The sequence below is a fragment of the Trachurus trachurus genome (genome assembly GCF_905171665.1).
Source record: "Trachurus trachurus genome assembly, chromosome: 11".
In the NCBI taxonomy this organism is placed as follows: domain Eukaryota; kingdom Metazoa; phylum Chordata; class Actinopteri; order Carangiformes; family Carangidae; genus Trachurus; species Trachurus trachurus.
Genome location: NC_139904.1, coordinates 12,260,992 through 12,384,532, shown reverse-complemented (window position 1 = coordinate 12,384,532; position 123,541 = coordinate 12,260,992). Strand labels below are relative to the sequence as shown.

General features: G+C 40.7%; 9 protein-coding genes across 14 annotated transcripts; 5 read left to right on the top strand and 4 right to left on the bottom strand.

Annotated features, from left to right (window-relative positions):
- The first annotated feature begins 11,539 nt into the window (after positions 1-11,539).
- LOC310994220 (uncharacterized protein) lies at positions 11,540-15,007 on the top strand. Its single transcript, XM_083982825.1, has 4 exons — positions 11,540-11,618; positions 13,077-13,135; positions 13,419-13,918; positions 14,067-15,007. The coding sequence occupies exons 2-4, from the start codon at positions 13,113-13,115 to the stop codon at positions 14,582-14,584; spliced, it is 1,041 nt and encodes a 346-aa protein (XP_083838951.1). The 5' UTR covers positions 11,540-11,618; positions 13,077-13,112; the 3' UTR covers positions 14,585-15,007.
- A 3,057-nt stretch (positions 15,008-18,064) lies between these two features.
- On the bottom strand, positions 18,065-21,704 carry LOC310993179 (uncharacterized protein; the record flags this gene model as incomplete). Its single annotated transcript, XM_083981494.1, has 2 exons — positions 21,676-21,704; positions 18,065-20,124 (listed from the first exon to the last, which is right to left on the bottom strand). Exon 2 carries the CDS (start codon positions 20,114-20,116, stop codon positions 18,065-18,067), a length of 2,052 nt encoding a protein of 683 aa, XP_083837620.1. The 5' UTR covers positions 20,117-20,124; positions 21,676-21,704.
- A 7,136-nt stretch (positions 21,705-28,840) lies between these two features.
- On the top strand, positions 28,841-61,496 carry LOC310994025 (uncharacterized protein). Of its 4 annotated transcripts, none has more exons than XM_083982529.1 (3): positions 28,841-28,860; positions 60,143-60,737; positions 60,846-61,496. In XM_083982529.1, exons 2-3 carry the CDS (start codon positions 60,182-60,184, stop codon positions 61,361-61,363), a joined length of 1,074 nt encoding a protein of 357 aa, XP_083838655.1. In that variant the 5' UTR covers positions 28,841-28,860; positions 60,143-60,181; the 3' UTR covers positions 61,364-61,496. The 4 variants fall into 4 exon arrangements, with proteins under 4 accessions (XP_083838655.1, XP_083838657.1, XP_083838656.1 ...); XM_083982531.1 differs by lacking the exon at positions 28,841-28,860 and adding an exon at positions 46,608-46,623; XM_083982530.1 differs by lacking the exon at positions 28,841-28,860 and adding an exon at positions 50,903-50,915.
- Positions 39,184-59,462, bottom strand: LOC310994022 (uncharacterized protein). 3 transcript variants are annotated; one of them, XR_014595771.1, is made up of 3 exons: positions 59,307-59,462; positions 55,751-57,968; positions 39,184-39,255 (listed from the first exon to the last, which is right to left on the bottom strand). XR_014595771.1 is itself a non-coding variant. In XM_083982523.1 (2 exons), exon 2 carries the CDS (start codon positions 57,958-57,960, stop codon positions 55,888-55,890), a length of 2,073 nt encoding a protein of 690 aa, XP_083838649.1. In that variant the 5' UTR covers positions 57,961-57,968; positions 59,307-59,462; the 3' UTR covers positions 54,982-55,887. The 3 variants fall into 3 exon arrangements, 1 of the variants encoding a protein (XP_083838649.1); XR_014595772.1 differs by lacking the exon at positions 39,184-39,255 and adding an exon at positions 54,982-55,522 and having other exon boundaries at positions 55,587-57,968; XM_083982523.1 differs by lacking the exon at positions 39,184-39,255 and having other exon boundaries at positions 54,982-57,968.
- LOC310993178 (uncharacterized protein) lies at positions 39,399-41,448 on the bottom strand (the record flags this gene model as incomplete). The annotated part of the gene is made up of 1 exon (XM_083981493.1): positions 39,399-41,448. The coding sequence occupies exon 1, from the start codon at positions 41,397-41,399 to the stop codon at positions 39,399-39,401; it is 2,001 nt and encodes a 666-aa protein (XP_083837619.1). The 5' UTR covers positions 41,400-41,448.
- A 1,506-nt stretch (positions 61,497-63,002) lies between the features above and the next one.
- On the top strand, positions 63,003-65,780 carry rpa3 (replication protein A3). The gene is made up of 4 exons (XM_083982460.1): positions 63,003-63,222; positions 63,348-63,422; positions 65,322-65,433; positions 65,517-65,780. Exons 1-4 carry the CDS (start codon positions 63,124-63,126, stop codon positions 65,597-65,599), a joined length of 369 nt encoding a protein of 122 aa, XP_083838586.1. The 5' UTR covers positions 63,003-63,123; the 3' UTR covers positions 65,600-65,780.
- An 8,369-nt stretch (positions 65,781-74,149) lies between these two features.
- Positions 74,150-94,571, top strand: col28a1a (collagen, type XXVIII, alpha 1a; the record flags this gene model as incomplete). Its single annotated transcript, XM_083981492.1, has 34 exons — positions 74,150-74,279; positions 75,461-76,026; positions 77,456-77,476; positions 77,616-77,675; positions 79,556-79,609; positions 79,707-79,751; positions 79,899-79,925; positions 80,125-80,169; positions 80,301-80,345; positions 82,866-82,919; positions 83,022-83,090; positions 83,222-83,290; positions 83,468-83,536; positions 84,612-84,680; positions 84,783-84,851; positions 84,932-85,000; positions 85,165-85,233; positions 85,349-85,420; positions 85,663-85,731; positions 86,081-86,152; positions 86,511-86,579; positions 86,872-86,940; positions 87,477-87,545; positions 87,653-87,721; positions 87,838-87,906; positions 88,487-88,555; positions 88,891-88,959; positions 89,052-89,132; positions 89,815-89,850; positions 89,947-89,983; positions 90,282-90,836; positions 91,930-92,003; positions 93,021-93,306; positions 94,399-94,571. 34 exons carry the CDS (start codon positions 74,150-74,152, stop codon positions 94,569-94,571), a joined length of 3,468 nt encoding a protein of 1,155 aa, XP_083837618.1.
- Positions 94,572-98,165: 3,594 nt separating this feature from the next.
- c1galt1a (core 1 synthase, glycoprotein-N-acetylgalactosamine 3-beta-galactosyltransferase 1a) lies at positions 98,166-102,008 on the bottom strand (the record flags this gene model as incomplete). Its single annotated transcript, XM_083981491.1, has 2 exons — positions 98,166-98,333; positions 101,403-102,008. 2 exons carry the CDS (start codon positions 102,006-102,008, stop codon positions 98,166-98,168), a joined length of 774 nt encoding a protein of 257 aa, XP_083837617.1.
- Positions 102,009-108,964: 6,956 nt separating this feature from the next.
- On the top strand, positions 108,965-120,206 carry sdhaf3 (succinate dehydrogenase complex assembly factor 3). Its single transcript, XM_083981470.1, has 2 exons — positions 108,965-109,292; positions 119,146-120,206. Exons 1-2 carry the CDS (start codon positions 109,116-109,118, stop codon positions 119,338-119,340), a joined length of 372 nt encoding a protein of 123 aa, XP_083837596.1. The 5' UTR covers positions 108,965-109,115; the 3' UTR covers positions 119,341-120,206.
- The last annotated feature ends 3,335 nt before the right edge of the window (positions 120,207-123,541 follow it).

Sequence of the window (123,541 nt, the reverse complement as noted above, 5' to 3'; positions counted from 1 at the left end):
CATACTCAGGAAGTGCAGAAACTGTGCTATAAGGAATTAGATGCTGCCTCTTTCACGAGTTATAGATGATGTAAGAATTAATATGACATTGTTTGGAGTTCACAATGTATTTATATGTTTTTGTTGTTGGTGTTGTATCAGTTAAATGAACAAGATACAACAGTGCAACAAGCGTTGTTGTACTAACTTAACCAGCTACTTGCAACAGCCTCTTTGAGAGTGGTATCAATCTAACTCTATCAATGTCCTAAACTGGAAAACTATCCCTGTATGTGCTTGTTGTACATTTTGACAAAGAAACAAATACACAAAGCTAACATAAGGAACTGAGAGAAAACACAAGTCAGGAAAAAAAAAAAAAACTCCCTTTGAAAAGCCCTTTTGCCAAAGATGGTTTTATGAGGGTAGTCCCATGAAGACTTTCCCTTACTATTACTTACATAATCTTCATAAATATTTACAGTTCAGAACCTCTGTACTGATCTGCTCTGATTGTGTTTATGTGGAGGCTGTGCCAGGCTAGTGTCTGTGTCAGCTGGAGGGAGCAGAGGACCAGCTGACAAGATGATGTAGTTCAGGACTCACTGGTCCAAAAGGACGACGTTTTTTGGACTACAGTATTTTGATTAATTCTGTTTCTCAAATGTTCACAGACGCAGCTTAAAATTAGCTTTTAGGTGACTAGAAAATATTTGTTATTAGACAGAAATACAGGAATGCATGCAATAATATCTAAATAGTTAAGTATGAATTAATGTTCAGATGTATCATGAGTATGTGATGTGTAGAATAGAAGATTAAAGCAGATATCAGTGGAATGCTTTTGTTAATATAAGTCCTAAATAGTCCTATTTTCCGTCAGCAATCACTTACATGAAGTATTTCAGCCTAAACACGAGTCTCTCCGTCACTCTGCTCTGCTGTAACCCGAGGAGAAAATTTTCCTTGTGGGATACAAGTGTTATCCAATGAGGAGAGAGAACGGCATGAAGGGCTGTGTGTGCAGCCAAGGGATGCGCGTGAATGTGGTGACGTAGCACGAGGACCAATTGATGCCTGACAAGGGCGGGGGCTGCTAACTCATGGTGCGTTCAAAGAAACTCGTACTTTGTGTTTTTCCTTCCTGTGAAGTCATACCAGTTCGATCTGGTACGAGTTCACGGGTCGGAAGTTACGAGTGGCCGTTATAGGGAACTTTCACAGACAACAGGATGGTAAAAACACGAGCTACGGGTTACCTGGAACGCTACCAAGTCGTAGTTGTGACTTGAAGCTGTAACTTACGGTTTCAAAAGCCTGCCTTGAACGCAGCATTAGCCGAAACGGCCGTGAAGCTGATATCTGCTTTAAATATAATGGATTTAAAGCCCCTGTACAGACTTTTCATTTAGTGTTGATTTTGGCGGCCCCTGTGGACGAAAGCGGTGTCATGAAGACGTTTGTCTGGCCGGCGCGTGTAGATTTGTTTTAGAAACGTCGGAAAGAAGACGGGACTTGCTTCTTTTTTTTTTTTTAAAGCAGCGTAATGTATCTATTTGTATCATTTCGTCAGTGGTCCGACCCGACCATGCCTTCCAGAGGTATAGAATTAGACTACTTAGAAATAGCGTATCTTCACACTGATGGGCTCATTTGCTGTTGTAGGTAACAGAGACACATCAGCAGAAACCAGAGACTTTCGCGTATCCAGTTAAAAGCTCCGTACAGGGGCTTTAAATGTGCAGTCAGCCCCGACAGGTGCTAATGTAAAGATATGGCCGCTCCAGGCCTGTGGTGTTCCCTCATAAACTGAGAAATGTTTCTGTCAGGCAGTGATATATATTAGTTGTAACTTCCTGCTTTTGATCATCATTTATGACCCAGTGTTAAGTGTTGACGCTCCGCAACAAGCCTGCTCTTTACAGGCTGTTAAAATCTTATCATAAAGATCAAGCCCAGATGAAAAATAAAAGGGCCATGTGGTGGTGTTATTTGTTTGAGCTTTTCCCATGACTCTTCCTGAAATATGCTTGACCTTGTTTGCGGAGATGTAGGAGAGCAGTCTTGTTTGGTCCCAGGAGGAGGAGGAGGAAGAGGAGGAGGTAGGATGGGGTTGAAGCTCCTCGATGAATATTCAAGATTTCAGCCTCTGAGGAGGCTCCAACTCAGCTGGGCTCCGTTGTGGAGTCTGTTAAAGTAATTAGACGAGGTTAGTCTGACAGACCACAGAAGACGAAGGAGTGCTACGCCTCACTCAAGCTCCTGCAGCTTCTACACTGTTTTTCCTGCACATGTCTAAGCCCAATGTCCCTCGATGACTGTGTGTCATCAGCAGCATCAACAACAACAACAGAGACTCACATTTGAGCATTTGCCAGCTCAATATATTATCTGTTTCGCTGGGATTTGCCCTGTTGTAACTTTTGATTTATGAAGACAATTTTTAAGAGGGTCAGTTCACTCAAATTAGGAAAAACACATTTGTTATAAAGTCCTAGTGGTTTCTAGCCATGCCAATAAATTTGAGGTTTCCCTTGAGATACCCGTGTGTCTCTTTGCTTCTATATAAATAAAACAGAGGTGAAGTTTATTTGTGATGTTCACAGCATTGAACAGAGAAATTAAACAGCAATGTCTGTTTGGGAAACTGTCTCCTTGTTGCTTTGTTTGATACACATAGCTCATTGTTTACTGTACATGGGGACTATTTCTCTGGTAGATGTTTCCAGTGAAAACTGATCAGCCAGCTCTGCAGAATATCTTCTCCTACACTCCATTGTTTATGTTGACTAACATCATCCGTGGTAACTCGGCAGCTTTTGATATAAATGTTGATATAGTAAAAAATTCTGGCAAGACAATTGATGAACCTGCATCATATCATAAAAACGGGAGCGTGCCTATGTTCCCACAGCCCTATGTTCCCTCAGCCCTATGTTCCCACTGGACTCTCTCTACCTATCTGGACTCTATCTACAGTATCTGGCCTGTCTAGCCTCTACCTGGTCTTTTTTACTAAACTTAACCAACTCTTTTCTTCATTGCCTAAACCCAACCAATGGTGGGACCAAAGGGCTGTGGGAACATAGGGCCTAATTTTCAGTGACAACAAAAGTTAGAAATGTGGGAACATAGGGCTGTGGGAACATAGGAATGACCCCATAAAAACAATCCAGTTGCATGCACCACCATCCCATCCCATCCCAATGTAGTTTAGTTTGAGTTAACATTATAAATAGAGTAAATAATTAAAAAAAGTTTATTTTGAAAAGATTTAAACATTCAAAAAGTGTTATAAAACTATTAAAATAATTTTATGATTAAATCTGTTTGTCAAAACTAATATGTTGTCCTGACAATAGGGTGAACAGGTTACAGGAACATGCAGGTTTCTGCACGGACGAAAAAGAGGGTGGGACTGTGTGAGAGAAGCATGGTCAAAAAGCCAGCACCAGCCTGGTAGAGAGCAGAAAGTGAGTGTAAAGCATAGACTGTAAAGGTGTAAAGACAGTGTTCTTCCAGTGTTGCACGATTGTTAACACAGCAGTCGATTATAACAAGACCGGGTGCATATTAAGAAACAAGACGCAATGCTTCGGACGTGTTTATGTTTGAGCTAACGCTAATGCTAATCGCGAGCGCTATCGCTAAATGCGTACTATGCTAAGCTGAATGGAGTTACAGCCTCAGTCGGTCGACCACAAATGAACGGACTTTTTCTACAGTGTAGATAAAGTTGAACCTCCACGGTTGAGCGAAGAACGTTTGGAGACGGTTGCTTTCGGGCTGAAACCAGAACTGAGACCCAGACCCAGACCCAGACCATGCTGTGGGTCCTGCTGCTGGAGGGCAAGATCACCCGGTGTTATGCCGAGAAGTGCCTGCTTGCCGAAATCTGCATGCACAACAAATGTGGACCTGGATCATTCATTCATTACGGGGACGGGGATGCAGTATTCGGCACAGCATTTTTTGGACCTGCCGAGATTTGCATCCCCTGGCTGTTTTAGCCAAATACACTACTTGCTACATGTATGAAATGCATGTTCTTTTGTAAACACCTAAACCGTATTGTGCGTAACCCCAGCAGAGCAGGCACTTCTCGGCATATGTTGAAAAGTGCCTGCTTGCCGAGATCTGCACGTCGCTCGTGGAATGCCAGGGGATGCAAATCTCGGCAGGGCCAATAAACTGCTGTGCCGAAAACTGCATCCCCGTCCCCGTAATGAATGATCCAGTTCCACGTTTGTTGTGCGGCATGCAGATCTCGGCAAGCAGGCATTTCTCGGCATAACACCGGCCGTGGTGGCTGTGTGGAGCCTGGACCAGCACCTCCAAAGGTTGGTTTACAAGCAAGGAACAATAAGGTACATTACAGTTTATTTTTTTCCACCAAGGAGCCAAGTGGTCACGCAAGATTCATTTCATGATAAATATGTAACCCCAACTCCGTGAGTAGCTAAATAAAACAAACAAGAAAAACGAAAAAATAAAAACATGAACAGAGCATGATGAATATAAAATATGACATTAAAAGTCATAATTATGAGATAGAAAGTTCATTTCATTTTATTGGGATTAATTCAATCGCATTTCCTAAACGGGCTTGTGGCTCTGGGTGACGGTGGACTTCACCATGGTGCACTGTGGGATTTATACTTGGCCAAATACCGCTCGGATGCGGTCTTACCTTGTGGGTAAAGTGCAAATCAAGCGCGCTGCACTTTCGGTCGTTGGAGAAATGGGACACACTTGCGCACTGACACTAAGCCCATGAACGCGCACGCCAAGTGCCCAAGTGTGTAAGTGTGATCGAGTGTGTATATGTGGACAGGCCCTTAGATTTGCAGGTGTTCTGTGATTTCTGCCACTTTGAGAACTGCTACTTTGTGGTTTCGCGCATGTGCAGAGCCGATTTCCCAAGTTTCATTTCCACGCCCATGTTTTTTTTTGAAACCCTGTGTTGTGGCTCTTCAGTCCACTCTGTTGTTAAAGGTTGTTGTTGTTGTTGTTGAAGTGTTGTTGAATGAGTTGTTGTTAAATGCTACGATGGTGTATAAACTGCCATTCATCCTACAGTGGCAGTGACATGATCTGTAGTCTTATATGAATGCATAGAGTAGCGGGAGCATTATTTGATAGGATGTTATTGGATTATCAAAATACGCTACCCCTGAAACAAATTTCAGTACACTTCTTCTACATCAGACACATGAGAGAAGAAAACACTTACTTTATGCCTTTATTTGATATACAGAGGTAGAAAACCATTAGTATTTTTTGATATGGTAGCTTGAATCGATAGATAGACCTATCGGTTTGGCTATTTTCGACAAAGCAGCGATGAACGAACTCGCAGCAAATCTTGCGCATCAACAGAGCCACTGAAGAGAAGTCAAGTAATGCAGCAGCTGAGTGTTTTTAATGGTGCAATAGCCTAAGTTTGTGGTGTATTTTGGTTACTGTTACTTTCAATCAGGGTACGAAATTAAGAAAATATTTTGGGGGCAATTTTGGCCCCCACAGTCCAAAAAGTGGGGGCATTTTCAAAATATTTGGGGGCCATTTCATATATATATATATATATACACACACAAAAACATAAACTAAGCTATATAAACACCTGTCATAGTCTATATAAACGTTATAAATAATGGGTTATATAAAGTTATGGTTGGTCAATATTAGATATTAGATATTACCAGTAATATGAGAATATCACTGGTAGGTAGGGCTGGGCGATGTGGGGGGGCTGTTGTGAACTCAACAGTCGTTCTGGGGTGAGCAGCCAGGGCCGTTGTATAGGGGAGAAAGGTGATGATAATTCTAGGGGCCCATGCAGCGCCCAGTAGGGCCCACAAAAATCCCCAGTAGTCTAATCTTTGTATAACTGAATTATTCTGCATAAGACCCTGACTAATACTCATAGTAGGGGTGTGCATTGGCACTGCCCTCACGATTCAATTCGATTACGATTCAGCAGGTAACGATTCGATTCGATTCTCCGATGCATTGCGATGCATTGCAATGCATCAAAATTCTACTGCACTCAACACAGCAAATTTTTCATCAGTCATGAGATATTGAACAAGAGATTTTATTGGCTTCTATGTGTGTATTATCACTCTCCTGTATCTTTGACATAAATGTCATGAAATAAAATTGAATGGTATGTATTGGATATGGCATTTAAATCACTTCTAGGGCTGCCCCCAAAAATTAGCCTTGGTCGCAGGAAAAAACAAACAAATCTTTGGAGCCGTGTCTCAAAATCAATATGAAAGACTATGGGGCTTTTATTTTGAAGGGCCAGATACAGGAAGTCGTGACACTTTTTGTTGTTTTTTTACACGGCACGGCAGGTCTCGCTCTCTCGCTGCATCAGAGACCCCCTGACAGCCTGAGCTCAGTCACTCACCCTCCTCTACTGTGTTTATCGGTGATAAACGGGCATACTGCCTGTAGTGACGGTAAAACCAGACCGGCTCGTTGAATCTCGGACCCAACACAGCCGGACTCATGAGCGTTAATTAATTCTCAACCCGACCGCGGATGAAAAAAAAAAAAAAGGAAAAAGAAAGCCAGCGGCAACACTGCTACTGCTGGTGCTGCCGCTTAGCAGCTACAGGCTGCGCATGTCGTTGCTCCGGAAATGCCTCCGGAGGTAATTTGGGGGCAATTTTGGCCCCAGGATCATGATTTTTGGGGGCATTCTTGGTCAAATTTGGGGCCAAATGGCCCATGGCCCCCGCTTATTTCCGACGCTGCTTTCAATTGGGTAATCGGCAATAATCTAAAATCGAATTGATAATCGTTAATAATCGAAAATCGTTTGGTAATCAAATCGAGACCTCAATAATCGTAATTGAATCGAATTGGCAGCACAAAGACCGTGTTACTGTACACTTTTACTTTTGTTGATACTCAGTAAACAGTACATAAGTATACAGTAAATAGGCTAAATAAGTTATAGATTGCTCCCTCACGTGATCGGATCATGATCGGTTATCGGTTTGTTTTTAACTCACTAATCGGTGATCTGTGATTGTCCCCAAAAATCCTGATCGTAAAGCCTACTCTTAGGCAGGGCAAGTAAGAATTTAGATGGGGCAAGTACTTTTCCCAGCAGGGCAAGTAGGAAAAAACCTTAAAGGGACAGTATGTAACTTATTTGGCTTTCTATTAGCAAAAATCAAATATTGCTTTCATAAATACGTATTTACTGAAATTTAATCACATCTGCATACAAATGAAAGCTTGTCTCATATCTTAGAATGAGTTGTTTACAAATACATAGACACAAGACACATTTCAGAGTGATCTGACAATAAAGTGCAATCTTATCTTATCTTATCTTATCTATCTATATAAAATAATTTTTAAAATTTTTTTTAAATTTGTTTTAATATTGTGCAATGTGCATTTGATAGCCTTTTTTACATACAGAGAGGTGTGGAGGCTGATGCACACCTAAAAAATCTTGAAAGACAGGTGCGTTGGAGCATAGGTTAGGAGTAAACAAAGGAAAAAAGGGTCTCCCGCACACTGTCAAATCACTCGCGAAAGACTTTAATAAAACAAACGTTTCGGTCCACAGTGGACCGAAACGTTGTTTGTTTTATTTTTTTAATGTTTTATTTTTTATTTTTCAAGCATGGTTGAAAAAGGTCCAGTGGACCAAAACGTTGTTTGTTTTATTAAAGTCTTTTTCAAGTGACTTGACAGTGTGCGGGAGACCCTTTTTTCCTTTGTTTACATACAGAGAGTACAGGTTTTGAAAAGGGTTTAAGTTCACTTTATAATGGATTATGTTCATTTATAGGCTCCTACAGTATTTGTGTGCAGATAAATGTAAAAAATGCAGACTAAAAATCGAGAGAATCGGCAATATCGTAGAATCGCAATTTAAATCGAATCGCCATCCAAAAAATTGTAGAAGAATCGAATCGGGAGAAAAGCATATCGTCCCAGCCCTACTGCTTACATCCTGTAAGTCCTCCTGTGTAACTTTTTGCTGTGAAATATGACTGAAGGCACGAGTGGAAGTCTGCACGTGTGTTAAAAAAATAATAATAATAACAACAACAAAAAACGATAGCAATTGATTACATCAGACTGTGGGAAGCTTCTCAATGTAGCATTGCATTGAACCAGAGCACCCAAAACACTGCGGAGGAGCTAATGCTACATTGAGCTGACCGAGTAACTTTGTTAGCTGGTAAGCTAAGGGGAGGGGGTCTGGCTGGTCTGGCCCGGCACCAATGAATCATGGTGCCGGGACGCCATGGTAGTTTCCACTCACTGCTCTCCACACGTAGAGCTAATGACTACAAAGTGGTGACACTGATCATTTTCTAGGATAAGTGTCAAACCCAAGAGCAATTCAGCAGAAACTCGACTCTTTTAAACCCTAGAATACAATTTGCACTTTGCAGTCTGCTACTTCTACTGTTATAAATTCCAAGTCTGGACTGAAATTCACAGAAAAACTTTGTCAGCCAGCCAATCATTAAATCACCACACACCTGATTCATTCAAGTTAAATTTCAGGAATCCTTTTTGGTCCCCAACAGCTCAATTAAAGTTTTGCCTTGGTCAATTCTTTCCAGATAATTTCCTGAAGTTACAGGAAATGAAACAAAGATATGCTGTTAAGTAGCGTAACGCAAATTGTAAATTCATGCCTCATTACTCACACGCCCAAGGATAAATGTGTGGAATGTATTCTCGTGTGAGTTTCCAGCCAGATCACATTACATAGTTGAACATTTTGAATGTGATCGGTGACTGAGTCATGGGCTGACATGTGGTCCAAACCGCAACCTTAACATTATCTATGTGTCAGATGGCTGAAGTAGACACAGGAAGAGAGAAGGGAGAAATACTGTTGGGAGAAACCTGTGCTAATGCATAATACTCTGCCTTAATTTATTAATCAGCACCTCAGGTTAAGAAGTTAATGCCAAAACTGATGTCACTGAAAAACACTGAGCTAAAAAAGTCATGAAAAGTGAGAGCCAAATGTTACTCTTACCCTAATAGGTATTTTACCTAACTTTGGTTCATCTGTATTCAGACAGGTTAATGTCCTCTTTTCAGTGATGATGATCTGGGGGTCCACAGGATGTTGTTAACTTAGAAATAAAATTATTACTTGGAAAGTGACTCAGCCTCACTGACAGGAAATCTAACATCTGATTTGTAAAAAGTTGAATTGGTTGGAGAGTACTCCTGTCTTTGGTTATACTGCCACCTACTGCTCATTTACCTGCATAACCTCATGCCCTCATAGCTTTATATGTGGATACAGATCTATTAGGTTATCTTTACACTAGGTCTTGATGCCCAGTTCCGATTTGTTGCCTATATACGATAGTTTTGACCGTCGATTTACATGTTCTAGTGACCCACATCTGATATCTGCATTTACACCTACTTTGCTTGCGTGAAACAACCCGCTGAATAGGAAATAAGCAATAGTGATTTCTTTTTTAAGACGGGACATTCTTACGTTATAATTCCATCATACCATAATTATAATCGAAGGTGAGTCTTGTGCTCAGAGTTTATATCCAACACATCCAACATCTAGTCCCTTCCAAAATAAATTTAGTAAAGTGCCTGCATGGATGGAGCGGACCTGAGCTGAGATGTGCAGCTGACAGTGACGGTGACAGTTGTGCCACCGTCCGATCCTCCGTTGTTTACGTATAGTGAGGACGGGACAAAGCCTCTTGGACACAAATGTGAATTGTTTTTCCTCTCTTGATCTCTAATCAGCTCGTTTCAGTTTTTTCCGGCAGGCAAACGTGAAATCTGGGCCTGAATCTGGACAATATCCGATTCCATGCGTATTTGTCCCGTTTACACGTTCATGTTACAGATCCGATCTGTGCCACTTGAGAGGAAAAAATCGGAACTGGGCCACTTGAACCTTGCAGTGTAAAGACAGGCCTGCCCAGGCTGCTCACTCTGTCCATCAGATACTTGTGGGACACTTCAGTGTAGGTCGTTGAAATCATGTGGACCAGGCTGGCGATGTTGGAGGCTTGAAAGGCCTGATTGTACAGGAGATCTTTGGTAAAGAGCTTCCCATTGTAAGAGAGTTTCTCTGTATCTTCAGACGTTGTGACAAAATTGTTCAGTGTCTTGCTGAGGCTAGTTTTGATGATGTTTGAGCAGTGGTGTAGTGGTCGTTGGACGCGAGGGTGCGCCGTCCGCCCAGTCTTCTTCTTTTTTCCCCTAAAGCATAGCCACGGGATTTTCCCGTGGCTATGCTACGTTTTTACCTTAATTAAAAAGCTCCGGAGTAATTGTGATCATTAACTACATGACTTGCAACTTGAGTGAGAACGGAGGCTCTCTGTATTTCACCTGGCGTCTCACGGCTGAAAACCAACCTTGCAACATCAGTGTAGTACCTGGCCCCGGTGTCCCAGCTCTCGTCTCTGCTGCACCGCAACACAAACGCGCTCCGTAACCCGTGATCTTTTATGACGGACACGTCGTAACATCGCAACGTTATTCACCGCTCCCTATTGATTTTTCACGGGCTTCGTTGTAAACAAATCCACATGGCCAGGCGGAGGGGTATCAAAACAGCGGGAAAGAAATGATTTTTTTTCCCCCTAGAAATGACTATGGAAAGCTGCAGATAGAGCCATTAGAAACGAATGCAACTGATTTTTAAAATGTATTTAATTTTGCCAACACCCACAGGTCGGACCAGGTTTTAATTTCCAGGTCCGTTAACTGTAGTTAGCAGCAGCAAAGACAGGAGCAGCTGCTGTATGGGGAGTGTGGCACTGACTGACGTTAACTCCTTAGCTACCAGTGGAAAAAGCACAGAAAACTGAGATATTCTACGGCGAATAACAAAAAAACAAACAGAATATTGCAACGGATGAGTAGATATTCTATTTTAAAGAAGTGATAATGCTGTGAGGTTGTAGTGTGAAGTGATCGAGCCACATTGTTGGACGGCACCCATACACAGTACATTATCACTGAGCACTTTCTGCCGTCCGTCATGGCGTCGCCTCTCGCGTCACGTGATAATTGTGACGTAGCTGCAAGGGGTCAATATTCTTAAAAAATATAATTTTTTATTAGTATGTGACATATGGACAGTCAGAATTGTGTTATACGTCATTAACCCAAATAGCCCTAACATGCTGGAATTACCTGTGTCAGACTGGGTATGTAGACTTATGTTACATTGGGTAAGAAAATCTGTTGGATATGTCAAGTCTGGTTTCCCGGCAGGATACAGCTGTACACGCACATGGACTGGCATGCGCACACACACACACACGCAACTGAAAACTGCTGATGTTGTTCACCTTCACTTTGGCATGAACTCAAACAGTTTCCCTGAAGCCACGGGGCCACCACCTGCCCCCTTGGCAGCCCCTTTAAATCACATGTCCACCCATACTACACACACACACACACACACACACACACACACACACACACACACACACACACACACACACACACACACACACACACAGACTCTCCCACTCGCTCTCTCTTTCTCTAGCTCCTCCCCTATTACCTCTCACTGACTTTAAATAAGCTGTCTGTAACTTTGGGACATCAGCACTGAGGGGGAAGCACAGAGGATCCCTAAACAGGTGAGTTTACTGACTTGAAGACAGTGTCATCTGTTATTATGAATGCTAAAATCTATAATGTATGACTTGGTGAGTTCTTCATTCTTTTTTATTTTAGTCAGTCAGGGTCCAAGCAGCAAAGCTATAAGGGACCTATGGTTTTGTAGGTATGAAAATAATAATAATATATATTATAGTATTATATAGTAGCAGTGTTTACCTGCGATGTCGTGTTAAACTTATGTGCTACAATAATAATCATCAATGTTGTTTATTTATAAGCCCGGCCAGCGGACTGAAACATTAAGTTTTTTTTTCTTCCGCTTACTTCTGCTTTAACACATACAGACAAATTCAAGTTCTCACAATATAACAAGAAATATAAACACACTAGTGGCATGAATCAGCCCTAAAATTCCCCCTGCGATCCTGGTACTGTTTTTTGATGGTCTTCTCATGAAGACCCCCTTAATGAGATTACAGTAACACCAAATTTTGGTCAGTCCAAACTTAAGTCATCTACAATGTTAAATTGTCAAGCTTTTGTGTTTTGTTTGAGTGCTCTGCCCATGGAGGTGTTGCCCATGGAGTTTCTATATTCTATCATTTTCCTCTGGTATCAGTTAAAGGTGTACAGAAATGGCCATTTGTCCTGTTTGTCGCGCCGAGTTGTCACGAGCTGCAACACGAGTTTACCCGAGTAAGGAAAACGAATTTGATTGGTCGTTATCGAGCGGGCGGGATATTCAAAGCTTGGGGCGAGACCGAGCTCCGTGTGTGTGTCTCAGACGTTTGAATGACGGATTACGGATCCAATATCAGTGGCTGGTGAATCGTGTACAGGCTGACGGATAATCCATGCGCCTGCATTATCCAATGCGAAAAAAAAAATACCCACTTCCATCCTGGATTTACTCAAAAATAGAATTTTGCGCAAAGTTTGGCCTACAACGTCTGATAGATGAGTTATCACATTAATTTTATGATCCAGAGTGGGCTCAAATTCAGTTTTCTTTTCTGTACACCTTTAAAGGGACAACGAGGAGTTTCTATTTGGTTATAAAAAAAGTCTCACGTTAATGTGGATGAATCTACGCTACCCACACTTGTTAATGGCTCCATTTTCGATAAATATATCGTTTTGTCTCTATCGTTATTTTGTTATTTTAATTAGTGGCGGAAATGCTGGGTGAGCCGACCAGTGTTTCCTTACTTACGGTTTCGCAGACGCTGCCCGGCGAGTCATGAGAATAACGCATCGCCGTTTATGGTCGGAACTACGACGGTATCTGATCGTCTTCGAACCTCTGAATTTAATTCTTGATGAATGAAAACATTCTTGGCAAGACGTCCGTCTTGCGCCGGTCCAAGAATTTCACCGTGCGCGCGGAGGCTCATGGTAAATGTAGTATGAGAACACTTTGTTTTCCAAAACTCCTCGTTGTCCCTTTAACCAAAGTATTTGTTTTCATTTTGCAGAAAAATCAAGTACTCAGCTGTCACATTGAGGTACTCATGGCTTGGGCTGTTTGTTATGGGTATGTATTAGAATGTCAGAATTCACTGTATTGATATGTCACACGGTCTAATTGTTGCTAAATTAATATTTCACCATTTCTGTTCTTAGGAGAAATTTTGGTTGTAAACTTTAATTTTATCATGACCAGCTCTCATTTCAATTAATTACACCTACTGTATTGAAACAGAGTTTAAGTGGCTCCGGCAAACTGAATGGTTTGGAAAATTAACATTAGAAAGTGGACTCTCCTTAGCTCTTCCTGTTAAGTAGCTGCTTTAACCCTTTCCTCTCTGCACTCACAGGTCTGCAGGGCAGCATGACGAGTTGAGGCATCTGGCTCAGGCTCTGATTGTACCACTGAAGAGTGGACTCTGTTACTTCAACAATGTCTCAGACATCCTCCTCAGTATTAAAGCAGACGAGGTCTATCCTGGATGCCAGGCCTTTGATAATATCAGACGACAGATTATGAACATGAAGCAGCGGATGGAAGACTCAGAGCGCATAGCCAAAACAGAGCTTCAACAACTGGACAGGGAAACTGTGACTCTCACTGCAGAGCAGAGTCGGTTAGCACAGGAGAAGAAACAGAAAACTGACGAATTAAACAATTTGAATACAACACTGTCATCCCTCCAGTCCACTCTAGGCTGGTATGAAGCAGCTTTAGAAACAGAAAGGAGAAACATGTGGTCAGCAGAAAACACCCTGAGTGACATGAGAGCGAAGAGAGATGAAGCACAGAGGGTACGAGATGCAGGGATCGGTATCATGTTCATCCCAATTATAGGTTGGATTGCTGGTAAGTAAATACAGCAAGTTATTAGTATACTGGTTATTTCAAACACAATAATGACCACAGTATATGTATCCCACTGAAATAAAAGGCTCTTGCAAGTGTACAATTTTTTTATTAGTACAAGTTACCAACATGTTTTCTTTAATTTCAGGAGCAGTTATGGTTGGTGTTGGTCAAACGGACATGGACCAGGCCTCCAATGCTGTGGAAACAGCTCGTCGGGAGGTACAAAACTGTGAATCCCAGGTGAACTCATATTATAACCAAGTACAGCACTACAATTCCTTGATCAATCAAGCTTACTGTGACATCACAGCAGCTGACAATAAGATTTCTGAGACAGATAACAAACTTCGTGACATGTCTGTCAAGCGGGGGGTTATTGCTGATATTCAGAATTTAGTGAGACGAGCAGTCACTCAGCTGGGGCTGTTGAGTGGGGTGGGGAGTGTGGTCGAGCTGCAGACCCGACACCTGGTCCTGCTGGCGCCTATGATGAAGGTGTTGGAGCAGATGACAGCAGTACTGGGTCAGATCAGTGGAACTGACCTGCTGTACAGTGAAGGCATACACAGCCTGATGGAGGACATGAAGAGGAAACTCAGAAAACTCAAAGAACTTGCTGACACCAATCAGCTGTCCCTCCAGGGTCTTGTGGACTATATTTGAAAGTTTTGAGATCAGGTTACATATGATTAAAATTCTCATCACCTTTGCATTGATATGGTTTGCTGTGTGTTTTTGTTGTTATTGCCTCATACAACATGTTTTACTTGTTAAAGATTTGTATTAATGCAAATGTCAGTAACTGCACTGTAGCAATGTGAGATAAGAGATAAAAGAGATAAAATTGTTCTGATTGTCTGATGTATTGAGATTTTTGTCGCTCCTCAAGATGAAAACAAGAAGTATTAATTAGGGTGGCAACCTGAATTGTTGTGTAGTTGAAGGTCATTGTAATAAACATGGAAAAGACAATGAATGTTTGATTGAAAGTCATAGTAATAGTTTGCATTTACTGCCCACTTGATCATCTGTCAATTTGTGTTTGTGAAAGGTTACATGGAAATAAATTTGATTTCTTCTACTGTAGTCTGTTCTCTTTATAGGACTGGGTCTTGTAATAATGACATCTGACCACTAGGTGGAGACATGTAAGTTACCACCTCAATAAAATCCTACCCCAGAGTTAATTTGACAGACAGTACATCACACTCAGCCATCAGATTCAGTAGGCATATTGTATACTATATACATTTTGACAGAGCAAACCAACTATTGATTTAGAATAAAGAACTAATTAGAATTGAGTTGGAGGTACATGAAACTCTCCAACCCGAGCACCTCTTCTCGCTTCAAACAAAGAAGTTGGTCAAGAATGACCACTCCAGACTCCCTGTCCTCACATTAAACAAAACACAGAATGAGCAAATTAGAATTGCCAATTGACCTACTTTGTATGTTTTTTGACTTAAAACCAGCATACAACAACAACATATTATGATGGGTGACATAATATTTGTGAAACTACAGTGCATAGGCAGGGAGTTAATGGAATTATTTTAAACAAAAAATCACCAAAATTTAGTCAAACTGATTTCATACTGAATGTTGTACACACAGCAGGAGACTGTGTGTCCTATGACATAGTTATTGTGACACTCCAGTGCATAGAAGTGTAGTTGCTATAAAGTCAATATCTTACCAACTTTATTACATTGTTTACATTGTTGGTTCTGCTTCAGTGAACTCTAACAAGTCACTAAATATTACCAAATACTTACAATATGTACTTGGGTAAAGTAATATCAAAGTTATTGATATCTTGGTGCAATAATATGTAGGGTAATGATACTGTGATACAATAATATTCAGGTTTTTGGCACTTTGGTGCATTATGTGTTTTACATCATGTACATGTGCTTTTCATACAGACTTGGTACCACTGTAGAACTCAGACAAACCCCCAGGTGAAGTCTCTATCTCAGATTATAAAACGGAAAGGTGAAATCCGGCGATCTGATTGGTTGTTAGCCGTGGTATATTGAGCATATACCACGGCTACTATTCTAAAACCTTATCACAGCGCAGGCTATCACTCCGCCTCAGGCACGCATGACTGGTATGAATGGAAGTTGTTGCCGTCCGTAGCAAAAGACAGCTGATGTTTTTACGATGTTAAAAAACGGACTAAAGTAGTTGAATTCACATGTTTAAGGTTAACTTTCACCTCCGGGGAGGGTTAACAATGGTAGAGGGGACTGAGCAGTGACTTTCACCTGAAAAAATGCGGAGGAAAAGACGAGCTGCAGAGCTAACTTGGAGCTAACGTCTGGAGAGGTGGGACTATTTTTTCACAGTGAGGCTATTTAATTGGATAATATGTATTTCTGGTTGAATAAAACTACATGAAATTGATTGCGTATCCCTCTTTTATATTGCCTTTATTCGTAACCGTTTTATAAAAGCAATATATCACTCCAGTCCGTGGTATGCTCATTATACCACTCCAAGGGGGTTGTCGTCCCTCCGCTTCGCGTCGGGCCGAACAACGCCCCTTAGCCGTGGTATAATGAGCATATACCAAGGCCTGTCGTGATATATTGCTTAAATAACACACTATGGGATTGATTTCCATCTCTTCTCCTAACTGTAAGTCTAAATATCCAAGCCTTTCAAACATGGTGAATATCAAAGTCACTGATTGTTTGGTATGTAAATATCAAGGTTATTATTGACAGCGCGCATGCGCAAGAGCACATGAGAGCACTGAGACCGACTCGAGTCTCAGTGCGAACATTGCGCATGCGCGCTGGCAGCGGAAGACCGGACAACAACACTGGGAGCTAATGCTACAAACATGCTTGGAATGTGGACTTATTTAATTTTTTTCGGGACAATTCCGCAATTTGGGGCTTCAGCACAAGACGGACATTACATACGAGCATCATGGAGGTATTTGGATGTTTTTTTGTGTGTGTTTTTTTACGAAGAGCTCTGGTGTCCCTTTGCTACCGTGGCATTGAAATGCACTGCTACGCTAAGACCCCCTGTAACTCAGAGAAGGGACGGTGGGCTCCGAAACTTCTTCCAGCCCTTAGTCAACATGAGGGTGAGTAGATAATGAGCGAAATATCATTCTAGGGTGAACTATCCCTTTAAGAATTTATTCAAACAAGTGAGGACAGATAATGCAGAACAGTTCACCGACGCTGTGCTTTGTAAGCAGATGGCTCGTTTGCACTGGAGTGTCTCAAAAATAGTTACAGGTATGATGGATACTTAACACATCTGTTATCACAATCACAATATTTTATTTTTTTAATTAATTATGATGATTAATTCACAAATGCTTTCAATAGAAGGTGAGAAAACATTTCATTTTAAAAATATTTGCCCTTAATTACACAGTGATAGTTAACCTTGATTTAATATTTCAGGAATTTGAATATTGATCACATACAGCTCCTGTTGATAAGGTCTTGTTGTAATTTATATTGATCTGCCATCTATATATTGCATTATGAAACTGTGGTCATCTCTTTTTTGATTGATTGATCATATTTATTTCAAACCAAACAATAATACAACATAACAAGAACATCCACAGGACACCATATAACCAAATATCGAACAGGACAAACAACAACAACAGACACTAACAACAACAAACACTGTTTGAAATGGGGATGGAAGAAGCAAAGCTTATCAGTTTCCAATCCCAGACAAAAACCAAAACACAAGGTCACTCTCTAAAACCCCTCCCCCTCCCCCCACAGTCATTACATTAGTCAATGCATTTTCCAATCAAACATCCAGAAGAACTGCAGTGTGATATGACATATTTTTTTCTACAAGCAGGACAATTTCTTTACACATAACACATCTTAAGCTTGCTTATGATTTTCTTCATTACTTGCACATTGTTAAAGTAAACCATCAGGAAAGAAAAAAGCAGAAAAAAACAGCATCACTTAAGCTTAAAAGTGTCAGGAACGACTGTGTGTGGTTTTCAGTTACTAGCAAAGCTATATTATGAAGGTTTTATGGTAAGAGCAGGCATGTTTTGTTTCTGAATATTACATGATTATGCACAAACCTACACACTGTCTTGTTTTCATCTGACATGAGAAACAAACCTAACTTGAATCAGGTATAACAACCTTGTTCTTCCTCACTAAAGCCTCCTTGAACAATCTCTTTGATTCTCTTGTTCTCCTGTGGTGGAATAGCTGGAAGAACAGCCTTCAGTTCGCCCTCTATTTTTGCCATCCTGGCATCGGTCTTCCTTTGAAACTCATCCTTGTTCTTCAGGACCAGCTGCAAAATCCCTTCCTGGGCTGCCTTGCAGGATTGTTGCAGACTTTCACGCTCACTCAGGAACTCTGGTTTCTCCTTATCCATGGCCATGAGCCTGCCCAGGCTGCTCACTCTGTCCATCAGGTACTTGCTGGACACTTCAGTGTAGGTCATTGAAATCATGTGGACCAGGCTGGCAATGTTGGAGGCTTGAAAGGCCTGATTGTACAGGAGGTCTTTGGCAAAGAGCTTCCCATTGTAAGAGAGTTTCTTTGTATCTTCAGATGTCTTGACAAAATTGTGCAGTGTCTTGCTGAGGCTAGTTTTGATGATGTTGGAGACCATCTGAAAGAAGCGCACCATCTTCTCCCACTGCTCTTTGACTCTCCCCATGGCGTCCAGACCCTTGACCAGCATCTTGATGGTGGTATTAAAGTCGATCTCTTTGATTTTGCAGTTCTGCATTTCAATCAGAACGTCATTCAGCTCCTTCTCATTCTTCTCCATATTCTCCACACACTTCTCATATTGCTCCCGTGTTTGTTTGAGTTGTTCCCGGCTCTGCTCTATTTTGAAACGAGCATTCTCAGTTGCTGTCTGGCCGGCAGACTTCTTTTCCGAGCTGCTGTTCTCTGCTTTATACATCATGGGTGGTTTTGGGGTAAGAGCTGGAGTGCCTAAAGTTCCTTTGCTCATGGAGTCAAAAATGAAGGCTTCTTCATTCAGCTGCGCTAGTTTCTCAACCAGCTGCGTAGTTGCTGCCTCATCCCACTTCTGGTCAGGGGTATACTTAGCCAGCTCTTCACATATGTTGAGGCTCTTTGCACAGAGTGACAAAACTTTGTCACATGTGTTGTCCTGCGGCATCTTCTTCATTTCCTGAGAGATCCTCTCAAATTGCTTCCCAGTCCATTTGGTCTTTGGGGATTTTTTTTTCTGATCATACAGGTTCTTCCAGTCTATTTCATTTCCACTGACAAACTTTTTGAAAGTTCCTACAAGTTTCAGAATCTGTCCAGACTTGCTGCAGGCTTTCATTTGTGTGATCCCATCAACATTGTCACCTGGGTTGTTTTGCTCTGTGGGTGATCCAGCTGCATTCTGGGAAGAGCCAGTCATTTGATTGGTGAACCCATTCAGAACTCCTGTTATACCTGTTGTGATTCCTTCAACAAAATCCATGCCAATCATCTCCCAGCCAGAAGGAAGTGAATCCATGGATTGCTTGAATTCATCTTGAGCTTCTTCCACCTGCTTTGCCATGGCCTCCATTGCTTTCTTGGATCGTTCATTCAGAAGTTTGACAGTCTGCTCCCTCAATTTAGCCTCTTCCAGTTTCATCTTGACATTTTCCAGCTCTTCTCCATAAAAGTGTTCAGCGTTGATACAGGCCTCCAGCAGCTCCTGGATTAAATTGATCACGTCAGAGTACTTCTTTTCAACACCGTCTGCTAGTTTCACACAGTCGTCTGCGATTTCACGAATGTTCTCCAGTTGATTTGGGAGGAGGTTTTCAATAACTTCATCAGTGGCATTGAACAGAATGTTGATCGCTGCCTTCATGTAATCAGGAACTGTTCCTGTGTGGATGCGGATCTGGTCCATATTCTTGTGGGCTTCATTGAATGCATGCCAGCCTGAGTTACAGATCTGCATGAGAGAGGCCCTGAAGGAGTCTGGGTACTTGATGTACTTGAAGCCATCTTTAGGGGCGTTCTTGTTGATGGAGAAGTCGTCACATGAGGAGATGAATACAAGCTCTCCCATGATGGCAATAGAGAGGGGAGCAGGAGTCAGATACTCCTCCCAGTTTGCATTGGGTTGCATCAGCATCCTGGTGGTTTCTCGCATCTCTGCTGCAGTGGTGAGACTTTGAGTGGTCTTTGCAACTTGGTCGGCCATTGTATTTACTGTAAAAAAGAAAAAAGGACACAGAGAAATTAGGAGGCATTTTTCTACTCCTATAAAACTAATTTTGTTGTAGGTGTTAACCCTCTCAAACTGATGGAAAATAACAAGCACAAGTTCTACATTTGAGTGCATTTGTATTTTTCCACATACAAATGTGATTTATATATTTTAATATTTATTTTTTTCTGAACTTGTTTGTTTTTGCTTTTCAGCAAAGTGAAAAACTAAATAAAAATGAAAACTAATGAAAATTTTAGAAGTATAACCTACGTACACACACACACACACACACACACACACACACACACACACACACACACACACACACACACACACACACACACACACACACACACACACACACACTGATTACTGTTGCAGACACATATGGTTTTAGATAAACAAATGATTATACAAAGTAAAAATAAACCAGAGTTGATAACATATAAAGGGCAAACATGCTTACCCAAAATTTTGTTTACCCAGATAAAACACTGGGCCTCGTTCATGAACCATCCTTGAAGGGATATTTCAACATTTTGGCAAATTGGCCAATTGCCATACAGTAATCTCTATTAGGAGTAGGTTTGTTACCTTTAATTGTTGGTGCAAGCTATTTTTCGATCAGCGGAGCAGAGAAGTGAACTGCTCAGAGCTACGTTACAGAGGCTAATGGGATTTCTTGGTTTCCCTCATCAAACATATCAAATACACAATTTCCAAAACGCTAGTCCGCTCATAATTCCAACACCCCATTATTCTGAAAATTACCCATTGTTCTGAAATGTTTCAACATCCCATTGTTCTGACCACATTAAACCCCTTGTTCCAACGTCCAGTTGTCATGCTATGTGATTATACTAGGCGTCATAGAGAGGAAAGAATAAAACACCATAACCTCCTGTTATTAACCCTGGTGCAAGTTGTGCGTGAATGATGCGCTGGGGTCCGTGTTGTTTTGGGAGTTCTCTGCAGAGTTTACCGGCCCCCAGTAGGTTATGGGATGTAGGTTATGGTTAGGATTAGGGTTTGGTTAGGCACAGTGACGTTGTTTGATGTACAACATGCACAGGCATAGGTTTTCACTTGTATCAGACATTGATATTAGGGTTAGGATTAGAAAGATTCAGATTTCAGAAGAACGGGATGTCCAAAATATGAGTTTAATATGGTCAGAACAATGGGATGTCGAAACATTGAGATCACAGAATAATGGGTGATTTTCGGACTATTTGGATGTCAGAATAATGGGATGTCTTTATTATTAATTATTATTATTGCCTTACTGTGTTTTTATTGAGTGTATGTTAAGTGATGAGCCCGGTCAAAGACAAATTTCTGCTACCCTTTGGGGCAGACAATAAATTATCTATCTATCTCATCATGTCAGATTTATGACATGGCACCCCCTTTTTCACAAAAAAATAAAATGTATGTCTTTTGTAAAATAATTTTGGATAATCATTTTGACATTTATGAGCAATGGCAGTGAGTTGTAAAAAAAACAAAAAAAAAACAGAACAAAAAAAACCAAAAATCAATTCACTTACCTTTTCTGCTGCTGAAGGAAGCAAGAGCGTCTGCTTTAGTCGAGAAGTGGTTGCTGGGCTCAGCCAAAAGCTCAATAAATACAGATCAGGGAGGCAAGTTCCTCCTCTTGTCTTCATTTCATGACCCACCCCCTTTCTTAAGAACATGGGTCTCTTTCATGGTAATTTCAATTTCACTTTCTTTGTTGGTATCTGTGGCTAGAAGTGAGACTGTTTCCCAGAAACTACATGCATGCATGCGCAGATGAAGGCTACATTTTTTAATGATGGATTTAAGGTTTAAATAAATTTAGGATTTCATATGAATGTGATTATATACGTTTTTAAATTTAGTAAATCTGGCATGGGACTGGACATTTGTGCAAAGTTTGGTGATTTTCCATGTATGGTAAGTAGGATTTCCTAGGAAGAAGAAGAATACTGGCAATAACTAGGTTCCTGGCAGCTTACGCTGCCTATAGCAAAAATATATATGATTTCCGAGTATGAAAGTTTAGTTCTGCCAGAAACAAAGATTCAGTTATGTCTGCAGTGAGGATGTTATCTATCTGCCGCTGTGGGGAATCAGTCAGACCACCAAGTGGCAACAGCACCAAACAGTTACAAGGAAAACACAGGATATCTCCAAATGGGCTAATTTTATGCAGCCCGAGCACATCAAATCTATTCTTATTTATTTTCCAAGTGTGAATGATTGATGGATATAAAGTCCTGTCCTCATCATTTGCTGATCATTTGGGCTAACTTCATTCGGACCACAGGCCAATCAGTTCTGACCAATGGGTAAATGATTGACAGGTGTCACATCAAGCACCTATGATTTGCTCTTCTTTGGGCTGATTTAATAGGCTTTATGCGGAACTCCACTACTTCCTGAACTTAAACAAGCTCCTTTACTTCCTGTCTTACATTATTGGACAAACTGATTAATCCAGGTGTGTCTGACCTTTGTTGTGACTACTGAGGTCAGAGTCAGACACACCTTGATTAATCAGTTTGTCGGAGTACGGCGGAGCAAACTTCCAAACAGGCGTCATTTGGATAAACTAACCGCATATTGGGGATCTAAACAGTTACTTTATCGCATGAAAAAACATTAGGCTAAAACTTAATAAAGTGACGCATTAACAGTGGGAATTAAAATAATTTCTCGAGATAAGCCAGTAGCAGTCTTCTTCGTTAGTTTTCATTCAGCTACTCGCCAACACTGCCCCTCCTGGTGAGGAGAGCAGCCCTTTGTGAATCAGCTGTGAGTTTGTGGATCTGTGTCGATCTCGGCAGGAATGTCTCAGAAATACGTCATTGCGGAAAGAGATGCGTGTGTGTGATTGGTGATCCACAAATGCAGAGTCACACTTCACAAACAGAATTTTCGGTTTTACAAATGGCTTTTTTGTTTTTACAAATGGAAAATTATACATTTACAAATACACAATATATTTACAAATACACATTTATTTGTAAAAACCAAAATACAAGTTACAAATTTGAAATTTGTATTTGTGGATAGCAAAACACGTGTGCAAACCAAGGAACATTTGTAGATCACCCTTTGTGGATAGCAAAACACGTGTGCAAACCAAGGAACATTTGTAGATCACCTTCTGTGCGTTTACAGATATTTATGAGATAAAAATAACTCCATAGGCTCGTAAGCTTTGAGCTGTGTGCATCAGAGAGTTGAGATCCTACACGACGAGCACCTGCCGTTATCGTCGCTAATCAAGATAGGATTAATAGAGAGTTGGCCACTCCGAGGTAAAAAAATAAACAGCTTCCAGTCCAGGGGGGGCACGGCCGACTCTCTGGGCGGGCACGGCTTTACTTTAGATTTTATGAGCGTTGCTCAGAACACAACACAACAACTCACCCTCGTTCACATTAGTAATACCACGTTTGCCCTTTGCGATTCAGTAGGTACTTGAAGACACATAACCAACGGTGCAGGTACGGTATACAATGCTCTAGTGGCAAACCGTGGCCGCTATAGCTGGTCTTCCCCCTCGGCCATCACCACCAAGAAAAGACATCAAATGCACAATACGCCAAAAGTTACACAAGGCTGGTAATACAAAATCTAATTTTTAAAGTTGCAATGAAGTAAGTGCAAATGCCCCTCCATTTGTAATTATGCATGGCGCAATGAATACCCATGTCAAATAAATTAAAGTTACAATTTTCATTATAGGTTGCAGTACACCTCCTTAATTGGGAGCAGGTCTGATGGGCTCCTTGCCTTAAAGTTTGCTATGTTGTACATGACCGTCAGTTCAGACATGACGAGGTTCAGAGGGTGCGCATAACAGTGCACAAAGAGAGCTTGTGGTATTTTTTCCTTTATTTTAGCTTGCACCCCATTCAGTCCAGAGGCCATGACTGCAGCTTTATCGTATAACTTAACAGTTACCTTATTGGTGCAGGTACAATCCTCCAGAAACTCCAAAACTTGACCAGCCATGGCTTCTGCACGCTTATCACCACTGACATCACCAAGCTTTCATCAGATGTTTTGTCTACCATAACGGAGAAAAAATGCGTATTCCTCACCTCCTCCTTCATTGCTTCTTGTCATTACAGTAGGCTACATCTGCCACGATTGAATCAGGTCATTCAGAATTTTGATGGAGGTGCCGATGAAAATAGTGGCCGAATCCAGATGACAGCGCAGAGGGCTGTGATACTCAGCCAAAAACTCCAAGTAGTTCCCCTTGGACTCTTTACTTTCACCATGTTCTCGAAATGCCAGCTCTTGCTTTCCAAGAAATGTGATGACATTGATGAGACATTTAAGGAAATCTCTGTTCTGCCTGACCTTGACACTCTTGTGTCCGCCAAAGTTTTCAAATTGACCATCGCTGGCAGGTATGCCGCAGAATCTTGATGTCGGTGGACTTACGGCTGAAATACACTGGGAACGGCCGCAACGCGAAACGTACGTCGCGCGACACCCGCAGCAGCTCGCGCCCATTCAGTCAATGGAAGCTCCTCCACCAGCCATGTGAGCGACGCGCACTCCAGCGGCCGTCGTGCGGCGTTTCTCTTCTTTTTCGCGCCGAGTCTATTTTATTTCCTCGTCGCGTACTACGCGGCCCTCCAACAGGTAGAAAACTACAGAGAACTGTGTATAAAACAAATATATTACGTTTAAAAGTGATTAAAATAAATGTCTCATGTACCAGAGGCAAAGCCAGTAGCAGTGCAACATTATGGGGTTTGTTTTGTTACATTGTGGATCCATGATCGTGTAGTTAAACAGTTAATTGATACCATTTAATATAGTCTGCACTTGCAAACCCTACATAGTCAGCAAATTACCTGTGAAAAAGGTACTGTCAATCCATTTTAACAGGAGGGATGTGAAAATGTGTTGAGATGCATAAAGTGCACTCATTTACTGCAGGCTTGACAAGGTGAAGCTGACAGCTGCAAAAACAAACAGTGAAGCTGTGTCGCGTCGCATCCGTGCCTAGTGTAGCAGTTAAAAAACTCCGCTCCGCCCCGCTTACGTATCGTGTCGCGGCCGTTCCCAGTGTATTCCTGGCATTACTTTGTCAGATTTGTGATAAATCTGCCGCTGACCCAGCGGGATGACTTGTCAGCTGTAAAAAGTAAACAACTCCAAACAACCCGTCATCCATGGATACGGCTGATAATTTTCAGTCTAAAATGTCTTTCTACTTTCTTTACCTTTTCTTTTAATTTCAGTTCTGGAGTTGGTTTTCTGTTTTTTATTATTTGAAGTTTTTCTGTGAAAGACTGCCTTGAAAAAGGTGATGCTATCAAGCTAGCCACAACATCGTTGAAATAGAAATAGACGATGATTCTGTTTGTATAACCAGGACAGTAACCCTTTCATTGCTGATGTAAACTTAACTTTAGAACACAGATACGAGAAAATGTATTGTATTAAATTAAATGAGATAGAAGTTTTAAAAAGTAATTATTTTTTATTTAATACTCACACAGGAGTATTTCCAAATAGACTATTTTACAATTAAATATATAACAATTAAATCATTTAATTCAGGGGTGTCAAACTCATTTTAGTTCAGGGGCCACAAACAGCATAATTGATCTTGGGTGGGCCGGGCCAGTAAAATAATACCATAATAACCAGTAAACAAGAAATGACGAGAATGTTTCCCTTCCTTTTTCTGCAAAGAAGTACAAGTACAATAATACGATTTTAACAACAACTTAAAGTTTCTTCAGAAAAATACATGCAGTTTCAAAAATATTATACCTCTTCTGCCTTCTAATTTTCACATTTGGCATCATGCTGCGGGCCAGATTGGACCCTCTGGTGGGCCTGTTTTGGCCATGGGTCACGTTTGACACCCCTGCTTTAGATGATACATTATTATTATTTTATACTATATTTTGATCATACTAATAAATGCTAATAATCAATTTAAAATGTATTATTAAATCAAGTATTATTACATTTTATTTAGTAAACATTATAAAGACACAATAAGATTTTGTAAAGACCACGTAATCTTTCATTTATGCTGTTTGTAGTTAAGTGTTAAAGGATTCTGAGAATAACATGCAAATTGAAAAAATGAAGTGTGTTAACACCATCTTTTATTTTTTACACTCAATGCTATCTCTTTTTTTAACACATGGAAGTTTGCACAAAATGTGTTGTGTGTCTGTTGTCCACACACACACACACATCCTTATCATGCAAAGATCTTGCACTACAAAAGGTGGTCAGGCTTAGGTTTAGGTTCTGTCACCGCAGAAAATGTGACAGTGACAGTTTTTTTTTTAGAAGAGTGCAGTTTATCTGAAATCACATGATGCCCCTGCCACACACACACACACACACACACACACACACACACACACACACACACACACACACACACACACACACACACACACACACACACACACACACACACACACACACACACACACACACACACACACACAAACCATCACCAGCATCATCAAAAGGCACCATGACACTTTATTAAAGTCCATTGTCTGACTTAAACATTATAAGTAGCCTATGACATGTCTCAAAATATAATAATAATTCACAAGGCATAGCTTACTTAAAACCTAAAACTCGCCTCAAGTTTCTGGGTTTGATCCCCGGGCTTCTTCTCTGGCTTCCTCACACAGTGACTTGCACATTCAGTTACGGAAAGTATAGGCTCCAACCGAATATCAAATCTCAGATACAAGAAGAGGAATGCAGATTCCGCTATTGGTGTTGAACAGTAGACCAGCTCTTTACCCTTGTAGTAGGAATAAGGGCTGCGTGGGAGTTTGACCAGCCACTCTTGTTTTGTAAACTTGGAGTACTGCCTATTGTAGGACACCGTGAGCCGTTAAACATTCATGCTGCCACTTAGTCACAGAGACCTTGGTATCAGATTAATTCTTTACTATAATAAATCAAAGCTGTTTGAATGATAGTTGAAAGTCTTGTGAAGATTTTACAAGTTGAATCAATTGTGTAGCTCAACCAAGAGAGAAAAACAAAGAGGTAAGGAGAGAGATTGGAGGAAAGATGCACTAAATAGGTTGCTCAGGCAGGAATTGAACCAGCAACGTTGGTATTACAAAGCGAGCACCTGACCGTTGGAGTGCTCTGTTGAAACAGAGTTTTACACTGTCATGAGTCACTGATAGCTCAAAGCCTGGCAAAATGGTAGAAAATTAGCCAGAGGTAGAAGTAGGGGACTTCTGTATGAGGTGTTTTTGTGAATTGAGCCCCATCTGCTCTGCTCTGAAAAAAATGAACTGGGGTAGAAGTAGAGAACTTCTGTGTGTGTGTGTGCTTTGAAAATCTTTGTCTCGACAGTGGCTCGGGAGGTAGAGTGAGTCTTTCTTTCGGCTGTTCGATTCATGTCCACCACCGTTGGACTTCAGTGTGTAGAAATAGTTCAAGTTGAAAATTTTTGGAGAGTTTTTGGTGTTTGAAGGCTGTTCCAATGCATTTCCTATGGGACAAAAAATCGGAACATGTTGAATTTCTGAAAAAGTATAAAGAATATCAAAAAGTTGAATAATAGCAATAATGTCCTGAAGAAGTTGCACAATTTGATATATGAATTGTTGAAGTTGCACAAAGTAGGTGGCAAATAAGTTGTCATCCACAATTGTAATAAAGAAACAAAATGGCCGACGCGAAGAACAATAACCAAACCAAACCAAACTAGCTGCAAGATGGTGTGGATGGCATTGACTTGTTCAAATGTTTTTAGAAAAGGCGTTACCCACAAACTTGACACTTAAATTCACACCATGCAGTTCTTGTATGAGTCACTGCATTAGACGGGAATGGCTATTCACACGATTCAGTCTGGTGTTTGTCAGACCATTGTCTTCACAGAAAACGATCTAATTAGACCAGATCTCTTGCACGATCTTTATTGCATTGGCCAATTATTCCCAGCCGTTAACACAGCTAACAATTTATTCATTTATTATTTATTTACACCAATAGAGGTTAGTTAATACAGCCAGGACATCACAATAGACTGATATGGTGTCTGATATTACTGAGCCATCTCTTTTGGACATGTCCTGTGATCTTCATTCATGTAAGAATGATTTTATGTGAATCACATTAGACCAAATGCAGTGATATACACGACACTTATCCTCTGCCACATCAACACATCTCGGACTCAACAAAGGGCTCAGCTGTTAATCCTAACCCCTTAAATCCTAACCTATACTTTTAATTTCCATCCTTTGTTATGTTTTCTCAGCTCCCTCTATGGAACATCAAGGTGGAGTCATTTACCTACTATAACTAACATAACTGAACAAATTCAAATTAATCTGAATAAACTCAACCATCACTGGCCGTCCTCATATGACACTTGTTTATTCAATAAATGTCAAAGAGCTGTTACTTTTGAAACCATGCAACAAAATGCATTTTCTCCCTCCTTTCATGTAGCTATCTATTGCTTCTCTCTTGACACAGAATTATAGTTAAGCATTATCATGTTAAATTGCCCCAACATGCTGAAATTACCCGTTTCAGACAGGGTAGACATGTTTCACTGGGTGGAAGTGGAAGTTGCTTGTTGTCCCATTTTCACTTAACTGAACACAGCTCCTCCCCTTTCACCTCCCACTGACTTTAAATCACACAGTTGTCTGTAACTTTGGCACATCAGCACTGAGGGGGAAGCACAGAGGATCCCTAAACAGGTAGGTTTACAGATTTAAAGACAGTGTAATCTCTTATTATAACCACTAAAATTAATAATGTTTCTTGTCAGTCTTGTTTTTATTTAGTCAATCAGGGTTCACACACTAAAAGTACAATTGCCACAAACGGGTCGGTCGAACAAACGGCGCTATTCTCCCTTTGCCATCTGATTTTTAAATACCAGTGCTCACCCTCAAAAACCATCACATGAATGTGGTGCAGGCTTCGGGGGTGCGGAATCGCAGATGCTATTCTTCTTTCAGAATAAAATTGAAGCTGAGGAAATTTAAGAAATGGGGAAACACTGATATATTGATTTATATCAGTTTCTACATGATCATCTATATCTTTTTTTTTTTTTTTTTTTTTTTTTTTCAAAGGAGGTTAAATCGAAAGCAACTGGACTTAGTTGTTTGTCTAGGAAGACGTTTCACCTCTCATCCAAGAGGCTTCATCAGTTCATGTACGCAGCTGACCAGGCTGGGACTGGTCCAACTATCTGGTGTGGAGACTCACTATTTAACCTCTTGTGTGGGCGTTTCACAAGGGTGATGATGTCACTGGTTCCCTTTTGTGCTCCAAGTGCCAACGACAGTCGTTGGAGTGACAGTCGTTGGTGGGAAGTTGGTTTCGACTTCGTTAGTGCCCTATTGTGTTCTAACGACAGTCATTGGAGTCACTTGCCACTTGTGAACAGTGGTTGTTCTTTGAGGCTAGATGGTTGAGTCTCCTGGGAAGGGATGAAAGGGCAGCATTGTAAATTGGAGACAGGTGGTGTCTCAGACCTCCTCCCCTGTTGAGGGACGGTTTTTCTACTTTTACAAAAATGGCTTCTTTAACTCCTCTTTCAAACCATCTGTCCTCTCTGTCTAGGATTTGGACATTGCTGTCCTCAAAGGAGTGGGCTTTCTCCTTGAGATGTAAATGAACAGCAGAGTCCAGTCCTGAGGAGTTTGCTCTCCTGTGTTGGGCCATGCGTTTATGCAGTGGTTGTTTTGTTTCTCCAATGTAGAGGTCTTTGCATTCCTCGTTGCATTGGACTGCATACACCAGATTGCTTTTGTGGGTGTGTGGTGTTCTGTCCTTGGGATGTACCAGTCTCTGTCTGAGTGTGTTGCTGGGTTTGAAATACACAGGGATACGGTGTTTGTTAAAGATCCTCCTGAGTTTTTCTGATACTCCAGACACATATGGAATGACTATGTTTTTTCTCTTGTTTTGTCTTTCTTTCTCAACCACTTTGCTGGTTTTCTTTCTGGAAGCAGCTGCAGTTTTCACAAAGGTCCAGTTAGGGTAGCCACAAGTTGTGAGGGCGCCTCTCAGGTGCTTGTGTTCTGCCCCTTGGGCCTGTGAGCTGGTGGGCACGTTATCAGCTCTGTGTTGCAAAGTTCTGATAACCCCAAGCTTATGTTCCAGAGGGTGGTGAGAGTCAAAAAGTAGATATTGGTCTGTATGTGTGGGTTTTCTGTATACCCCAATGTGGAGGCTCCTGTCCTTTTTTCATATGGACGTCACAATCTAAGAAAGGCAGACTATTGTCCTTGACATCCTCTCTGGTGAACTTGATGTTTTTGTCCACTGAGTTAATGTGTTCGGTAAAAGCTTGCACTTCTTTGGTTTTGATTTTAACCCATGTGTCGTCCACATACCTGAACCAGTGGCTCGGTGTTGTCCCTTCAAAGGAGTTTAAAGCCTTGTTCTCTACCTCCTCCATGTACAGATTTGCCACAATAGGGGATACTGGTGAACCCATGGCACAGCCATGTTTTTGTCTGTAAAATTTGCCATTGAACTGGAAGTATGTGGTGTTCAGGCATAAATCCAGAAGCTGGCAAATATGTTCGGGTTTGAGTTTTGTTCGGTTTTGCAGGGAGTTGTCCTGTGTGAGACGTTCTCTTACTGTGGCCGAAGCCTCCATAGTTGGAATACAGGTAAAAAGAGAAGTCACATCGTAGGATACCATAGTGTCATCTGGTTCCATTTGTATGTCCCGGACTTTACCCACAAAGTCTATAGAGTTTTGGATGTGGTGTGGGGTGTTTCCCACCAACGGAGCCAAGATATTGGCAATGTGTTTGGCTATGTTGTAAGTGACCGAGTTTATGCTGCTGACAATGGGCCTGAGCGGGGACCCTTCTTTATGGATTTTGGGGAGTCCATATAGGCATGGGATTGAATCCTGGGGATAAAGCCGGTAGTATTGTGTTTTGTCAATGACCCCTTCTTTTTGTAATTGTTGTAGACATTCTATCACCTTCTTTTTATAGCCACTGGTCGGGTCTCGTTTCAGAGTTTCATAAGTGTTAGAGTCGCTGAGTAATGTAGATATCTTAGCCTGGTAGTCAGTTGTATTGAGCACAACTGTGCATCTACCCTTGTCTGCTGGGAGGATAGTAATGTTTTGGTCTTTGCTCAAAGCCGTCACTGCTTTCCTCTCCTCAAAGGTGAGGTTGGAGGGGGGGACCTTAGCCTCGGCCACCGCCGCTGACACTTTTAACCTTAGCTGATCTGCCTCAGTTCCGGTTAAGTTGTTTTTCCTTATAGCAGATTCTGTAGCTGTAATCAAATCCACTATAGGTAGCTCTTTCGGTGTCATGGCGAAATTCAAGCCTTTGGCTAGGACCTCTTTCTCAGGTTGGGTGAGTTCTCTGTCCGACACATTCTTAACCCATCTGTTTTGTGTTTCTTTCTGTGCTGAATGGTCAGTTTTTTGCCCCCATGTGAGTATTTCTGTGTTATTGTCAACATGTCGAGATTGTAAATTGCGGAATTTCTTGGTTTGTCTCTCTTTGCTTTTGTTATGTTGTGATAGTTGTGCCTTTTGGGTGAAATCCACAACTTTCTCCATGATGGAGCCAGGTAAGCGTGTTTTCAGTTTAAGCAGTATGTGGTCAGTTTTCTCTTTTAGCCCCTCGATAGTGAAATTGACCTGTCTTATTCGTTCGTTAAGGAGTTGGTTTTGAGCCTTTTCCATGATTTTCTCCACTCTATGCCCTCTCATAGTGGAATTCAAGCGCAGGCTAGTTGGTGTAAGCCTTTGTTGTCTGCATCTCAAACTGAACCGTAGGTGGTTCCTGTAATCTGCAATTTTCCGAGCCAACCTTTCATGTTCCCGCACCATTCTAAGGGTAGCCACCCCAAATTGTTCTGCAATAAGCCGGTGCATATTCTCATTTGTCCAGGTCATAGTATTTCAAAGGAGGTTAAATCGAAAGCAACTGGACTTAGTTGTTTGTCTAGGAAGACGTTTCACCTCTCATCCAAGAGGCTTCATCAGTTCATGTACGCAGCTGACCAGGCTGGGACTGGTCCAACTATCTGGTGTGGAGACTCACTATTTAACCTCTTGTGTGGGGTGGTTAAGAGGTTAAATAGTGAGTCTCCACACCAGATAGTTGGACCAGTCCCAGCCTGGTCAGCTGCGTACATGAACTGATGAAGCCTCTTGGATGAGAGGTGAAACGTCTTCCTAGACAAACAACTAAGTCCAGTTGCTTTCGATTTAACCTCCTTTGAAATACTATGACCTGGACAAATGAGAATATGCACCGGCTTATTGCAGAACAATTTGGGGTGGCTACCCTTAGAATGGTGCGGGAACATGAAAGGTTGGCTCGGAAAATTGCAGATTACAGGAACCACCTACGGTTCAGTTTGAGATGCAGACAACAAAGGCTTACACCAACTAGCCTGCGCTTGAATTCCACTATGAGAGGGCATAGAGTGGAGAAAATCATGGAAAAGGCTCAAAACCAACTCCTTAACGAACGAATAAGACAGGTCAATTTCACTATCGAGGGGCTAAAAGAGAAAACTGACCACATACTGCTTAAACTGAAAACACGCTTACCTGGCTCCATCATGGAGAAAGTTGTGGATTTCACCCAAAAGGCACAACTATCACAACATAACAAAAGCAAAGAGAGACAAACCAAGAAATTCCGCAATTTACAATCTCGACATGTTGACAATAACACAGAAATACTCACATGGGGGCAAAAAACTGACCATTCAGCACAGAAAGAAACACAAAACAGATGGGTTAAGAATGTGTCGGACAGAGAACTCACCCAACCTGAGAAAGAGGTCCTAGCCAAAGGCTTGAATTTCGCCATGACACCGAAAGAGCTACCTATAGTGGATTTGATTACAGCTACAGAATCTGCTATAAGGAAAAACAACTTAACCGGAACTGAGGCAGATCAGCTAAGGTTAAAAGTGTCAGCGGCGGTGGCCGAGGCTAAGGTCCCCCCCTCCAACCTCACCTTTGAGGAGAGGAAAGCAGTGACGGCTTTGAGCAAAGACCAAAACATTACTATCCTCCCAGCAGACAAGGGTAGATGCACAGTTGTGCTCAATACAACTGACTACCAGGCTAAGATATCTACATTACTCAGCGACTCTAACACTTATGAAACTCTGAAACGAGACCCGACCAGTGGCTATAAAAAGAAGGTGATAGAATGTCTACAACAATTACAAAAAGAAGGGGTCATTGACAAAACACAATACTACCGGCTTTATCCCCAGGATTCAATCCCATGCCTATATGGACTCCCCAAAATCCATAAAGAAGGGTCCCCGCTCAGGCCCATTGTCAGCAGCATAAACTCGGTCACTTACAACATAGCCAAACACATTGCCAATATCTTGGCTCCGTTGGTGGGAAACACCCCACACCACATCCAAAACTCTATAGACTTTGTGGGTAAAGTCCGGGACATACAAATGGAACCAGATGACACTATGGTATCCTACGATGTGACTTCTCTTTTTACCTGTATTCCAACTATGGAGGCTTCGGCCACAGTAAGAGAACGTCTCACACAGGACAACTCCCTGCAAAACCGAACAAAACTCAAACCCGAACATATTTGCCAGCTTCTGGATTTATGCCTGAACACCACATACTTCCAGTTCAATGGCAAATTTTACAGACAAAAACATGGCTGTGCCATGGGTTCACCAGTATCCCCTATTGTGGCAAATCTGTACATGGAGGAGGTAGAGAACAAGGCTTTAAACTCCTTTGAAGGGACAACACCGAGCCACTGGTTCAGGTATGTGGACGACACATGGGTTAAAATCAAAACCAAAGAAGTGCAAGCTTTTACCGAACACATTAACTCAGTGGACAAAAACATCAAGTTCACCAGAGAGGATGTCAAGGACAATAGTCTGCCTTTCTTAGATTGTGACGTCCATATGAAAAAGGACAGGAGCCTCCACATTGGGGTATACAGAAAACCCACACATACAGACCAATATCTACTTTTTGACTCTCACCACCCTCTGGAACATAAGCTTGGGGTTATCAGAACTTTGCAACACAGAGCTGATAACGTGCCCACCAGCTCACAGGCCCAAGGGGCAGAACACAAGCACCTGAGAGGCGCCCTCACAACTTGTGGCTACCCTAACTGGACCTTTGTGAAAACTGCAGCTGCTTCCAGAAAGAAAACCAGCAAAGTGGTTGAGAAAGAAAGACAAAACAAGAGAAAAAACATAGTCATTCCATATGTGTCTGGAGTATCAGAAAAACTCAGGAGGATCTTTAACAAACACCGTATCCCTGTGTATTTCAAACCCAGCAACACACTCAGACAGAGACTGGTACATCCCAAGGACAGAACACCACACACCCACAAAAGCAATCTGGTGTATGCAGTCCAATGCAACGAGGAATGCAAAGACCTCTACATTGGAGAAACAAAACAACCACTGCATAAACGCATGGCCCAACACAGGAGAGCAAACTCCTCAGGACTGGACTCTGCTGTTCATTTACATCTCAAGGAGAAAGCCCACTCCTTTGAGGACAGCAATGTCCAAATCCTAGACAGAGAGGACAGATGGTTTGAAAGAGGAGTTAAAGAAGCCATTTTTGTAAAAGTAGAAAAACCGTCCCTCAACAGGGGAGGAGGTCTGAGACACCACCTGTCTCCAATTTACAATGCTGCCCTTTCATCCCTTCCCAGGAGACTCAACCATCTAGCCTCAAAGAACAACCACTGTTCACAAGTGGCAAGTGACTCCAATGACTGTCGTTAGAACACAATAGGGCACTAACGAAGTCGAAACCAACTTCCCACCAACGACTGTCACTCCAACGACTGTCGTTGGCACTTGGAGCACAAAAGGGAACCAGTGACATCATCACCCTTGTGAAACGCCCACACAAGAGGTTAAATAGTGAGTCTCCACACCAGATAGTTGGACCAGTCCCAGCCTGGTCAGCTGCGTACATGAACTGATGAAGCCTCTTGGATGAGAGGTGAAACGTCTTCCTAGACAAACAACTAAGTCCAGTTGCTTTCGATTTAACCTCCTTTGAAATACTATGACCTGGACAAATGAGAATATGCACCGGCTGATCATCTATATCATTTTCCTCATGTATAATTTAACCAAAGTAATTATTTTCATTTTGCAGAAATCAAGTACTCAGCTGTCACATTGAGGTACCCATGGCTTGTTATGGGTATGTATTAGAATGGCATGGTTCACTGTATTGAAATGTAATTGTTACTAAATTAATCTTTCAGAGAAAGTTTGGTTGTACACTTTAATTTTATCATGACCAGCTCTCATTCCGATTAATTTGACCTATCGAATTTAAACTGAATTTAATCAGATCTGGCAAACTGACTTGTTTGGAAAAATAGCATTAAAATTGAGAAGATGACTTTCCTCGGCTCTTCCTGTTAAGTAGCTGTTTTAACCCTTTCCTCTCTGCACTCACAGGTATGCAGGGCAGCATGTGGAGTTGAGGAGTCTGGCCCAGGCTCTGGTTGTACTACTGAAGAGTGGACTCTGTTCCTTCAACACTGTCTCAGAGATCCTCCTCAGTATTAAAGCAGACATGGTCCTTCCTGGCTGCCAGACCTTTGATGATATCAGGCAACAGATTATGAACATGAGGCAGCAGATGGAAGAGTCAGAGCGTTTGGCCAAAACAGAGCTTCAACATGTGGACAGGGAAACTGAGACTCTCACTGCAGAGCAGAGTCGGTTAGCACAGCAGAAAAGACAGAAAACTGATGAATTAAACAATTTGAATACAACACTGTCATCACTCCAGTCCACTCTATGCAGTTACAAAGAAGCTCTAGAAACAGAAAGGAGAAACCTGCAGTCAGCAGAAAACATCCTGAGTGACATGAGAGCGAAGAGAGATGAAGCACAGAGGGTACGAGATGCAGGGATCGGTGTCATGTTCATCCCAATTGTAGGTTGGATTGCTGGTAAGTAAATGCAGCAGGTTATTAATATACTGGTTATTTTAAACACAATGATATACGTATCCCACTGAACTGATGAAGGTAATTTGTCAGTCAGTGTACATTTTTTATACATTTTAATTATATATCTACTTTAATTTCAGGAGCAGTTATGGTTGGTGTGGGTCAAGTGGACATGGACCAGGCCTCCAGTGCTGTGGAAACAGCTTGTCATGTGGTGGAAAACTGTGAATCCCAGGTGAACTCATATTATAACCAAGTACAGCACTACAATTCTTTGATTGATCAAGCTCACCGTGACATCACAGCAGCTGACAATAAGATTCAAGAGATAGATGGCAAACTTCGTGACATGTCTGTGAAGCGAGGGGTTGTTGCTGATATTCAGGATCAAATGAGACAAGTGGTAACTCAGCTGGGGCTGCTTAGCGGGGTGGGGAGTGTGGCCGAGCTGCAGACCAAACGCCAGATCCTGCTGGAGCCTGTGATGAAGCTGTTGGAGGAGATGACAACAATACTACGTCAGATCAGTGGAAACGAGCTGCTTAACACTGAAGGCATACAGAGCCTGATGGGGGACATGAAGGTGAACCAGAGAAAACTCAAAGAACTTGCTGACACCAATAAGAGTGCAAATGATGATTACATATGATTACAATTATATCACCACCTTTGCTTTGATGGCAAGGCAGGCAGGCAAGGCATCTTTATTTAGCACGTTTCATTCCAATGTATTGATGTTGTTTGCTGTGTGTTTTTTGTCTTGCTGATTATAAATGTGATCACAAACTGTACTGCAATATGGGGAAAAAAGACTTTTTTTTGTTTTTTGTTTTTCGATTATGAAAACACATGAATTATTCATTAAGAGGGTGACCCAAATGTGTGGTGTGGCTGAGGATAAAGCTGAAACTGGCACCGGCCAGTTTTGTCAAATAACCTAAAATCATTTTCATGTAATAGAAACATGGAGAAGTCAATGAATGTTGATTGAAAGTTGATAGTTAATATCTTCTGTCAGTTTGTCTATGCGAAAAGATACATGAATTTGATTTCTTTATTCTACTATGGTCTGTTCTCTGGGTGTTGTAGTACTTCTGACCACTAGGTGGAGATATGATGTTTGTTTGCACCTCAAGAAAATCCTTCCAAAGAGCTGAGAGATATGAGAGACAGTACATCACACACTCATCCATCAGATTCAGTAAGGCAAGGCAATTTTATTTGTATAGCCCGTTTTTACAAACAGTTTGTCTCAAAGGGCTTTACATGGCATCGTAACAACATCCTCTGTCCTTAGACCCTCACATTGACTGAGGAAAAACTCCATGGAAAAATCGGCGAAACCTCAGGGTGAGCAACAGAGGAGGGATCCCTCACCCAGGACGGACAGACGTGCAATAGATGTTGTTACAGACAAGACAGTTGGCCTATTCCATTGAAATACATTTTGACAGAGCAAACCAACTATTGATTTATTAAAAATAAAGAAAAAAAAGAACTGACTTGGGGGTACATGAAACTTTCCAACCCCACGCACCTGTTCTGACTTCACACAAAGAAGTTAATCAAGAATAACCACTCCAGAGTGCGTATTATCCCTGAATGATGTGTGGCATAATCTGTATGATATCATATGACTGATTATATGTGACATAATCTTTGTAAAAACAGAAGTTAATGAAATTATTTCAAATAAAACTGATGTAAAACTGATTTCAATATTTTTTCATATTGAGTAGTATAAACAGCAGGAGACTGTGTTTTATGACGTGGCTGTCAACATTCAACAAAACTAGGTAAAAACAAAATTCTTCAATAAGTGTAATAGTGCTGTTATGGCTTAGACAGTAAGTAAGTTGTTGAATTGGGAATTTCAAATCTGTCAATATCTTACAAACGTTACTAAGGTTTTACTTTGATAGTTATGTGTGAGTTTAGTTCCCCAAACTCTTACAAGTCACTTAATATTAGGCTACAAGATTAATTCCATGGTTTACTACGTCAACATTGATGTCACTGACGTGAATATATACTTATCAAAGAAATTGATATGTTGGTGCGTGTTGCGGATTTGTGGCTGATCCCACTGTAGAACTCCCACAAACCCCCAGATGAAAGTTACTTTCAAGTTTCTATCTAACTCGGGTAGCAGATTCAAGAATTGATTTCCATCACCACTAACAGTAAGTCTAAATTTCAAGTTGCCATGAGAAGGGATAACAAATTAGATTTTTCATGCAATAAAGTAAATAAAGGCCATCCATAATATTCAAGATTTTATTCAAACAAATGAGAACAGATAATGCAAAATAATACACCCTGTCCATTGTAAGCAGTGTCTCAAAATGCATGATAGAGACGTAACACATCACATCTTAACACATTTTTTGATTAATTCATAAATGCTTTCCATAGATGGTGAGAAAACAATTCATCCAAAAAAAACAACAACAACCTTTCAATAGAAATAAGTTTTGATGTAAAATTTCAGAGATTTAAACAGAGATCATATATGGCTCCTCTTGTTGACTAGGTCTTATTGAAAAATATATTATTACAGTTATTAATTATGGAACTGTTCTATAGCCATCAATATTGTGGATTAGTCAATGCATTTCCAATCAAACTGCCATATGTCAGGGTGTGTGGAGGATTGGACCCAAATGCAGACTCAGGGAAAGTGGGTGTGGTAGACGAAACTCAAGGAACAGGAACACAGGGTATAAATGCTGACGATTCGACAAAGACAAAGAGAGACACTGAGGTTAAACTCACAAGGGAAGACACAGGTGGTGCAATCAACCCATGACACGTCAGGTAAATCACAGAGGGAGAACACAGGATGACGAGACAGAAACTTCAAAATAAAATATGAAACAGCTTAACTATACAAAGGAAGTGACGCCAAGACAAGACACAGGGACTTTCACAATAAGAAGCAGATCATGACACCATATAGTCAGAATAGAATAGGCTACCTTTAAATGGAGAACTGTGGTGTGACACATTGTTTCTAAAAGCAGAATATATTTCTACACATATCTTATTAAAAGCTCTGTTTAAGATTTTCTTCATCACAAATAAAGCATAAGGAAAGAACAAATCAGAAAAAAGGCATCTCTAGGTAAGCTTAGTGACAGGAACAACTGTCTGTGGTTTGCAGTTACTATCAGAGCTACATTATCAAGATTATACTGTATGGTAATAGCCAGCCCGGCATGTTGTGTTTCTGATCATTACATCCACAAACATACTGTTTTGTTTTAGCTGATGTGAGAAACAATTTACTTAAATCAGTAGTAATCTGCTTGTTCTTCCTCACTAAAGCCTCCCTGAACAATTTCTTTGATTCTCGCAGTCTCTTCTGGTTGAGCAGCTGGAAGAACGGCCTTCAATTCACTCTCAATTTTTGCCATCCTGCCATCAGTCTTCCTCTCAAACTCTTTCTTGTTCTTCACGACCATCTGGTGAATCCCTTCCTGGGCTGCCTTGCAGGATTCCCGCAGATTCAGACGCTCCTGTTCGAACTCTGGTTTCTCCTTATCCATGGCCATGAGCCTGCCCAGGCTGCTCACTCTGTCCATCAGGTACTTGCTGGACACTTCAGTGTAGGTCATTGAAATCATGTGGACCAGGCTGGCAATGTTGGAGGCTTGAAAGGCCTGATTGTACAGGAGGTCTTTGGCAAAGAGCTTCCCATTGTAAGAGAGTTTCTTTGTATCTTCAGATGTCTTGACAAAATTGTGCAGTGTCTTGCTGAGGCTAGTTTTGATGATGTTGGAGACCATCTGGAAGAAGCGCACCATCTTCTCCCACTGCTCTTTGACTCTGCCCATGGCATCCAGACCCTTGACCAGCATCTTGATGGTGGTATTAAAGTCGATCTCTTTGATTTTGCAGTTCTGCATTTCAATCAGAACGTCATTCAGCTCCTTCTCATTCTTCTCCATGTTCTCCACACACTTCTCATATTGCTCCCGTGTTTGTTTGAGTTGTTCTCGGCTCTGCTCTATTTTGAAATGGGCATTATCTGCTGCTCTCTGACCAGCAGACATCTTTCCTGAGCTGCTGTTCTCTGCTCTATACATCATGGGTGGTTTGGGGGTAAAAGCTGGAGAGCCTAAAGCTTTTTTGCTCATGGAGTCAAAAGCAAGGGCTTCTTCATTCAGATTCGTAAGCATCTCAATCAGCTGTGTAGTTGTTCCCTCATCCCACTTCTTATCAGGGGAATACTTTGCCAGCTCCTTACATATGTTGAGGCTCTTTGCACAGAGTGACAAAACTTTGTCACGTGTTTCGTTCTTTGGCTTCTCCTCCATTTCCTTAGCGATCCTCTCAAATTGCTTCCCAGTCCATTTGGTCTTTGGACATTTTTCCTTCTGATCATACAGGTTCTTCCAGTCTATTTCATTTCCACTGACAAACGTTTTGAGATTTCCTATGATGTTCAGAATCTGTTCAGATTTACTGTAGGCTATCATTTGTGTGATCACATCAACGTCATCATCTGGGTTGTTTTGCTCTGTGGGTGATCCAGCTGCTTTCTGGGAAGAGCCAGTTATTAGACTGGTGAACCCATTCAGAACTCCTGTTACAGCTGTTGCGACTCCTTCAACAAAATCCATGCCAATCATCTCCCAGCCAGAAGGAAGTGAATCCATAGATTTCTTGAATTCATCTTGAGCTTCTTCCACCTGTTTTGACATGGCCTCCATTGCTTTCTTGGATCGTTCATTCAGAAGTTTGGCACTCTGCTCCCTCAATTTAGCCTCTTCCAGTTTCAGCTTGACATTTTCTAGCTCTTCTCCATAAAAGTGTTGAGCGTTAACACAGGCCTCCAGCAGCTCCTGGATTAAATTGATCACGTCAGAATACTTCTTTTCAACACCGTCTGCCAGTGCCACACAGTCGTCTGCGATTTCACGAATGTTGTGCAGTTGATTTGGGAGGAGGTTTTCAACAACTTCATCAGTGGCTTTGAAAAGAATGTTGACTGCTGCCTTCATGTAATCAGGGACTGTTCCTGTGTGGATGCGGATCTGATCCATATTCTTGTGGGCTTCATTGAATGCATGCCAGCCTGAGTTACAGATCTGCATGAGACAGGCCCTGAAGGAGTCTGGGTACTTGATGTACTTGAAGCCATCTTTAGGGGCATTCTTGTTGATGGAGAAGTCGTGACATGAGGAGATGAATACAAGCTCCCCCATGATGGCAATAGAGAGGGGAGCAGGAGTCAGATACTCCTCCCAGTTTGCATTGGGTTGCATCAGCATCCTGGTGGTTTCTCGCATCTCTGCTGCAGTGGTGAGACCTTGAGTGGTCTTTGCAACTTGGTCGGCCATTGTATCTTTCTGTAAAAAAAAAGGAGAAATTACTTTGGATGAAGTTGTAAACCCTCTTAACTCTTTCGCGACCATTGACGAGTAAACTCGTCACAGCCTGCCGAACGTTCACGACCACTGACGAGCAAACTCGTCAAAACCGTTTTTTTTTACAGATTACGATAATAGACACTCTGAGGTACCCTGTGTGTGAATATGGTAGTCCTCTGATATGTAAAACTGTTTTAAACTAAAATCAAAACATAATGTTTTTTATAAACTGTGTGATCTTGGTTTTGTTTGAGTAATCGTCCTCCTTGAATGCTGCTGTGGGGACAGCGTGCAGCGCTGTGCGGCTGTCGGCTACATTGTTGCGACTTTCTCGCTGAATCTGGCGACTTTCCAAACCCTCTTTTGACAAAAGCGACCGACGACAAATGTGGCGACTTTTACCGGTGCTGTTACAAACGTTTATGGTTTGGAGACTCGGATCTGAAAGCCCGTTATCACTGCTGTTTTCACGGCGCTGTGCAGCAGAGCGGGCGCTGAGCAGCGGAGCGGGCGCTCTGCAGCGGGGGCTGTGACCGGCCGCCCCCGCCCCAGAGCACTCATCGCCGGCCAGTCACACAGCAGTGTCCCGGAGCTGCTGCGCTGCGGCCAGAGACCCACACCGCTGCACCGCTGCTCTCCAGGCTGCCACACCCCCCAGATATGCCTACAAATATATTTATTTAGCCGTAGAAATGATTTGGGAGACATGCCACACTGCAGAGTAGCGGTAAAATGAGCAGATTGCCACTTGACACAAAAGTGCGTTTTTCTCTGAAACTAGAGCGGGAGCTCCGTTTTTGGAGAAACCCAGCTCTCTTCTTCTACTTCGTCCTCACGAACGAAACGGCGGAAAAACTCGCCGTTTTTTCGTGGAGCACGTTGTAAAGTCACTCTTCAACCAAGTGAAGACCGTTTGTTTCTAGGTGACGTACAGAGTTCGGTTCGACGTGAGATAAAAGGTAAACAAATAGCCAAAAACATGTGGTCCTGAGCGGATGTGCTGAGGAATTAGTGTGGTCGCGAAAGAGTTAATCTGGTGGAGAATAACAACAATTGGTGGTTATTTTATATTTATCTTCTTTGTTTTGTTTGGTTTTGGTTTTGTTTTTAACTTAAGCTTGCTGCTCTACCTGCTGCTTTTAATTGCCCATCGGGGGCAAATTAAGTTCTTGATTGATTGATTGATTGGAAACAGAAATGAAATGAAAGCTGTTAAAATTACCTTTATCATTCGATAAAGGTAATTTTAACAGCTTTCATTTCTGTTTCCACACTGAAGTGCATTTATATTATATCACTCAGTGTATAAAATATATGACAAAAATAACATCATTATCACTGAATAATTACACAAAAAACAAGTTTTAATAAAGAAAAATAATTTATATACTGTCATGTTTATATCCACATTTGTGTAACCATACATTAATTCAGGTCGCTTTCACACAAGAGCTGTTTGGTCCACTTTAAAACGGGCCATGGTTTGTTTACTGGTGTGGTTTGTATGCAGTGTGGCTCACTGGACCTAAAAGTAGAAAGTGTTGAAATAGTGCATCTGTACACAGTGCGTCTGTAACATTTAGAACACAAATCCTCCGGTGCCGTTTTCCTTTCATTTTCTCATTCTAAGAGTGAAACGCTCTCTGCCTTGCTGCCTTACCTGATGGTCATATTAAACGGCTTGCTGAGCCATGATTATTTAACTTTTTTTTTTAGTAATTAGTAAAAAAGAAAATAAACATATATAAAAAAAGTATGGTAGTAACTGGGGTTATATGAATCACGGTCAACAGGCCACATACGGTGGTATGTGTCGTATATGAAATAAAACAGCTAATTTAACATGGTGATCCATGTTTGGTGTTTGTTTTTGCGGGGTCCGTCAGTGACCCATTGAACCTCAGTTGAGGTGATTGTTCTAAAGGTGAAGGAGCTCCTGTACCTTTTATTAATCAGGGTGAGGTCAGAGCAGTGATTACCAGATAGAGAACTGCCAATTAATGAGAAGTGCTGACTTAAGGCTTCTGCAATTAATAGTGAGTCACTAATAATTTCATTATTCAATTTAATATGAGTAGGGGTGTTTTTTGAAGATTTATTAGGTACATTATTAATTGTCTTCCAAAATTGTTTGGGGTTCTTAAAATTGGTTGTTAGGGAGTCTTTGTAGTAATTGGTTTGAGCATTTCTTGTTTTAGTAGTACATTTATTTCTTAAATCTTTGTAAGCAATCCAATCAGAAACAGGCCTTGTCTCTTTGTTTGAATAAATTAATAAGTTCTCCTTTAATCAGTGGTAAGTGTCTACCCTTAACTCTGATTGTTGACCAGGGTGCGTGTTTGTTGATAACCTCGAGAAACTCAGTATAGAAAAAATGCCATGCATCTTCAACCTTTGGTATTAGCTGAAACCACTCCCAGTTTATGTTTAAAATGTCTTCAATAAAGAGATCATGATCAATATTAATAGCTTTCCTTACTTTAATAAATTTAGGGGGAAGATGAGGCATCTTCCAAACACAGAAGACAATGGAGTGGTCACTAAAAGAATCTGATAGTACACCGGATTGAATAATTCTGTCAGGATGGGTGACTAGTATCAAATCAAGCAGGGAGGCTGAGCTAGAGCACACCCTCGTGGGTATGAGTTGTGTGAGATTTATACTGCTAAAAAGCGATCGTTAAGAGAAGACCGGTCAAGCCAGTTAGAGTTGAAATCCCCTAAGATAATTGTCTCACTTGAGTGGTCTAAGGAGTTAATCGTAGACAAGATACAAAGAGACATTCAAAGTACAAAGGATTCTCTGTAGGTATGACTAGCTCTGAAGTCAGACCTGAGGAGATGTAGGTCAGAAGAAAAAGCCGAAAGAAAAAGCCACAGCTCAATATGGGACGAGAGAGTGAATGTAACGTGGTGAGGACTGATAGAAACATTTATGGGATGCAACTAAAAAGGAAAAATATCACAAATTTGGAAGTTCATATTCAGATGTCTCACAGAGGCTTTCTCCCAATACCTGATAAACTAAAACTAAATACTATTCAATTCCTCAAAAAAAACTAAAACTGCTTAATCACTTGTTGAACTAATTAAAACTAAATTGAAATAAAAAAGCAAAGTGAAAAACTAAATTAAAATAAAAAAAAACTAGTGACAATTTTAAAAATATAATAACCTTCACACACACACGCACGCATGCATGCACGCACGCACGCACGCACGCACACACACACACACACACACACACACTACTGCTACTGCCAGTATATCTTATCACACAAAGACATTGCAGTGTGTACAAAAGGCCATTGCAAAATTACATTACAAAATTAATGAGTAACCATTGGCCAGGGTGTTCAAGTGCGGCAACAAACTTTGAACTTGGTTAAATTTATGAAATTCACAAAAACAAACACAAAATCTGTTATGTGTGTATACACTTTCAACTTGGCCTATTTATCAATTAGAATTTATATGGGGGTATATGAAACTCTCCAACCCCAGGCACCATGGCACTCTATTGAGGTTTTGTTTTGTCCCCTGGCCTGCTAACTTTATTGACAATTGTAGGTAGATAACAGGTACCGTTGGAGTGTGTCGAAACAAGACTCACGACGAAGACCTTCAGTTTTTTTCAATTGCTAAAACACAATTTTGCAAACTAGCCTGGTTTTATCAAATTACTCAATACAATTCACAAAACCACACCCCAAAACTGCAAAATACCTCATATATCCTGCTAAATGAAGCACTGCAACTGTATCTACCCTGGTTGAATGATTCACGCTTCCACGAACACTGTAGCAAAACAACACATTTCACATACATTTTTCTCACAGATTAGTTTCTTATAGATGGGTACAAAAGTTTCAATATTCAGAATAATTACCGTGTACGCCTGCTTAGCCAGTAGTAGGACAGTCCTTTCTTGTCTCTTTTTCTCTCTCCCTCTTTCCCTCTCTGCACACACAGCCCTTCATGAGTAGTCACAATGGTCAGACACACCTGGATTAATCAGGTTGTCCAATAATGTAAGACAGGAAATGAAGGAGCAGCACTAAGTTCAGGAACTATTGGAGTTGTGCAAAGAGCCCATTGCCTCAAAAGATTGTGCAACAAAATTATTAAAGCAGAAGTAAGCGATCCGGTCGTTTTGGCTAATGCTGCGTTCCAGGCAGGCTTTTGAAACCGTAAATTACAGCTTCAAGTCACGACTTACGACTTTGTAGCGTTCCAGGCAACCCACTCGTGTTTTTCCGACCTGTTTTACCTGTGAAAGTGCACTGTCACGGCCATTCGTAACTTCCGACCCGTGAACTCGTACTAGATCGAACTGGTACGACTTCACAGGTCGGAAAAACACGAGTTGCCTTGAACGCACCATAACGTCCTCGTCCTTACGTCACCACATTCAGGCGCATCCCTTGGCTGCACACACAGCCCTTCATGCCGTTCTCTCTCCTCATTGGATAAAACTTGTAGGATACGATAAATGTTTTCTCTTCGGCTCAGAGCAGAGCAGAGTGACTGACAGACCCGTGTTTCGGTCCAAACACTCTATATAAGTGATTGATGTCGGAAGATATAACCATTTAAGACTTATATTAACACAAATATTCCACTTACTTCTGCTTTAAGTTAAGATTATTAAGGGTACAATAATGTTTGTCCAGACAAGTTTCATTAGTTTGTTTTTTAAAATAATTTTGTCGAACCACAATTCAAAAGCAATGTCTGATTTTAGTTTTCACTAAATTTTTTATTTATTATTACTTCAGTTTCAAGTTATTTCAGTGACAATTGTGGGTCTTTGTTTCTTTAACGGCTGGGTACCAACAATTATGGTTTAAATTATTGTTGTAATATGATATGTTATAAAGTTGATATCTTGTTTCAATCTCGTTGTCAGCAATAATATCAAAGTGCATGAGTGTGACCAAATGTCCAAAGTCCAACTGCCAACCCACACACACACAATTATTACTGCTGCTACCTTTAGTCAATATACTGGATACTTTCATTTTCACTTAGTAACATCTAGAGTTTGGATCTTTCAATCTAATCTATGCTCCTCCCCTATCTCCTTCCACTGGTTTTAAATGGCATTAGCACTGACAGGGAAGCACTGAGGATCCCTAAACAGGTAGGTCTACAGACATATACTGTAGATAGTCCTCTACAATCTTAAATTGTGAAACTTTTGTGTTTTGGTTTAGGGGTTCTGCCCATGGAGATGTGGTGAATTTCTGTATTTTGGAAGGGAGGAAAGCCAGCACACTCAAAATCCCTTCCCTGTCCTGTTTTATTATTATTGCAATAAAACTCATAAGAGATTTAGAGTGTGCTGGCTTTCCTCCCTTTCTGTTTTGCTGTAGCCGTGCACTTCCTAAAGTGTTTTGCCTTTTTTATGAGTGCTCGCTTCTCTTTTTTTCACAGTTTGAATTTCTGTATTTTGTCATTTTCTTCTGGTATAAGCTAACCAAAGTTTATTTTTCATTTAGTATAAATCAAGTAGCTGTCAATACGAGGTACTCATGGATCGTGTTGTTTGCTCTGGGTACGTATCGGATTTTCAGAGTTCACTAATTGTTACTAAATTGATCTTTCACCATTTCTACAGCACTTTAAGGTTTGGGTGCACACAAATCAAAACAGATTCCTAGAGGGGGCCACTGCGTCCAAGCTCGCTGCAATTGTCTCCATGATTATTTTATCAAGATCAGTTCTAATTTCTATTAATTAGACCTAGTGAATTGAAACTGAATTTAAGTGGCTCTGGCAAACTGATCTGTTATGAAAAATAACATTATAATTCACTTTATGCACAGCTACACTATTTCCTGAAATAAGCCAGCTCGTTTAATTCCTGTCTTACATTATTGGACCAACTGATTAATCCAGGTGTGTCTGACCACTGTGACTACTCAGACACACCTGGATTAATCAGTTGGTCCAATAATGTAAGACAGGAATTAAACGAGCTGGCTTATTTCAGGAAGTTGTGTAGCTGTGCATAAAGTGAATTGAGCAGTGGACTCTTCTCAGCTCTTCCTGTTATGTAGCTGCTTTAACCCTTTCCTCTCTACATCACAGGTCTGCAGGGCAGCATGTGGAGTTGAGGCGTCTGGCAAAGGCTCTGGTTGTACCACTGAAGAATGGACTCTGTTCCTTCAACACTGTCTCAAAGATCCTCCTCAGTGTTAAAGCAGACATGGTTCTTCCTGGCTGCCAGACCTTTGATGATATCAGACAAGAAATTAAGAACATGAAGAAGCAGATGGAAGAGTCGGAGGGTTTAGCCAAAACAGAGCTTCAGCAAGTGGACAGGGAAACTGAGACTCTCACTGTGGAGCAGAGTCAGTTAGCAAAGGAGAAAAAACAGAAAATTGACGAGTTAGAGAACTTGAATATACAACTGTCATCCTTCCAGTCCAATCTAAGCATTTACAAAGAAGCTCTAGAAACAGAAAGGAGAAACCTGCGGTCAGCAGAAAACACCCTGAGTGATATGAGAGCAAAGAGAGATAAGGCACAGACAGTGCGAGACGTCGGGATTGGTCTCTTATTCATCCCAATTGTAGGTTGGATTGCTGGTAAGTAAAAACAGCTGGATATTGGTATAGATAAAATGAACACTTTATGTATCTGTCTGAAATGAAAAAGCGGACTTTTTCACAGCACACTTTATCAACTTTTTTCCATCATCAACCTATTCTAATTTTAGGAGGAACTATGGTTGGTGTTGGTCAAGCGGACATGGACCGGGCCTCTGATGCTGCGGACAAAGCTCGTCGGGAGGTACAAAACTGTGAATCTCAGGTGAACACATATTCTAACAAAGTGCAGCACTACAATTCCGAGATCAAGAAAGCTGAGTGTGACATCAAAGAAGCTGACAAAAAGATTTGTGAGACAGAAGCCAAACTTTGTGACATGTCTGAGAAGCGTAGGGTTGTTGCTGATATTCAGGTTAAAATGAGACGAGTGGTAAATCAGCTGGGGCTGCTCAGCGGGGTGGGGAGTGTGGCCAAGCTGCAGACCAAACGCCTGATCCTGCTGGAGCCTGTGATGAAGCTGTTGGAGGAGATGACAACAATACTACGTCAGATCAGTGGAAACGAGCTGCTTAACACTGAAGGCATACAGAGCCTGATGGGGGACATGAAGGTGAACCAGAGAAAACTCAAAGAACTTGCTGACAAATAACATATGACATAATAAGAGTGCAAATGATAATTACATATGATTACAATTATATCACCGCCTTTGCTTTGATGGCAAGGCAAGGCAGGCAAGGCATCTTTATTTATATAGCACATTGCATACCAATGTATTGATGTAGTTTGCTGTGTGTTTTTCTGATTGTTTGATGTAATGAGATTTGTGTCTGCTATTATAAAAACACATGAATTATTCATTCAGAGGGTGACCCAAATGTGTGGTGTGGTTGAGGATAAAGCTGAAACTGGCACCGGCCAGTTTTGCCAAATAACCTAAAATCATTTTCATGTAATAGGAACATGGAGAAGTCAATGAATGTTGATTGAATGTTGATATTAATAGTTTGCAATTACTGCCAACTTGATCATCTGTCAGTTTGTCTATGCAAAAAGATACATGAATTTGATTTCTTTATTCATGTGGTCTGTTCTGTTATAGGACTGGGTCTTGTAGCACTTACATCTGACCACTAGGTGGAGACATAATGTTGGTTTGCACCTCAAGAAAATCCTTCCAAACAGCAGATTTGACAGACAGTACATAACACACTCAGCCATCAGATTCATTTGGCCTATTGTATACTATTGAAATACAGATGGTAGTGGGAACTGAGGCACTCAGAGTAGGAAGGTGATTTTAAAAAGCCTTAGGGGAGGTGGAGACAAGAGACAAAGACAACTGATACCCATGCAGCACTCCATGCATGTTTTTTGATTGAACTATTGAAATACATTTTGACAGAGCAAACCAACTATTGATTTATTAAAAATAAAAAAACAAAAATAATTGACTTGGGGGTACATGAAACTCTCCAGCCACACGCACCTGTTCTGACTTCACACAAAGAAGTTAATCAAGAATAACCACTCCAGAGTGTGTATTATCCATAGACTGTAAAAAAAAAAAAAAAGGTATTATCCCTGAATGATGTGTGGCATAATCTTTATGATATCTGTGATATGTGACATAATCTTTGTGAAAACTATACACTTTTTTATTAAAGCAATGTTTCGGTCCCGATGGGTTTCCCACCCACCGTATGTAATATATGTATATACGTATATGAATCATGTGTGAAGTGTTTCCCATATGCCTGATGAAGGTCATACTCCCGACTGAAACGTTGCTTTAATAAAATAATTGAGAGTGAGACAGTGTGCGGGAGCTTCTTCAAAAAACTTTGCATTTTGGGTTATGCCCTCCCCCTACGCACCTGCATCTTCAGGTGTGCTGAGACCTTTTTCCCTTGAAATAAAACTGATGTAAAACTCATTTCAATATTTATTTTTTCATATTGATTAGTGTCGTATAAACAGCAGGAGACTGTGTTTTATGACGTGGCTGTCAACATTCACCAAAACTAAGAAAAAACAATTCTCCACAATAAGTCTAATAGTGCAGGTATGGCTAGTTAGACAGTAAGTAAGTTATTAAACTGAGAATTTCAATCTGTCAATATCCTACAAACTTTACTTAGGTTATGGTTATATGGAACATCTAGGTGGAGTCATTTGCCTACTTACATAACTTAGTTTCAACGAAGTCAAACTAACTTGAACAAACTCAACATTGCTGGGCATCCTCATCATATGCCACGTGTGCTCATTCATTAAAAATCATTTTGGAAACTTACATATGTAGCCTATCATAAATAAGTTATAAAGTTAATAACTTATTCCTATCTCCCTGCCAGCAAGAATATGAGTGTGCATGAGCATGACCAAATCTTCAAGTCCATGAGCCAACCCACACATAATCATTACTGCTGCTCAAACACTGTACATTGTTTCATTTTCACTTCATACCACCTATGGCTAGAAATCACACAGTTTCCCTGAAACCACATGACCACCACCTGAACATTTATGGGCCTCTCTTATCTGCCCCTTTGCTGCACCATGTCCTCATTAATCATATCTACACACACACACACACACACACACACACACACACACACACACACACACACACACACACACACACACACACACACACACACACACACACACACACACACACACACACACACACACACACACACACACACACACACACACACACACACACAATCCCCAAAATGTCTCCAGTAGGCTGCACACCCACACATACAAACAGCTCCTCCCCTGTCACCTCCCACTGACTTTAAATAGTGACGGTTTTCTGTAACTCTGGAACATCAGCACTTAGAGGGACGCACAGAAGATCCCTAAACAGGTAGGTTTACAGACAGCTGTAGTCTTATTATTGTATTGTATCTTATTATTGTATAGTTGTTAACACAAGGTCAGTGTATCTACACCAAAATGGGCTTTATGCACAGCTCCACTACTTAACTGAAATAAGCCAGCTCCTTTATTTCCTGTTTTACATTATTGGACCAACTGATTACTCCAGGTGTGTCTGACCATTGTTGTGAGGTCAGACACACCTGGATTAATCAGTTGGTCCAATAATGTAAAACAGGAAATGAAGGAGCTGGCTTATTTCAGGAAGTAGTGGAGCTGTGCATAAAGCCTATTACAGTAATGACGTTTGACTGGATGAGTTTTTTTTTTTCAGTCATTCTTTTTCTATTACAGTCCATCAGTTGTCAAACTGTCAAGTTTTTTTGTTTGTTTTGTTTTGTTTTTATTTATTCGCACCATAAAAACCAAGGACAATTACAAAAACAGAAATGAAACAAGAATAGTATGTGCGGGAGAGGTGATTTAGTTGAGGTGTTCTGCCCATAGAGATGTGTCAGCTTTATATTGTATCATTTTCCACTTGAATAAATTAACCAAAATATTTGTTTTTGTTTTGCAGAAATCAAGTACTCAACTATTAAATTGAGCTACTCATGGCATTGGTTGGTATATTTATTATATTTATCTCTATATCTATATATCTATTAGAATGGGCTCTCTCCGCTCTAAGGCCTGCAGAGCAGCAAGTGGAGTTGAGGCGTCTGTCCCAGGCTCTGATTGAACCACTGAAGAGTGGACTCCATTCCTTCAACAATGTCTCAGAGATCCTCCTCAGTATTAATGCAGACATGGTCCTTCCTGGCTGCCAGACCTTTGATGATATCAGACGACAGATTATAAACATCAAGTTGCAGATGGAAAAGTCAGAGCGCATAGCCATAACAGAGCTTCAGCAAATGGATAGGGAAACTGAGACTCTCACTGCAGAGCAGGGTCAGTTAGCACAGCAGAAAAGACAGAAAACTGATGAGTTAAAGAACTTGAATACAAATCTGTCGTCACTCCAGTCCACTCTATGCAGTTACAAAGAAGCTCTAGAGACAGAGAGGAGAAACCTGCAGTCAGCGGAAAAAACCCTGAGGAACCTGAGAAAGAAGAGAGATGATGCAGAGAAACTCCGAAACATAGGGCTTGTTACCACTCTCATCCCATTTGTTGGTTGGGTTGCTGGTAAGTAAATAAAGCAGGTTGTTAGTATACAGGTTATTTTCAAGATAATAAGTGACCACTGTATGTATACATGTTATTTTTCAAAATTATTAATCTGTTTTAATTTCAGGACCAGTCATGATTGTTGTTGGTCAAGTGGAGTTGAACCAGGCCTCTGAAGCTGTGGACACAACTCGTAAGGAGGTAGAACGCTGTGAATCCCAGGCGAACTCATATTATAACCAAGTACACCACTACAATTCATTGATCGATCAAGCTTACTGTGACATCACAGCAGCTGACAATAGGATTCGTGAGACAGATGCCAAACTTCGTCACATGTCTGAGAAGCGGAGGGTTGTTGCTGGTATTCAGTATAAAATTAGACGTGCGGTCCATCAGCTGGGGCTGCTGAGTGGGGTGGGGAATGTGGCCGAGCTGCAGACCCGACACCTGGTCCTGCTGGAGCCTGTGATGAAGGTTATGGAGGAGATGAACACAATACTGCGTCAGATCAGTGGAACTGACCTGCTGTACAGGGAAGGCATACACAGCCTGATGGAGGACATGAGGATGAACCACAGAAGACTCAAAGAACTTGCTGACACCAATCAGCTGTCCCTCAAGGGTCTTAGAGACTATATTTGAAATTTTTGAGATCAGGTTACATATGATCTCAAAAAAAAAATCTGGTTAAAAGATCAGGTTAGATATGGGGTGGCACAGTGGTGCAGTGGTTAGCACTGTCACCTCACAGCAAGAGGGTTCTGGGTTTGAACCCGCTGGCCGGCTGGGGCCCTGTGTGGAGTTTGCATGTTCTCTCCGTGCATGCGTGGGTTCTCTCCGGCTACTCCGGCTTCCTCCCACAGACCAAAAGACATGCAGGTTCGGTTAATTGGCGACTATAAATTGCCCATAGGTGTGAATGAGAGTGTGAATGGTTGTCTGTCTATATACATGTTGGTCCGGCGATAGACTGGCGACCTGCGTGTACCCCGCCTCTCGCCCCAAGTCAGCTGAGATAGGCTCCAGCTCACCCGTGACCCTAGTGCAGGATAAGCGGTATAGAAAATGAATGAAAGGTTAGATATGAATAAAATTCTCTCATCACTTTTGCTTTGATATACAGTAGTTTGCTGTGTGTTTTTGTTGCCTCATATAACTTGTTTTGCTTATTAGAAAGCAAATGCATTGCAGTAATGTGGGGAAAGTGACATTAATTATTTCCTGGTTGTATGATGTAATGATATTTTTCTCCCTTATAATAATAAAAAAAAATTAGTTATTCATTAATATGCCATCCTGTTGTGTAGTTGAAGTTAAGCAGGAAGTGGTGCTGACATTGTTGACAAATAATCTGGTTAAAGTCTAAAAAATCATGCTCATGTAATATATACACATGCATGTCCAGAGAGAGAGAGAGAGACTGACGGAGAGGTACAATCTGCTGCCTCATCGATATCTCTGTGTGTGCCGCATACTGTAGATGAGACGTGACAGTGGAGCGACTTAAACCTTGTGAGTTATAAATCCACCAAAAGGGTGGAGCCAGAAATGCTCCCATAAAAGAGTGTCCTGTGGAAGTTTACAAGGGATTGTTGTGTCCTGGTGGTGAGACTAGGCAGAACCACCAGAGGTGCCATATTGTGTCTATTGGTATGTGTTTGGGAACTCACTCACCCACTGACGATGTGCTGTTCAGGTGTACGTGTGTGACTCCATTCATGAATGCTTATTAAAACCCAAGAAAGAGCCGACGTGTGAAGCTTTTCTTTTTAATTCACCACAGTCTATGTGAAAAGATACAAGAATTTGATTTCTTTATTCTACTGTTCTTATAGGACTGGGTCTTGTAGCACTTACATCTGGCCACTAGGTGGAGACATGATGTTGGTTTGCACCGCAAGAAAATCCTTCCAAAGAGCTGATATGACAGACAGTACATTACACACTCAGCCATCAGATTAATTTGGCCTATTGTATACCATTGAAATACATTTTGAAAGAGCAAACCAACTATTGATTTATAATAAAGAACTAATCAGAACTGATTTGGGGGTACATGAAACTCTCCAGCCCCTAACACAAATAAGTTAATCAAGAATAACCACTCCAGAGTGTGTATTATCCCTGAATGATGTGTGACATAATCCTTATGATATCATATAAATTATGATGTGTGACATAATCTTTGTGAAACTACACCCTTTGCATAAGAGGGAAGCTAATGAAATGATTTAGAATAAAACTGATTTCAATATTTTTTTTCATATTGATTGGTGTAGTATAAACAGCAGGAGACTGTGTGTTTTATGACATGGCTATTCACCAAAAGGGAAAAACATAATTCTCCACAATAAGTGTAATAGTGCAGGTATGGCTAGTTAGACAGTATTTCAATTGCAATTCAAGGTTTTTCTTTGATAGTTATGTGTGAGTTGAGTTCCCCACACTCTGACAAGTCACTTACAGTAATATTTAAAATACAAAATTAATTCCATGGTTTACTATGTCAACATTGATGTCACTGACCTGAATACTTATATATTTGTACTGTATATAGGCCTACCTATACAAAGAAATTGATATGTTGGTGCATGTTGCAGATTTGTGGTTTGTACCACAGTAGAACTCCCACAAACAAAGTCTCTATCTAACTCAGGTAGCAGATTCAAGAATTGATTCCCTTCCCTTCTCCTAACAGTAAGTCTAAATATCCAGGCTTTCAAAATATAGTTAATATCAAAGTTACAGCGAAAAGGGATAATAGATTAGATTTTTCATGCAGTATAGTAAAGAAAGGCGTCCATCATCTTCAAGAATTTATTCAAACAAATGAGAACAGATAATGCAAAACAATACACCCTGTCCATTGTAAGCAGAGTGTCTCAAAATGCATGATAGGGACTTAACACATTTTTGGGGGGATTCATTCTTAAATGCTTCCCATAGATGGTGAGAAAACAATTCATCCCCCCCAAAAAAAGCCTTTCACCAGAGATACATTTGATTTCAGAGATTTAAACAGAGATCATAGTATATAGCTCCTCCTGTTGACTTGGTCATATATAAATATATTATTATTGTAATTAATTATGGAACGGTTCATCCATAGCCATCAAAAGTCCCAAGTTCCAATCAAACTGCCATATGTCCGGGTGTGTGGAGGATTGGACCCAAATGCAGACTCAGGGAAAGCGGGTGTGGTGGAACAAAAGGTATTTAGCAGGAACACAGGGTATAAACGCATAGACAAAGGGAGACATTGAACTTAGACGCACAAGGGAAAACACAGGTGGTGCAATCAACCCAGGTGAGACATGGTAAATCCAGGGAGAACACAGGATGACGAGACAGAAACTTCAAAATAAAACAGGAAACAACTTAACTATACAAAGTAAGTGACACCAAGACAAGACACAGGGACTTTCACAATAAGACAGGAAGCAGTCAGAATAAAAGACCTTTAAATGAAGAACTGTGGTGTGACACATTGTCTCTAAAACCAGGATATATTTCTACACATACCATCTTATTAAAAGCTCTGCTTAAGATTTTCTTCATCACTTGCACATTGTCTAAATTAAAATAAAGCATAGGAAAGAACAAATCAGAAAAAAAGCATCTCTAGCGAAGCTTAGTGACAGGAACAACTGTCTGTGGTTTTCAGTTAATAGCAATGCTACATTATCAAGATTATACTGTATGGTAATAGCCGGCATGTTGTGTTTCTGATCATTACATCCACACACTGTTTTGTTTTATCTGATGTGAGAAACAATTGACTTAAATTAGTAGTAATCTGCTTGTTCTTCCTCACTAAAGCCTCCCTGAACAATTTCTTTGATTCTCTCAGTCTCCTGCGGTGGAGCAGCTGGCAGAACAGCCTTCAGTTCGCCCTCTATTTTTACCATCCTGGCATCAGTCTTCCTCTCAAACTCTTTCTTGTTCTTCAGGACCAGCTGGAGAATCCCTTTCTGGGCATCCCGGCAGGATTCCTGCAGACTTTCACGCTCACTCAGGAACTCTGGTTTCTCCTTATCCATGGCCATGAGCTTGCCCAGGCTGCTCACTCTGTCCATCAGGTACTTGTTGGACACTTCAGTGTAGGTCGTTGAAATCATGTGGACCAGGCTGGCAATGTTGGAGGCTTGAAAGGCCTGATTGTACAGGAGGTCTTTGGCAAAGAGCTTCCCATTGTAAGATAGTTTCTTTGTATCTTCAGATGTTGTGACAAAGTTGTTCAGTGTCTTGCTGAGGCTAGTTTTGATGATGTTGGAGACCATCTGGAAGAAGCGCACCATCTTCTCCCACTGCTCTTTGACTCTGCCCATGGCATCCAGACCCTTGACCAGCATCTTGATGGTGGTATCAAAGTCAACCTCTTTGATTTTGCAGTTCTGCATTTCAATCAGAACATCATTTAGCTCCTTCTCATTCTTCTCCATGTTCTCCACACACTTCTCATATTGCTCCCGTGTTTGTTTGAGTTGTTCTCGGCTCTGCTCTATTTTGAAACGAGCATTCTCAGCTGCTCTCTGGCCGGCAGACTTCTTTTCTGAGCTGCTGTTCTCTGCTTTAAACATCATCGGTGATTTGGGGGTAAAAGCTGGAGTGCCTAAAGTTCCTTTGCTCATGGAGTCAAAAGCGAAGGCTTCTTCATTCAGCTGCGCTAGTTTCTCAACCAGCTGTGTAGTTGTTGCCTCATCCCACTTCTGATCAGGGGTATACTTTGCCAGCTCTTCACATACGTTGAGGCTCTTTGCACAGAGTGACAAAACTTTATCACATGTTTTGTCCTTTGGCATCTTCGTCATTTCCTGAGAGATCCTCTCAAATTGCTTCCCAGTCCATTGGGTCTTTGGACATTTTTCCTTCTGATCATACAGGTTCTTCCAGTCTATTTCATTTCCACTGACAAACGTTTTGAGATTTCCTATGAGGCTCAGAATCTGCCCAGACCTGCTGCAGGCTTTCATTTGTGTGATCCCATCAACGTCATCATCTGGGTTGTTTTGCTCAATGGATGATCCCAGAGCTGCTCCCAGAGCTGCTCCCACGGGCCCCCAAGAGCCAGTCATTTGATTAGTGAGCCCATTCATCAGTCCTGTTACAGCTCCTGTAAACCCTTCAACAAAATCCATGCCAATCATCTCCCAGCCAGAAGGAAGTGAATCCATGGATTGCTTGAATTGGTCTTGTGCTTCTTCCGCCTGTTTTGACATGGCTTCCATTGCTTTCTTGGATCGTTCATTCAGAAGTTTGGCAGTCTGCTCCTTCAATTTGGCCTCTTCCAGTTTCATCTTGACATTTTCTAGCTCTTCTCCATAAAAGTGTTGAGCGTTAACACAGGCCTCCAGCAGCTCCTGGATTAAATTGATCACGTCAGAATACTTCTTTTCAACACTGTCTGCTAACACCACACAGTCGTCTGCGATTTCACGAATGTTCTGCAGTTGATTTGGGAGGAGGTTTTCAACAACTTCATCAGTGGCATTGAAAAGAATGTTGATCGCTGCCTTCATGTAATCAGGAACTGTTCCTGTGTGTATGCGGATCTGATCCATATTCTTGTGGGCTTCATTGAATGCATGCCAGCCTGAGTTACAGATCTGCATGAGACAGGCCCTGAAGGAGTCTGGGTACTTGATGTACTTGAAGCCATCTTTAGGGGTGTTTTTGTTGATGGAGAAGTCATCACATGAGGAGATGAATACAAGCTCTCCCATGATGGCAATAGAGAGGGGAGCAGGAGTCAGATACTCCTCCCAGTTTGCATTGGGTTGCATCAGCATCCTGGTGGTTTCTCGCATCTCTGCTGCAGTGGTGAGACTTTGAGTGGTCTTTGCAACTTGGTCGGCCATTGTATTTACTGTAAAAAAAAAAAAAAAAAAAAGAAGAAAAAAGAGCAGAAATTACTTTTGATGAACCCTCTTTTTGCTGGTGGAGAATAGCAAGGAAAAGGTATTATTCTAATCTTAGCAACTAAAATTTCTGGTTCCACACTTGTAGGAGTCATGAAATTTTCTGTTAGTATGGGTTATTGTTTGGTGTTTTGTTTGATATTGATTATTATTTTGTTTTTGTGATCATTTGTGGTGTAGCGGGGCATGGGATTTGAGCCAAACCTGTCTGTTCTGTTACTCCATTCCCTATCCACCCAAAGCTCTTTTCATTGGTGCTCTCATGCTCCCTGCAATCATCATGCTGACATGTAAACTACAACTTCAACCATAGTCTAGTGATGCCCGCATAATAGCCTGATATATGTTTAAAAGTGATGCCCTTGATGCTCCCTAATCTCTTCCTGATAAACATTTTAAGAGATTATTGACTTATTTATACATATCTCTGACTTTGTCAATGTACTGTCTCCACGTCAGCTTTTCATCGAACCACATCTAACCACAATGACCTGCTCAATTTCTTGGCCATGTAATTCCAATGTAACATATTGTTGGTGCCTTACCTACCGAAAGCTTGAATCCCCAACTCTCTGCCTACTGCTCCACCATTCCCAATTGCCCCTGCAGTTTTTGCTGTAGGTACTTGATATTACACCCCCTTATCACACGGCACCATCATCAGAAAAAACAGGCAACAGAAAAGGACATCATAATATATTGTCAACATGTATTTCCTGGATCCCTAGTGAATAACCATCATGCCATGATATTTTTTGAGTTCAATGAGATAGATTGCATTCTTTGAAAGTGAGAGATGAGAGGTTGCCAACATCTGTAAAATGTGTCTGTTGAACCACAAATGGTGTATTTATCTTTTCCAGTTTTAAAAATGATAACAGGTCCTGCAGATAGGATGTGTTTGAAGGGGGTGAATGACTTTTCCAGAGAAGAAGAATCAGACGACGGGCAATTAATGAAGCAAAGGAGAGAGCATTAACTTGTTTAGCAGTCATTACAGCTCCTTCCTCAATTGTATGTATTTTAAATGAGTTATTTGATTAATAGGCTAACAGTAATGTAACATATTACTTTTGATAGAACTTTGTAATAAAATAAGTTACTTTCCAAAGTACTGTACCCAACAACACGGCTGGTTTCACTCATTGGAATTATTCCACTCAGTGTATAAAAACAAAACATGTAGGACAAAAATGACATAGGAATAAAGTTAAGTTGCTGAAGTATGAGTTTCATAAGATTTGCATAAGAAGCCATAAGACATATGAAAATATCAATTCACATACCTTTGCTGTTGAAGGAAGCAAGACTGTGTCTGCGTTAGTTGAGAAGTAGATGCTGCGCTCCTGTCAAGAGCTCTATAAACACAGTTGTGGGAGGCAAACTCCTCCTCTGCACTCAATGACCTGCTTATAATGACAAATCCACTTATGGTATGAGCCAACTTGCACACAATGTGGATACTGTTCATTATTTCACTTTCACTTCCACACAGCACCACCTACTGTATGGCTGGAAATCACACAGTTTCCCTGAAATCACGTGACCACCGTCTGAATATAGGTCTCTGTATCCGCCTCCTGTCCTCAGTTATCACACACACACACACACACACACACACACAGACCAAATGTCTCCAGTAGGCTGCACACTCACACACACAGCTCCTCCCCTGTCACCTCCCACTGACTTTAAATAACATTGTTTTCTGTAACTCTGGAACATCAGCACTTAGAGGGACGCACAGAGGACCCCTAAACAGGTAGGTTTACAGACAGCTGTAGTCTTATTATTATATTGTATCTTATTATTGTATAGTTGTTAACACAAGGTCAATGTATCTACACTAAAATTAATGATGTATGACTGGATGAGTTTTTTTCAGTCATTCTTTTTATATTACAATCCATCAGTTGTCAAACTGTCAAGTTTTTATTTTGTTTTTATTAATTTGCACCATAAAAACCAAGGACAATTACAAAAACAGAAATGAAACAAGAATAGTATGTGCAGGAAAGGTGATTTAGTTGAGGGGTTCTGCCCATAGAGATGTGTCAGCTTTCTATATTGTATCATTTTCAACTTAAATAAATTAACCAAAATATTTGTTTTTGTTTTGCAGAAATCAAGTACTCAACTGTTAAATTGAGCTACTGTACTTATGGCATTGGTTGGTATAGTTAATAATCTATTAGAATGGGCTCTCTCCGCTCTAATGTCTATGGGACAGCAAGTGGAGTTGAGGCGTCTGTCCCGGGCTCTGATTGAACCACTGAAGAGTGGACTCCAATCCTTCAACAATGTCTCAGAGATCCTCCTCAGTATTAATGCAGACGTGGTCCTTCCTGGATGCCAGACCTTTGACGATATCAGATGGCAGATTATGAACATGAAGTTGCAGATGGAAGAATCAGAGCGCATAGCCAAAACAGAGCTTCAGCAAATGGACAGGAAAACTGAGTCTCTCACTGCAGAGCAGAGTCAGTTAGCAAAGCAGAAAAAACAGAAAACTGATGAGTTAAAAAACTTGAATACAAAGCTGTCGTCACTCCAGTCCACTCTAAGCAGTTACAAAGAAGCTCTAGAGACAGAGAGGAGAAACCTGCGCTCAGCAGAAAACACCCTGAGGGACCTGAGAAAGAAGAGAGATGATGCAGAGACACTCCGAAACATAGGGCTTGTTATCACTCCCATCCCAATTGTTGGTTGGGTTGCTGGTAAGTAAATAAAGCAGGTTACAGGTTATTTTCAAGATAATAAGTGACCACTGTATGTATCTTATAAACATATTATTTTTCAAAATTATTAATCTGTTTTTATTTCAGGACCAGTCATGATTGTTGTTGGTCAAGTGGAGTTGAACCAGGCCTCTGAAGCTGTGGACACAGCTCGTGAGGAGGTAGACAGCTGTGAATCTCAGGTGAACTCATACTCTGACAGAGTCAAGCACTACCATTCATTGGTCGATCAAGCTGAGCATGAAATCACAGCAGCTGACAATAAGATTTGTGAGACAGATGCCAAACTTCGTCACATGTCTAAGAAGCGTAGGGTTGTTGCTGATATTCAGGATAAAATTAGACGTGCGGTCCATCAGCTGGGACGGCTGAGTGGGGTGGGGAGTGTGGCGGAGCTGCAGACCCGACACCTGGTCCTGCTGGAGCCTGTGATGAAGGTGATGGAGGAGATGGCAACAATAGTGGGTCAGATCAGTGGAAATGAGCTACTGTACAGTGAAGGCATACACAGCCTGATGGAGGACATGAGGATGAACCACAGAAGACTCAAAGAACTTGCTGACACCAATCAGCAGTCCCTCCAGGGTCTTGCAGACTATATGTGACATTTTTGAGATCAGGTTACATATGATTAAAATTCTCTCATCACTTTTGCTTTGATATAGTTCACTGTGTGTTTTTGTTGTTATTAACTAATAGGCCTACAACTTGTTTTGCTTATTAGAAAGTAAATGCATTAATGTGACAATATGGGGGAAAGGGGAGGGGGGGGGGGGGGGTCCTGATTGTTTGATATTATGATGTTATTGTCTTTTATTATAATAAAAAAAAACATAAGTTGTTCATTAATATGTCATCCTGTATTGTTGTGTAGTTGAAGTTATGATACAACTGGCACCAACATTTTTGACAGATAATTAAAGTAAAAAAAATCATTTTCATGTATATACACACAAAACACAAAAGTCAATGGCTATTTGAGAGATTTCTGCAAGGGTGTACTATATTTGCCCAAAAACACAACCATGTTTATCAGAATTTACATTTCAGGGGGACGTTATGTTCTTTTTTATTAAAGGGTGTAGCCTATTTTCTATTTCCTTTTTTTAACCAGTCAAACAAAGTCTGCCAGAATTGTGTCACTATGGACAACAGGGTTTATATTGTACAGTTACACTGTTTACAGTATGTCTTCATCTTGCTTTTACTGGCCACATTGAATATTTCACCAAAGGAAGATGCCTATGTCCTTTTCATTTTCCACTTGTCAATCTTAAAATTATTGTCAATAACAAACTCTATCTTGTAGCTAGAAAAGAAGTCTTAACAGAATAAGCAAAACTAATAAATATCTTGCACTCTGAGCTGAGCTCTGTACATAGGCTACAATCAGATTGCTGGAGGGGGGGCAGGTGCCCCGCTGTGCCACTATGGAAGACCTGTCCCAAAGTAAAATATCACCATCTGCCCTTGTGGAGCCTATGCTGCGTTTACATCAGTTCTGCTGCAGGTATTAAGACAGGCCTATGCGGGACCCGTCTTCTGCTATTCTAAATTATAACTTATTTTTATTTTATTATTTGGCTGCTCCGTTTTATGTTAAAGGGACAACGAGGAGTTTCTATTCGGTTATAAAAAAGTCTCACGTTAATGTGGATGAATCTCCGCTACTCACACTTGTTAATGGCTCCATTTTCGCTAAATATATCGATCTGTCTCTATCGTTATTTTGTTATTATTAGTGGTGGCGGAAATGCTGGTCGAGCCGACCAGCGTTTCCTTCATGGCGAGTTATGAGAATAACGCCGCAGAATCGCCGTTTATGGTCGGAACTACGATGGTATGTGAACCTCTTTGAACCTCTGACTTTAATTTTTGATGAATGAAAACATGAGTCCGTCTTGCGCCGGGTCAAAGAAATGTACGGTGCGCGCGGAGGCTCATAAATGTAGTGTGAAAACGCTTCGCTTTTCCAAAACTCCTCGTTGTCCCTTTAAATGCCAAATGCCTGTATCCTTTGCACCTTATCAGTAAGTAAGTAAATTTAATTTATATAGCACTTTTCATAGAAAAACTCACAAAAAAAAGTTGGCTACCGATATGCCGGTTGCCGGAACCATTAGTTGGTGTTTCCGGGGGATGAAATGTCAGAGCACACCGGATGTGTCGTTATAAAAGCTGAGCGCGCTCGATTTTTATTCCCGCGTAGTCCGCAAGTTCAGGACAGCTCGCGTTTCGACGTCACTTTATCAAACTCCTCCCGCTTCGGGCGACGGGGTCATCCAAAAGTAACCAACGGAGTCATTTCCCGCGCTGTTCGGCGTCGTTCAGAGCTCAGAGACGCCACAAACAGCAAACCGGGAAGATGGCAGGAATACTGGACGTCCCCAAAACAAGAATAAACTGCTCGATGCTGTCGCAGCACATCAACAAACCAGTTTGTTTCGTCGGGCGTGTGGAAAAGGTTGGTGTGGTGAAGAGCTGCTGCTGCTGCTGCTGAGCTTGAACCAAAGAGTTTGTTTTAACAGTTGAAAACATGGCGACTTGCACTGCGACTGGTTTTAACCCAGTTACTCTTTGTCCTGTCAGGTTCACCCTTCAGGGAAGTCGTTCACTGTGTTGGACGGAGAAGGAAAGATTGCAACAGTGGAAATGAATGAACCCGTGAGTAGCCTAACGTTACATGAAATCACAATAAGTTATGCATTTAATGCGGATGTGTCCTAGAAATCTAGCATGCAATGTATTAACTATTTGCCACATCCATGTGTAGGGTTAGAAACTCATCTATTTTTATTTTGTCAATGACAAAAACAACGACGTTGATGCAGGTAAGATAGTAGATACTGTTGTGACAGTTCATTTTAGAAGTGGTCTCTTTACAAGTCGATCGACTGTCAGCATAATTTTTTATATGTAAATGCAAAAGAGAACGCATAAACACTAAACAAACACACAGAATACAGAACAAGCAAACACATTATTTCTTTTTATGTGTTAAAAATGATCAAGGGGCAGACATATCACCTCTATTGACCTGAATAGGAAATGTTGGAGCTTACTGAGAAATTGATTGATAATTCATATCACATGTCTAAAAATACTTTAAAAAAAAAACCTATTGTTGTTAAACCTTCATCGTTTGTCCACATGTTTTTTTTTTAATAATGTAACCCGTTGTACACACACTGTAACTGAGTTTTAGGTCATACATTAGATAACCTCTGTTTACAGACAGGGAAAAAACCTGGCCTACATGGCTCGGCATGCTTTCGACAGCACATGTAGAATGGCTTAGTATTAAAAACCAACATTTAAAAAATGACCCACCTATATTTGGACTTGGCCCAATATGAACAGTAGTGATGGTCAGATGAAACCCCATGAAACCTTGATGCTTTCCCCCACCTGCTGGTCAAAACCTTCATTGTCATTTCAACTATTTGTGATAGCCTCTCTTGGATGTCTTGCAGCAGGGTAGGGATGGGAATGATTACTTCTACTGAATAGAAATAAAGAGTCAGAGTCAGAGTCAGAGAGTCAGAGTATCTTTATTGTCATTATTCAAGATAATGAAATTGTCTTCGGACCCACGGCTTAAAAACACAACATACAATACAGTAATAAATAGAATAGAAAAATAAAAATAAAGAATACAATTTGCGCAAGTATGTGGGGGTAGCTGCATGGAAATAAAGTGCATAAGTGCCAGTCTGAGTGTATCTGGGAGGGAAAGTACGTGTGAGTGTGTGTGTGTGTGTGTGTGTGCATGCCACTACAAGGGGGCGATAGCCTTCACCGCTCTAGGAAAAAAGCTATTCTGAAGCCTTGTAGTGGTTGCCTTGATGTACCTGTACCGCTTGCCAGACGGCAGCGGTACAAACAGTTCGTAGCCCGGGTGGGCCTTACTGTAATTTTGTGTGGTTCACTCATTCATTTTTCTAACATATTGTGTAATGGTAATAGAGCTCTATTAATGTCAAAAAACTAGTTAGTATTATTTCAGTCAATATGTACCGGTAAGTAAATGCAGTAGGACATGAGATGTTTTTTTTTTAAACTGTTGCATTATCTTCAAAAGATGGGAGTTGTGCTTACAGGTACTAGGATGATGGTGTCTATATTCATCTTTTCTTAAGAAACAATATTTTTCCACTGTGCTTGGAAATTGGCAAACAGTAACAAAGATTTTGTGGGGATCTATTGCGCTTTATACATGTTCGTAAATCGCTCAAACCACTTACTGACCCAGCAAGGCTTCAGACTTCACAAGTGACGTCACTCGCACTAAATGAAGCAAGCCTCGATATGCGGCGCTTCATAAAAGACTTCCTGGATTTCTCGACACACGCTCCAAAGCCTCGGCACAGTACGTCCCGTCACTAATGAACAGGTCTGCAGGAACATTTATTAGGCGTTGTAACACTGTTCAGTGTAATGATGAAGAAATAACTTGGGATAAGTAAATAATTTATGAAGCGCGAATGAATATACAGGTTTGCCAAATAACATAAAGGTCACTCGAGGTCATCTGTGTGCGTCTCCTCATGTATTTGTTTTCAGCTGGAAGAGGAGCTGAGCGGCGTGGTGGAGGTGATCGGCATGGTGTCCAACAAAGGAGGAATAATGGCCACAACATACAACTTGCTACGAGAGGACAAGGGCATCCTTTTTGGTGGGTCTCATTTCATGAATAGGACGGTGCAGTGGCCGTAACAGAGCAGCACTAAATTACTGTCCTGTCTGTCTCCTCCACAGATTTAGAGCTCTACAACGAAGCCCTGAAGGTCGTCCATGACTTCCCCCAGCACTACCCTTTTGAAGTGGCTGCAAGTGGATGAGGGCTCGAGTCTGATGACTGTTCACAGAAATTGTTTTTGTGCCTAAATTCTGTTTGGAGTATATGTGTTCGGAAATGTGTTATGTAATAATCTTTGCTATAAAAAATAACCCTCTTAAAGTGTATAGTTTTTTGCCTACAGTGCTCAGCAACCTTTTGAGAATAAAAGCACTGAAATCTGAAAACAACGTGGCTGCGGATTATGTATACTTTATTTAAGAAATACATCACAACAGGCCTTTATGTACACTCATTATACCACAGCTAAGGGGCGTTCTTCAGCCCGACGCCAAGCGAAGGGACGAAAACCCCCTTAGCTGTAAAACAGTTACCAATAATGAAAGAGGAATACACAATCGATTTCATGTAGTTTTTATTAAAGCAGAAGTAAGTGATATATTTGTGTTAATATAAGTCTTAAATAGTTATATCTTCCGACAGCAATCACTTACATAGAGTGTTTGGTCTGAAACACGGGTCTGTCAGTCCCTCTGCTCTGCTCTGAGCCGAGGAGAAAACATTTATCGTATCCTACAGTTTTTATCCAATGAGGAGAGAGAACGGCATGCAGGGCTGTGTGTGCAGCCAAGGAACGCCGTGAATGTGGTGACGTAGCGACGAGGACGGTTATGGTGCGTTCAAGGAAACTCGTATTTTTCCGACCGTGAAGTCGTACCAGTTCGATCTGGTACGAGTTCACCGGTCGGAAGTTACGAGTGGACGTTATAGTGACTTTCACAGGTAAAACAGGTCGGAAAAACACGAGTGGGTTGCCTGAAACGCTACAAAGTCGTAAGTTGTGACTTGAAGCTGTAATTTACGATTTCAAAAGCCTGCCTGGAACGCAGCATTAGCGAAAACAACCGGACCATTTACTTCTGCTTTAAATCAGAAATACATATTATCTAGTAAAATAGACATGCAAAAATTGTCACACCTCTCTAGACGTTAGCTCTGCATGTTGTCTTTTCCTCTGCTTTTTTTTTCAGGAGAAAGTCACTGCTAATCCACTCATCTATTGTTAACCCTCCCCGGAGGTGAAAGTTAACCTTGAACATGTGAATTCAACTAATTTAGTCTATTTGTTAACATTGTCAAAACGAGAGATATACATATTTGTTTAACTTAATATGTATATACTCTATCTCTTAGAAATTTCATAGGCAATAAAGATGCCTATACTGTATTATCAATATAGGCACATAGCATCTATCATAACGTATCTGTATGAGGATTCATTTGTTTTAACTTGTTGGGGCAGTTTTGCTCTCTGTACTTAAGGTTATTGGAAAGAAAATCTGACCATTAGATTGGATCTGGTTATGAATCATTGTCTTATATGATAGAGCCCTAGGCTGGAGAGTGTGCTGAAAGAATTTGAAGTCTCATCTTTCCACAGAATGATTAATGTCAACCATCACAGAACACTGACACTAATTTTATTGATCAAATAGGAAATTATTACTGTAAAAAAACAACTTTATGGCAAACAAAAGTCTAGATGTGTATATCATTACCAAAGAGGGGCGGGGGGTGATAATGTCAATGGCTGTAAAGAACAAAGTATCTCTGCCACAGTCAGTCAGAGGAGTAGCCTGGAGGAAAGCAGCTGCCCTGCTCCAGCAAGTTGAGGCACTGTCATGTGTGCTGCAACATTTGCTCCCTTTGCTCACACGACTCACACTGTCATGTGAACATCTTAATGGACTGCCGCTGCTTATAATCTCTGAAATTCAACACACATACATACCCACATTATCTATTCATTGTTGAGCTCATGTTGCAAATTGCATAGTAGGCTATGTCCCCTAGGGGGTGCTGACATGTTTGTTTTGTAACTGTCACAGGGTTTGTCTGCCTCCTCCGCTCACACCAGTTTCTAATTTCGGCCAGTTTTGAGTAATGGCTAAAAAGTGTTTTGTAGTGTCACGGCAACCTTGACCTTTGACATCAAAATCTAATCAGTCAATCATCCTTGAGTCCAAGTGAATGCTTCTGTCAAAGTTTAAGAAATTCCATGTTTCTGAGTCTGACTCTTGACAGCACAGATGAGTAGAAACAGCTGATTAATTGAAAATGGGACGAGTTATCTCTGAAGTGGATTATATGGTTTTGAGCCATGACTATTGGCCTGATTATTCTCTTTAAACTTACGACGGTATTCACTATAGTTTTGCATTTATATGTCCAGCTAAAACCAAGTCTCAGTGTGTTTGTTAGAACCACCAAACGTTTTCAGAATAAACATCATCTTTATGTAGCCTATTACGGATGCAAGAGTTTTATCTTGTAAACATTTTAAACCTGCTAAACTGATTTGTTTGTCCACTTAGATGTAATCATGTGAACATTTTATGAGTAGACAGAATTTGATATAAATTATACTAACCTTGCTAATAATAATTGAAACTGAAAGTGCGTTGTAATGTTGTTTGTATTGTACGGTAAGTAAGTAAGTAAACTTTATTTGTACAGCGCCTTTCACAGACCAGGGTCACAAAGCGCTTTACAGTTACAACAAAAACAATACACAGTTAATAAGTACATTGATCGTATTGTTACGATCAATTACTTTTGTTGCGCCAGTTCAACCTCTTGGCCAGGTCTCCCTCACAAAAAACATTTAATCTCAAGGGATATCCTGATAATGATTTAAAAAAAATATAATACTAATAATAACAATATTACCAATTATAACAATATTAATAATGATAATAATTCATTAAGATTCATAATGATTGAATTTAACTTGATGATAATCATCTGCTGAAAGTGATGTTTCTCTGAATTTGAATATCTATATTTAAATATATATGCCTACTTAGATCTTGCAAACTGATAACATCCTAAAGTATGTATTTTTTTTATCATGAAAAAGTGAAGAATTTATTATTTTTCAGGGAATTTTTTGTATTTTCTCATCAAAATATTTAGTTATTTCAATTGACTTTGTGTGATTGTTGTGTGACTAAAGGCCTAATGACCTCAGCACTGATCACAAAATGGCTTGGCCTGTGCACACTGCATAGTCATGTATTCTGTTGTTATTATAAGACATCAATTAGTGTAGCTGTAAGTTGGTATTTAGCATCATTAAAGCTGGTGATTTTTATGCTTAAAATGTTTAAAACTGACAAATGTTGAGTTGTTTAATGGGACACTGAAAGGGGAATTCTTTGAATGAGTGAATGACTCCATAGACAGAGTGAGGCAGGTTTCACTGCAGCTTTTACAGACAGACGCTCCTGAAACTGTCACATAAAATGATCCTCTTGATCCTGCTGGTGGGTCCACACTGACCACAGCTTGTTCATTGTAAAAAAAAAAGAAGCAATTATCTACCCAATTCATCATCACTCTCTCAGACATCAGTCTAAAGCCTGTCTCACTTTTCCTGTTTGCTTTTGTCGGGTCGTTAAAGTCATCATCAGTCATTGTAAAATATAAATTCCCATCTTTAGATGAATCCATCTTGAGCCTCTCTTGGAGGGCTGGGTGTTTATGATGCCATATTGTTCTGCCTGTTAACCCCGAAATGACCACAGTAACCTCTGGACTGGGCCGAGGATCTTGTAAAGTCCTTTATGTTTCAAAGCCATTATCATACCTCCAAAGGTCATTAGTTCATATTCCACATACCGGGGTGGACACAGATGTTTAAACACTGAAGTTGGCCATGAATGTTGCAGCTCTTCTTGATGCAATGTGAGCCAACATGTCTAAAACAACCTGTGCATATCTATCACATGCCTATCAGGGCCCCTGTGTGGGGCTTGTGGACTGACTGTTTGAAGCTGTCAGCCCTGCCGTAGTCTGAACTGCCACAGGGAGCTTTTACAAATGATCCAAGCATGGCAAGTTCAAGAAGACTTCATACCTGCGAGCTCCTAATGTCAGAACTCACAGGCCCTAAAAATGTCTGCGGAGCCCAAATAGAGATGCAGTGTGTGGCAATTTGAAGTTCAAGTCTGTTTGAGTTTGTACCTCAGGCACAGCTGCTGCACATCTCAGCTCAAATACGCCCACAGACATTCATCAGTAAGTGAACGCATCACAGATCAAGATCTCAAAAACAGTAAAGGTCAACCCTAATAGCCTCAAATTAATCAGACTACACATACCCACTCACCCACTCATACCCACATTGCCATCACTTAGGAATTCATACAGAAAGAAATTATGAAAAAAATTCACACAAATGGTCCATATATTTTTATCTGACTGTGGATAATCATGGGTGTAATCTGAAACCAGTCTGAACGGAGGAGGCAGACAACCGTGACGAGGTGATTCCAGTTCATATCGTATCACAGTTTGGGCTCAAGCATCACCATCTTTAGTTAGACTTCTCACATACTGATACAATGGACAACAAGCCTACCACATGGAGTCAGTAACACACACTTACAGTGACAGATACAACCTACTTAGTTTTGAGAACCGTGGTCATCTTTGCAACAAATGACAATCTGAAATTAAATCAGCTATAGATATGAATTCTTTAATGACAGACTTGCACCAAATGATCCATGTTCGATTATTAAGTGATAGATAGATTGTAAATACCACTATGCACAAAAAAGATATAGGCACTTTGATACTAATGTTACATTGATATACTCTTTTTTTTTAATGTTTCCTAAAAAAGGGCTTGGTGTAGAGTAGAAATCATTTTGCCATTTTGTTCTCTAAAAAAGCAAAAATCTTCGCACATCTATTTCCTTGGCAGGTGCGTCGGAGTGTGACAATTAAGTCCAAATTAAAAAAGAAGAGTTCCCACACACATGGCCAACTTACAGAATTTTATTGCATTGCAACGTTTTGGTACTAGACCTTTTTCAAGCAAATATGAACGTGTCATTTGCTTGAAAAAGGTCTAGTACCGAAACGTCACAATGCAAACAATTCTGCAAGTTGGCCATGTGTGCGGGAACTCTTCTTTCGCCATTTTGTTCTCTGAAATGTCAAATGTCAAATTTGCAGGGCCATGCCTCAACAACACCTTCAATCTCTAGTCAAGCCTACATATAGCCTACCTGGTCAACCCTTTCTTCCTCTGTTTGCCTCAGGGGTTGGGGTTAGCCCGCTGCCTTGACTGACTACTGCAGCACGTATAACTTTTGATGTTGAGGTTTATTTTGTTTTTTGGGTCTTTCCTGCTGTGAGGCTGTGGCACATTCCCTACCCACCCCTTGCACCTCTCCCTGCTTGTGTCCAGAGAGCGTCTGGGCGTGCAGCCTTTTGTTAAAAAAAGAAAAAGGCCCATTGGTCTAATCAAAATATGTTGAACTTCAGCAGGAAGTCCTCTCTAAACTCCCAGTCTGTTATTGGTGTTGCTGCTGTCTGGCTGTGTTGTCTTAGCACAGAGCCGTCTGCAGACAGTGTGCCACAGCCAGCATTACCACCCGTCTCTTCCCATACACCCAGCAGCACCAGGCACCCTGGCTGCCAGACTGCCCACTGTCTCTCCATATGCACAGAGCATTTTTTTGTGTGTATTAACAATAGAGCAACTGGCTAACATGAAAGATGTTGCGCTAATGTGCCGACCCACAGATAATTCTCACCCTGTTCCCCTCGGCTCTACGCAACTGTTAGTGAATTTCAGCACATTGTCTTGGTTGTAGCCTACCACTTTCATTTTTAAACTGTTCGTTTGGTTTCATCTCTTCTTTCAACCTTGTTTCCAGCAGTGGTAGAAAATTGTGTTCTTGAACATCTCATGATTTAATGACAGACACGTTTTTTCAGGAGTTGGTGGAAAACCAAATCAGGAGAATGAATGTTGGACTGAGATTAGTTGAATTGCCACAATAATACCTCTGAATGAATGTTAATGTTGGTTTGTGTCTGCTGGATGTAAAAGTAAATAGTTGACTGCATGCTGGTAGTAATAATAATGTGTGAGATTCGAACATGTTACAATTTGGTTATATCTTGTGCCGCTGCCCCCAAGTGGACGAAAGAGTGTAATATGCAACTTGAAGTTTACAGTTTGTACAAATGATCTTACAGACATTTACATTGTTTACTTTACAATTCTTTCTCTTAATAGTCTTTTGTGAAGGTTACGACTAAAAATGATTCTCCATGAATCTAAAGCAAGAATGAACCAGTTCTGGGTGTAAATCCACTTTAACCTACTTAACCTTTTAAAGTGCTGCCACAGACATTGAGAACTTATTTTGCAGATATTAGTGTTAACAAGGTTATTTCACAGCAGAGTTCATTCTCAACAGTAGAAAATTAATATGTTTTATAAGAAGTTTTCTTCAGGCTTCCAGGTAATATTTATCAAATGACTGGTGAGACCTGAAAGCTGAACGGTGGCAGGTGTCAGACGTATTACTGATTTATGTAAGGAGGCAGGCATGAGGCCTTATCTGAGCCTGTCTGTATGAATTATGAGAGCAGCTAATAGTTTCTCATACCAACATCCTCCAGGTACAATTTCTCACAGTCAGTCAACATTCTTACATTGGCATCAAGATTAGATTTAAAACATCCTGAAAACGACTCCCCATTTAATCCAGTTTGACCAGACATTGGCCTCCTTCTAAATCTATGGTCTGTCCGCTTCATTCTATTAGTCATTTTTTTTCAGTAGCCTGTAAGTATAGTACAGTACAGTATAATATAGTAGGCTAGTGTAGTGTGGTGTGGTATACGGCACAGTAGAGCACAGTGCAATGTAAGTATAGTATAGTTTAGCATAGTGCATACAATTTGGCTAATTGTTTGCTACACTGACACCCATCACAACATTTTGTTTTATACTACTTTCTACTTCAACTTCATATTTCACAATGAATGAATGAATGTTGCTCACTGTGTGATCTTACAGTGAGCAACATTAATTTTCCAAGATAACGCTATATTTTTTTAACCCAAATATCACTTTATAAAATAGGATGTATAATATTGTAACAGAGCAAAAATAAACTCAACCTTAAAACGTATTGTTGCTTTTACTTTCACCCAGTAGAGAAAATAATTCAAATACATCATACAATAATGCAATATAATTATTGATGGTCATGTATTTTATAATGTCTGTGTTTGGTATATTGGTCGCCCATTCCCAGTCACTCCATTAAATCCAGGGACACTGGGGTGTCAGCGTCAGATGCCTCAACTTGTTGATTTCAGGAAACGCTTTTTCTTCAAAATAAAAGCGGAAAAAATTGAATTCGTAAAAAAGTGTTGGAGCGGGCCAGACAACCTACAAATGGGGTTTCAAAATTAGTACTCCAAGTGACATGATCAAATATGAGATGGAAGTATAACTTTAAAATAAAAAGTCGCTGATCTCCTTCCGAGGTAAAGTTTTATTGTGAAGGGAGTAACAGGACGCGTGACCTGCCGTAATGTGGTGGGCTTGTCACCGGTGAGCTGAGACCACTGGTGCCGCTGCTCCCTGCACCTCTAAAGTGACAGCAGCCCGGGAAGAGATCGGAAGGGCCGGTCCTACACCCTCATACATGAACCTGGAGGTCTGGTTTTATTAACGCACAGGTACGTCGCCAAATTTCATGATGCATTATAGATTCATTCTGAATTTATTATTACCAACATATGAGTTTTTTTCCCCCCAGAAGGCATCGTAATTGGCAGCAAGTGTAGCCTAATTGATTCAGAGTAATCCTGTTTTATTTACAAGGGTTAATTACAGTAATATAACAACTATGAAAATAGCTCCATTCAATTGTCTTTGTTATTGTAATTATTAGGAGTGTCATCAAAAGTAGGCCTACTTCATTCAAATTTCAATTATACATCTAAAATGTATGCCAAATCTTTGACAAAGCCAATTTATAGCTTCTGTCATAATATCATCCAGTTCTGATAGACAAGATATGCTGCACATACTAGTAGCAGCAGTAACAGTATTTACAGATGCATGCCAATGATTCTGAATCAACCTGCTGCTTGTTGATCACACTAAATCAAGAGCAACTGATACCAAAAGACAGCTGAAACTGTTTCTCCTTCTTTTTTGAAGGTTTTTTTTTCCAGCAAACATTTAAAACTTAATGATTTTTTTAAAAAAATGTTTTAAACAGATACTCCACTCAGGTGGAGAATCTTCTGCCTTATCTTTATCTATCGTAGCATCGTTAGGACACTGACAGGTTCAAACATGACTGACAGTGGAGGAGTTGGCTGTGAAGTATAGCTCAGTTAAAGTCTCGGGGTTAATACTAATACCTGACTTAATACTCAAGTATTGTACATGTATTGGACTATATACTGTGGTAAAGTTACTGTCTGGCCCCTGCTACTATGATAAGTGCGGTAGTAGGTGACAGTGATGACGTCAGACAGCAGTCAAGGTCGTAAAAGATTTGACCTCAGGTGTTACAGAGAGCAGACAGGTGAAGTATGTGACACTGTGTGAATGAAGAGTAAATGAGCATCGTCACAGGGCACTGAGGAAACGCCACAGTGAGAAGCTGCTGCAGTCGTGATGCTGTGTGTCGGATGTCAAAGGACCGATGGTGTAACCCTCTCCTTATTCCCACAGGCTCAGCAGCTGGACCAGATAATGACCATGCGGTGGTTACGGTCGTGGCTGAAGGTTTTTATTGTTGTTTTAACCCTGTCGAGCTTGACCAGATGCCAAAGCAGACGGAGGAAAAAACAGAGGGATGACAACCAGATCATTGTTAATGAGGCTAAGAGTAAGTAAAACAAAAAATCACATAATTTACTAGTAAACTACAAACATGAACATACCGTATTCATTTTTATCAGGAAGAATTATGTTAATTAAGACAAAGTAATGCAGTTTTCAGAGCAGCTTCTCTTTCCCCCACACATTAGCATATCCCATTACATTTGTTTTGTTTGTATTTGTATTTGATATTCTCATATTGTGTTGGAGCATTTCTCATCTGATTCTGACAACTCATGAAATCAGTTTCTACCTTCATCAGTTACAATAACAGACCTCTTTCTCACACTGTGAAACAGTCTCCACATTGCATAAATGAAAACACTTTAAATTGTCACACAAGATAGCGTCACATTTCTGCATCACATGTAACATTTTCACTTTACATTTTCTTCAGTTGTGTTTTCCTTAAGTCGGTCAGGTTTTTATTGAGACATCAAAGTCTTGAAGGTGGTGAAAAGGTTTAATTCACTTGTGACAGTGTTGAAATAATAATAATAGAAATGCAAAAACTGTCCTCAGAGCTGCATTAAGTATTGAGAGAATTATTTTTCTGACATGTGAATTGCATTACAGTGAAAGGAAAAAAGAAACTGTTGCATCATGGCCTTTAGCACAGTTTCAATTTTACTGTGCTTAACTTAAACTTAAAAGACCTTTATTGTCCTTACGGAAATTTGTGCTGCACAGCAGCTCCACAATCCCCACAATCCCACTCAACACATATCATACTTAGACAAATCATACATTAAAAGAAACATCATACGTATAAATAGAATTAAAAGTCAAGGTGTATGCAAGAGTCCAGTGATCCTGTAATGTGTGAATGTGAATGTGTATGCTTGATCATAAGTACTGTACACTCCCTACATCATGTGTCTCCGTTGCCCATTGAGGCCAATACTCACACATACTGTTACCAATAGTCTAGATTTCTAATAAGCTTATCAGGTCCAACACTTGTTGTCCAGGAACAAAATTAACCCAATGGTAGTATTTGGTGCAAGATCAGAGGTTTATTGAAAACATTACAATTCATATGACTTTTATTAACAATCCAGTAGAACTGGTAGTTTCTGCAAAATCTTGTCGACCAAAGTGTTGAATAGTTGGACGAACCAGCGCCAGTGAAGCTCCATTTGTGGTTGAACAATGTAGTAACACTTCCTGCTGTGGTTTGTTTCCTAGCCCTGATCTGCCCACTGGAGATTATGTTCATTGTGGACAGTTCGGAGAGAGCCAAAGCTCTGCTGTTCGAGCAACAGAAGGAGTTCATCCTGCGTTTCAGCTCCAGACTCATGCAGCTGCGCTCTGCCGGCTGGCGGCTGCGACTGCGCCTGGCCGCTCTGCAGTACAGCAGCACCGTCACAGTGGAGCACAACTTCAGGGACTGGCAGGATCTGGACGTGTTCCAGAGCCGGGTGGCCGCCATGACCTTCATCGGACATGGCACCTACTCTGCCTACGCCATCAGCAACGCCACCCAGGTGTTCAGCCGCGAGACGTCGTCCAGCAGCTTGAGGGTGGTGCTGCTGATGACCGACGGAACGGACCACCCTCGCAGCCCCAGTGCTGTGACAGCGGCTGCCGAGGCCAAGCAACACAACATCAGGGTGTTCACCATCAGCACCTCGGGCCTGACCAAGGATGGACCCATGGGTTCAAAGCTGCGATCCATTGCCAGCGCCCCACCACAGCAGCACGTACTCAGCCTCGCCGACAGCAAGCTGGAAGACAAACTCTTCAATGAACTGGTCAGTCGCATCTACAGTCGACTGTCTGATGTTAATGTGAACTATGAAGATACAGAAAACTGGTAGTATGGTGGTTAAAATGGAGGTTCATATGGCCAAAATCTCCAATGTAACCAAAACAAAACATAAAAAGAAGACATGAATGAATGAATGAAAAAAAAAAGGATTTCGGTCAGGTCATTTAAAGCAGAAGTAAGCGGAATGTTTGTGTTAATATAAGTCTTAAATAGTTATATCTTCCGACAGCAATCACTTATATAGAGTGTTTGGTCTGAAACACGGGTCTGTCAGTCACTCTGCTCTGCTGTAAGCTGAGGAGAAAACTTTCCTTGTATCCTACAACCTTTATCCAATGAGGAGAGAGAACGGCATAAAGGGGCAGTCCTCTCTGTGTGTGCAGCCGAGGAATGCGCGTCAATGTGGTAACGTAGGGATGAGGGCGGGGACTGCTAACTCCATCTGCTGACAAGAAGTTAGCCAAAACGACCAGATCGCTTACATCTGCTTTAAAAATACAGAACAGTATCAGTATAGGGTTAGTATAGTATAACTATAGAAAGATAACCAAACCGAAAAGGCATAGGCTGAAGCTAGCGCTTATTTTCGCCTACCCTTGTGTATGTTTTTTGAAGTAGAAAATATCTTTAATACATTTGTATAGCACTGAGTTTTAAAGTGTTTGGGGAAACTGGGAGACTGACACCACTCTCACACAATATCTGCTGCCTTAGAGCTAGTTAGCTTGGCTGTGTTAAACACAAACCTAATCAACCTATCAGCACCTATAAATGTCATGATATGTGTCACGGTATCAGATTATTTCTTGGCTTTCACCAGCAAAAGCCTAGAGGAAGGGATAAGGATAAAATGGTTTTTACAGTTTTATATACAAATACTATCCATAGTCTCTAAATAAAGATGGATGTTAGCCTCAGTGACATCGCCAACGGGTTTCTGAAGAGTGGTTTTCAAACTGTGCTACTGTCACCATCTTGGCAGTGACTGACTGACTCCGCCCCATTATCCAAAAAATAGACTTCAGTTAATAGCAAGGACACACTCATCCACCATTTCCTCAAAGTGGCTGTAACTACATTATTCCTAACTTTAAGCCCTAATAAAGTGTAAATATGCTTGAGGCTTAGTCATAATGGTTTATACAGTGACTGACTAACTGACTGTTGAAGCTTGATACTTAATAGGAATACACAAAGGTGGGATCAGGCTTCTCATCTAACTCTCCATCAGAATGTGAAAATGGAGGATTATTTAATAGCCACAGTGTGTTTTAGTGACAGGCCTTTGATGATGTTGTCTACTCCACAGGGTTAGTGAGTGGATATGGATGGTCAGTGCAGTATTGAGAGTTTTGCGGAGTCAAAACTGCATTGACATATTTACTGAGTTTATCTTTTTCTGCTTCTTTCAGAGCACAGCTGTGAAAACCGGGGTAAGTTACAGAATATTCATAAAAAAACATCAACCATCTTATTATTCGTATTGTCTATTGGCTCATTATTCTTGTTTGTTTGCTTTGATAATGCACTCTGTTGACTTTGCATCCTGTCTTCCTTACGTTTTCGTTACAGTGCCCTCACCCAAAGACCTGTCTGTGTGAAAAGGGGGAACGCGGTCCCCCTGGATCTCCTGTGAGTAATCTACTGTTGATCTGAAGCACGTGTTACCCTCAATAACTCACTATGGACAATAGGCCACGTTAATTAACACTATGAATATCTTCCAAACTTGAACTAAGTTTTATTGCAGGTTCTATAAATAATCTCACAGTGGCTACATGTGTAAAGTGATCTGACTGTAAAAGTGTGGAAGAAGAAATATAATGGTCCAGTGGGATGAAACAGTAGTTGTAGATCTCCTTCCTGCCTCTCTCTGTTGTAAATGAGACTGATGGTGTCTAAACTGTACCGTCTTTACCACCTGCTGCAGTGCCAGTGAGCCTGAGCAGGGAGGTTACTGTACCACACAGTGATGGAGGAAGGATGCTCTCCACATATAACACCTGTGGACAGCAAGTGGGTTCAGGAAATAGGTGCATACATTTTAACACAAGACCTCCTCTTGTGTTCGTTTTTGGATTGTCTGTTTGTCCCTTCCTTATGGACACAATGTATCAGCAACACCTTGACAACATTTGGCAAAAAACATTAGATCTTGTTAGTCAAAAGTGAAAAGTCAAGGTCGGTGTGACCTCAATAACACCCTCTAGCTATTAATACCTGCTGTGTCATTTGAGAACTTCCCGGTGCGACTGTTTGAATGCCGTTGGGTCAGCAGTGTGTAGAGTAGGATAAGGAGCTCAGGTTACATCCCTCGGGGAACTGGTACTGGTGTTGACGATGACGGGACAGGTGGACCTGAAGTCCCAGAGGAGTGGTCGAACAAAGTAATCCTTACACTACCAGTACTGTAGGTGAGATGGAGTCTGCAGTGGAGCTGTGTTGTTTATGTCCTCAGAGGTCTGAGTCTGCTGCCACAGTGATGGGATGGTCTTCTTCACATCTTCATTAGCTACTGGCATGAGTCCTGCTAAGGGATAGATCAGGCCTGACATGCTGAGCTCTGCTGAGGGACAGGGATAACAGTCGCAGTCTTACAGCAGACGGGGACAATCGCCAGAGAAAGGTAAAGATGTCTGTCAGCAGCACCACTGAGAGCTGGTATGCACAGTCCCTAAGGACCCAGCCTGGGATGTTGTCCGGGCCTGCAGCCTCACACAGACTGACATCCCCACGTCTGCTGCGGTCACACTGAGGGGAACCTCACCTAATGACTGACACCGCTGTGAACTCCCGTAGCAAATGGTGCAGATGACATTTTATTATTTATTATTCGAGTGCCTCAGATCGACGGCTACTAACAGGAAACAGTTTGTTAATTCATGTTTAGACACAATCTTGTGATCTGATTGTGATTTGCTAAAAACTGCCATTAGAAACCTGATGAATCCTTAGTGTCTGTGTGTGTGTCCAGTGGTAACACTGCACACTATGTCTATTCCAGCTGCCTCACCAGCTGCTGTACCATCTGCTGGTTTCACACTGACCGTCACTTCCTTGACCACTCACAGCATTCACACTGGTAAACCTCACACAGTGGTGCACAGCCCTGGGGTTGGCAGCCTGTGCCCGCAGGTGTGTCTGGCCTGCACCCAAAGCACTTCAGTGAAAAGAAGTGTGAAAAAAGAAAAAAGAAGTTTCCCACAATGCAAGTGTAGCAGGTGTTGAGAGGGCCAGCTGAACGGGCTGTTTTCACTGACAGCACTGCTGAAGAGAGGCCCTTGGAAAAAAGCAAAGGTCAAGGATGGAAGATTAAGCGTGAGCAAACAGACAGGCTGCAGTGATCTGAGAATCTGCTACACTGAGGTGGTGGTTTATGTAGGACCAGGGTTACAGACAGGTCGCACCGAGAGTGCCCCATCCCACCTTTGCTTATACATACACAAAGCTCAAACTATAAAGGGACTCAAATATTCTCATTTTGCACAATCTCTCCTTTTATTGTCATCCAGGGGAAACCAGGGGACCTGGGGTCCGATGGACTCCCCGGACCAAAAGGATCCCGTGTGAGTCTCTATTGTCTCCATAATCCTGTTCTGGTAACCAAAAGAATCCACAAAGTTTTGTTTGATGTACTGTTTTGTCTGGGTCTGATCACTGTAGGGGGAACCTGGTATTAACGGACGTCCAGGAATTGGGGGCATTGAGGTAATCAAATGTTTTTCTCAACCTCGCAGGGACACAGGGTTTTCGGTTGTGTAGCATTGTAAGATACTCATTATAATGACTGGAGGCAGGGGAAACTAAACTATGTAAATTTTGGAAACATTTGATTGAACTTTTTCCTGTTTATAGGGTCAACCTGGGAGCAAAGGGGAAAAGGTATGTATTGTTAACAATGTCCTGTTCTTCTAATTTTGCATCATTGCTCAGCACTGTGTGGAGATAGCAAAATATTAAGCAAATTCACATGTTAGTGTGTTTCAGATGAGTGCATAACTTGAATGTCAGACAGTTTGATTTGGTTTAGTGCCCAGCCAGATCAAGCTTCACCAGTTTCCTAATGGACTGTGTTTTCTAGGGGGAACTGGGAGAATGTGGCGCCCCTGGTAAAAAAGGAGAAAAAGTAGGTTTTTATTTCATTATATTCTGCTTTTTAAGATATTTTTCTCATATATAATTACATAACATACACATATTATGCTATGATGACTGTTGTAAATGCAGTGATAGTGTAAAAAGGTTTTTTTTCCATAGGGAGAAGATGGACCTCCTGGCCCCAGAGGCTCGAGAGGAGAACAGGTAAAACGTTTTCCCCTTTTCCCATAGTAGCATATATCACCATAATAAAAATAAAAATGATAATTTTATGAATAGGGCTCTTTTCAAGCAAAGGCACATAATGCTTTCCAGAGGTGAAGGGAATAAAAATAATGCATTTAAAAGCACTTTCAAGAGACACATAATGGAGAAAAAGTGCATATGAATACGAATGTACGTTAAAGAAAGCAGCAGCCAATTCCATGAAAATAGTTTTTAAGACAGGATTTCAAAGCCAGAACGTGATACTTCAGAGCTGAGAAGCAATGGCCACAAAAGCTCAGTCACACCTTTAGTTTTAACCCAGACTCTTAGACCCGGACCAGCAGACCTGAGAGCCCTGTTTCGATGCTAAGGTTAGAGGAGCTTGGTTATATACACTTTAAAACTGATTATAAAAGTGACGGGAGGATAACGCATCGAAGCCGAGGCAGTTCAGTTGTGGTTAGTACTTAGCTGCTGAGATTTCTCCAACAGGTAAACAAGGCATTACAATAATAAAGATGGGGGGGATATAAGAGCTAACAGACTTTCTCTGCTTTGCTAAAAGACAGAGCTAATTTAATTTAACTTGCTTTTTGGACTACAACAGTCTTTGTATGTTACTCTAAACTGAGGTCACAGTCCAGATATTTCTTGTAGATGGCTTTATATTGGGAGTATTTTATTATTATTATTAAATACAGACAGATGATGTGTGAGATTGTGTGTAAACTAACATCAGAAAAGCCCCTATTTTTTTAAACAATAGATAAATGTTTATCATTCGTATCAGCCTTACTGTCAATATATCAACCTTTTGCATAGAGAAAACTCAGATGCAATTCAGTGAAGATGTAGTTAGTTTAGCTTAGCATGAATAGCCTACTGGAAGCAGGGGGCAGCAGCTAGCCTGACTCTGGTCACAGTTAAACACACACACACACACTGCTCCAGTGAGAGCCACACACTCAGAGTCCATCTCCTGCTCTGCACTTGTGGAATGTGATTCATGGATTAGGTCTTATCCCGCTCCTAATGTTGCCTTTCTAAAGCAGGGAATTCAAGCTTGCAATGTTTAGTTGTAGTCTTTTAGCAGATGTTGTCCCAGTGGATTAGGATTTGGGCACATGTTATCCATTCCCTCTCTCCTTAAATGCTTGTTGCCCACTTCAGTGTCAGTAGAATAGCAGCAGTCATCGTCTGAATGTCATCAGGTTTTTCCATCCATCTGATCTCTCTCCAGTTCCCATGAAACTACACTAACTACACTGTCAAAGGTTTATTCACTCGCACTTTTTTTCAATATATCAAAACATTCGCCGTCAAAATATCAGGATCCACCAAACGTCAACTGTCCGAGCAGGTTGAACCTGCTTTGGTTGAAGGATCAGTTCAACTCAAAGGGACAGAGAAGTTAGAGAACTCCTCGTGTTTTCTATTACTGTTTAGATTTATTCACATATTGTATTGAAACTGCAGTGGCCAAGACACCTCAACACACTGCAACTTGAGAAAACAAAGACAAATGCAAAAAAAAAGTCAGTCCACAGTAGATTAATCAAAGTGTTTCCAGGGCGCATGGACCATGAACCCCATCAAGCTCCATCAAGTCCAACCTGTAGACCATCCAATAAATAGATGATAAATAATAGGGGATGAATAAAGCATCTATCTATCTACCTGCTCTTCATATGTTCTCGTGAATCAGATGATGTCAGGTATGATGAGCCACTCTCCTCCTCCAGCAGAGGGCCCTCACAGTTTACCGGCTGACTAACAGACAACTTATCCCAACGTTGAACCTGTCAAATATGTCCGGCATGTATGATTCATAAATTAAAATGAAAACATGCTCAACCTTGTCTCGGGGTGATTTGAATAAATGGAGGATATCATATCATCTGTCTAGACTTATACACTGTGTCTTTATGGGGTCTTGATACGGTGATTTTCTTTTCTTCTTATGTACAAATCCTTTTTTTTGTCTTGTGAAGATCATTTTTACAGCATCGGTCATACTGCGTATACTGGTGAAGGTGCAGAGTTATTTTGAAACCTTCTGTTTTATCACAAATTCTGTCCATTTGTGGCAAGATCTCTTTTGCTGTGATAATATGCAGGAAGTTTACATCCATGCTTTAAAACTCGATATTGCTAAATTATTATTAATCATTATGTTTAATTTTTGGGTTTTATAGATGAACTCTTTCTAACTGATTAATGAATCCCCAAAGAAAAGATGGACTCATCACACTCAGTTACATTTGTTTTGTTTATGTCACTACACAGTGGCTACAAAATGGATATTTAAATAAAAAAATAAAAATATTTTCTCCATTTCACCTGGTGTATGACCATGGGCATTGGGTGGTACAGTTGAAGAAACTGTCATTAACCACTAAGAAACCGTCCTTTCACTTTAAGTCTATATGAATCAAGCAATGATTGATGTTAAGGATTTATCTTTATTTATTAATTCAAATGTATTTAATTATTCCTCCTTGTTTTACTCTTATATAGGGAGCCATGGGAGCACATGGAGACCAGGGTCCCGAGGGGCCACCTGGGTCCAAAGTAAGAACCATGGGAGTTTAAGATACCTTTAGTGGTGCCACTAAGTTCATAGGTCACAACCATGGGCTTGTTTTTTAAGTACATGTTCCATTCGTTTTAAAGGGTGAGCGAGGACCAAGGGGTGCTTCTGGACCTCCTGGAGATAATGGCGTTGGGTTTCCTGGTCCCAAGGTAAATTTATGCTTGGTTTAATATTGAATTAAATAAAGAAATGTTTGTTTTCTTCTTGTCTCTTACGCGTCTGCAGGAAAGACTGTGGACTCTTCACTATCTGTCGCTGATCTTTACATTTTATCTTTCAGGGGGACAAAGGGAACCACGGAAGACCAGGTCCACCTGGAGCAGTGGGTATGGGTGAACCAGGGTCAATGGTGCGTTCAAAAAACAATAACAAAAACTGAAACTACAGGTTGTGATAGCTGAAAACTTTAAACACACACCCTATTGAGACTAGAAAACCATTACATAAATGCAACACCATTTACAGTTAATTAAATCTCTCTTGATACACAATATAACCTTCACTCTATCTGCGTTGATTTCTAAAGGGACCACCAGGGCCACCAGGGATACAAGGATCTCCAGGGTTTCCAGGTGAGGGTCTTCCTGGACCCAAGGTAAGTTTCAGGATATACTTACCCTTTCACTACAGCCAGAGACGCTCATAAGTCTTTAATTTCAACACAAAGTCAAGCTTCAAGTCTCTTATGGTTGTAATAAATGTTCTGTCCCTTGCTGCTGCTGCTGCTGCTGCTGCCACAGTCTGTTCAACATTGCATCACCATTTATGATTTCATAGCACATACTGCATCATCATCACTCCTCTGTCTATAAAGTTATATACTGTATGATACCAATGGAGGCAATAGGGATGCTGCTGTTGGTGAATAATGAAATAGAGACTTCTGCCGGCCGACAAGTTCTTATTTCCTTGCAAGGAAAGGTCAGTCCTCACCCAAGCGGTGATGGTAAAGGAAAGACCCAGAGCATCTACATTTATACTTTGGTATATCAAAGGGCCTTTTGGTCTAGTGGGGGCCCTGGCTTTCACACCTTACAGGAACTGATATTTCCCTAGGTTGGTTTCCCATTTGGGGTGTCATGCAAGAGTTGACCCCCGGTTGGTTGCCATGGGAAATATAAAGAGGGTGAAACTAATATTACAACTCACAAATGGTTAATACACAAGAAGGCCTGATATCTTGGTGGAAAGGGCAGGGTGTGGGGACATCCCAAGTGGTTGAAGCACAACAAATTGAAATTGAAATTGAATTGAAATTGCCATTACAATGGCGAGCAAATAAAAAATGTTATGGACTTTGAGTTTGACAAACCCAACAGGACCCATTATAGTATATGGTCTGTGTCACACTTCAAACAGAACAACCAGCACATCGGCCTGTTGTTCTCTCTTGTCTATTAGTAGCTGTAGAGATCAGAGTTCACACTAGACAGTGCAACGGTAAATACAACACCAGTCATCTCTCAATTTTAGTAGTTTTCCCGTGTACTAAAATTGTGTAGATCTGAGCTGATCACAGACTTTCTGATCAAGCACAAGCAAAATACTAGGACGTGTGACATTTTAACTCTAAATGAACCCATACTAGATTTGTGAGAAAATTAATTAATGCAACTTCTCAAGATCCTTCCATCCCGTCCTCTTGTCTTACCACAGTGTGTTTCTTTCAGGGTGACAGAGGGTATGAGGGACCTAAGGGCAACCGCGGCCCTCCAGGATTGGGGTACAAAGGTGATAAGGTATGGATATCGGTTAAAGGTGCTTGATTTACAGAAACACATACACGCTGCAAACATTTGATACTGTAAAGGATGACTGTCTTCCATATGTCTGACCCTCAGGGAAACACAGGCTCCCCCGGGCTTCCAGGTTTGGTCGGGTTTCCTGGGGCAGGGATCCAAGGAGAAAAGGTAAGGCCAATAAAAATGAAACAATCCTCCCCTCTATAGCCTTCATTCATGTAACTGCATTAATAATTATCTCCATTTAGGGGGACCAAGGGCCTGTGGGGCCTGCTGGTCCTAGGGGACCTCCTGGAGTGGGGATAGTTGGACCAAAGGTTAGGAGGATCATTGAAAAACTGATAGTGTGGTTATACTGTAAGAGTTAAATACAGGTTTTAGTGTTTCAGTGTTATTGCTGCTTTTAAAAAAATATATGGATGAAAATTCTTATCCATCAGAATGACTTTCAGTCAGTGATTTGATTTGTGTTGTTTCCCAGGGTGACCAGGGTTTCCCTGGTGAACCTGGACTTCAGGGAGAGAGAGGTGTTGGCGAGCCAGGACCAAAGGCAAGAAAAACCAAACCCCTTTGCATTAAGTACATACATACACACATCTGGCATCGGAGTGAGCACAGGGAATGTTTTGAGTTTATGTGTTATGTATGTGGATGTGTTTTCCCAGGGGGAGCAGGGACCTGATGGTGCCGCAGGGATACCCGGTATTCCTGGTGAAGACGGAGCTGCTGGACCTAAGGTGAGCTAGTGACTGAAGATCTGCTACTGTACATGGTTCAAGGCTGAGCACACACAGTTTTAGGCGTGCTCCACCTTTAACTCATCAAGTGTTTGACCACTTTTTAACAGAGTCTGAGGGACTGACGGAGATGGGAGCAATCTCATAAACACCAGTTGCTAATAAAACTGCTGAATAGAACCAATGGAGACTGGTGAGACTGCACAATGTGATGATGCTGTTCCATGTGATGTTTAATCTAGGGCGAGATGGGGTTGTCAGGTCCACGGGGCCAGGAGGGAGCTCCGGGGAAAGGTATTCCTGGAGAAAAGGTAATTTTAAGCCACTCATAGTCCAACTTCTGGCCATGTGTCTCCTGGATGATGTGGGTGCAGCATGTACACACTATTTGTTTTATCACTCACATGAGGGTTTTCTAGGCCTGCACGTAGTATAAAACACAGGCACATGTGTAAATAATTAATGATTTAAATGCTTAAGGTACATATTTACTTACCTGCATTGACAAGGACTTTATTGAATAAGTCACAGTCGACCAAGTGTTGGGTGCATTTAGTGGTATTTACCTTTCTAAGCTTTGTAAATCCGTCATACTGTTCTATCCTGTTACAGTACTGGAGGTGTGTGTGTGTGTGTCTGTGTGTGTGTGTGCTCTCACAGGGAGACAGAGGGGACCGTGGACCAAGGGGACTATCAGGCTCTCCAGGGCCAGTTGGCCCCGCTGGAGCTAAGGTCTGTGTCAGGTTCATACATTTGCTTGCTGCAGGTGGGAAATGGGCCTCTTCAGTTACTCAGCTAAATTCAGATTGACATAGTTGGCACAGTCACAGATCGTATTCAGTGGATAAATGGTTAGTTTATTTAGTATCAGGGAGTTCAGAACTAGGGTGTTGTCTACATAATCCATAAAGTCCTGCAGGGTGATATGTATCTTTGATTTTGTGTGCACTACATGATGTACTCTTCCTCTGATGCTGAAAGAGAAAGCCATGTGAAGCCTTAATGCCAAATGCTGGTGAAACTGTGGAATCATAACAAGAGCGTTTATCTGCTCGTATCTCTACTTTGAATGTTTGACTCTTGTGTTCAGGGGGAACCCGGCAGCCTTGGATTGGTGGGCCTGCCTGGACCTGCTGGGCGTGGCTTACCAGGACCAAAGGTAAATGATGACACACTGTATGTGACCACCTCACACAACCCACTAATTATCCCTTTAATATTTGGTTAAGGGGTTAGTTAATATGAACATGTAATAAAACCGAGTCGTTCTCAGTAGCAACTAGAAAAGTCAGTGTGGACTGAGCCCTGATTTGCAACATTGACTTTTTACCACTATTTGGTTATTGCACATTTCTTTAAATGTTCTGTGTTAATAAATGAACTGCACTGCATACATTATGAGCCTTATTTATTTGGCCAGTGTGTCTGTTGGTGTCTTGTCCATATAACAGGGGGATCCTGGGCCTGTTGGACCACCAGGACCAGTAGGAGAACCTGGAGTAGGACTCTTTGGGCCAAAGGTAACACAAGCACGACATAATCATCATGTCCATATACTACACATCAGTATACTATGGAGCCTGCTTCAGCTGTGTAGCAGTGCTATGTATAACCAGAATAAAGAGTAAAAACAATTTAAAAAATCTAATAAATACACAGTAAGTGAATGGAAAACACAAAATGGAAATGTTTTTCTCTCTGAAAGAATCAGTTTCATGCTACATACAGCCCTATTGCATATTTGCACAAGGCAGGAAGTCACCCAAAGCATTAACATTTCATAAAAATAGTTTTGTGTATGTTAATTGGCTGGTGGCACCAAAATGAAAAGTTGTTTTGTTACCATTTGAGCCATACTGGTCAAAATGTATAGATGCTTTTTTCATCATTATATGAACCAAAGCAAATGAGAAAAACTACAGCAGGTGTAAGCACCTGTGCAGCAACACACAGTGGAGCAACAGCAGACTGTGACACTGTAGTTTTCCTTTCATTTATCACTGTCTGTATTTCTTTTCTTACTGTGTTCCTTCCTTCCTACTGCCTGCCTTTTCAGGGTAACAAAGGAAATCATGGGCCTGTGGGACCACCAGGGATAAAGGGAGATAGTCTACCAGGACCACAGGTAACAGGAAGCAGTCATCACACATAAATCGTACAGCTCTGCTTGTATTCAATGCATAAGAAAGAATAGATGACAATTGAATACCTTGTACGGTACTTAACCATCAGGGACTGCCGGGCTTACCAGGAGTGCCAGGAGAAACAGGGCCTGAAGGGAAAGGACTACAGGGACCTAAGGTGAGCCTCGGGGGTTAAATCATGAATTGATGGAGTTGGGATGCGTGAAGCTGCAAACAATGAACCAGCAGAAAGAATACGTAGTCTAAGTTTGTTGCGTTTATTTTGCGTGTTAGGGTGACAGAGGCATACCAGGGGTCCAGGGCCCATCGGGTCCTCCTGGAATCGGACTTTATGGACCAAGGGTGAGTGTACATACAGTATGAACTGGTGTCTGTTGTGTTGACCATAAACCTCTGCGTATCATAATGGCATGATAGTTTAGTTTAGTTTAGTTTAGTTTAGTTTAGTTCAAGTTTATTTCGGACATGTTAAAAGAAATAAAACATAATACAGAAATGGACAGACATAACAAATACAAACTTTGCAAAGACAACATATGAACAAAAAAATAAAATAAAATAAAATAAAATAAAATAAATTGAAAATAAAGATAATTTGATTTTTTTGTTTGTTTGTTTTTTTCATATCCGAAAAGGAGTAGGAAGAAGTAAAACTTATTTACTCTCACCCCTTATTCATAAATTATCTATCAAGTTATCTAGTCATTATAGTCTATACAATAAATTACTTTATAAGTTATTTAACTGGATTTATTCTAATATATATTTATATACATAATAGATTTAAGATGGATAGCGAGTGTAAGAATCATGGACAGGTATTTGGGCTTTATCCTTGCGAGGGCCATACTTGAGTAAGCAACATGTCTGTTTTTTGATAAAATATTATATGGACAGTTGCCATAATGTCTTGTATCCCCAGGGCGCCCCGGGGCAGCCGGGCCCACCAGGCGTCCCAGGGCCTCCAGGAGACGGCATCCAGGGACCAAAGGTAGGCAAGAAATATTATGTTGTTACAGCTCTGTCATGTTTAGTGAAGTGGGGAAAGGTACTTTTTTCTGATGACTCACTGATCCATTATTTGGGCTCTCAAAGTGCAAAGATGCCTAACCAAGCTGTGGTGTGTCTTGCACAATGAGAAAGATCTGTTTATGCTGATGGCACCCTCCAATTTTTCTATGGAGATGTGAGGGTCTCAGGGCAGAGGAGGATGTTGTTATGATGCCATGTAAAGCCCTTTGAGACAAACTGTTTGTAAAAACGGGTTATACAAATAAAATTGCCTTGCCTTGTCACTCTCACCAATTCACCAGTCTTTATTCTCAGGGAGAGCCCGGGTTTCAGGGGCCAGTGGGCCCTCGGGGAACACCAGGGGACGGGCTTCCAGGCGAGAAGGTACAAACAGTACAACAACTGTATGTGGGTGACCTGCCATATATTAACTTTGTTGTACTAATGAGTGATTTCACACACACACACACACACAGGGTGACAGAGGCATTCCTGGAGACCGGGGAAGGAAAGGAGAAAGGGGAGACTATGGAGAACCTGGATCGACTGGACCAATGGTAAAGCAGCGTGTCTCATCTTCTTGGTTTATACGTACCAGTATAGGAATAAATGTTTCTGTAAACACAGGTAAACAGTGCAATAGCAGATACATGCCATGTATTCAATGCAGATGTGCCCACAGCCCTTGCAATATGCAATATGGCACTAATATAGGCAGTGTAAAGTTAAAGGTTTACTGTAAATTACTAGTGTATTTATCATTCAATCACAGCCTAATGGTAATTGTCTTTACATTGGGTTTGATGATGTTTACATTTCTTCCTCTTCTTGTCTTGTGTTGATGCATACTGTAAGAAGGTATTTGTGGTATTACAATAAGAACCAAAAACCAACTCTTTGTAGTTTTACATTTGTCTCACGCCTTTCTCTGGAGCTCTAGGTTGTTAAGCCAATCAGAGGAGAAGAGGCTCTGAGCCTCTCTTTTAATTGGCTGACTGTTTTCTCAGCGATTCAATAAAAACATAGCAGATTGCAGGTAAACATTAAGAGAAAACACCGTTGGATGGTGGTCCAGTAATACATGCACCATTAACTTTGGCTTTATATTGCTGTATACTGTACGTTTACCCATGAAACATCAGTTATGGTGTTATTTATTTAGATGCTTACAAGCGACACAGAAATAGTGGTTTTTGAATGCTTAGTATTTGAAACTTACCCCTTAATGTTCAATTACAGGGGAGATATGGAGAAAAGGGTGAACCAGGACTGACAGTGAGTAAAGTGATTGACACAAATGACACTGTTGAGTTTTATATTATAACATAAAATGGCAACACCTAATCTCACATCTTTTTTTTCTGCACACAGAGGGAAGAGGTCATCAGAATAATTCGGGAAATCTGTGGTAAATCACATTTTTTTTGTAAAGTTTTGCCACAATAATTAGTCATCTAAGGTATTAAATGCAAATTAGGTGGAGAAAATATTACAGGCCTTGTCTTAGACCTATAAAACAAATATAAGACAAAAAAACATGTTGTATGGTTAAGTTAAAACCACCCGTTGGAGCCTTTATGGTCTGAAGGAGCCTGTAAGTAGCTGCCAAGTGCATCATCTATTAAACTACAAAGCATATTCTTCAGATCATGTTGCAGCACTTTTGTTCCAGTTGTAATCTGTGTGTCACACTTGTTGTTGTCCAGGCTGCGGTCTGAAGTGCAGAGAAACCCCCCTGGAGCTGGTGTTTGTGATCGACAGCTCTGAGAGTGTGGGGCCCGAAAACTTTGAGATAGTGAAGGACTTTGTGAACGCTCTCATCGACCGGGTCTCCGTGAGCCGAGAGGCTAGCCACGTGGGAGTGGTGCTCTACAGCCACGTGGACATGGTGGTGGTCAGTCTGCAGCAGCAGTCCAGCCAGGACGACATCAAGGCCGCCGTTAGGAGGATGCCCTACCTCGGGGAGGGCACCTTCACCGGCAGCGCCATCCACAGAGCGAACCTGCTGTTCAAGGCCTCGCGGCCCGGGGTGAGGAAGGTGGCGGTGGTTCTGACGGATGGGCAGGCCGACCCCCGCGACGTCATGCAGTTTGAAGAAACGGCCACACAGGCCCACGCGGAGGGGATCGAGATGTTCGTCATCGGGGTGGGGAACAGGACCGACCCGCTGTTCGAACAGTTCCAGGCTGAGATGAACATTGTCGCCTCTGACCCCGATGAAGAGCACGTCTACCTCATAGATGACTTCAGGACTCTTCCCAGTAAGAAAACACCATCGTCACCATCATCATCATTATTAGCAGCACTGGCCCTTTATCCAAAAACTGATCAATATTGTACCAATTGTCTATAACAAGCTCTGACTGGAATTAATTAAGTTCGAGCTTTGTCAGAGGTTACTATCTGTTTGACATTAAAGGGATAGTTCAACATTTTGGCAAATTGGCCCATTGCCATAATCCCTATAGTCATAGCAGTAGGTTTGTTACCTTTAATTGTCGGTGCAAGCTATTTCTAGAACGGTGGAGCAGAGCCGCGAGCTGCTCAGAGCTAAGCTACGGAGGCTAATGGGATTTCGTGGTTTCCCTCATCAAACTCATCAAATACACAATCCAGCAACTCCAAAACTCTCTCGTGGACAAGTTGTGACCTGCACATTTACCACCCTATGAGATAATAACGGAACGTCACGAGACTGAGTTGTTTTTGAGGCAAATGCAGAGACTGCTTGCTGAAAAACTGTCCCAGACGGGAACGTGCATCAGTGGTTTTGCATGAATTTACCTCTAAAACAACTCTGTCTCATAATATTCAGTTATTATCTCATAGCGTGGTGAATGTGCAGGTCACAACTTGTCCACGAGAGCGTTGGATTGTGTATTTGATGAGTTTGATGAGGGAAACCAAGAAATCCCATTAGCCTCCGTAGTGTAGTTCTGAGCAGCTCGCAGCTCTGCTCTGCCGTTCTAAAAATAGCTTGCAGCGACAATCAAAGGTAACGAACCTACTGCTATGACTATAGGGATTATGGCAATGGGCCAATTTGCCAAAATGTTGAACTATCCCTTTAATGAAGCTAAACCTTTGAGATAGCTCAGTCAACAGGCCACTGCTGCACTGATACGTTCATTCCTCTCGCTGCAACGTACTTTATATCGAAGTATCAGGTTTATAAGCTGTATGTAAGTTTCTGGCAAGTGAAAACCATTTGTTTCTCATTAAGATGACAACACGCTTCACACAGGCGCCGCAACTTTATTGTTAAAGTTAAATTGTGTCATATTGTTGTGTTGTGCGCAACGTTAGCATTGTGGGACTACAGACAGTCGATGTGACGTCTTTGTTTTGCTGCAGCCCTGGAAGGCCAAATCCTGAGTCGGATTTGTGAGCAGGATGACATGATGACCTTTCAACCAGAGTTTGGACCTGTGGAAATCCACCCAGCGGTTCCTGAGGACACGGAGTTCCCAGAGGAGGAGGAGGAGGAGGAGGAGGAGGAGGAGGAAGAGGAGGAGGAAGAGGAGGAGGATGAGGACATAGAGGTAACATTGCTTTTGCCTCACTGATCTAATATACAGTATAACCAGTATAACCAGTATCAAGTCCAGGTGCATCTTCTTCCACTGAAATCACATAGACACAATGAGGGAGTTGTTTTATCAGAAAGAAAAAAAAAACGGATTTATGTGAATTAGCTGCTGCTTGAATTCTCCACTGGTTAGAAATAATCTAGCATGCCTGTGACATAACAATTAGACCAGTGGTTGTCAACCTTTCACATCTCATTGCTCAATTGAAAACTATGGCACATAGCCAACCCTGAAACAATACAGAGGACAAATTGTGCCAGTGATTAAGACAAGGCAAGGTATCTTTATTCATACAGCGCATTCCACACTAAGGGAACTCAGTGTGCTTTACATAAAGACCAAACATTTAAAAAGAACAGCATAAAAACAATTTAAAAAAATATATATATATAAACATTAACATAGAGTTAAAAGTAAGAGGAAAGAATAATTAAAAAAGTAGCAGAAAAGACAATAAAGTTTAAAAATCTTAGAGAGCTCAGCCATAAGCACATGAAAAAGATAAATATTTTTAACCTGGATTTAAAAGTGTCGAGCCGCTGATCTTGCAAGGTTGGTTTTTGGCCAAGAGATGCTAATTGGAAGGAAAAGAGCCTCCATTCTCCTGGTAACAAGTCATTTAACCATCACAATGATGCTGAAGCTGTTTAATTAAGGTGCAAATCTTGCATAGTTCCTCTTTGAAATATAGAGTAAAATAAAGTAGGAGAAGGCCAGTTTTTCTTTGTTTGGAGATGAAAATTACACCCCTTCACCAATATTGATTTGATTTGTCAAAAGAAATTGTCTCCAAATCTAGAAAGACTTTGAAGGTACTATAATGTGTCTGACTTGAGCTCATCATCTACTCCCCAGGATGAACTGACAGTGCGGACAGCGGCAACCCCGACCCTGCAGTCCCCGGAGTCGGGGTGGCCCGAGGAGGAGGAGAACTTGGTTGATGATAAACTCTTCGTGGAGCCCTGGAACAGCCTTCCAGACCTTGCGCTGGCCTCTCCTGGTGGCAGAGGGAGGCAGGGCCCCGGGCTGACGTCACTAGTGGGCCCTGATCCTCCAACTGACTGGCTGCAAGAGGCAAGGAGCACACAGGCTCCCGTCAGCCCTCCTCCTCCTCCACCCCTGACGGAGGCATCTGTGTCAGGTAACAGATCATACCATCAGTTGTTTAATCTTTCTCGGAAGTGTTTGAACTTCCTGTTCTGCAAACACATGACCTGAAACTGATGGTGTTGCAACACATCATGAGTGTGCTTATCTCATTTCATATTTGCTTCAGATAGGATATCTTGCAACCTCCTTTCCTTGCAGGATTTTCTTTCGTCAGGCAGGACAATGAGCGGCACACAGATAGTTAAAAAAAAACAAACATACTCTTTAAACAGAAGGTTTAATTCAATTCAGTTCAATTCCTTTTATTTGATAAAGAAGGACAATGTACATTGATAAACATTTTAAAGATAAAATGTAAATGTACTCAATTCTAGCCAAAAGGCTCATTTCCATTGACAGTCCCCCTATACTGAAATAGAAACAAGCAGGTTAAAGAAAACACAAGTATAAGTACAGTATTTAAAAACATGGGGCAGGTACCTTTCTTTTTAAAAAGAAAAAACAAAGAAAGTAATACAATCATAATACATAGGTAAGACAAAAACTGTACAACACAATACAATCGTGGTTCACAGTAGGCACAGGTGTATAATATAATGTATAAAATCAACATCTCTTACAGAGCCACATGGGAATATTTTTAATTGATTACTGTAAACGAATTATACTCAATTAACTTGGACAATTAATATGTAGGGCTGCTGTTTAATGTTTTATTTATTTATTTATTTATTTGCCATGGTTGACCACCACACGGAAATGTTACCAACAGAACCGACAGACTAATTGCAAAGTGATCATATAATATCTTATACACCGATATCACACTCAGAGGGGCCATTTCCATGTGCATAGTTTTGCTTTTGATATATAATTTTCCTTTTGGCTGCAATAAAGTAGTTTACTTATTCTACTAATAACAGGCCTTTTACTCAAGCATGGATTTTAAAATATAGGACTTTTACTTGTGACAAATTATTATTATGGGGTAGTATTCCTAACTTTCTTGTGTCTGATAAAGCTATAATCGGCTGAACTTTACAACCTGTAGTGTGAAGGGATTGTGGGACCTAAGAAACACAGGTGACACAGTTCACTTATTGCACATTTCTTGTCCTTTCAGATGAAGGCTGCGGTCAGCCTCTGGACCCGGGTCCGTGCCGGCAGTATGTGGTCAAGTGGTACTACGACCCCGAGGCCAACGCCTGTGCCCAGTTCTGGTACGGAGGCTGTCAGGGCAATTCAAACAACTTTGCATCTGAGGCCAGCTGCAGGAATTCCTGCGTCTACACGTAGAGGACTGTTTGGCAAAAGGGTGTGTGCAAAGTTAACATACGCCTTCTGCGTCACTGGGGAACAGAACGGACTGATGACGCAGGCCTGACTGTTTGACCAGCATTCAGGCTAGCACTTGCTGCTGCTGTGGACTGTTGCAGGTGACACAGGTGACGGAGAACTGATGTGGACCTCCTCCTCGTCCTTCTGGCTACATTCACACTGCAGGTGCTCCTTTTCAATTCTGAACTGCTGCACACAACTATAGCTGTTTAACACCACTTACATCTACCATCTACCCAGGATCCACAGATGTGGAGTCTAAACATCCACATCTGCCCAGGATATAAAACAACCATTGCATTATACTGTCCCATTGTTGTTTAGCTCTTAAATAACCAGAGGCCCATTTTACAAAGCAAGAGGAACTCACACTGTGTCTTGACGCAGAGGCAGCAGCACATCAGCAGCTCCAGTACTATTTGTATGTGTCTACACCAGAGATGTTCAGTCCACAGTACTGGAAGCATTTACAGGCAAAACACAACCCCTATAATTACAGGTGGTTTGCATAGGAAAATAGACTGGATCCCTTGGGACACAACAGTGCGACTGGGCCTGTGCAGACAGTGACTAGAAAAAGCTGTCTGTGTAGACACAGCGACATTGTGTCACTGATTATTAATATTATTATTATAACTACGAGCCATTATAGACTTTATCAGGCCCAGTAGTATAGTACTAAACATGATTACAATGTGATAAAGCAACTTGGATAGACCAGCTGTAGGAAAAGTAGGAATATCCCAATATTAGTAGGGGAAAAATTAAACTAAACCTTTTCGACTGAGCTAATTATCAAAGGATCATCCATGAATTTATTGTTTATTTCTCTTTTTTCCCTTTCTAGTTACATTTTGCCTTTCACTTTCTTGTTGTCCCATAAGTCAAAGAAATTGATGCCTGATCTATCTGACTAAACATCTGATTTAACTTAGAGCTAATTAACAGTGTGCACAATTAATATACAGCAATAATCGCTGTTTATTAGTCTGTGAGTGTGGGGAACTATCCACGATTAGTTATCAGTCTGTTCAGTTTGGAATAATATCTGTTTTGTCCACCATTGGACTGTTGGCATCCTGATCAAATAACCTGCTTTGTAGCACATGTTACCATGGTGATTTAACCCGCTTCAACGTGATAATTTACACATTTCATATTCAGACTCCTTCACTCTTTGTTGCAGCCTCATAGAAAATAAATAAAAATCTGTTGTTTTTTTTGTCATCAATCCAAATTTATGCAAATCTCATAAGAAAAGTGGTCTTCATCATTCTGACATGAAGTCTAAAACAACGAGGACGCTCCGCTCCACACTTTTATAGATACAAAAACACAGATATTAATGATAGTTCGACAAAGTGAGTCATGACTGTTATTCACTCCCTCCCTTTGCAAAGATATTTTCATTGCTGACAAGTTTTTCAACCAATTTCACTCGTTTTGTTTATGCACTGAGGGCAGGGAGGCCACAGTACAACAACACGAGGCAGAATACAATGAGATGGGACGTCAGTACAATGGATGAACAATTATGCAAACTCAACATCTCCATCAATAAATGCCATCTACAGTATTCCATGCAGCTTGTTGCAGAACTCGTGTGTAGTATGGATAACAATAAATACAGGTAATCTACTATATCAACCAATAACAAACAGGTACCATTTCTGAATCTGGTCAGTTTTGGGGATATATTATAGTGTGTCATGACAAAAACTTTAGTTGTGTGTAAAAAGAAAAATCAGAATTGAGGCACTTTCACCTACAATGTGAATATAGTCAGTATTCTGCTGTTACAGATGTAGTTTATGGAGCCAACAGTGTATCAAACATGTTTTATTTTAGGATATCAAATGATTTGTATTTGTTACATGTCGTTAGGGCCTTTGTTTAACTAAATATAATGTTTTTAACCTGTTTATGGTCTTCTTACATGGTGTAACCACTTCAGTGTTTATTACCAAAGTTTTTAGGTACTCTGAACAAAATCCTTTAACCTCCATTATGATGAATGTTGTATGAATAGAGACATTTGATTGTAAAATATGTATTTTTATTGTTCATTGTTCAGGAGAAGTAAAACAAGTAAACCATGTTAAATCAAAGACTTTTTTTTGGCAATAAATAAAATGTAATTTCTTATAAATTACCTTTTTCAAAAGTACACAGACTGAGATTTAACCTAGCCTCTCAAGTAAAAAAAAAAACGGTGAATCTGTGGTTGCCAGGATGTTAAAGTAGTAGTTTGTGTTCCTGCAGAGACTTGTCTTCACACCAAACCCCTGGATTCATTTTTTATTAATTTATCTTTCACCCTTTTTTTTTTTTTTTTGGACATTCCTGCTTTTTCTGCAGTGACACTAGTGATAGACAGCAGGGAAAGAGGGAGTGACATGTAGCAATATACTTTATTTAAGTCACATTAAGATCAAGATCTCAGACCTGAGAGCAGATTTTTTTTTTTTTTTTTAGGACAAATGTTTGCTCCAAATTTTTTTTTTCTTTTGAAATTTAAATATACATTCATCTATTCATTTATTCATATACATAAATTAGGATCAGGGACCACATTTAAACAGACAATAAACAACCAGTTAGACAGTAAGATGGTAAATTCACTAAAGTCACTATGACTCAGAAGTGCAAGTTAGAAAAGAGTAAAACATTTGTACAGCCCAAGTCAGTCAGCTGACTTCCAGCCAAATTACTGAATTGACCTATGAGTGTGTCCAGTTTCAGTCTAGTCTCCAGACAAATGAGCAGGATGTCTGAAGGCTACTGCTGAAACAGAAATATAATAGTTTTATAATAAATACAATAGACTTCTCCAGCACCAAACAGGAAGCAGTAAACTGAGCTGTGAGAATGTGAGAGGTGGTTTGGTGAGATCCACATCTCATAAGGAAATAAGGGCAACTGACAAGAAGATAAACGCAAAAATAAACACATGAATACAAAAAGTCCACATACAGTCATTTTCAGGGCAGATCCGTGACAGTTATAGTGGTGATTTAAACTTCAACGTGTTTTTCTTCCTATACTGTACATTTCCACCAGCAGCAGGATGAGGAAATAATCTCAAAGTTAGTCAAGTGTTACAAACAATGGCCCTGGGAGATGGCCAGTCGATTTAGTCAGTGAGGTTAGAGTAAGAATGTAGAAAATGAATACCAGCTGCTAATTCAGGTGTTGTCATGCATCACAACAAAATCCACTATCAGTGACCTTTACCTACTTTTTTATTCTACATTTGAACCACCTTCCTCATATTTCATCCACAAAGTCACTGTTGCAGTCCAACTAGACCTTTGCCACTGCCCACATAAACACAACAATAGGGAAGACTGACTGAGGACATAATTAATGACATTTGTTCATACACACATACAATTGCAGCTTTGTAAAAACAGACCCACCAACATTATGTGTAAGGTATTCACAGTTAGAGCACATGGAGGCTCTAAATACTTTCTATATTATGCCCAATGATCATAATGATGATGAGACTTGTCCATACCCTCAACCTCACCTTCAGTTAGTGCACAGGTTTTATAAGGTCTTGTTCTTGGTGTGCTGTTGTGGTGTGTTCTCATGGGGATTGAATCTGTATTTGTATCCGTATGGCCGCAGATGGTACGTCAGGTAGTTCAACACGTACAGCTGCGTCGCGTAGATGTAATGAAAGGACACAGCAAAGTCTGAGCAGCAACCCGGACCCTAGAGAGAGAAACAGAGAGAGAGGGAGAGAGAGAGAATGAAATTAAACTAAAAAATAAAAGCTTAGTCTGTAGATGACACAGAACCAGGAGGTGTTTGCGTGTGGTACATATTCCTCCCATCATAGTCTAATTTATCTCCCCATCCTTGGCTTTTCTGGCAATTTTGGGTTCAGCATCACTCCCACAAACACCTTTAACAGCAATGAACACCGACCAACTTCACGTAGTGGCTCATCATGACCCACACGAACAACAGCTTCCTTTTCCTAAAGCCAACGCACTAGCTTTTATGAACGCTGGTTTATGGGTTAGCAAACAAAGACCCGGCACAATCTCCCACTCGATGATGTTTGACCTTCGGTCGATAAACCAACCTTCTCATGAAGTATGTGACTGGTTATTTGTTACCAATAACCAGCTTGTCCAGACATGCAAAGTTAAACTGTATGAATCATATAAACAGAAACCCAATACAGTATTGGGTTTCTGTTTTATATTCCTGGGAAAGAGGTGTGGTCAGTGGGTGGCAACATGAGAGTCAGTCATCAATACGTTTTCAAGCAAAGTATATTAGATAGGCACTGGGCGTCTTAAATTTGTTGTGTATCTGGAGAAGTTTTATATGATATGCATCTACTGCAGTTTGCGTCATGCACAAATTATTACACACAATGATTTGCTCCCTTGTGTTCTGCAAATACCTTCCATGTCTGCAAAAGGTTGTGGGCCATGTTACAACACTAGATTAATATCTGTCCCTTTCTCTCCCTTGTGCACATTCATGGATGTGACAGGTAATACTGGACAATCGTGTTTCTTCTAATTTGCACAAAGTGTCATCGTACAATAAGCACTAGGCGACATCAAAAGAGAAGATGCCATTATTGAACACAATGCTCTTGTGAAAAGAGCTGATGACCTCTCTCTTCTTACACACATTGACAGACACTCTATATAACGATACAAAACAGCTCTGTTGTTGATAATTGATAAAAACCTGAACTTTTTTTTTTTGCCTCCTGTTCAACAAAATGAAGAACTACATCATGACAGTTTGGTCGTTGGCTACAAATGAACATCAGGAACTAAAAACCTCTCGGGTAATATTGCTTAAATAACCGGTTTAATGACATACTCCACTGTCATTAGCTTTTGTTTCAATGCGTTGTTTGAGATGAATACGATGGTACGCCATACGTCTACTTCAACACCCTACTTTCATGATATAATTTCACTATAGCATGAACATTTTACATGTTACATAAATTTCACCCGACAGTCGAACATCCCTAACTTTTTGTGAGTAGTGCATCTCTCTTTGTCCCATTTGTCTGACAAATTTGCCACTATTCTGTGGGAGCCTTATCACGCAGTGACCTTAAACTCACCATGTAGCCATATTATTTTCCCCATGCAATTATTTGTGCCATATTCACACTGTTAGAGTGTGAGAGATTTAGAAAATACTGGTATGATGATGCCATTATAAGATATTTGGGGAGATGGAGCTCAGCTGAAAACATATAAACCCCATATTCAATTGGAAAAGAAGACATCAAATGTTGAAACTGAGAAATGTCAGTTATTTGTACAAGCCTGGGATCCAGGTTTGTACAACACCACACATACGGGACTTTATAACATCCTGATGAATAATATCATGCACTTGCATATTGACAGAGACGTAATGTGAGGAGCTGGTCCGTGGTGAAGAGGAGAACTCCCATCGAACAAACATGCACTACCATTGGGTCGGAACAGAGGACAACAGTGCACTGCTGATTTAACAATAGGCGGCACACCATTGTGATTCACCGTTGCTGCTTACTTTTCTGCCACTACACACACATTCATTCATGATAGTTCAAAGTCCATCCTGCTGTGTACACTCATTATATGAGATGCAGCTCTCACACACACACCGCAAACTGACAAAAGTCACAGGGAGAGACATTAATGAGTCAGAGGTAAATACAACACACAGCCACAAAAAAAACTCTAACTGTTGTAGGAAGTCAGTTCATTGTGGATTTCCCCCCACAGCCTGGCAGGCCCTCGTGGACTGGTTCTTCCTGAAGCACCAAATGAGGGTTTATTTCTTTTTTTTTATAAAAAAATATGAACCCTTCAAAATGATATATTTCTTAGCTGTTCCTGTTGGTGTGCTTGTCTCATGACACAAATCAATTTCAGCGCAGTGCTAAGCTTAGGTATCAAATCACGATTCATCAGCAAAGCATGCAATCACACACACCAGGGATCTGTTTCCGTCAGTTGGTGACTCAGGAATTACACAGTAAAGACAATGCACACACTGTTTTCCGCAGGTGGTTGGCTAATTTTTTTGACCCTTGGTTTTTCTTTTCACAATATGTTAACAAGGCCTATGCACTTAGACTATTCCACCACTCTGTTTGCATTGGGTTTCTCTTATTATGTCCACTTAAGTCTCCTGTTTTTTTGCCTGCTGCAAACAAAAAAGAACAACAGCAAGCAGCTTATATTTAATCAGATGTAAACACTTCATCAGAGGTAAGGTATTGACTGACATTTTGGACCAGTTGCTTGACTCAGTTCTGGTGAAGTTGACAATGCCGACTGGTTCACTCTAACTCAATGGAGAGAGAGGGTTACTGTAAATGCATGAGTCTTAATTTTACCCAGCCTTGATAGACTCTGGATGTAAACTGTGTCGTGCAGGATCACCCGATGTGAATGGATATTTGCACTACAGTGTGAAATTTTAATCATATTTAAACCCTCATATGCCTGTTTTTGTTTGTTATTTAACTTAATGTTCTTTCTTTCTTCACTTTTCCTACATTTGGTTATTTCAAATGTTATATTTGTGCTCTCTATACAGTTTTTCACACTACATTGTTTGTTGTTTTCACCGTGTGTCAGAGAGAAATGGACTTTCTAATCTATTTCAATCTCTATGTGCTGTACATGTAGCAGAGAATTGACAAAAAAGCTGACTTTGACATTGGGGCATAAAGTGGGCATCTTCATGTCATGTAACATTTCCTGAGACCTGATTCTATCGAAGCGTTTTGCATTTACTTACCTCGATTGGAAGGTCGTAGTCGTACAACAGAAACCAAGGGCGTGGTCTTGGGAACTGTCTAACCATGTAATGGTCTGGTGGGTAAGGATGAAATGTTTGCCTCCCCATCACGTCTCTGGAGTCCGCTGGTGCCACTTTCATCGTCTCCATACATTTCCCCAGCGCCATATCCTCGATTGAGGAGAAGTGGGTACATTCCCCAGTGTCAAAGCCTTTTATGAATCTCCTCAGTGCCTCCTTGCTGAGGACGTAACCCGCCCCTCCACTCATGTAGCCCTGGCTGACGAAAGGCTTGAACCGTCTGCCCATGTACAGCGGCTTCTCTGGGTCGTATTTAGACAAAGTGAGGCGGAGATTCTCAATGACCACAAATGTGTCGTCATCCGCTTTCAGGAACCAGTCCGCTTCGTCCAGGTGGTGCTGATGGATGTACTGGAAAGCACGAATGGTCTTCCAGTACAGGTTGTCCCTCCCCTCGCTCACGTTGAGCGCCACAGTGGGGAAGTCTGTCTTGACGGAGCTCATGTACAGCACTTTGTCACAGCGCTTGGCCCAAGTTTCTTTGATGTGCTTGGTTCTGGATTCCAGGTTCTTTGGTCCCGTCATGATCCAACATAAGACCCGTGTTGTTTGCGAGACATTAGCCGCTGCGGTGTTGGTATTGGTGTTGTTGCTGTTGCTTTTGTTGTTGTTGTTGTCGTCATCTGGAAGAATAACAAATTAAAGATGTTAAACGGACGTAACCTCTGGGTACATACATATTCTTATGATGCAGTGCTTTCTCATCTTCAGTAGCAATTTGATTTCTAATTGCCATGAAATACAGATTCAAAAAACACAGGATGAGATGGCCATTTCTGTGCGAGCACATACAAAAGATAACTGGTGGGCTTGCCGGTGAATAGTGGATAGTAAGTTGGTACTGTAAGTCAAAATTTACCAAAGATTGAAACTAGAACCAACTCCTCAACCAACCAGCTTAAAAGAAATATAGTCTCTGTTTTTACGCAGCAAAGTTGACCTTTGGTCAAACTTCAGGGAGATGGTTTGGTCTATAAAAAGGACTTTCCATCAAGGTCTAATCAGTCAGTCTTTGAGCCAAATCTGGACAAATTTCCACAGATTTGCCACAGTTAAGAGGCTAAAAACATTTTGTCATGTCACCCTGACCTTGAACCTTGACCTATGACCCCCAAGATCTCTTCATCCCTGGGTCCAAGTGAATGTTCTTGCCTAATTTGAGGAAATGCTCAGTGTCATTGAGATCTTGCTTTTGTAATGATGATGGTTCTAACTGTTGTTGGTGTGTGGAGACAAAAAGGCAGAGCAGATACCAGCAGGACCAGCAAATCTGGACATAATTTGTTTTGGCAACTTCAAAGAGGTGCGTACTGTGAGATTAATGAGTGCGTGACAGCGGCATTTCAGCACAACAACAACAACACAACAAGCCCGTCCTACTGGTTCCTGGGATGATGCTTATTAACTATGGGGAGTGGAAAGGTTCACAAAATCCATGGTTTGGTTTTTAGGGTCACAGTTTTTGGTTTGTTTATGCATATGTTGCTGTCTTTTCCTTTTTTTTTCTCAATGCTCCAGAAATGCCATGGATCAGGATAGATAGATAGATAGATAGATAGATAGATAGATAGATAGATAGATAGATAGATAGATAGATAGATAGATAGATAGATAGATAGATAGATAGATAGATAGATAGATAGATAGATATAGATAGATAGATATTCAAACCAATTACACTCAGTTGGCAGTTATTTTTTTTGGCAATGCTGAGCTAAAGCTTAAGGAAGTGTCATTTATGGTGAGTACAGGTACAAAGTGTGGTTAGAAAATTGCTTCTGAGAACTAGTTCACCTGCATTGCTATAATTTAAGATGCCTTAGCAGGTGTGTCCCACGTTTCACAATGATAGTCGTAAAACATTTGGCATGGCATTTTTTTTTAGCCATTGTGATTAAAGTCAAAGTCTACTTCAAGAACTGCTTCAGCTATACCTTCCGTAATGTTCGTCAGTCAGAAACAGGTTTCCATTGATTTATGTCTTTTAATATTCTTCATGCCAGCTGTATATTTAGAGTTAAATACCTCAAGAGTTAATGGCAATAATTCAGCCGCTCTGGAATAGAATAGACCCCTGTTCTTAGTTTTGTTTTCAGACCATTTAGCCTACAATATATGCAAATGTGAGCAAGTTCACAAATATTAGCCTACCATAAATAAATAAAGTAAAATGCACTTTTTTCCAAACATTGCAGAGAATATATTTAACCAATGACAATGACGTAAACTAAAGCTAAAATGAAAAAGGTGTGTCTGATGCAACCTTTTCTTGCAAACTACAGGAACAGAATACACAAACCTGTATTTTTTGGAACAGATCTAAGTTTAAAGTTTTTAAAACTACAAATATGTTCTTGTGGATCTTATGATGCTTTACAGTAACAGAGATACATCAAGTCTCAATGATCGACTGCTTTATCTAAAACGAAAGTAGCCTACTTCTTGATGCAGTTTAGTTGAACTCTGGCAGAGTTATGTTGCCCTATTTATCATGAGTGTAGCTACTGTACATCTGCTTTCATAAAACCAGCCCCCATTAGGAAAACAAAGCCCAACTGAGATATGCTGTTTGCCGTTTGAAATTACACATTAGGTTACACTCACTTTGCATGTGAGCAAGCTGGAGCTCTAATTACATATTTTTGAGAAATGCTATTGTGCATTGACTGGCAGCAACACCTATCTGTGCAGTCCACTGAGAAGAATGGGAAGTCTGCGGTTACAGTTGATTAAACGGTCATATGCTACATGAATCATTCACCGAGACTCATTGTCCATTCTTGGAAACCCCGAGCCCACATACAGTAGCAGCAGATGTAGCCTTAGGGTAAAACAGCCTACCTACCTGTGTGAGCCATCTGAGAAGAAGCGGGTCTGACATCACGCAGTTGTACTGAAAGGTTTGAGTCGAACACAAACCGAAGACAGAAAAATCCCATCAAAAGTCCAGAGGAGAAGAGAAAGTTGTGCCTCATGCTGCTGATTTACCTGTGGGACTGGGACACGGTGTGTGACTCATTAACTCGCTCACTACAAGGCACACCTGTGGTCAGCTCTGATCAAATCAAATCGACATCAAAAATGTGGGCAGCAAGAAATACACTTAGCGCCACAATGAATCGATAATTTCAATCACTGCTAAATAATCTGTAATTTATTTTATTATTATTTTTTCTTTTACCAGGTGAAAAGCCGCAGGTGTTGAGGGTCAAAGGCTGCGCTCCTCACGGTCAGACCGCTACTCCCCCCTCCTCACAGGTGTTCCCAGTTACAAAAAAAAAGAGAGAGAGATTTCGATGATCTCTTCGTTTTCAGTCCGATTAGAGCCGAAACAAACGCAAACCGATACGTCACCAAAGTCCACACAACCGATAAGAAGAGAGGGGCATGCACGCACGCACACACGCGACATGATACGCGCACAGGGAGGAGTTCAATCGGTCGAGTTGCCACCTACAGAGACCTGTCCACCGCCCTCTGATGATAAAAGCCACACAGCAGGTAAATGATGCAGGCAAGAAATAGTTTTTACTCGCTTTACACTTTGTAAAGACCATGCAGGTTCAATACCCCCCACTTAATAAATTAGAGTCCAATCATCTCAACAACTTTCTTTATATTGTTCTGGTATTTACAATGAGGCACCTTTATTTTAGACACGATTTAAAGCTTTTCTTTTTCTTTTTTTACTGATGCATACAAATAAATAAGATGACATTAAAAACTCATTTAGGGGTGAATATGGGTAAACTGGGACACTTTCTGAAAATTTACCTTCAACATCCTTTTTGATTATGAACCAAATGTCTTAGCCCATCATATGATACCATTCTAAATAGCTTAAGATCTCTCCTATACTATGTAGAAGAAAAAACAAAGAAACATTAAACACTGGATGAATGACCCTTCACCAAAAAAAAATTGACCCAAAACCAAAATTTTGAGGCAGTATTGGTAAAGTGGGACACCATATATTGGCAAACTGGGACACCTCCATTTTTATTTAAACACAATAATAAAAACAACAACAATTAATTTCTAATGAATAGAAATATTAACATTTTTATTAAAAATACAATTTTATTTTAAAATCTTTATTTTCCTTGTCCCTGTTCTGCTCTTTTCTGCCATTGGATTCTGAAATAGGATTAGGCCAATTATCATTAGCATACTAGCTAGCTAGGATAGGCTAGCTAAGCATCACAAGCATAATTTTCATTTTTTTTCATTGATTTATGCAATTTAAGTAAATTTGTTTATATATCTAGCTAGCCATAGCTAAATTTATGAGGGATGAATAAAAGTGGAACTTATTTCTACCTTTAGAATGACTTAAATGATTGTCCCAGTTTGCCAATAACACACTGTCCCACTTTACCAATAGCACATTGGTAGAGTGGGACAGTAGTAAAATGCCACTTTAAAAAAAATGTAAGACTCACATGGATGTGATTTTTAAAAATTATGAATCACCATTACACCCCTTAACAAAATATATCACAATTACAAACTATCCACCAGTTTGCTTTTTTCTAGAACACTAACATCTTTCAGCTAAGAACGCTATGTCATTTTAGCTACCACCCTGTTTCACTGTGGAGGTAGTTGAATATGGTGAGCCACGCCCCTGGAAGTGATGTCATGGACACAGAACCACTCTTTTTTAATCTCATACATACCTATGATGAGCTCAATGATGATTTTTGGTTATAGAAGTATACACATGTAAAGATAAACATGATTAAGCTTAACTGTCCCACTTTACCCATTGTCCCACTTTACCCATATTCACCCCATGGGCTAAATAAAACTATTTCAATATATACGATTAGGTTGGAAATTTGGCACACCATTTTAATGCTGTAGAGATAACAGACATTGACAAACGAGGACATTTTGCATATGTTTTTATGGTGTGCTGCTACATCAGAGATGCTTTATGTTTTATGTAAATGAGCTATCAATGTTAATAGATCGTTTCACAGGTGAGAAACAGAAACCTGTCCCAGACCAAGGAGGACCAAGGCCTACATTGAATGTTTTGTTGACCAGTAGAGGGATTGTGAAATTTATCTTTTTAACATATAGGCTACAGTAAGTCAGAGTCATAAGCACCAGTACACTGAAGGAAAAACAAACCGTCAAGTTTGCAAAGTGCCTCACAGACAAATTACTGACAAAAAAAAGGAAAAAGACAACATTTTTGGAGATACAGCCTACAATTGGTCCAGTTCTGACATATGCATGCTGCATGGCCTTGCTGCTGTTGGTAAAGGTTCATTGTTTTGTCATTGACTGACAGGTTATACAATGGAGCCACTTGAAGGATATAAGCTGATAGGTGAACAATCATCTTGTATTACCTGCGGTGAGCAAAACTGTGGTATGTGTAGGTGGAGCAGTTGCTATCATTTCCACTCTTAATCTAATCAACAAGGTCACTTGTCTCTTTATTCCCAGTCATTCACACTAGACATACTGTATAAAGAGCCTGAGTCAGTAGAAGGTAAATTTAGGATTGAATATGTTTTGGTAATTGATTCATTGAATTGATAAAAAAATATATATATATTTTGAACATGAGATGATGATGAAGATGATGATAACACGTGATTTGAAATTAATAAAAATGAAGACAAACTGCTTTTGAATTTTGCTTTTTGTATTAAAGCAACACTATGTAGTTTTTCAACCTTAAAATAATGTTTCTAAACTGATTTAAAGGAGAATTCCGGTCATTTTTGACCCCTAAATCGTTGTCCTGATGGTCACCCAGTGCTGGGGGGAGCAAAAAATGCGACTAAAATTGATGCAGGCAAACTGGAGTTACACCATGGCTAGATGGCGCTAACGATAGCAACAATGCTAAAGTATGGGGGCAATTTTTTTCAACCACAACAAACGGCCGTCCAGCCTCCCCTCCAGAGCTCTGGAGACGAGCTATGGACGACGGCACCGGCAACGGCGACGGCAATGTTACTATAGCACTGGGACAGGGCGTACTGGAGGGCGACATGCAGTAATACCGACAACAACAACAAATTCACGTAGGCTATAGCTACTCCGGGAACGACACAGGTAGCAGACAGTTGCCCTTATCAACCATAGTACTAGTACCAAATAATCTACAAAGTGTTGCTTTAAACTGTTTTTATTTTCATATGGTTTCCTGTGGTTCTAACTGTTGTTGGTGTGTGGAGACAAAAAGGCAGAGCAGATACCAGCAGGACCAGCAAACCTGGACATCATTTGTTTTGGCAACATTAAAGCAGAAGGCGCTGCATTTCAGCACAACAACAACACAACAAGCCCGTCCTACTGGTTCCTGGGATGATGCTTATTAACTATGGGGAGTGGAAAGGTTCACAAAATCCATGGTTTGGTTTAGGGTCACAGTTTTTGGTTTGTTCCGCATTGGATAATGCAGGCGCACGGATTATATGTCAGCCTGCTCACAATTCATCAGCCACTGATATTGGATCAGTCATCCGTCAATCAAATGTCTGAGACACAACACGCACACACCGAGCTCGGTACTCTCGCCCCAAACATTGAATTGACGAGGTATTTAGATAGAGGTTTTTCTTAAAAAAATAACTGCATTTTTTTGTGATTAATGACATAAAAAAGGAAACTTATTCCTTATTATTTCAAAAAAATAAATTAATTTTCCTGAGAAAATTATTCTTATATGTGATATTTGTTTGTAATAATTATTATATATTGTTTTGTTGATGTTGTCCAAATGTGTAGACTTGATGTGGATGTACTGTGCTGCTCTCTTGGCCAGGACAGGAGATTTAGGTCTATTCAACATTTAACGGACTACAGAGGCAATATATATGATTATCTAGATTTCAGGAATAAGTAGGTATAAATTGTTCCCAAAAATTTTACAATGATGTAATTAATGCTATACCGCAAGCTTTAATTGCTTCTATAAAAGGTTCTTTACTTTATGTATCAACTGTACCTCGTCTATTTCCTTTATTTATTCGTGATTGTCTTTTCTCAGATGTGAAATGTGGTAAAAATCGCTTTCTAAGATCCATACTATCTAATGAATGTTTTCCCTCACCTTTAAAAAGAAAATTCATGCTGGAAAGTTATTGTACTGATCAATCTACCTGCATAAAAAATATATTTTATTATTTTTATTTTATTTTATTATTTTTTTTTTCATTTCATGGCTTTCCTGTTCCATCTGTTACTGTGTTAAATCTTTATTGAAATGCTGACATGTTAAATCAGTTTCAAAATGTATTTTATACTGAAATTTGCTGCTTGTAAGATTTGTATTTCTAATTAAAAAATAAATAAAAAAATAAAAAAGATTCTGAATCTCAATGGGATTATTCCTGGTTAAATAAAGGTTAAATATAAAATAAAATTTAAAAAAAACTCCAACACTAGGGGGCGGAAGTGCGGCGCGGAGCTCATTTACCGCAGAAGAGGAAGAAGAAGAAGGTTAACTTCCGGAATAAACAAGGACATGTGTTAAATAACTCTCATTGGCGATGGCCTGTCTGTAGCTTCGCCACGTCTGTGTCTGACTGCAGCTTTATGGTTTTTTGAGTTACAGGAGGAACTTGTTCATCAGGTTTTAAACGAAACATTCAGGGTCATTTCATCATGGCGGCGTCCGCTCACGTCTCCGCTGTCCGCGCGTTGTACAAGAGGATCCTGGTGCTGCACCGCTTCCTCCCCATAGAGCTGAAAGCGCTCGGCGACCAGTACGTGAAAGACGAGTTCAGAAGACACAAGAGTGCGTCAGCGGAGGAGGTGAAGGGCTTCATGACCGAGTGGCAGGTAAACCACTGACTGACTGACACAAACAAACCAGAAAACAGTGTTGTGAGTGAATCATATTAATAGACCTGAGGGAGTGAATGAATTAAATGATAGTAGTAATAGCAGTAGTAGTAGGCCTAGTAGTAGTAGTAAACTTTATTATCCCCATGCAGGGCAATTCCTACAGCCAGCAGAGAATAAATACAGCACAAACAAACAACAATACATTCACACATGTAACCATACACTGCACTAATGTTTTGAGGGGACTGATTAAGATGGGAATGGCCAATATGAATAGTAACAAGGCAAGGCAAGGCAATTTTATTTGCATAGCCCGTTTTTTTAGAAACAGTTTGTCTCAAAGGGCTTTACATGGCATCATAACAACATCCTCTGTTCTTAGACCCTCACATCGGCTGAGGAAAAACTCCATAGAAAACCCTTTTAACAGGGAAAAATCGGAGAAACCTCAGGGTGAGCAACAGAGGAGGGATCCCTCACCCAGGACGGACAGACGTGCAGTAGATGTTGTTACAGACAGGACAGTTGACAGTTTATGACACAGAATGTGCGAAATATGGAAACACAATAACAATAAAAAGTAGGCTATTTAAATCTGTTCGATATAGATGGAGGCTGCAGTGTGAAATAAAAAGTGGGCACAAAGCACAAAGCTGATACGGTTGATGTGTTTCTTCAAAAAGAAAAAGAAAAAACTCTGACAAGCTAACCCAAATATTAATACTCTATCCTGATAGTGTAATTTTCACTTCAGGAGTCAAAATCTAAAGAGCATCCATTTGAGCACAATAAGTTATATTACATTTAATATGGACATTGAGTGACTAGTGTACTGAGACCAAGAAATGTAAATGAGAGATGAGATACGGTACCCCTTTGTCTCCCCTAATTTTACACTTAGTATAACGGTACTTAAGTTTTCCTCTCACTGCTGGTAATGTTATCTCTGAGGCTTTGTCTTGCTCTGGTGTAATGTCAGTTCATCACCACATGATGACAGAGTAGCCTCAGTAAACAGAAATGAAGCATCTAGAGGCAGATGGAGTTTGATCCATTAATGCAATAATCAGAATAGGGCTGTACTGTAGCCTACAAAGTCCCTGTGCAAATATTGTAACTGCTGTTTATTATTATTATTAACATTAGACCACAGTAGGTGTAGAAACTGAAGGCAGATGTAAGCTATTCGTCATCCTCAGAGGTAAATGACCTTGTCCTTGTTTTTTGTTATTTGTTTGTCTTCGTAGGTTTGCCAAAGAGAAACTTCCCTTCTGGGACGATAACGTTTATTTGTTTTATTCAGATGAGGTAAAAGAGAGTCACAACTGTAACAAGCTGATATTATTCCAAGCCCCACCTGTACTTTTGTGCAGGTAAATGGATAGTTTGTTTTGATATGGGCGGAGGCTTGAGTCTACTGCTTATCCCGTTGCACAGGATATAATCATCTCTGGCCAGCAGGTGGCACTCATAATTAATATAATGCATAATTATATTGTCAATACTCACATGGTAACATGGTACAGTCAGTGTCATCAAGATGAAGTTGCTGTTGAGTCTGTGTTCTCCTTAAAAGCCTCTAGAGATGTTTCATTATATGTTGGGACCATCAGGTGACTTCTAACAGGATAGGTGAAACATGGCTGACTGTTCTCTGACCAGAAAATCAACTGGCCCAGACCTGAGAGAGTGAACGTGTATTTCGCTTTACTTGGTGCTTTAGGTTTGTTGCATGGAAACATCACATGCAGACATTTCTAATAAACCATCTCCATTAGCGCTGACTGATCAGTAGTTAAAGCTAGAGTAGGAGATCCTGGAAAAAGGGTTTGAGCAGGCTACATTTTGTACACAATTCAAAAGTCCAAGCCCCTTTCTTAAGACTTTCTCTCTGAAGCCACAATGCTTGTTCTCTTCTGCTGTAACATTGCTGCAACTGTTTCATTGAATTTAGCAAGCTAGCATAAGCTCTGGCGTCGCAATTAGTGCACAAAGCAGGGTATGCGCAGACGGGGGAGGGAGGGGCAGATGGCAGTTTGATAGATGCATCACGATCCAATGAATTTCTTGGTGGATGGTGTTTTTACAGGATTGTCCGTTCCACAGGTGACTGACATTTCTCATTTTTGTGACAAAGCATTTAATTAATACGTTGCAATTGGGGTGTGAAGAGGATTTCAAGCAATACAGGAAAAAAAAATGCTCCAGAAAAAGATCTCCCCCCTGACCTTTAATTTTGTCTTTAGTCAGAAAAAAAACAACCAAAAAAAAAGCTCCACTCAGTTTATTGTAATTTTATTCAAAAATGCTTAATATTTCATCAAAATGATGTTAACAATTAACTATTCAAATTTTCCTCTTGTGTTTTCTTTGAATCAACGTCCTGCCTGACAAACAGTCTCTGTCTCTTCTATCTTTACTTGCCTCCTTGTTTTTATCTCACTCGGTATCCAGACAGTTATTTTTCAGCTATAATTCAGATGATAGAGAATCTCCAGTGTGTCGGTGTGTGTGTGTTTGTGTAGGTTCAGTCTCATTAACAGCCGACTGCTGACCTGTTACTTCCTCGTCATCAAGTGTGTGTGTGTGTGCGTGTCAGTGTGTGAGAATGACAGAGCTGATCTCTCCATCAGAGGAGATAAAGCCGAGCTGCTGATACAGCGCTGAGTAGTTAAAGTGTACAAGTGTGTTTATGTGCAGGACGGCGTCTCTGTTCTGCCTGGTCTGGCTGTGTGTGTGTGTGTGTGTGTGTGTGTGGGTGGGGGGGCAGTTAATGTTGCATTGTGTTTATTGATTTTGTTTGTCCCATGAGTGTTGTAAAAGCTGAACTGCATCCAGACCTCTGATCTGAGAAGATGGTGGTGTCTCTCTGAGCCATATTCCTCTTGAGAGGTTCTTCATCCCTACAAGTTAACCCTCATTCATCTGATATAGTGTAATGTGCCATAGCAATATTTGACATCAGTATGATAACATCTTGCAGTACAATACACTCTGTCCTTTTATCAATATTTGTCCAGTGGCTGTTGGATGTGAATTCCCTAACATCTGTACTGGGACATTTTCTGGTTGTTTTCTGGTTAAACCGATCGAACTTGGCACCTCACGAACCAGGGGTCGAAAATATCATCACTCAGTCTGTCAGTGACATTCGCAATTCAGGCTGTCATACTATTAGAATTTCAAATTTCAAGGCTTACTCAATTTGTGAAGCCACTGTTGAATTGCCTCTTGCCAATTAGCTCAGAGCGATTAGACAATGGCCTTTGGTTCCAGAAGTTGCGGGTTCGAGCCTCAACTATAGTGCAAAATGAACATTATAATGTCAACTGTCTTGTCTTCTTATTTTCCTGTTTGTTGCTCCTAATTTTGCCAAAAATAGCCCGGACCCGACCCATCGCTGCGCGGCAGCTATAATTTTTTATATTTTGGGACCAGTGCATCAGGTCAGGTTGGTCGGCCGGCCCGGCACATTGAGAACTCTAAAGCCAACATTGTGATTGAGAGCTGGGAGATACAGGCTAACTGTCTTTGTCGTAACTGCAGCGAACATATTGACGGCGAGATGGTTAGATTTTTTTACATAAACGTTAGCCAATGTTGTTAGCCACAGCCTGTAGCTGGGCTACTTAGCATTAACTATGCTTGCATCGATTACATAGCAGTTTAATAATAAGATATTGGTAACATCTATGTATATCTTTGCAGTGGTCCTGTTGGTCAGCTAACCCAGCCCCTGGTGTAATTGGTTCTTGGCTCTAGACCAGCAAGGAGTTGGTGCTTGTCTGGGATGTGTTTTGAGAGCCAGATGCCATTGCTTAGGCGGTTGAAAAGCAAAGAACCGGTGCTAAGTCAGGCTCTGGCTCTGAACTAGCACTGGAACTAGCTCTGTGGAAAAGGAGGTTTTATAGCAAAGTTTGCATATAGCGAGGTTCCCCTTAGAAACATTCAGGCCCAGGTGCAAGAGCTGATAGGGATGCAAATGTATGATTATTCTTTCACGTGATTTTAAGAATAAGTGTAATTCCAGTTGTTTGAACATCAACTCACAAACTGAAGTAACAGCAATAATTGAGGCCAATTAGCTTCACACACGCACACTCTCCCTCTAAACCTGTAAAACACTGTCACTGCCAAAGTCCAGCACCTTTGTTCCTCCTCAGACCACTGCTGCATAACCTCATCAGAGTCTGTACTCTGATTAAATCACAGATGCTCAACAAGGTTTGTGGTGTTGCCACGGCACCTCACAGTCCTCCCACACACATCACACACAGCGGCGCTGCTTTACCGATAACTGAAAAAGTTCCACACTAGACGACATTTACAGTCGGCCGCCATCCATGTCAGTGCTTTTGTTCAGCAGCTGTGATGCCAGGAATCATGTTAAAGAAGCTAACTGATTAAATGATCATCATCAAAGATAACATCAAATGGGATTAATAAAATCTACAACACAGCGTCAGTAGTTTTTCATAGTATCTTTGAATACTGTGCATAAAAATATATCACTAGGCTCTAGGTCTAAGATCATAGTCGTTCTGACTTTGGCGTATTATCTGCTTCTCAGATTCATTGTACATAATGTGTCATTAAAAGCTGCAGAGCTCCCAGTTCTTATCTCGCTGGAGCTATTAGCGAGATAAGAAGTGTCATGGGTGTGAAGTGCCTTCTTGGTTTTAATCTTATCTGACTGGGTGCTCCTTCATTGCATCATTGCCAGGGAAAACGTCCTAAGCCCATTCCCTTCCCATTTGAGTGCCCCAAGGATCAGTCCTGGGAGCCCTACTCTTCGCAGTATACACCACTTCACATGACACCCAGCTATACCTATCGTTCCCGCCAAACAACCCCACTGTCTCAAAGCAGTTCTCAGCCTGTCTGCATTGATGAAGGAACACCACCTTCAGCTAAATCTGTCTACTTAAAGGTATAATATGGAGGAATTCCCCCCATCTAGCGGTGCGGTTGCATATCGGAACGTATTCTTGATGTTGCATTCACGTGAAATCGGGCAGACGTCAGACAGACAACAGACGCTGCATGTAACAGGATAAACAAGCGTCTATGTAAACAAGTGGTCTGCCAGCATGAGGCAAAATAATACAGGCGTGTTGTCATGGCGATGTCGTATTGTTTACCTGACCCACTTTTTACCGTCTTTCTCTCGTCGAGTAAAATTGCATCCGGTTGGTTTGCCGACGGCCGTCTGCCTGACTGCACCTGAATGCAACATCAGTGCCTCCGTCCTTCCTCACACTACACAGTGGTGACAGTTTTAACAGGCGCTACCTGGAAAACTTTCTCCCCGAGCCGACAGCTCCGCTGAGTTTCCGTGGTTACCTACAGTCACGCTGTCACTGAACGTAAAAAATGGTGATGCAACATGGCCGCCTCGGCTCGGTGTGTCGCCCCCTTATGTATTTGTAACGACTTGTAACAACTCATTCTAAGGTACGAGAAAGCTTTCATTTGTATGCGGGTGTGATTCGACTTCAGTGAAATACGTATTTATGAGAGCAATATTTGATTTTTGCTAATAAAAAGCCAAATAAATTACATACTGGGGCTTTAAGTCATCTTGGCCAACCATCCATATCAAAAACTTGGCTGTCATGTTTGATGACCAGGAGCTCTCCCTCTCCCTCTTTGACCACGTTGGACCGTGGAGGAGAGCAGCACTGCCATCCAGGTCGTGTCATTCTGCGTCATCCAGCCTCTTCGTTTGTTGAGATGTCTTCTTGCGTCACTGATGATTGGCACAGCTGTTTCAGACCAATGAGAACAGCACTGTGCCTTGGTAAGAGTGAATTTAATAATCGTCACTCACACCCCTCCCTGTATTTCCAACCTCAGCCAGTGTACTGTTGCACTTTACACTGCCGCATCTTCAGGAACTGAAACAGCTGGTACACTTGGAGACACCAAGACCTTCTGTTGTACACTTAGAGGTAGAATAGACTCAGCAGTATATTGAACATCAGTTAGACCATAACATTTGAGTAATTTTTACCATTAATATTCATGCGCCTCTCATCTGCTAGTTCCCAAAAAAATAATCACTCCTGAGGGTATGCCAGGTATTATTTTTCTGGATGGGGCAGAGCCAATGTTTTCCAGCACAATTAAACAGTGTAGGGGAATGGTAAATCACCCATCTGCAGGTAATTTCTCTAATGAAGTCGATGGTGATTGCTGCTGAAATCCTGAGAGGTCCCTTTGTCATTGCAGTAGCTGTGAAGCCACAGTGGTGAGTGGAGGCATTTACTTTCATTATGCCTCTCTATAACAAGTATGCATCGTTTTCAAACCCAGAGTCCATCTGAATCGGTCCCAGTCTGGGACTGAGGGGCTTTGGTGGTCTCTGTTACCAAAGCTCTCAGCTCTAGTGAAAGCTCTGGCTGTATTTCAAATGAGAGCAATTCAATGGAGCAATTTATTTTCCTGTTTTAATTGCTGCGTCATCTGGCCACAGCAAAATAACAAAAAGCCAAAGCTGTGTGTGTGATACATCAGTGGGAAAACCACCTTTGGTCTTTGAATGGATACCTGGGCTGGACTGATGGCCCAGAGATTCTCATGGTGAGAGCTTTAATGGCTTTTGTTTTGATGGATGCCGTGTGTAGGCCTACAAACCTACAGAAGGCTGGACACGAAGCTAAATGAAACTCTCAGTTTTATTAAACAGTTAGTTATCTGTTAAATCATCTCTAAAACACTGTGAAGATGACAGATATCACCGTCTATAGATGTTTCACTAGTTACAAAGAGCCTGACGATAGACATTTCATCAGATTTGTTTTATACGTCCAAAAATGGCGTTAGTTTTTTAGCTTGACAGGCAGGTTCATTTACAGCTGAAAAGACCAGTTATTGGAATATGGATGTATTTTTATTTTACGTTCTTGTCATGTACCCGAGCCTCAGAGGTTTTTAAGACATAAAATCAAATTTCTTTGAAAAATAAAAGGATATTTCACAGTTTGGCCTCAGCAAAATATTCTCCCGTCTCTTCTAAACTTGAATAATGTAATATAATCTGCCGCTAAAAAAAAGAAAAGAAAAAGAGCTGACCTGATACAACTCACAATCACCTTCACCTCAAGAAATAAACATGGAGGGCATTTTACCAAAAAGTACATTCATAACCTCCTCAAAGGCATGGAGGAAAAACAGGAAAAGTGTAATTCTCAGTGAATAGCAGTGCTATTTAATTATGATAATTAAAAGCAAATAGTAATCAGTGTTGTAGTGGCAGAACTTACTGTGAAATAGGACTCATAGTGCTATAAGTGAGTGGTATCATTGATTTCTGAAAATGTAGGAGTAGGTTAACAATGTCAAAAACCAGATTTAAATAATTCATATTGGACATCAAACTTGGAGGCAGTATTGGATTTTTTCCATTCTCTAGTTTAGAAAAGTGGACATTTAAAAACAAGTTTTGATTATCTTTCCAGCTTTCATGTCAGACTGCATTCCCTCTTTTAAACTGGTCATTCAACATCAAAAATCTAGGGGTGCGGGGAAAAACTGATACAGTAGCATCGTGATATTTTGCATGGCCATATTGTGTCGATATACGGACGCCAAGTACCGATCTGAACAGACTATGAAATGTATCCTATTAGAAAAAACAAATGTTAACAAAGTTTTCATTTGGATACATCATTTGCATTTGAAAAAGGCGAATAAACTGCAATATATCGCAGCATATTGTAACGATTTTAATATAGCAATTATAGCAGTAATATCGTATTTAGACGCAAGTGTCCTGACAATATTGTATCGCCTCTGGTGATTCCCATCCCTACAGTGAATTGTTGCATCCAGAAAACAAATCTGCAGAGTCACTTCTGAGCTGCAGCCTTTCAGACAGAGGAACATTCACCGTCCACTCTACCTCCATGGGTACGAGTACTTAAGTCTGCAAATCTCTAATCCAATAGAGGTGGAGAGATCTTCAGAAACCTTTAAAGCTGTTTAATTCCTTCGTACCACATTCATTGTGGTACATGTGTCTCTGCCCTACACTCTGGATCATGTCTCAGAGGGAACAGGCAGTCAGACTTAGTGCATTGTGAGTGCGAAGGAGAGACTCATCTTCATTTGTTTTATTTTATCTGATAACAATAAATGAAAGTAGATGCAATCTTATGTCAGCAACCATAACACCTAATGATGTTTCTAGACCAATGAGAGGTTTTGTGACAGTATCATGCAGATTGTGATACTGTCATGGCGACAAAATCTATCCACGGACGCACAGATGAAGCACAAAAAAAACAGCCTGACACACACCAGAATTGTCCGATCAGTCATTTAGATAAAAAAGTAAAATGTACGGGCACAAATGTACCAAACTGTTGGCGTATTCCTTTGAGCTATAACGTCCTGTTTCAGGAAGGATATTTCTCCCTTGGCAAATGTTCAACGTAATTACATTATGTGCAGGAAAAAGCCTCTTAGATAAATTAGTTGTTATTGGTTACAGTGGGAGAGTTCCAAAAACACAAGATGCTTTATGAATGGGAAAACACCAGACAGCGACTACGTGCTCTTCTTTGTCCAGATGATTGAACGGCTTCTCAGAAGTCAAACATATGGAGGCGGCCGCGGAGCCGCTCAGGATGATTCACACACACCGACAGCCTCGTCACTTCTCACGTGGGCTGACAGCAACTGGACAGCTCATTGTCTTAGATTGATTTGACTGATCCTGAGTGACACCAGTATTGTAGATTTAAGAACCTAATCTTGATTTTTACTGTACAGGTAATGTTTTTTTTTCCTTTATATTTTTTTGTCCATTTAAGGACTAGTTGTCGTCGAGGGGGTGAGAGTGATAAACAAACCCAGAGCCTCTGCAGTCGGCATCAACTGTCACTCTGCTTTTGTTTCAACAGCATCTGTTTGGCCCTAAAGGAACACGAAGAGTAAAAAGCCAACAATCACTGTCAGGTCCTTGACCTTTACAGGTTTATTTTTGTAGATTGTAATTGTCCTGTGAGTCCTCTCTTTGTTAAGTGCATTCACCAAGTGAGCTGCTGAATTACGGGAAGATTGGTGATGCAGCGGGTTTGAAACGGTACATTTTGTTAGGGACTATTTTAGAGCTGCAACAATGAATCGAACGATAATTCGAATTATTAAATTGATCGCCAACTATTTTGATAATCAAATAATCGGTTTGAGTAGTTTTTTAAAGAAAAAAAAGTCCATATTCTCTGATTGCAGCTTCTTAAATGTGAATATTTCTGATTTATTTGTTCCTTTACGACAATAAACTGAATATCTCTTTGGTTTGTGGACAAAACAAGACATGAGGAAGTCATCTTGTGGTTTGAGAAACACTGATTTTTTTTTCAACATTTTTTAACATTTTATTGACCAATCAACTAATCGATTAATCATTTAAATAATCAACAGATTTATCGATAAGCAAAATAATCGTTAGTTACAGCCCTAGACTATTTTCTGTAGCGTATTGATCCACATTTGGTGCTGTAGTATTTGTGTCTGGGACTGAGTCAGAATAAACTACAGTGTATGTATTGGTGATGAAATATTCAGTGAAATATTGTGGTTCAATAAGGTGCATTTGATACTTTCTGGAAGCAATAGAGCTGTTAAACATGGCTCAAATATGATATATCAATCTGTGACGAACACATACACACAAAACTGCAATGAAAACCTACGTATTTATCACTCACGGCTGCACCAGCCACACAGTGTGATGATGTGTTCAATGAATCTGAAAATGGTGATAGCTGGAAGTGCAGGTGCTAAACGCTGCTGCTATATTCTTATCTTGTCTTTGTGACCACACCCTCCACCCCCACAGATGTACAAGGACACCCTGCAGACTCAGGTGCTGGAGTCGGCGGGGAAGCAGCTCAGCTCCGTGAAGTTCGGCACCGAACTGCCAGAGGGGAGACTCACTGATTTCCAAGACGAACAGGTCGGCCAACTGTACGAGCTCATGCTGGAGTCCACCAAACCCAACAGACAGTTTAACATCCAGGAGGACGGCAAGTGAGGCCCCCCCCCCCCCCCCCCCGACTACAAATAACACAAGGTGCTGTGATTCAGACCACGACTATTACCTCTCTGAGTGCTTCAGATGAAGAGTGCTACTCAAAGCCACTAGAGGCTTTTAAGGACATTTGACTGTATTAAAGTGCTGTGTAATATCTCCGTGTTCCTGTGCTTGTCTCCTTCAGCGTATTTAATAAGAAGCAGCTCGTGATGCTCATCTGCAGGTGTATTGAGATGGCTCTGGTTCAGTTTCTTTGGTCAAATTTTTCTTTATACAATTGTGAGGGAGAGAGACGCACAGTGGTGTGTCTCCTCTGCCATCATCAGTCATGCCTCGTTCAGCTTCAGGGCTCATGTTGACATTGTTGAAGTGGGAAATATGAACAGTTGAATCAACACCGACACAAAAGCCACAAACTGTGTTGAGGGTGGTGATGTGATGTGGGGTGGGGTGGGGTGGATGGAGCTGTTATAAAAGTCAACTCACAGTTGTTGATGCGCCGTTTCTCTCCCACAGACTTCAAGCACCCCCATTCATTTCTCCACAAGTAAACAGCAATCAGTCATGCACCGTACAAATGTACCAGCGGTGACCCAGAGTCCTGCATCTGCTCAGAATAAAAGGCTGCTCTGAGCCCCTGCCTCCTCCTCACTCTCTGCTCTGTACTTATGTTTTGTTGTTGTTTGTTGATGTTACCTAACGTCTGCTGGCCTGGTCTCGTCTTAAAATCCACATTTCAGTTCTTTTTCTCAATTCTTTTACACCCTGCATCAATACAAATGCAGTCAGCATTGTACAGTACATCTGCTTTATTAGAATCAGTTCCCATTGATTCTTATGTTAAAATGTCCTCACTCACAGCTGAAATAAACATGTCTACAACCTGCTACAAAAACAGTTTACAGTAGTCTAGATTTTTGTACAACTCACTCTTTTAAATTTCATTCAAAAAATTCTCAATTCATGGAGTGAACACAAACCAAAGCCGTGGCTCCAGGCTCTCCTCCTTTTTGCCCATTGTTGGATTCACCAGGAGGGTTAAGGTAGCATAAGGAACAGACAAGATGGTGATAATGACGTAGCAGCTCACTCTAAGCTTTAACCCCTTTGTCGACACAAGTAACCACATTCGGTAACTTATTTTTTACAAATAAAATACTTATTTTTTTCATCTTACACACATTTTTATGTATTAAAGAGACCCTGAGGAGTTTGCTTTTGGTTATAAAAGAGTCTCATATTAATGTGGATGAATCTACGTTACCCACACTTGTTAATGGGTCAATTTTCGATAAATATATAATTTTGTCTTTATAGTTATTAGTAAGGGCATTTTAGCAGATATTTGACCAATCTGGGAACTAAATCCTTACCAAGAAATTTCTTCACAGTTGTCTTTAGGAACATGCGTAGTATGACGTCTTAAAATGTTGAAATTCAACTCCCGTGGGAATCCCCCTAAAAAACGACTCAAAGTTGGGGTACCCGGTAACTGGATTTTTGAACATTCCGAAATGTTAAATTTGGCCTTAAGTAACTTGTGAGGGGTCAAACTAGGGGTTTTTCATGATTCTGAGTTGATTGCAAACATTAGTTTTACACCCAAAACACTCCTTGGTGGAGAAAAAAACAGCCACACCCACTTTTCTTGTTCATCGGAACCCCCATCACCACCACCAATAGAATGTATTGCAGAGAAGCCATTCCTTATCATTGCAGAGGTTGTGTTACATAATACTACTAAATACTCAATATAACTTTCTACCCTTTTTTCTATTTTTTTTCTATTATATTTCTACAGACCCTCCAGGATTTTGTGGTGTCGCTAAATTTATTAAAAAAGTTATTATAGATGTAATTTATTATGCAGATCGGTAGCAAGCAGCGAGAGAGAAAAGACAGTGGACATGCACCAGATTTCACATACCAGCAACAACTGAAACAAGTTTGTTCGAAATGAAGATGGGAAAAGTACAAAAAATACACAGTGGTGCTACATTGATTGCAAACATGGTAATGTTAATCTGCACACACACTGAGCATCAATCTCCATCGAGCATCCAGGCTCTAAGAGGTCGTTTTTGAAGAATGGAAAAAGATGTTGCAGTGTGTCACAAACTTGTTCATTCCAGCTTGGGCCTATTGCTTGGTCATGGCCGTGGTAGCTGTTGTAGTGTATTATGGGATTTGTAATGTGAGTAATGTGAATGCTATATTGGTGGGCCATTATTAACATAATAGGGCCATATAAAAGTGTCGCAGGACAGATCTGGCCCCCAGGTTTTTGACATGACATTGACGTGTGTGCTAGATTAATGTCCAACAATGTAAAAAGGTAGAATATAAGTTATATTAAATATTCAGTAGTAATAGTAGAAGTTTTTTTGTGACATTAAAGAAAATCTCTGTCATACACAGGAATAGCTGATCTCTAATGTATTCTATTGAGTATAGTAGATCACCTTTATTATAATAGCCTAAACCGTTCTGCAAAAATCCTTGCGATGACAATAGGCCTACGCCATGTTTTCCTAGCTTGATAGCTAATGGGGCAGTCAGCTAGCATTTAGGAAAATAAAATGGTCAGAGATGGTCATCAGATTCAGTCGCACATAGGAGTTGGCTAACTAACCATATTATTTACTGTTATTTACCAACTAACAGCCATTTTGGTAAGACTTTGACGCCTATCTCTATAATGCATTATAACCATACTTATAATGAGTTATAATGTGGTTATAGCATTGTATAACTATAATTATAAAATTATAAATTATAGACCATTATAACTCTATTGTAATACTTGACCTTAAGCCATTATAAAATGCTCTATGATGTGTTATGCTTATTGTTATAAAGCCTTATGATCATTTATGAGTATTTATAATGATGGTTATACACTTTTATAAGCCAATTATAACACATTATAACTATATTTACGATGTATTATCGACGTGGGCATTGTCAGCCAGTTACTAACAATTATAACGTATTATTATACCTGACCTTATAAGTCATCATAAAATGTTTTATAGTGTGTTATGATTATTGTTATAAAGCCTTATGATAATTTATGAATGTTTATAATTATAGTTATACAGTGCTATAACTGCATTATAACTTTTATTATTATAACCCATTATAAGTATGACAATAATGCATTATAGAGATAGGCATCAAATAAAGTGTTACCACAATTTTTAAGTTTCTTATGCATGTTATCAACGCAATGACATGACATACTTCAAGTTCTTATGCTCTCACATAAGGTGTAAAAAGTGTCTGTCAATGATCTAAGGTTGTATATGGCTTCAACATGTCTAGCACTAGCTAACTCCAAAATTCCTCACTTTTAATGCTAACCAACTACAACTACCACTAAACAATACTTAGGCCGATTTACCATGGCAATAAATAAAAAGTAGAAGAAAGCAACCTTTTAATGTACATGTACCCAATAGTGAGAAGTGTGTGTCTGTGTGTAGGCTATGTGTATGTTTCCGTTTTTACTGGTATGTGAAATCTGGTGTGCACCTCATGTCTTTCCTTCTCTCTCGCTCCCGATCCGCATACAACTTAATGTTATATGAAAACAATAACTAGTAATAAAAACACAGACATGCAAAAAAACGTAATGGAAACACTGTGGCCACAGCTGAAAACAGCTAGTATGATAGCAAATTTGCAGAAAAGTTGCAGTGGTAAGGCCAAAGAATTCATGATTGAATTTGCATTAAAGTAACATTGCGGAGTTTTTCGGCCTTAAAATAATGTTTCCAGACTCATTGCAATGGTAGAAAAATGGTTAATAGGATGAATGGTGCTGCCGCTGCAGCCTGAGCCGGGTCGCGTCGGCTGAAACTGCACTATGGAACTTCCCTGCACCAACATTCTATTGGTGGTGGTGATGGGGGTTCCGATGAACAAGAAAAGTGGGTGTGGCTGTTTTTTTCTCCACCAAGGAGTGTTTTGGGTGTAAAACTAATGTTTGCAATCAACTCAGAATCATGAAAAACCCCTAGTTTGACCCCTCACAAGTTACTTAAGGCCAAATTTAACATTTCGGAATGTTCAAAAATCCAGTTACCGGGTACCCCAACTTTGAGTCGTTTTTTAGGGGGTTTCCCACGGGAGTTGAATTTCAACATTTTAAGACGTCATACTACGCATGTTCCTAAAGACAACTGTGAAGAAATTTCTT

What these genes read in the sequence shown, in the direction of transcription:
- LOC310994220 (XM_083982825.1), top strand. Translation starts at nt 13,113, where the DNA reads ATGGCTTGGGCTGTTTGTTATGG. An exon ending in GCTTGGGCTGTTTGTTATGG is followed by an intron (nt 13,136 to 13,418) that starts GTATGTATTAGA and finishes CTGCACTCACAG; the next exon opens with GTCTGCAGGGCAGCATGACG. An exon ending in AATTATAGGTTGGATTGCTG is followed by an intron (nt 13,919 to 14,066) that starts GTAAGTAAATAC and finishes CTTTAATTTCAG; the next exon opens with GAGCAGTTATGGTTGGTGTT.
- LOC310994022 (XM_083982523.1), bottom strand. Translation starts at nt 57,960, where the DNA reads ATGGCCGACCAAGTTGCAAAGACCACTCAAAGTCTCACCACTGCAGCA.
- LOC310994025 (XM_083982529.1), top strand. Translation starts at nt 60,182, where the DNA reads ATGGCATTGGTTGGTATAGTTAATAATCTATTAGAATGGGCTCTCTCC. An exon ending in AATTGTTGGTTGGGTTGCTG is followed by an intron (nt 60,738 to 60,845) that starts GTAAGTAAATAA and finishes TTTTTATTTCAG; the next exon opens with GACCAGTCATGATTGTTGTT.
- sdhaf3 (XM_083981470.1), top strand. Translation starts at nt 109,116, where the DNA reads ATGGCGGCGTCCGCTCACGTCTCCGCTGTCCGCGCGTTGTACAAGAGG. An exon ending in GCTTCATGACCGAGTGGCAG is followed by an intron (nt 109,293 to 119,145) that starts GTAAACCACTGA and finishes CCACCCCCACAG; the next exon opens with ATGTACAAGGACACCCTGCA.
- rpa3 (XM_083982460.1), top strand. Translation starts at nt 63,124, where the DNA reads ATGGCAGGAATACTGGACGTCCCCAAAACAAGAATAAACTGCTCGATG. An exon ending in CAGTGGAAATGAATGAACCC is followed by an intron (nt 63,423 to 65,321) that starts GTGAGTAGCCTA and finishes ATTTGTTTTCAG; the next exon opens with CTGGAAGAGGAGCTGAGCGG. An exon ending in GGACAAGGGCATCCTTTTTG is followed by an intron (nt 65,434 to 65,516) that starts GTGGGTCTCATT and finishes TCTCCTCCACAG; the next exon opens with ATTTAGAGCTCTACAACGAA.